This window comes from Eschrichtius robustus, chromosome 14 (genome assembly GCF_028021215.1).
Source record: "Eschrichtius robustus isolate mEscRob2 chromosome 14, mEscRob2.pri, whole genome shotgun sequence".
NCBI lineage: Eukaryota > Metazoa > Chordata > Mammalia > Artiodactyla > Eschrichtiidae > Eschrichtius > Eschrichtius robustus.
Window position 1 is genome coordinate 79,645,071 of NC_090837.1, and position 144,179 is coordinate 79,789,249.

Sequence of the window (144,179 nt, forward strand, 5' to 3'; positions counted from 1 at the left end):
ATTTAGACCATGTATCTAAATCAATACCATAGGTGATTACCATAGGTGAGACTAAGGTGATTGGAGTCAGGTAGACAGATAGCAGGGGAAAAAAGGATACTGTGAACACAGAGAGAACCAAGCGGCTATCGTCCCCTTAAAAGTAAAATTGTAAATGAGCAAGGCAACATCCGAGATCCTAAAATTCAACGCAGCTATCTGTTCAATGTACCAGATTACTGCTTCCAGAACTGTGCTTCTCGACCAGCATTCACCACTTGGGGGCACCCTTTTGCTTTGAAACAGGAAAAGCCCCATCAAGTGGCCTTGCACAAACAGTTTTTAGGGAATGTGATTCTTACCTATCTGGCCTGCCCCAAAGACGATGAGCCAGTTGGTCTCATAGCTTCTCTCACTTTCCAACCTAGAATGCATCCATACCATGACCATCCATCTCTACCAAAACATGTGCTAAGCTCTGTTTAAAACCAATTTTTCAAAGCTTTTCATTGATTTTTCAAAATGAACCACAAAGAATAAGCAGTAAACCCATCATTCATCACTGGTGAAGCATATAGGGAGTGTCGCATCTAATTTGGGTGAAAGCCACACTTTAGTGGTGTCTGGCTTGAGTGCCAACAAAATGGAATTGAGTTTTAGTGCTGGAGGGGACACCCTCATTTCACGGGTGAGAAACCTGTGCTGCACGAGGGTAACAAGGCTCAGACAATGAGTGTGTTGCAGACGCAGAGCTGGAACTTCACTGTATCACCACTCACTCCTCAGTCCCTGCCTCCCTTTCAGGCTGGCTCCACCTGTTCTCAGGTTAGGGTTACCACTTGTTACTCGAGAAGTTGGTCTGTCTTTTAAGCAAGTCCACCCTGCCCTGCAGTATATGCTGGCAGCTACATTATAGGGTCATCCTCTCCCTCTGCAGCCCATCATCATGCTTCCTTAAGTCTATAGATCGGAGCCTGTAAGGTAAGAGGTGAAGGGTCATCCTTGATCTCAGCCCTCACTCCTCACCTGGCCTCACCAGATTTTTCACAACATTTGTGATTTAGCAATACCTTCACGTATTATTCTTTCATTATATCTTGTTTTGACTCTTGGATTCAATGAATAAAACTTTCCTAATTAGGCTCTGATTCCACATGACAGTAGGTTTCCAAGGGTTGCCTCAAATTAACACTCTTCCCAGACTGACCCTGTTTGGGGCTCATTTACCTGATCTTCCTGGCATGGTATTTTTTATTGGCACCCTGCCCAGATCATCTGTACTGGCTGATATGCCCATCCTTGCTGCTGGGAGTTTTAGAAGCAAAAGGCTCACAGTTGCCCCCTTCCCTAGATAATTAACCACAAGTAAGAGCCCCCTTACCCAGGACAGGGGGAGCGGGGGGAGGAAGCCAAAGCCAGAAACTGATTCAGTGAGCACATAGGCCAGGCCATTTGCCTCAGGGAGGGACAATTGTGGTGTGTGACTTGATTTTTTTTTTTTCTTGACCCTCTCTCCCCTCTGTGGACCATGCCAAGACTAGACTTTCCCTGAGACCACGTCTTCACTGGGGGCCCCTCCTCTTCCTATCTTGCCCTTCTCCCTCTCTTACAGGTTCTTCTCTGAAGGGTTCTCCCTCATTAAATCCCTCTTATCCAAATCCCCATCTTGGACTCTGCATCTCAGGAACTCAACATAAGACCCCCGACCTTGCAGGCCGGCTGCCGGCAGGGTCCACACCCCATGTAGTGAACCTTGGAGGGATTCAGATTCCAAATCCATTCTGGGATTTCCTAGCTACCTAAAATTGGCCAAACTATTTAACTTTTGTAAGCTTCAATGTCCTTATCTCTAAAAGGGGATACTAGCAAAGAACTGTTGTGAGAATTAAAAGTTATAATGTTGCTAAAAGTCACCACTTTAAACATTCCTAGGCTAGTGCTGAACATACTTTTAATACGTTAACATTAGTAATAAGAGTAGTTAATGTTTATTGGACATTTATAATACTATGTTCCAAACTCTGTATTAAGCATATTACATTCATTAGTTTATTTACTCTTCACATCAACCCTCTGAGGTAGTTCTGCTATCACCCCCATTGCACAGATGGAAACACTAAGACTGTAACTTGACCAATGCCTCACACTTTGTGACAGAACTCAGATTTGAATCCAAGTACTAGCCTGGCTCCAAAAGATGGCATTGCACATCGCCATCGGTAGCATTACATCTGCTTTCCTGCAGCCACGTCTTCCCTGTCACTTCCATTCTAAGCCCTTCAACTCCTGCTTCCCTTATGACACCCATTCATCCGTAGCATTTCACAATTAAATGCCCGCATGCACTTGGTCTCCATCCCCCAACAAAACTTAACACTCCTATGCCATGTTCTGCCACAGCTGATTCTGAGGGTCCCAGGCTCACACAGTTATTACATGACTGAAGACTGAAGACATGTATGTATAGCAAGCTCAGCTAACCTTTGTGCTTTAAACTTGCCCTTCAATGACATCACCCCGAGAAGTACATCATGTCATAATTGCAGGCATCTTGGTGGGTCAGTGGGAAAAAATATTTGTGAGCAGGAAGTTTATTCCCAGGATCTCATAAATCCTCCCACATGGATGATTGCCACTTTCTCTCTGTAAAACATTCAGGGCCAAAGCCGTGTCTCAGAGGATTACACACCTGATCGCTAGGGGATCAGTTTTCCATTAGCCCACCTAGACAGCTCCTATTGAATCAACACTACCATCACACACATTATGTTTTTGTTTTTTTTTTAGACCGAAAACATGCTTCTATTTCTAAAAAGGACCAGGGTCAGCTGAAAAGGGGAAAGGGGGAGAGAGAAAGATGGAAAATAAAGATTAGATAAGATCCTCTCTTTTCTAATGTGTCTCATTTTATTTTAGATCACTTGCACAATTATCTAAATTATGCTTAAGCAGCAAAGCTTCCTTCTTTTGTATTTTCCTTGCAGACTTCTGCATTAGGTAGAGGAAAGAAAGTTTCAGAAAAAGTTCCTCTGAACAAATGAGCCTTTAGATGAAACTTTTCATTAGGCACAAAGCTCATTGAATCTAATCGGAGAGATTCAGACGAGAGTCACACTTGACCTCAGCCCTCCTCCACTGGGGTGGAGAGTAGAAGCTCAGCCTGGCCTTCAATTTCAGAATGTCAATGAAAGCAAAAATGTCCAGAAAACATGCTTACATGGATTATGCATAATGAAATGGGGCCTTTAAATCTGTTTCTTTTTTCTTTTTTGTCCCCATAGGGAACCCAGAAACTTTCCTTAATAATCAGAAAATATGCTTAGCAATTCAAAAAAGCATTCTAGGATCACATTTCAGATATAATGGCTAAAAACCACAGTGAATAAGCCAGAAAACAAGGGTTGCAAAGTGAAACAAAAGAAATCAGATAATAAAAGTTAATCTCTTTAGATCATTAACTGGAAAAAAAACCAACAACAACAACAAAAAAACCCCAAGAAAAACAAAAAAGCAGACTTACAAAACAGCATACACAGTATCATCTCATTTTAGTTAAAAATTGCATATATGTATATATGCATTTGTTAAGATGTGGGAAAATATATGATACATACATATGTGTGTATATATAGATATAGGTATAGATATAGATATAGATAGATATGCATTTTTTTAAGATGTGGGAAAATATATGATAAAATATTACCAGTGATTATCTCTGAGGCGTAGAAATATAATTGTTACGGGTTGAATCATTGTGTCCCCCAAAAAGATGTTGGAGTCCTAACCCCCAGGACCTCAGAATGTGACCTTATTTGGAAATAGGGTCTATCCACATGTAATTAGTTAAGAGAAAGCTATACTGGAGGAGGGTGTGTCCTTAATCCAATATACTGCTGTTCTTTTAAGAAGAGGAGAGAGAGGGACTTCCCTGGCAGTCCAGTGGTCAAGACTCTGAGCTTCTACTGCAGGGGGCGTGGGTTCCACCCCTGGTCAGGGAACTAAAATCCCTCACGCCATGAGGCTGGGCCAAAAAAAAAGAAAAAGAGGAGAGAGGCACAGAAGAAAGACATACAGGGAGAATGCCAAGTGATGACAGAGGCAGAGATTAGAGTGATGCAGCCGCAAGTCAAGCAAAACCAAGGATTAACAAGCAACTACCAGAAACTAGGAAGAGGCCAGGAAGGATTCTCCCCTACAGGTTTCCCTTTGAAATCCTTGTCAAAGGGACATCCTGCCAACACCTTGATTTTGGACTTTTAGCCTCCAGAACTGTGAGAAAATTAATTTCTGTTGTTTTAATAAAGCCACCCAATCTATGGTACTTTGTTACAGCAGCCCTAAGACACTAATACAGTAATACTTTCCAAACTTAGGCTTATCTGTTAAGTTTTTACTTTCAACAAAGCATACATATTCATTTTGTAAGTCTTAAAAGGTCATTTTAATAAAAGAAGGAAGGAAGGGAAAGGAACGAAAGGAAGGAAAGACGGTGAGACTGATTTTTTCATTGTTAACCACCTTGGATGAGGCTATGGGGTGTATTTAAATAAAAGAATAATAAAAGCCATGGCTGACCACAGGAGCACTGAGCTACCAGCAACACAGTTCATAGGGCTTTTCTCTGCATCCTTTGGTCACACCATTGACTGGTTTGTAATTGTGTCTTGCCCTCTGTTAAATTCTCTCAACTACAGGCTATGTGCCCCCTGATGTGCCCCTGGTAATGTACCCCTCCTCTTCCATCAGTCAAGCCCTACCCATTCTCAGTCCCACTGCCCCAGGGCCCTGCTCTCTGTATGCCATCCTTTTATTTATTCATTCATCAGTCATTGATTGAGCACTACTGTGGGCTAGGCAATGGGCTGGAAATGTAAAAGTAAATAAGAGCAGTCCTTGCCTACACAGAGTTCAAAGTCTAGTGGAGCAGAAAGACAAGAAACGGAAAGTTCATTAGCGTGTAGGCAGTGCCTCAATCTGGAGAGCCTTGCAGGGGTCCGGGAGCCTGTGCTGTGAGAGCCGGCAGTAAAGCCCCTTCACCCAGACTTGGGAGGGAGTGGGGAACTAGGGAAGGAGGCAAATTTTGAAGCACGTATAAGAACCAGTCCAACAAAAAGAGGAGAGGGACTTTGCAAGCAAAGGAGGAAGCAAGACTGTGCTAATTCAGAAATTTGAGAGCCTCAGGGTTAATCTGGAAAAACCTTGGGATGCAAGTGGGGATTGGGGAGCAATGCTGCTGGGGTAGAAACCAGCACCCCATCACCATGAAGGGTCAGAGATGCAAGGTGAGAGCTCTGAAAAGAGTGGATATATGTATATGCATAACTGATTCACTTTGCTGTACACCTGAAACTAACACAACATTGTAAATCAACTATACTCCAATAAAACTCAAAAAAAAAGATGAGAGCTCCAAACTTGGCTCTTCAGTCTTGGAGAAAACATTGCAGAATGTTAGCAGAACAGGGTCATATGATCAGAGTCATATTTTAGAAAGATTACCGTAGGTATAGTGTGGGGGGTTGTTTGGAAAGGGCAAGAATGCAGGCAGGTAGAATCATTGGGAGGCCAAGGTGAGGACCCTGTATGAAAACACTAGGGAGAGGGGAGGGGAGGATGGGCTGGAAAGGGTACAGGCAGCAGAGTGGATGAGAAGAGTAAATTCTAGAGCCCATCTCGGGCATGAATCCTAGTGCTGCCATATACATGCTGTGTAAAATTGGGAAGTTATTTAACCTGTTTGTTGTGCCTCAGTTTTCTCACCTATAGAATGAGAACAATCATAAGATTTACCTCATTGGGTTGTGGTGAATATCAAATGTGTCAATGTAACAGAATAGTGAGAGGGCGTAGGAAGAAGGAGTAGACATGTCAGAAGAGACTGAGTGAGTCTGACGTCTTTGCCCTCTGAGGTGTTGCCCTGACATTTAGCAAAACCAATAGGAAATCTCTTATGGATGATGGGGGTTTTCACAAATTCTTTTTGTAGATGGAACTCTCTTGGAGCCCCTCAAAAGACACCATGTGGGCAGCCATATTTCTAGTATACATCAGCCCATCTCTACTAGCTAATACTGACTGAGTGCTTACTATGCACCAGGGACTATTCCAAACCATGTACTGTCTTACTGAACCCTCGCAATAATAGCAGGAGGCAGGTCTAATCATCAGCCCCATTTCACAGATGTGGAAACTGAGGCACTGAGATCGAATCTGTTGTGGCTTTCTCTTAAACCATAATGGTAGCTCTCTAGATACATCAGAAAACCAAACTGTGGGGACTTCCCTGGTGGCACAGTGGTTAAGAATCTGCCTGCCAATGCAGGGGACATGGGTTCAAGCCCTCATCCGGGAAGATCCCACATGCCGCAGAGCAACTAAGCCCGTGCGCCACAACTTCTGAGCCTGCGCTCTAGAGCCCGTGAGCCACAACTACTGAGCCCACATGCCACAACTACTAAAACCCACATGCCTAGAGCCCGTGCTCCACAACAAGAGAAGCCACCGCAATGGGAAGCCCGCGCACCGCAACGAAGAGTAGCCCCCGCTTGCCACAGCTAAAGAAAGCCTGCACGCAGCAACGAAGACCCAATGCAGCCATAAAATAATTAATTAATTAATTAATTATTTTTAAAAAAGAAAAGAAAACCAAACTGTGTGGTTGCTAAAGCCAACTGTCCAGCGGATGAGGAGAGTCTCCAAGTTGATGAAACCCACCTGGTTTATATAAAAGATCTGAGGGTTTTATCCGTTAAGAGCAAGGCCCTATCCTCCCTTATTAGAAACGCCTCTTCCTGACTTTGTTCGCTGGCAATTCTTCTCTGGCACTCATTCCTGGCAGCTGATTGAACACATTAAATCAGCCCATAGGAATAAGTCAAACTCTATTAGTCACTCTGTAAAAATGCTATGTCTATTTATTTATTATGAGTTATTCATAAACACCAAGACTAGACTCTATAATTTAACACCAGCTGCAATGATTCCTGAAAGTGGCAAGGTTTTACCTGTACAATCTGATTAATTGACCTGGTCAAACAGAGCTCCAAATCAAGCATAACTTCCCTTTGACAGAAGTACATTCATCTTTATCTAAAGGTAGCCTTCTTGACTCATCAGGGGAGAGCAAAACAGTGCATCACTCGGAACCAATTAACATCATCTGGATAATACGCACGTTCCACTAAAGAAATATTTATAAGCTTCTAATATTTCCTTAATATATATATATATATATATATATATACACACAAGGAAGTACACACTTTATGATTTCAACTATATAGTGTCTGAAAACACACAAATGTAGTATATGCTGTCAAAAGACAGGACAATGGCTTTTCTTGGTGGCCGAGGTGGGGAGACCCAACACCTGGGACGGGGCAGGAGAGGGGCCCCTAAGGGACTGGGTGTGTTCTGGGGGCTGGGTTCATGGCTGTGGTCACTCTATGAATACTCTTCATATGAACACTGTATTTATATATGCTATACTTTACTAAAATGTTTGCCAAAAATTAAGAAAAAAAGAAACTCATACTTAAGTAGCAACATAAGCCTGGCATTTAACTAAAAATGATGCTATCTCAACTCTCCCACATTCTAGAGGCATTTAGATGGGCAAGTCACATTAAATTAGCCTTGATTTGCTCACTTGTAAAATGAGAATAATATGTACATGACAGATGGATTAAATATGACTAAATGTATAAGCAATACATGTATATACATGTTTACATATAAACAATATATATATACACGATCTGTCAACTTGTAACTTGCCATGCAAATTAAGCATTGTTACTATTATTATTATAATTATTGCACAATCCTTGCTTTCAGCAATAATGCACATCACTCTTCCTGACAAGAGTCTGAGCAGAGAAGTCAACATGTTGATTTTTTTAAATTCTGTATTTGGTTCATCCAAATAGTAGTAAGAGGGTAAAACTAGTTAGTTACCACAATTTTGCTGTTGTCTATGAGTCATGAAATCCCATTGTCCCTGAAATTCCCAGGCAGGGCCAGCCTTTTTCCTGGAAGAGTTAGCAGTCTCTTACACAGAAGTTTTCCAGAAATTTTCCCCAAGGCTTGAACTAAAATTCAAACATGAGTCATTCCTTTGCTTGACAATAGAGAACAACACTGTTCACAAGGCAATCCTTTGGAAGAGAGAATCTAGTAGACCATTCTCAGCCATTAACACCTTTTCTTAAATTACTCACTTTTCCAGCCTCTCACCAGGGAAGCAGTGTCCTGGGGGAAGGAAAACAGGAAAGGTGGGTTTATATCTATAGAAGATCAGGTGCTCCACCACTGTATGTTGGATGTGTAGGGACAGATATCTTGTCCTTTTAGCTCTTAGGTCACCAGTGTCTAGGAAACCATATCCAGTTCTGAGGAAGAACACTGTAAACTCCTAGGATATTTTTTCCCAGCAGAAAAAAAAAAAAAAATCACATATTTTATGTGACTTAATTCTTTTCCAAGGTATCTCCAAGAGCTCCCAGGTGATGCCAGTGCAAATGGTGCAGGGCCCACACTTTGTGAAACACTGGTCTACTTTAAAGGTATATAAATGTGTCTGGCATAAATGATTCTGAAAGATCTTAAATCGGTTTGGAGGGAAATAATCTTAGAGACGTTGGTAGGATCTGAACTTCCATTTTAAGGCAACAGTAGATAGTTTCCATCAGTGTCCAGGGGCGCTCCCCAGGACCCAGGAGAAACAGTCAAAATAGCTAAAAGCACACACAAGCTTGAGGTAGACACTGAAATGGAAAAGAATTCATTTGCAAGAAGAAATTGCCATCACAGGGACAGTAAATACTTATGTAGCATGACTAGCCCACTAATCCTTTATGTAGACCTACAACCAAAATAAGGCCAAATCTGGAAAAAAAAAAAAAAAAAGGCAGTATATGCTTTCAGTATTTAATGTACCAGTCTGGCTTGACACATTCATCTCATACAGTGGAAGCATCAATACTCAAAATCCAGAATCCTCTACATTAAACTCCAGTAAAAAGATAGCCTTATTCTTGGGACCAGAAATACTCAAAGGCTAAAACCCTCCCAGCTGGACATGTCCAACCTGTGCTGTTAAGACACCACTTTTCTTGTATTTCCACAGACAACTGCCTTCAGATTGTCCCATTCTAAAAAAAAATTTAAAAAAAAAAGATTGTCTCATTCTTTTCAATGATATGGCAATGCAGTCAAATCATTTACATTCAGCAACATTCATGCCACAAATGATTATGAATATGTGTCAGGCGTTGAAGAAAACCCCTTAAGCTCCCTCCCCTTACTGGGCTTACAGTCTAGAGACTGTAAAAGGGTTTCACGGTCAGGTAAGTACAGTAAATACTGCATCCAAGATCCACTTATCAGAGATTCACAATATTCACTAGGAGTAAATAAACCTGTATCTCTCTTTTATCACCATGTTTCAATCTCATTAGATGCTTTTAGCATGGCATACACATGAACTCTTCCAGAACCCTGAGAAACAAGTGATATGGATTAAAATAGCTCCAAGAATTAAGGAAAATGAGCCAACAGTAAAAATGGTGACAGAAAGGCTTACACAGAGAAAAATGAGAAGTGCCTGGGTAACTTGGTGAAATTCAGCCTCTGTTCTACTAAATCCTCCAACGTAAACAAGCTTGGAACTGAACTGGCTTCCCAAGGACACGCTTGACCCAAGCCTACCTGCATTATAGAGTAACGATGTCTATCTCTTGGACCTTCTAGAATGAAGCAGGAATCTGGAGGAGGAGCCTTAAAGAGGAAGAGCAGAAGATTCTGCAAATGAATGTGGCCCATTTCAGGATTTCATCTAAAGCTGGTCTGGTGGCCACTGGGCAGCCACTAACACCCAGGATTCCAGGAGCTAACATGCCTCCCACCAAACGGAAAATGCAGAAAATCACATTCTCATCTGGCAAAATCTAGTTTGATTACTTCAAATATGCTGACAAATCTCATAAAAGGAAAGAGCTATTCATTCACTGGGAAGAGGTATTTTCTTACTTAGCAGCAATTCCATGATCCCTCATTATTCTACTTTAGAGTTTTTCTACCTAAAAAAGACCTTAAACACTATCTAGGGCTTCCCTGGTGCTGCAGTGGTTAAGAATCTGCCTGCCAATGCAGGGGACACTGGTTCGAGCCCTGGTCCGGGAAGATCCCACATGCCGCCAGCAACTAAGCCCGTGCACCACAACTACTGAGCCTGTGCTCTAGAGCCAACGTGCCACAACTACTGAAGCCCGCGTGCCTACAGCTCCCGCTCACTGCAACTAAAGAAAGCCCGTGCACAGCAACGAAGACCCAACACAGTCAAAAATAAAATAAATAAATTTTTTTAAAAAGGAAGCAAACACATGCACACACACACATGCACACAATCCAAAGAAATAAATGGAAACCAACTTTATAAAAAAAAAAAAAAAAAACACTATCTAGCCCAGTGTTGATAAAACTTGATTGCAACCACCTATGAGTGAAATGAATTCAGTGAGTCTCAACCAGCATTTTGCTCTAAATGAGATAGAATGGAATGAAATGAATTAGAGGATATCAGAGCATCAGACACAGCAGGAGTGATTTTTTTTGCAAAATTTTAATTTACATTTATATATCTATTCATATATGTACTGTTTTATAATATAAAATATATTTCTTACTGTGAGCTGTAACCAGAAATATTTAACAACCAGTGATGCAGCCTAATGCCCTCATTCTATGTCTAAGTATATTGAAGCCCAGAGAAGTTAAGCAACTTGCCCAAAGACACACAGCTAGAAAAAGCCATACTTAGAATCTAGCAACTCTGACTCCTTGTTCAATATTCTTGGCATTCTGCCACCTAATTTTGTTCAAAAAACAAAATTATACCTCATTTCTACCTTTTAAAATAGAACAATCCTGCCTATAAGGCTTGTTTAAAGATGCCTTTTCAATAACTCTCCACTCATTGCCTTAAACAAAACTCTAAACAAAATAGTAATATTGACCTTCGCTGAGATCTATGCCAGACAAACATGAAGCCTGAGGCAAAACCTGAAGGTGTTTAATGTTTTGCCTTGTAAACTTCCTTACTAAATATGACAGAAGGGAATATAGCTAGAAGCGCTATAAAATTCCTATTAAACAATGTATCTCTTAAGTAGGTACTGCTTACAAAATAAACCATACTGTCCCATTTTCTCCTTTATGATCTAATTTTCTTGTCATCAGAGCTTAGATATTTTTTTCTGAAGAAGAAGGAAAAGATTACTTCAGCAGCAGTAGTGACCTTCCCGCCAACCAATGAGAGCTTGTTATAAACAATAACAATGAGACTCTAAAGTTTTATGATAGCCTTTAAATTTCACAGAACTCTCTCAAGGGCATTGAGTCAGACATAAAACCTGAAAACGTAGTATTTTTAATGAAGCTGCAGATGGGCAAAATTGGTAGAGAAAAGGAGAAAAGTGGATATGGCGGGGGGAGGGTTTGTTTCTTTTTCTTTAATTCTTCTACAAATAATTATACAAGGAACTTCAAGCCACTCAAATTGAACTCAGAGATGGCAAAAAAAAAAAAAATTGTGCATGGTTTTGAAAACAATTCTCTACAATAACTGGCACATAGGAAGATGCTTGCTGACAGATGTTTCAAAGACAACTTTTATTTTTGTTTTGTTTTTCCCCTGGGGCAACTTTGCGGGCCATCATTTTTCTTGAAGGATTTCTCTCCCCTGAGGTGTTCCACATATATGCCATAATAAGAAAGTGAAACAGACGCAATTCAAAATGTATGTAAGGGAGAATGTGGGCAGAATAGATTTTATAGTATCCCATGGTACTAGCTTGAGCGATGGGAAGATTTTCCACTGAAATGCCGAGTCCCCTGATTTACGTTATATTCAGAGGAATAAGAATTTCTTAGTATCCATCCTGTACCTAGTTTGTGGGTCCACAGAGCAATTGGGTTAATTAATATGACACAATGACCTCATATGAATCATTCATTAGGCCCTGACACATATCCAATTAAGTCAAGTCCTGACTTACCAATATTTACCTTTCACGTATTGGCTTTTAATTCAGCTATTTGCTACTAAGCTCTCGTTTTGCCATTAAAAAAGTGTGCAGTGCTCACAATAACAATCATTGTAATTGTAATATATATTAAATAGTTTCTTTATGTCAGCCATTGTTCTAATTGCTTTACATGTTTTAACTCTAATTTTCACAAGCTGATAAAGTAGATGAGGGTAAGTTCTAAGAAGGCAAAGATTTTTGTCTGTTTTGTTCACTGCTTTATCTCTATCACTGAAAATAGTTGCTGGCATACAGTAGATGCTCAGTAAATGTCCCCTTTATAGAGCTGAGAAAAGTGAGGTCTAGAGAGGTCTCTTGTCCAAGGTCAAACAGGTAGGAAGTAGCAAAGCCCAGACGTAAAATGTTTACCCAATGACTTGTAGTGTTAGTCAGTGGTGACTTGCTATTCAGTTATTCCTCGTGCTGTATTTTTCAAAACATCCAATTTTTAATTAAATGTTTCTAACTTAAAAGTTCTTTTTATTGAAAAGTTTTAAAATTCTGAAGATATACACAGAAAACAAAAAAAATGTATCCCACTAATTGGATGATAACCACTGATAATGTTTTGGAGTGTTTCAAAATCTCTGATAAATTTCTATGAATGTACTTATGAGATTAAAGGATATGGTCTCCAAAATATGCATTCTGAGTTTGGAAATTATATGACCCACCAGTTTTTACGCCCACATAAAAAAAAAGCTGGGTTAGCCTTGCCCAGTGATGATGGAAAAGGTCTGTAGGTGCCAATAATTTGCTAAAAGTGCATTAGATACAACATTATAACAAGATATTACAATTATATAATATAAAAATATAACGTTACAATGTGTTCTATCTCCTACAAACAGAGCTACCTTCGCCTGTAGTCGGGACTCAGAGTCTCCCAACAACCATTCATGTGTAGGAGCCCAAAAGTTCAACCGTCAACAACAACCCACCTAAACAGGAAGAAGTGAACTTGGATTGCCAAGTAACTGGGTTCAAGTTACGAGGAAATTAAATCAGTATGAAGATGTGCCCAGAAATCAAGGAAATGCGTGAGAATGCCTAAAAGAGATAGCCTAAGACAAAATCAGACCAGTGGCCTCCAATTTTCCTTCGTTTCACCACTATCAGGAAAAGTATTTTAGCATATGCTTTTAATATAGGGGGTTTTATTATAACATATATACATGTATCACTGTATTGGTATATTCTAAACCACAGGAAAAATAAATATTTTTAATATGATGAAATTAATTTAAAAATAAATGTTAATGGGGACTTCCCTGGCGACGCAGTGGTTGAGAATCCGCCTGCCAATGCAGGGGACACAGGTTCAAGCCCTGGTCCAGGAAGATCTCACATGCCGCGGAATGACTGAGCCCGTGTGCCACAACTACTGAGCCTGCACTCTAGAGCCCACGAGCCACAACTACTGAGCCCATGTGCCACAACTACTGAAGCCTGAGCGCCTAGAGCCCGTGCTCCACAACAAGAGAAGCCACTGCAATGAGAAGCCCATTCACCACAAAGAAGAGAAGCCCCCACTCACCGCAACTAGAGAGAAAGCCGGCGTGCAGCAACGAAGACCCAACGCAGCCAAAAATAAATTTAAAAAAAAATTAATTCCTTTAAAAAAATAAAAAATAAATGTTAATGTTATTTTTCCACACACCAATGGATCATTGCACATCCTGGAATACTTTCACTCTCTTATATAGAAACTACTGATGAGTTGACTGAGGCAGTCTATGTTTTTAAGGATTGTACCTGTTTCTTTTCAATTCAAGCCATTTTGCCTTACGGTGGTTTTGCTCATGGTAGTAAATAAAGTCTAATTTTTTTTTCTGTTCACAGGTTTGCCTGATCCAGATTTTTTTTCACACAAAAGTCAATAAAAGACCGATAATGCCCAAAGTGCTGTGCTGGGTACCATATCACAAAGTCATTTCACATCATTCCCCAAAACCAAGAGAGATTAAGAAACTTCTCTTTTCAGATGAAAGGATAAAGAAGATGTGGTATATATATAGACAATGGAACACTACTCAGCCATAAAAATGAACGAAATATTGCCATTTGTAGCAACATGGATGGACCTAGAGATTTATCATACTAAGTGAAGTAAGTCAGAAAAAGAAAGACAAATACCATACAATATCACTTATATGTGAAATCTAAAATATGACACAACTGAACTTATCTATGAAACAGAAACAGATTCACAGACATAGAAAACAGACTTGTGGTTGCCAAGGGGGAGGAGGGGTGGGGGAGGGATGGATTGGGAGTTTGGGATTAGCAGATGCAAACTATTATATATAGAATGGATAAACAATAAGGTCCCGCTGTATAGCACAGGGAGCTATATTCAATATCCTGTGATAAACCATAATGGAAAAGAATATGAAAAAGAATATATATATATATATATGTATGTTTAACTAAGTCACTTTGCTGTACACCAGAAATTAATACAACATTGCAAATCAACTATACTTCAATTTTTTTAAAAAATGATCACCTCAAAAAAAAAAAAACAACTTCTCTTTTCACAAATCAAATGAATAAGTAATTAACTGCAGGCATTAATATGCAGTTCAAAAAAGAAATAGAAAAATTAATCAAATCATTAAAAGAATAACCAAAACAATCTTGAGAAAGAACAAAGTTGGAGTACTCATATTTTCCAATTTCAAAACTTCTCCAAAGCTACAGTAATCAAGACAGTGTGGTATGCTAACACATATATATGGACTCTAAAAGAAAAAGAAAAAAGGGTTCTGAAGAACCTATGAGCAGGACAGGAATAAAGATGCAGACTAGAGAATGGACTTGAGGACACGGGGAGGGGGAAGGGTAAGCTGGGACAAAGTGAGAGAGTGGCATGGACTTATATATACTACCAAATGTAAAATAGATAGCTAGTGGGAAGCAGCCGCATAGCACAGGGAGATCAGGTCGGTGCTTTGTGACCACCTAGAGGGGTGGGATAGGGAGGGTGGGAGGGAGACACAAGAGGGAGGAGATATGGGGATATATGTATATGTACAGCTGATTCACTTTGTTATAAAGCAGAAACTAACACACCATTGTAAAGCAATTAAACTCTAATAAAGATGTTAAAAAAAAAAGAAAAAAGAAATAAAAGTGTGATACTGGCATAAAATAGATGTACATATCAATGGAATAGGATTGAATGTCTAGACATAAACACATACATTTATAGTCGATTGTTTTTTTTTTTTTTTTGTCAATTGATTTTTGATGAGGGTACTAAGACAACTCAATGGGGAAAGAATAGTCTTCAACAAATGATGCTGAGACAACTACATTTTCACACCCTAAAGAATGAACTGGACCCTTCCTTTACACCCCACATGAAAATTAACTCAAAGTGAATAAAAAATTTCAGTGAAAGAGTTAATGCTATAGAACTCTTAGAAATCATGAAAAAATATTTAAAATCACTGACAATCAAATATTAAAATTAAAATAATTAGAAATTATTTTCATCTCTCCAACTGATTAAAGAAATTCTAAAGACTAGTACAAGCTAGGTTTGGAGGAAAAGGAACTCTGATGTACTTTTGATGATTATGTAAATTGACAGCTTCTGGAAAGCAGTTTGGTAACATGGGCCAATGTTAGAATGTACATCCACTTTGACTTAGTAATTCCACTCGAAGGAAACTATCCTTTCAAAAAAAAGATTTGATAAGAATACAAAATTGTATGTGTGAAGATGCCCATCTAGGCATTGTAAAGAAAAAGAAAATTGGAAGTAAAATTGCCCATCAGTTAAGGTTTGGTTAAAAATATGTATCTAACAAAATAATAAGCAGCCATTAAAATTGTTGATGAATACATATATTTTATTGAAATGGAAAGATGCAGACAATCTATCATTATGGTAAAAAAAAAAAAGTAGGCACCCCCAGGCCAGATAGGGAATACAGAAAAGGGAAATTAACACCCAAAGGGAGTACCCAAGGTGCTAAAGTTGAACATTGTGTTCCCCTCTGCTTTTTCATGGGTCAGACCTGGCTGTATACTTCTTCCAATATGCTAAAGGTTAATTTTTCTCTTATCAATATTTCCTGGCTGGAAACAACTTGAACATTGGGACCAACAATCATAGGTTAATGTAATAATTCTAGATTGGCTGGCAGATGCTAAGGAATGTGGATGCATGATTAGACAGCTTTTTCCAATTACTCTAGCCAACGGCCAGAGGTTCTGATCTTTGGATAATTGGGACGGATGACCCTAAATTACCAGATAACCCCAAAGATTCTAAATCTGTTTAAGAAAAAGAAGTAGTAACAGCCAACGTTCTCAACTAAGTGGTAGTACTCCTTTGTAGTATAAAACATGAGTCTGAGGAATATTTCCATGTTCACCCTTAGTTAGAACCCTCTAGAGAAAGGAGCTGTCTGACCCAGGGATATATTTATTCCTCCCAACAAGTTCCCGGGGGACAAACATCTGTCAATACAAGTATAGCCTAACCTCCCCCAAATGGAGCAAAAGTCAATAACTATGTTTCCTAGCTCCTTCAAGAGAGTGCTTAGAGTATTAAAACAGCCCATAAAAGATTAGAGATCAACTGTTTTATCACTTGCCAGCTGCCTGAGCTACATTTAGTAACAATTTTGGTCTGACCTCCAACAGTCACCAAAAATGTTCCCTGGATGAACTACCTTATGCTAAAGTCCACGGGATCAAGCAGCTTGGAAAGCCCCAAAGTGAGAAAATGCTGAGGACCTATCACAGACACTCTCCTTCCCTCCCAGGTCTTAGCCCAGAGCACACACTCTCATAAATTATCCATGCATTGCCCAAGCAAAAAGGAGCTTGACATTCCAAGGAATCACTCAATCAAGTGTATATTTAGTTTCACTTCTGAAATGCTCAGTTAAATGTGGCTGTAGAGAGGAGACCTTCAAGATGGCAGAGTAATAAGATGTGGAGATCACCTTCCTCCCCACAAATACATCAGAAACATATCTACATGTGGAACAGCTCCTACAGAACACCTACTGAATGCTGGCAGAAGACCTCAGACTTCCCAAAAGCCACTGGGCTGACAGGGTCTTGGTGCTCCATCCAGGTGACAGGCCTGTGACTCTGAGGTGGGAGAGCCAAGTTCAGGACACTGGTCCAAAAGAGACCTCCCGGCTCCACATCATAGCAAATGGTGAAAGCTCTCCCAGAGATCTCCATCTCAATGCAAAGACCCAGCTCCACTCAACGACCAGCAAGCTCCAGTGCTGGACACACTATGCCAAACAACTAGCAAGACAGGAACACAACCCCACCCATTAACAGAGAGGCTGCCTAAAATCATAATAAGGTCACAGACATCCCAAAACAAACCACCGGATGCAGCCCTGCCCGCCAGAAAGATAAGATCCAGCCTGATCCACCAGAACACAGGCACCAGTCCCCTCCACCAGGAAGCCTACACAACCCACTGAACCAACCTTAGCCACTGGGGATGGACACCAAAAACAACAGGAACTACGAACCTGCAGCCTGCGAAAAGGAGACCCCAAGCACAGTAATTTAAGCAACATGAGAAGACAGAGAAACACACAGCAGATGAAGGAGCAAGGTAAAAACCCACCAGATGAAACAAATGAAGAGGAAATAGGCAGCCTACCTGAAAAAGAATTCAGAGTAATGATAGTAAAGATGATCCAAAATCTTGGAAATACAATGGAGAAAATACAAGAAATGTTTAACAAGGACCTAGAAGAACTAAAGAGCAAAGAAACAATGATGAATAACACAATAAATAAAATTTAAAATTCTCTAGAAGGAATCAATAACAGAATAACTGAATCAAAAGAATGGATAAGTGACCTGGAAGATAAAAGAGTGGAAATAACTACTGCAGAGCAGAATAAAGAAAAAAGAATGAAAAGAATTGAGGACAGTCTTAGAGACCTCTGGGACAAGAAGAAACACACCAAGTTTTGAATTATAAGGGCTCAGAAGAAGAAGAGGAAAAGAAACAGACTGAGAAAATATTTGAAGAGATTACAGTTGAAAACTTCCCTCATATGGGAAAGGAAATAGTCAATCAAGTCCAGGAAGTGCCAAGAGTCCTATACAGGATAAATCCAAGGAGAAACATGCCAAGACACATATTAATCAAACTATCAAAATGTAAATACAAAGAAAAAATATTAAAAGCAACAAGGGAAAAACAACAAATAACATACAAGGGAATCCCTATAAGGTTAACAGCTGATCTTTCAGCAGAAACTCTGCAAGCCAGAAGGGAATGGCAGGACATATTTAAAGTGATGAAAGAAAAAAACCTGCAACCAAGATTACTCTTCCCAGCAAGGATCTCATTCAGATTCGATGGAGAAGTTAAAACCTTTACAGACAAGCAAAAGCTAAGAGAATTCAGCATCACCAAACCAGCTTTACAATAAATGCTAAAGGAACTTCTCTAGGCAGGAAACACAAGAGAAGGAAAAGACCTACAATAACAAACCCAAAACAATTAAGAAAATGGTAATAGGAACATACATATCGATAACTACCTTAAACGTAAATAGATTAAATGCTCCAACCAAAAGACATAGAATGGCTGAATGGATACAAAAACGAGACCTGTATATATGCTGTCTACAAGGGACCCACTTCAGACATAGGGAAACATACAGACTGAAAGTGAGGAGATGAAAAAAGATATCCCATGCAAATGGACATCAAAAGAATGCTGGAGTAGCAATTCTCATATCAGACAAAATAGACTTTAAAATAAAGACTATTACAAGAGGCAAAGAAGGACACTACATAATGATCAAGGGATCAATCCAAGAAGAAGATATAACAATTGTAAATATTTATGCACCCAGCATAGGAGCACCTCAATACATAAGGCAAATACTAACAGCCATAAAAGGGGGAATCGACAGTAACACAATCATAGTAGGGGACTTTAACACCCTACTTTCACCACTGGACAGATCATCCAAAATGAAAATAAATAAGGAAACACAAGCTTTAAATGGTACATTAAATAAGATGGACTTAATTGATATTTATAGGACATTCCATCCAAAAACAACAGAATACACTTTCTTCTCAAGTGCTCATGGAACATTCTCCAGGATAGATGATATCTTGTGTCACAAATCAAGCCTTGGTAAATTTAAGAAAATTGAAATCATATCAACTATCTTTTCTGACCACAACATTATGAGACTAGATATCAATTACAGGAAAAAATCTGTAAACAATACAAACACATGAAAGCTAAATGATACACTGCTAAATAACCAAGAGATCACTGAAGAAATCAAAATCTAGAAACAAATGACAATGAAAACATGATGACCTAAAACTTATGAGATGTAGCAAAAGCAGTTCTAAGAGGTAAGTTTATAGCAATACAATCCAACCTCAAGAAATAAGAAACATCTCAAATAAACAACCTAACCTTACACCTAAAGCAATTAGAGAAAGAAGAACAAAAAACCCCAAAGTTAGCAGAAGGAAAGAAATCATAAGGATCAGATAAGAAATAGATGAAAAAGAAATGAAGGAAATGATAGCAAAGATCAATAAAACTAAAAGCTGGTTCTTTGAGAAGATAAACAAAATTGATAAACCATTAGCCAGACTCATCAAGAAAAATAGGGAGAAGACTCAAATCAACAGAATTAGAAATGAAAAAGGAGAAGTAACAATTGACACTGCAGAAATACAAAGGATCATGAGAGATTACTACAAGCAACTATACGCCAATATAATGGACAACCTGGAAGAAATGGACAGATTCTTGGAAAACACAACCTTCTGAGACTGAACCAGGAAGAAATAGAAAATAAAAACAGACCAATCACAAGCACTGAAATTGAGACCGTGATTAAAAATCTTCCAACAAACAAAAGCCCAGGACCAGATGGCTTCACAGGCGAATTCTATCAAACATTTAGAGAAGAGCTAACACCTATCTTTCTCAAAATCTTCCAAAATACAGTAGAAGGAGGAACACTCCGAAACTCATTCTACGAGGCCACCATCACCCTGATACCAAAACCAAAGATAACACAAAGAAAGAAAACTATAGGCCAATACCACTGATGAACAGAGATGCAAAAATCCTCAACAAAGCACTAGCAAACAGAATCCAACAGCACATTAGAAAGATCATACACCATGATCAAGTGGGGTTTATCCCAGGAATGCAAGGATTCTTCAATATATGCAAATCAATCAATGTGATACACCATATAAACAAATTGAAGGAGAAAAATGATATGATCATCTCAATAGATGCAGAAAAAGCTTTTGACAAAATTCAACACCGATTTATGATAAAAACCCTCCAGAAAGTAGGCACAGAGGGAACTTTCCTCAACATAATAAAGGTCATATATGACAAACCCACAGCCAACATCATTCTCAATGGTGAAAAACTGAAACCATTTCCACTAAGATCAGGAACAAGACAAGGTTGTCCACTCTCACCATTATTATTCAACATAGTTTGAAAGTTTTAGCCACAGCAATCAGAGAAGAAAAAGAAATAAAAAGAAACCAAATCAGAAAAGAAGAAGTAAAGCTGTCACTGTTTGCAGATGACATGATACTACACATAGAGAATCCTAAAGATGCTACCAGAAAAGTAGCATCTAGTAGCATCCTAAACATGCTACTAGAGCTAATCAATGAATTTGGTAAAGTAGCAGGATACAAAATTAATGCACAGAAATCTCTTGCATTCCTATACACTAATGATGAAAAATCTGAAAGAGAAATTAAGGAAACACTCCCATTTACCATTGTAACAAAAAGAATAAAATACCTAGGAATAAACCTACCTAAGAAGACAAAAGACCTATATGCAGAAAACTATAAGACACCGATGAAAGAAATTAAAGATGATACAAACAGATGGAGAGCTATACCATGTTCTTGGATTGGAAGAATCAACATTGTGAAAATAACTATACTACCCAAAGCAAACTACAGATTCAATGCAATCCCTATCAAACTACCAATGGCATTTTTCACAGAACTAGAACAAAATATTTCACAATTTCACAATTTGTATGGAAACACAAAAGACCCCGAATAGCCAAAGCAATCTTGAGAAAGAAAAACGGAGCTGCAGGAATCAGGCTCCCAGACTTTAGACTATACTACAAAGCTACAGTAATCAAGACAGTATGGTACTGGCACAAACAGAAATATAGATCAATGGAACAGCAAAGAAAGCCCAGAGATAAACCCACATACATATGGTCGCCTTATTTTTGATAAAGGAGGCAATAATATACAATGGAGAAAAGACAGCCTCTTCAATAAGTGGTGCTGGGAAAACTGGACAGCTACATGTAAAAGAATGAAATTAGAACACTCCCTAATACCATACACAAAAATAAACTCAAAATGGATTAAGGACCTAAATGTAAGGCCATATGCTATAAAACTCTTAGAGTAAAACATAGGCAGAACACTCTATGATATAAATCACAGCAGGATCCTTTTTGACCCACCTCCTAGAGAAATGGAAATAAAAACAAAAATAAACAAATGGGACCTAATGAAACTTAAAAGCTTTTGCACAGCAAAGGAAACCATAAACAAGATGAAAGACGACCCTCAGAATGGGAGAAAATATTTGCAAATGAAGCAACTGACAAAGTATTAATCTCCAAAATTTACAAGCCACTCATGCAGCTCAAAATCAAAAAAACAAACAACCGAATCCAAAAATGGGCAGAAGACCTAAATAGACATTTCTCCAAAGAAGATATACAGATTGCCAACAAACACATGAAAGAATGCTCAACATCACTAGTCATTAGAGAAGGGCAAATCAAAACTACAATGAGGTATCACCTCACACCAGTCAGAATGATCATCATCAAAAAATCTACCAACACATGAAGAACCTAGGGGCAGGAAGGGAATAAGACGCAAACCTACTAGAGAATGGACTTGAGGACACAAGGAGGGGGAAGGGTAAGCTGGGACAAAGTGAGAGAGTGGAATGGACATATATACACGACCAAATGCAAAACCGATAGCTAGTGGGAAGCAGCCGCATAGCACAGGGAGATTAGCTCATTGCTTTGTGACCACCTAGAGGGGTGGGATAGGGAGGGTGGGAGGGAAACGCAAGAGGGAGGAGATATGGGGATATATGTATATGTACAGCTGATTCACTTTGTTATAAAGCACAAACTAACACACCACAGCAATTATATTCCAATAAAGATGTTAAAAAACAAAATCTACCAACAATAAATGCTGGAGAGGGTGTGGAGAAAAGGGAACCCACTTGCATTGTTGGAGGGAATGTAAATTGATACAGCCACTATGGAGAACAGTATGGAGGTTCCTTAAAAAACTAAAAATAGAACTACCATACAACCCTGCAATCCCACTACGGGGCATATACCCTGAGAAAACCATAATTCAAAAAGAGTCATGTACCACAATGTTCATTGCAGCTCTATTTACAATAGCCAGAATATGGAAGCAACCTAAGTGTCCATCGACAGATGAATGGATAAAGAAGATGTGGCACATATATACAATGGAATATTACTCAGCCATAAAAAGAAATGAAATTGAGTTATTTGTAGTTAGGTGGATGGACCTAGAGTCTGTCATACAGAGTGAAGTAAGTCAGAAAGAGAAAAACAAATACCGTATGCTAACACATATATATGGAATCTAAGAAAAAGAAAAAATGCTTCTGAAGAACCTATGAGCAGGACAGGAATAAAGACGCAGATGTAGAGAATGGACTTGAGGACACAGGGAGGGGAAGGGTAAGCTGAGAAGAAATGAGAGAGTGGCATGGACATATATACACTACCAAATGTAAAACAGATAGCTAGTGAGAAGCAGCTGCATAGCACAGGGAGATTAGCTCATTGCTTTGTGACCACCTAGAGGGGTGGGATAGGGAGGGTGGGAGGGAAACGCAAGAGGGAGGAGATATGGGGATATATGTATATGTACAGCTGATTCACTTTGTTATAAAGCAGAAACTAACCCACCATTGTAAAGCAATTATACTCCAATAAAGATGTTTTAAAAAAAATGTGGCTGTTTGTTCTTAAAGTCAAAAACAAACAAACAAACCCAGACCTGAATAAAGTGAATGTTCCCAGCAAGTACCACGTCTTCATGGGTCAGCTATTTCCCAAGGAAGAGGAAGAGGACTGCATGTCACGTAATTCCAAGAATCACTAACGCAGAAACTTTACCTTTCTATTCTTTTCCACTCATGAGAAATCTGGTGCTCCTGGACCATTGCATATGCAGGCCTTCCACATTTCACCTCCATTATATTGTATCTTCTTTTGTATTCTGTCCTTCTGAATTCTTCTTGCCACCAACTCTATTTTGAAACCCTATGGGTTATTGGGTATGGTATTTTTAAAGAGAATCTCTACTTGGCTGACACATTTGGGAGAGGGAGTTATTTAATGTTGCATGGGAAGCACCTGGGTGCCCATATTTCTGTCCAACAGGAGATCCATTTTCAACTCTACTTCTGATCAGAAAGCTAATTTTTCCATCAACAGCAGTGAAATCCTCTTCTTCCAATCACTAAGTGTAGCTCATGGAAAACACAAGAGCCAATGGCCAAAGCCTTGAGAACAATTGGAGCAGAGGATGAGAAAACTATACGAACAAATAGCTATTATCCCATTCTTGGGATAATAATAATCAATAACCAACAGTTTTGCTGAAACTAATATTCATCAGGAACAGAGTGGAAAAATATTGTAAGTAAAATAATTTGGGGCCTCTTCTTAAAAACAAAAACGTAGTATTTTCAACTAGCTAGGGCCATGATAGAAGCAAGCGAAATCTCTGGTACACAAATATGGAAAAAGTACAGTATAAAAAATACATTAGAGGATAACCAAGATTTATGTAATGGTGGGACAGATGTCCAGATTAGACAAGAACAGGGCCATTTCTCTTTACATTCACTCATCATTTCCTTAAGAGGAAGAATCAGACCACAACCCTACTCTATATCACTTTTAATTGGTTGTCCATAATTATTTTAAGGGTATAGAAAACCTGTGTTGCTTTCATCTCGAAGTATGAGTTCAGTCATTATGAACTAATACATCGTCACAAATTTCTGAATTAAAGACTACCTCCAGATAGCATGAAAAGGGGATATCTGAATATGGTGGACCCAAATGACTATGGCGGTCAGGATTTTTGTACCTGGTGGGGAAGGCACCAGCTACATAAAGAATAATCCTAGAATGTCACCCTCTTCTTAATATGTTACCTTAGCAGGTATTTAATCTAAGAATACACTTTGCATTTAGTTTTTTACTTAGATGACAAAGATGTGATTCTGATTCTTCTTTCTAAGCAAGGCCTAGAGAAAAGAAGTCCTATATTTTAAAACCTGATCTGCCTATGTGAACAAGCAAGGTTTCCAGCAAGTGGAGTTCTCTGTACTGACTTAAGTGACTTAGTGTACAAGGGGGGGTCAGCCACTGAGATAAACAACAGTCTCAGGAGTAACTGTATAGTCAAAGCATTTCAATGAAACAGTCACAGTTTTCTTCCTCCCCTTCCTCCCCTTTCTCCTCCTCCCCATCTGCCCTCCTCCTCCTCCTCCTTCTTGTCTTTTAGTGATTCCAATGCTTCATAGTTATTAATATTCAAATATAGTCACGATTTCTAAGTCAAATACTAATTTTTAGTATCTGATATTTTAGATGAAACATGTTACTGCTGCCTCTCTGAAAAGAGAGAACCTATCAGTGTTTCACCCACTTTTTATAGACTTTGCTCAGATGTCAAATCCCTGTTCCTTTCTAAAGGTATCAGTAACTGTGCAGGTGATTCCCAAGTCTTTCATGCAACAAGCTTGTGTGAAATACTCCTATGTGCTAGGCCCCAGGTGCATAAAGATGAGAAAAACAAAGTTCCCGCCCTCTAAAACTTTTAGGGGAAACCATCAAAAACACAGATTGCACTATAGAAACATAAGTAACATAATAGAGATCTCGACAAAGGCACGAGAACATGGAGGAGTTGATGATCTGAGTGTCTGTTCCAATGTGGTTTACCAGCTGTAGATAACATTCTGGATCCAAGAAACAGTTCTATGCTGTTGTTCAGTGTTCTGCAGGAATGTATCTGCTTTCCCTTTGCAGGATTTTACTACCAGAGAGGATTTCAGGCTCAAACTAAGCATAATACCACTATTACTATTCATCACGCTAAAGGGTCATTTTTCTGGGATTCATCTTTAGGTGTCTTCTCTGCTAATTCAATCCTGGTGAAGTCTTTGACTTCATAGGGATGTGAAGTGATAGATTTATATGAGTTGGTAGATGAATAACAAGAAGTCATTCCAGATTATAGACTTAAAGAAATTAGAATGAAATGGAGAAAAGAAATGAAACAGGTGGTCAACAGCTCTTTCAGAAATGTATTAATAAGATGCCCAAAACTACTATCTGTGCAATCATGTCTCAATTTATGTATTACATGCCATCTCAGAAATTGGACTGTGAATCAACATTTGAGTCAAATTCTATTTGAAATGTACCCCAGGGCAATTTAAAGAAATAATTTAGTAAATCTCCTTCTAAAGCAGAGACTCTTACAATGTGAATAATCACTTCCTCATTTTATGCCTTGTAAGTTGGAGTTTTGTCAAGTTTACTTAATGCAAGGCAAACTGCACATTGCAGTTTATGTAAAAAAAAAAAAATTACTATGAAGGAAATGGCAGCACACTGGCTGACTTTATCTCCATATGCATTCTAGTCACTAGGTTCATGAGATCAGTTGTTCTAGTTTTTAAATCACTTGTACCAGGTAGATGAGTATCCCAGGACAGAGGCAGAATAGGAAGAGGAAAACTGAGTTGCAGACAACAAAGGAAAGGAAAGGAAAGGAAAGGAAAGGAAAGGAAAGGAAAGGAAAGGAAAGGAAAGAGGAGAGGAGAGGAGAGGGGAGGGGAAGGGAGGAAAGGGGAGGAAAGGAAAGGAAGGAAGGGGAAGGAAGGAAAGGAAGGGAAAGGAAGGGAAAAGAAGGGAAGGGAAGGGAAGGGAGAAAAAGAAAGAAAGGAAGGAAGGAAGAAGGAAAGAGAGAGAGAAAGAAAGAAAGAAAGAAAGAAAGAAAGAAAGAAAGAAAGAAAGAAAGAAAGAAAGAAAGAGGGAGGGAAGAAGAAGAGGGAGGGAAGAAGAAGAGGGAGGAAGGAAGGAGGGAGGGAGGGAGGAAGAAAGGAAGAAAGAAAGGGAGACAAAGAGGGAAAGAGGAAGGAAAAAGGGATTATCTAAGCCATCACTTATCAAAATTTAATGCACACGTGAGTCACCTGTATTTTGTTAAAACGCAGATTCTGATTCAGGGGTCTGGGGTGAGGCACAGAGGTTCTGCTTTCTAACAAGTTTCTGGGTGATGCCAATGCTGCTAGGCCATGAACCATACTTTAAGTAGCAAGGATCTAGACTGAGTCTCTAAAATAATGGTTAGAAGCATACCTTATACTATGCAGTTTATCAGCAACTTGAACATCCAGGCAAAATGGCTTTGAGGTCTTCAAACCATATCAGTGAGGGAAAAAGATCAAGAGAAAAAGGGAACTCACTGAGACAATATTTCCTGTTCCTCATTTTTTTTTTTTTCTATTGCACTCCCAACCCACCCTCTCTTTTGCTGGGGAGGGCTTTATTTGAAGCAGGAAGTCAGCTACCATAACATTTTTCAGAGGAGTCTTCATAGTATTTCATAACAGCAATGAAAAGGCAGGGCATTGTGGGGCTGGTCAAAGGTTTTAGCTTTGATCTCACGCAATATCATTTCACTGAGCCACCCAAGCTCAGTCTTCGAGCAAAATTAAGGCAGTGTCTTTTACTCTGGCTCTCTCCCCCTCCTGAGATGTCTCCGGAACAATAGTGCTGTATATGTAAAGTTTTTCCTTTGAACTAAGGCAAAGGGAGTACATAAGCCCCAGAACACCTTTGGGTTCCAAGCACTGTATCAACTTTGAAACTAACTATGAGACTATAGCTCTACATTTTTAGAAACACATATTTACTGAAAAATTGTAGGTATGCTATTGCACCAATTTTTTTTAAAAACCTTGGCGCAAATAAAAGCTTATAAAGAACTTCCCCTTATCTGGGCCTCAGGATAATTTCTACACCTTGGTTTTCTCAACAACCAAAGAGAAATACATAATTAGTTGTACTTCACATTGCCATTATAAGGCTTCCATTTCTACATGGTTTAGAGAATTCCCTAAAACCACAAATCAGCCATAACATTCACTATGATTTAACTTCCTACATAGTAGAAGTAAATTGGCAAAAAGGATACTCAAAATCAAAATAGTCCCACTTAGAAATTGCACGTAGCTCTTCTCCAAGCTGATGAAAAAAAAATCTTGACGTAGAAATAAATCAGTATATCAGAATTGTTATTTCAAGTATATATCAGGCAAAACTAGGATATGACAGCAAATGTTCTTGCAAAATGGCATGCCATGCCAATTAGTTCTACATTTATTTCTTCTTAAAATCTCCTGTGATGTATGTTCTATGCTTCAAAGGAAATCTGGGGTAACACAAACCAATTTCTATTGCTAAATACCCTTTCCAGGTCCATAAAACCACTATAAGTGAAAGTAGAAGTAAAACCACCATAAGACTATACATATTCACTTAGGATAGATATCAGTGTTATACATACTAATATACCCTATAGAAGCTTATAAATATTAAAGATATAGAGAAAGATACAGGAACATAATTTTTACATTACATTTTTTATTAACCTGGTCTTTCTTTATTGCAAAACATACCCTGAGTGTTTCAATAGCTATGACATATCTGCCCTCTGGTGGAAAGATGGGTTTAGCATGTCAGGCACCACTGTTCTGGATCCTGCAACAGAAATTTGCCTGCAACAAGAGGGACATCTTTATTGAACCAGCAGAAGAGTATAATTCCATCCTGACTTGATGTTAAAGACACATCGAGGGGTGTCTTTCAGAATAATCAAGTCAGCTCTGCAGAGATATAGTTACATGAGAAATGGAGAAACCCTGGGTAAGAAAGAGCGAGTCCTACGGGAAGCCAACAGACCCTTATACTTGGTTACATGACAGTGTCCTAGAATCTGAGGGGAGGAAGAATTTTGAGTACGGCAGGTATCCTTCACTCAGATGGTCCTATGTTAGGGTCTTAGAAATCTAAGGGCTGCTTACAAAAACTGAAAGATCTATTTTCAGTATTATTTGGGAAGCAGAAGGTAGCACTGCCTTGGAACCAAGAGGATGCGGCAGAAAGCTAGGGAAAGGATGTCCCCTCACTTCCTCTGTCCATGCAGCATGGCACTGTCACATCGAGGGGGCTGGGCATCAAATGGCTTCAGCAGCATCAGTGCTTTAGCACAAGGCAATGCTGCAGGGCCCTTTGGGGTTGGCACAGCACAACTTCAGGGCCATCAGCAGATGTTGGTACCCAGAGCATCTCCGCCAGCAGCAGCACTGGAACCAAGAGCATCACCTTGGCAGAAAATGTCGGGATGTGTCGTCAAAGAGAAGAGACATGAGGATGCCTTGCACGGGCTGAAAAGGATTTTATTCATGAGCAAATGAGATTCTCAGAAGACCCCTAGAAATAACTGGCTGTTGGAGATTTTGAAATTGGAGGAGAGGAAAGAGCCAGAAGAGTAGTATTTACTATTATCGTCAGCATCTTTTTAAGCTCAAACTGATGTGGCCTGATAAAGCTACAACAGTCTTGTGTACAACTGAGAACCTTTAGACGATGTCATGGAATTAGCCTTGTCACGACTCACTGATATTCAACATAAATACTGTTGCTGATAAAAGAACAACAGTTCTGATGAGTGAACGTAGATCAAGAATGAAGGAAACAGAAGAAGGCTGGGAGAAACTAGTTTAGTTAACGATGGAACAACCCAGTCTTCACAGAGAATAAACCCTAGAGAATCTTTAGTTGTATAAACTTCAAACATACAAGCAACCTGTCAGCATCTTCATTGTATTTAATTGTTCCCACCACTGGAATTCATGTTTGGTGAGTATATTTCAATAGGGCTTTTCATTCAGGTATCTGATTTCTCCGTTCTGTAAACTCTATCACAATTCCTGTGATACTGGTCCCATAAGTTTCCACTTGTAAATCTTTCCTTGCTACTTCTTAATGTCATTTCCTCCACAGTGCCTGGCACAGATTAAGGGACCAATAAGTTTTAAACAAGCACATTTTTATGAGTGAAATATTTTTTAAAACACAGAAGGCAAACCATTTGAAAAACTCCCATAGAAATCAGGTTTACCTTCACCCCTCCTGCTGTTCCATCTATTTCTTTAGAATTAATAGGCCATCAGGAATATCCCAGGAATGGGATGCATCAACATCACAAGATGCTGAAATTCTCTTCCATAATTCCTGCATTATCCAGGTTTTCTAAAGTAAGCATGTAGTTACTCTTAACATCAAAAGCAAAAGCATTTCAAATTATCCCAGCTTAATTATTTTCCCCCAAACCATTTCCATCTACTTTTTTATTCTCTGTTAACTTGGGGCCACCACCCTCCCAGTCACCTACTATCCAAATCTCAACTTTCCCTGGATCTTTCCTCTTTCCATTGCTTGCCTCCCCTATGCAAAAAAATCTTCAGATTTCATTTGTTTTTTTCCCCTCCACAAAGTCTCTTGCAAACATCTTTCTTCCCATTCCTCTGCCACTCAACATCCTTATGACCTAATCTAGACTCCAGCTCCATCCTGAAAAAACTGCAAAGTTAACCTTAATTTAAATATATATGTATACATATTTGCTTTGTTTTGAGCAAATCACTCCACTCAAAACTGTCACGGCCTTGAGTAAGACATCCAAATGTTCTAGCCTGACAGCTTGGCTTTCACCTTCCCCTCTGTCTTCTACACCCCACCACTCCACCCCAAGCAACACCACCTTCTGGGAACCCCCTGATCCAGGCAGTTGGATCTGCTCTTGGCTCCTTTATACAAACCCTTGGGTCTTCCCTCATTATATTCACGTTCACCCCCTTTTCCACACTTCAACATTTTCTCCTACCTCCTCTCACCATACCAAATCCTCCTCTTCCTTCAGTTCTTATAACAAGGTGCCCCTCTCCAGAGATTCTGTGACCCCTCACCTCCTAATGCTTGCATTCTCCTCTGAAACTCTGACATTTATAGTTCACGTTAAACATCTGACAGTTTTCCTTAGTGTGACTGTATGTCCCGGTGTGTGTGGGACACTCCTATTTTGCATCTATATTTCTGGTGAAATACTTAATAGCGCCCCCTTTCATGCTCAAAAATGTTTCCGTCCAGATGATAAAACATGATCACCCTACTTATCAACCCAGCTTTGCAAGAATCTTGCCTCCTGAGCAGGACTGTCCGTGACTCAGTGATGAGAACTTCATCACATTCCTCTGACACCTCTGCACGGGCTGCACATTTGCCCAAAGTAGCAGCTCAAAGAGCCCTTGAAAATCAACTGGTCTTATTTGACAGTGGGCAAGCTAGGAATGCTTATTTGGCTTATCAACAGTCTGCCCAACAGATAATTCTATGGGGAATTACCTACTCTACTCCTCACCACCCTCCCCTACACACACACATTCACACACACACACACTCACAGTCTGGCCAGAGTACATGTCTGAGTTCCTTCCACAGACACTATCTTTACTGTGTGCCCCATTCCAGAAGGGTGGGGCTAGGGGCGCCTTTGTGTCTTGCAAAACCCAGAACTTCTAGATTGTAAATATCTTTACTAAGGATTGGTCTGAAACATAATCCTAACAGTTTGTCGCTGATGACACTCATTTCCTGTTTTAGCACATCCACTGCCTTCTTCATTCACAAAACAATTGATGGGCATCTGTCATGTGCTAGACACCATGCAAGGTGCTGCGGACTCAAAAAATAAGCAGACGTCCTTCCCTGTAGGACCTTAGAATTTTGGTGGCCGAAAAGATACCCAATCAGGATTCTGCGTGGCACGCGCTATTGAGAAATGTATAATATCATATGCTAGGGGGACACAGAGCAGAGAATACCTAATTCTGATTGGTCTACTTGGATGAGTTGGAGAAGGTTTCACAGCAGTGACCTTTGAGCTGGGGGACCAAACAGAGAATTACGAAGAAAACCTACACCGGCAGATAGCTGCAAGAACAATGTCCTGCAAGGGGAGGGGGAAGGGTAAGCTGGAACGAAGTGAGAGAGTGTCATGGACTATATACACTACCAAATGTAAAACAGATAGCTAGTGGGAAGCAGCCGCATAGCACAGGGAGATCAGCTCGGTGCTTTGTGACCACCTAGAGGGGTGGGATAGGGAGGGTGGGAGGGAGGCTCAAGAGGGAGGGGATATGGGGATATATGCATACGTATAGCTGATTCACTTTGTTATACAGCAGCAACTAACACACCATTGTAAAGCAATTATACTTCAATAAAGATGTTTAAAAAAATGTCCTGGAAACATGAACTAATTCAGTGTATAACGAACATGCCAGGCATGAGGGCTGGATGTGAAGGGGGAAAGGGCAGAAAATATGGCTGAAAATGTGGACTGAAGCCAGGCAGAGCCTCGGATAACATGCTCAGAGTTTTGGGCTTTACCTTACAGGCAAAGAGAAGCCAGTAAAGGTTTATTAAGTTGGAGAATGGTGTGATTAGATTTATGCTTTCTTGCAGAGAACTCCAGAATTCATATACAAGAGGTTAAGGGCTGCTTTTCTGTAAGGAGAGGTTGGATAAGTATACTTAGAGTGTATGTTTTCAGGGTATGACTGGTTGGGAGCGGTGGTTTAATAAAGAGTATGGAGAAGCTAAAGCCCTTCCCACCAAATAATTGCCCATTCTACCCATTTGTCATTTATCATATAGAGTCTTTGTTACTGGGTGGATTTTGAGGGGAAAGCAGTAGTGATGCGGGGAGTAGGAATGGGGTGGGGGGAGATTGAAAACAAAGAAGAGAAGCTTCTAGCTTGGGCCACTAGATGGATTATGATGCCGTTAACAAAGTTGGAGAATACAGCAGACCCAGATTTGGGAGGTATGATGATGAGCTTGGTTTGGGACATGCTGAATTAGAAGCACTTGTAGGTATTCCAGATGGGAAAATCTAATAGGTTATAGAACTATCAGTGTTAGGGGTCAGGGGGAAGATGTGTTCTGGAGACAGAGATTGGGGTGTTTTCAGCATATGAGTACTCATTGGAATTGTGGGAAGGGATGATGTCGTCCGAGGAAAGGATGGATATCAAAAGGAAATGGAATCAAGGATTGAAGGAGAGGCACAATTAAGGCAGGCTGAACGGGAGGTATCATCCATCCTGCCTACTTTGATCAACTGGCAGTGTCTGCTTGGAGTCCTGAGAGAGCATGCTAGGGCCACAAACAGGTGCCAGGATGGATTCACAAGGTCGTTAGTGGGGAACGAAGTGGTGGCACCGGTGCCATGAGGCTACCATGCCAGGTTTAGGAGGTTGTGAAATGCAAAAGTGTAAAAGGCCAACAAGAAAGCACTTCAGAAAGAAATGTTCAACACGAGCAAGTGCCCCAGGGAGAGCTAATAGAATTAAGGGCTGAAAAAAGGATGCTGGAATTTGGACCTTTGTGATTTGAGAGTTGTCTTGGTGATGTAGTGGGGGCAGAACTGAAGAAGGTTGAGGAGTAAACGGGAGGGGTTGAAACTACTTCAATAAGAAGAGACTACAGCTGAAGAAATTCCCAGCATCCTTCACACGCTACAGTGCCTGCCCAGGGATCTCAAGTTCTCCACCGCCACCTGCTGTTTCAGTGTGTCTTGTGCCTGTTTATCATTCTCTCCCGCAACACTTCCACACCATCTCCACTGCACTCTAAAACTGAAGTATCCTTTGATAACATAACAAAAGAAATTAGGACTTTTCAACGTTGAAAAACAAAGGCTAAAATGACATATGTATACAAAAGGGAACACACACACACACACACACACATACATGGGTTCTTTTACTACAGGGGAAAAAAGGGAGAGTTAAACTGAAGTGTAAGGCCAACAGGCTTCTGCCCACCCTGGGGGTGAAGCTTTGAAAGGACAGTGGGCAACCTTCCAGGTTCAAACAGAACAGGTGAAAAGCAACATATTTGAAAACAGCACAAACAGTCCTGAATTTCAAATTAGAGCTGCCTTTGATTGTACATGTTTAAAGTTACATTAAAGGAAAATGGCCATCTGGGAGATTGTTCTGGAGCCAGCCTCGGCAGGAAGTAATGGGACCGGTCCCTCATTAGGATGAAACAGGGACCAAGCTGTGATTGAAATCTCTGGGATTCAGCTCAGCTGCGAGCCTTGGCCATTTTTTACGTTGCACTGACCCCTAGAGGTTCTTCATTTCCTTCAGAACATGCTAGGCGTTTGGCCCAGGGGAAAAGAAATAATAAAGTATGGGAAAATGTTGCTTCTCTTTCTTAGAATCAAAAAGGGTGTGGAGAGTAGCGGTAAAGCAGAGAGCGGGATCTCACTGCCAAGTGCCATCAATTAAAACCGCCTTAATAGGAGCAAACTTCATCAGCGTTATTTCTCATGACCAGAGCGCCAGCAGTTAAGCTTGCTGCTGTATTAGTCAGACAGATTGGAAACAAGCGCTTGCATTTTAAATGTGCAACTTTGATTTCCTGCCCCGTGTACCAGCTGAGACCCTAGGCCAGCTGCCAACCACCGCAGTCCCTCCAACACAGGGAAGGCAACAGGCAGCTGTGTCCCTGCGTGGAGGCCCCGGGCTGCCTGGGATGCGGCATCACTCGCATCACCCCTTGCCTTGCTTCATTCCTCATCTCGAAGAGAAGGTTGAGTCACGCTAGGTTGAAATACCAGCGCTGCCACAGAGGCTGGGGGCGCGGCGGACACAAGTTACAGCATTGCCACCGAGTGGGGGGAAAACAGCTGTGGCATGTCAGCTTCTCCCAAGAATCTTAATGACACACTTCTGGCAACTGAAATTTTGATTTGTAATACACAGATCACCCAGGGATCTGTCCCCATATATAGGGGGATTGAAGGAAAAGAAGCACATGGAACATTGAGGGAGCTGAGATTCCGAGTCTGCAAGTCTAACTTTGAGGGATGAGCGATTTTGGGGGTGCATTCTAGGGTTGCAATGAGGAATGAACCCCCCTAGGGGCAGACAGCCCATGTCGATCAGTCTGAAAGGAACAGGGGTTGTACTCTGAAATTCAAATGATCCGCAGTTATGGTCAGGGTCACAAATAGGGACAAAGGAAAAATATAAGGAACTTTGGAAACAGCTCCAAAACAATAGCGCGATCACCCTCTAAACGTCATGTAAAGCCTCCTTATCCTTGAAGCAGCCCAGACCTACCTAAAGGGATCCTCCCCTTCCAGGACATCTCTGGTTTAAAGCGGCTCTGTTTGCAGCTGGTCGTACACCGGGGCTCAGGGCTACCTGATTGGAACTGGAGGATGCTCCCCGAAGGGGTTGCCAACTAACCTGGAGAGGTCATTGCAGTCCATGGGTGAAGCAGCATAGTGTCCACTCCTCGGTCCTCGATTGTCTTGGTCTGAGCAGGCAAGAGTTCGGATGAGGTTTCCAATCTATTTTCCTCTGGGCAATAATACTCTCACCTACAAGATCGCTACCCTAAAGCTCCTTTCCTCAGCGGTGGTAATCGTTAACATCTCAAACAAAGCCAGCCTCTCCAGAGCATACACCTGGGAAGAGGCTGAATTTATTGAAAAATGGTGAGTCTGAGAAATATAATCGCAGATAAATCTCTTTATCCCTATGAACTGTGGAAGAAGGAATTTTAAGCCGGTATATACATAGGTGACTTCTTTTCTTTTTAAAAATGAATACCTGTGGGGGGAGAGGGGATGACTTCTCATCTAGACACTTGATTTGACACCAAAAATAGAAACACAGACGGTAATTAAACAACTCGTGTCTTGTGGCTAAACCAGTTACCCATTTCATGAAAATAACAACTGTTAGTGTCACTATCCTTGACATTATCCATTTGGAATTTCAGGCTGTCTTTACTACTGATAGTCTAATAATTGATCAGGCAGTGATCTGATTTGATGGGTGACTAGCTGAAATAATTGGATTGACAGTTTCCACAGATGAGGAGCTTACACACCATCTTTTGCCCATTAAGATCTCATGCATTTCCTTCAGTAGATCCATAGAGCATCATAATTATTCACAAAATTTTCCAGTGCCCTACTGCAGTTGTCACTCAAAAAGTATGTCCAGAAACCAAGGAAAAGAAATACATAAGTATGCAAGCATTTATCAAATGTATCCACCTTACTGCCAGTCTAAGGGGTTCCCACTTTCATATACAAGGAGTCCTGATGCAGTCAGTCCTAAGACTTACAGCACTGATTGTGCCTTCAAATATATCCTTTTTCCCCATGTGTAGTTTGAGTTCTAAAAAAGTATCAGAGCAAGCACTTGCTACCAACTTGTAAGCCTTCATAGTTACGTCTATAATTTCTAAAAAAAAACCTGGGAGAATACCAATCTTCCCAAATTACAAGAAGATGTGATTTATACTTACTTTCCTTTTCAATTGTGTTTTGTTAGTTAAGCACCTTTTGCCCAAGGGAATGAGGCATTTCTATTTGTCCTCTGGGCTTGGAAGGTAGAAGAAAGTAGAAAATACAGCGGCTAAGTAGGCGGGAAAAGCAAGTGCTAGTTGGCTAACTCCTGTACCCACCCCAGTCCAAGGATGCAATTTCTCCTTTAATTTCGTCTTTTGGACTAGAAATGATAGAATGTTGCTGGTTTGCATTCTCGGGAGTTCCCCTGGTGAAATTCAAAACCGGCCCCAGTATGCAGAGGACAAGGAGTGACCATAGGCAGGCCACTCCAGATTGGTAGGTGGCAGGTGTAATAAGCAAGAGAACTTACCTACAAGGCTTGTCTTGAGCCGCTGCAAGATGAGTAACTCTCCGCACCTGCCCACCAGAATCTTAAGTTTATATAAAGCCCTTAATGGAGTTCAGTCACATACATGGTCCAGGTGGTCTCAATCAGACATTACTCTCTCAAGACTTGTTCCTTGCAATGGCTGCTGATATGAGAACAGTGGACGGGTGGAACATACACCCCAAGGACAGGGGACGGGGTGCGGAGTCTCTGATGTCATGGTCAGCTAGTGGCCATATCCTCTCTGTGACCTCCTGCAACTGTATTTAAAGAAGCCTAATGCATGGACATATATACACTACCAAACGTAACATAGATAGCTAGTGGGAAGCAGCCGCATAGCACAGGGAGATCAGCTCAGTGCTTTGTGACCACCTAGAGGGGTGGGATAGGGAGGGTGGGAGGGAGACGCAAGAGGGAGGGGATATGGGGATATATGTATACGTATAGCTGATTCACTTTGTTATAAAGCAGAAACTAACACACCATTGTAAAGCAATTATACTCCAATAAAGATGTTAAAAAAAAATATTACCTTCCTCACAGTGTCCCTGTGAGGATTAACTGAGTTCATATGTGGAGCACTTGAAAGAGCGTTGGGTACGTTATAAGAGCTGTACAATGTTGTGTATGCATGTGTTGAATGTGGAGACAAAATGTAGAGTGCTTGTTATTTATAGGAAAGGTATTCTAACAACACCACCCGTATGTCAACCATTAGACCCTAGCATTTTTTGCACTACAAACGCACTAAGAGTCTGATGGATGTGTGCTCGTAATGTAGGACACAAGTTTGCTTTATGATTTCAGCATGTTTATGGACCCCAAGTAGTCCATGGGCTCTAGCCTCGCCTTATGCTGAAATCAGGTTTACAGTGAAAACATGATGGCACAATGAGCATTAAGATATTTTTAAAACTTCACCATCTAAGATGTGGTATCAAGGATGTAGGGAGTTATGGACTGAACTGTGTCCCCCCCACAAATTCATGTCCATATATCTAGTCATAGCCCCCGGTACCTCAGAAAGTGACTCATTTGGAGATAGGGTCTTAAAGAGGTAAAAGACTTAAAACGAGCTCATTTGAGTTGACCCTAATCCAATCTGATTGGTGTCATTATAAGAAGAAACTGGACTCAGCCATATAGAGAAGGAAAATGATGGGAAGACACAAGGAGAAGATGGCCATGTACAAGTCAAGGAGAGAGGCCTGAGGAGAAATCAAACCTGCTGACAGCTTGATCTTGGACATCTAAGCTCCAGAAGTGTGGGAAAATAACATTCTGTTGTTTAAGCCCCCCACTTTGGGGTGCTTTCTTATGGCAGCCCTGGCAAACTAACACACAGGGTAATAGAAACAGTGACAGCATTGGGGTGTGCTGAACCAAAGAGCTGGAAAAGTTGCAAAAAAGAGGGGGAACACTTATTCCTTTACACTTAGATGTGTGAATATGGAAAAGAGGTGAAGAAAAACAGTTGCGATTATGAATTTTACTGAGACCTTGTTTGAAATACTACATCCTTGTTTTGAAATTCTCAAACTGTTATCCCATGTGAGACTCTGAGACTGTCCGAATGAACCAACAATAAATGCAAAACCTTTGTATCCGGATGAATTTAATTACGTGGCAAGAGGAAAAGATTCCATAGGCAAGTGTATACAAGCATGAATGATGTAGATGCAGGTGTTATATTTCTGATAGGGGGAAAACTGTCTCTGTCCTTTGTCAAAACACTAGTCACGTTTGGCCAGAGAGCAGAGATTGAAATCTCCCTGTACAATACTCAAGCTACGGCCATGCATAATTGAGGGTAATGGTAGGGCTGCTACTGCAGGCAGAAAGGACATGAATGTTAGCACCAAATGTTGTTTCTAGGAAAATAAGAGCCCAAGTCTGTGAGCCAGGTTGTTTTTCTCTTTTAGAACAGGTCCTGAAACAAAGCCCTGCATGCCATGGTGATGACTAAAGAGAAGGAAAAGGAAGGGAGAGAAAAAGCAAAGAAGGAAGAGCAGCCCCACCATGTAAAGGCTTCCCTTCCATCCAGCCAGGGCAAGAATTGCCTACTAGCTCTGGAAAAGACTCAGGACAAAATTCTGAAAGAATATGGTAAATGGAACCTCAGAAGAGTTATCTTGGAAACTCAGCACTGACTTTTCAACACGTGCTTCTTGGAGCACATTTCATTGTAAGTATTTCATGGACATTGATGCATGAGCTGGCAATGCTCCTCTTAAATTTTCTTGAATAAAAACAATTCAGGAACTAGCTTGCCTACATTTTGTATATGATTTTTAGAAAGAATGTAGCATTCAGGAAATATATTACATTGATGACTTATTCCCAAGAGTACAGAAAGTTTCCCATTTACCCTGCCTGGGTCATTACCTCAGCTTGGCCCATCTGAACCTGAGCTATCTCGACAGCCAGTAAAAAATGAAGGTAATGAGGCTGCCTCTCCAACCAAAGGCTAGGAAAAGTGAAGCATTAAAGAAATAAAGCATGCCATTTGAGTGAAGATGCAAAATGCTGAAGAAGCAACATTTTCTAAAATATCTAAATGTGGCTTCTTTCAACATGGGACTCTTGCTCCTGTTTTCTTGCAGATTTTGACACGGGCTTTTTCTTTACAATTTTCTTTACCATTCCCTGTTTAAAAAAAAATATATATATATATATATATATTATTGAATATGAATGAATATATATATATATTTCTATTTCAAATCATATTTTCTCACCTTTTCTCATTCTTTTCTCATTCCCAGGTCCACTACTCCACTCAAATATCCCTACTTTCCACTCATTTGAGTTCATGCCATTTCTCTCAGTTCTGGGGTTTTTACAGCAATGTTACCAAAAAGGTTGTTCTCCCACTTTAACATAATCCATTCCTCTCTAGAATTGGGGCACTCCCTCATGCTGTTCTTCCTGTGAATATACTAACCCGATCCACAGAGACAGAATGGAGAGGTGAAAATGGTGTCCTGAATGGACTCTGGCACCAGCTGGGTGGCCTTGATGAAGGTCCTCTAAGACTCAGTTTCCTTATCTGCAAAATGGGGATAGTAATGTCTTTCTTGCAGGGGATATTGTGAGTCTAAAATGAGTGTATGCAGACATCTGTCATTATTATATGTTATCTCATAAGCTATTTTCTGGGAGTTCTCCAACTCAGTAAGAACTGATAAGCCTTTTCCATGGAAAGAAAAACAGATTGTAATAGGAAACAAAGTAATGCTTCTCCTGGAAGTGTTTGGTGTGTGTCACTTCCCTCTGTGCCAGCAGAACCACATGGAAGAAGGTCCAGTCACTGCAAAGATCATCTCCCTTCCTTACGTGGCATCTTAATGTGATCACAAGGGTGACCCTGGGCTTATGCCCCATGGATCCTTACCCCCGCTCATCTGTATCTTCATACACAGTTCTAAACATAATTGGATCTTTTGAAGGCCCATCATTGGGTCAAACTGAAAGTTAATTATTAAGTTCACTAGTCCAGCCTGCCAATTTTCCATTAAACACCACCATAGAGTGTGAAGTCAGAAGTCAGCATTTTTCTTCAGGAATTAACCAAAACCACCACCAAAACCATCCAACAAAAGAAAGAAACTGGTCAAAAGGAAGGAAAGAAATTAAAAAACTGAAATTTACAATAAGGGAGATGCTATGGTAACATAAGTTTCATATTTGACAACTGCTGACCAAGATCCATCTGGAAAGTCTGCCTCTTCACGGAGATTCAGGAGGGTCACACACTGATAGATGAGACAGGCAACACACTCCTTTCCAGCCAGATCAGCTGGATCCCCCCTCTGGATCTACCCTCTGGATTAGCAGTATAGGAGATGTTGCAGCCAGAAAGCCCTCCTATCCATGTTTGTTTAGTACTAGAGCAGCCAAAGAAATTCTGATTGCCAAGGGTGAAAGTAGCTAAAACAAGAAAAATGTCACTCAAAATACTTGGTAGGGAAATGTTCAGATGAATATACAGTTAGGATTCCAAAAGAATATCATTAAGGTTATGTGATAGTGTTTTTTCTTTTCCTCTTTAGACCCACAATGGCTGTGATTACCAAGCAAACAGCATTCCCATATTATGTTGGGTTAGGCCAGAGGACAAAGAAGGTGTCTAACTCATGTGTTGCATTTGGAGAGTATTTTGTACATTCGTTACTGTATCCAGCACAATCCTGAGCATATATTAAAGTGCAACTCTCTGAAACAAAAAGCAGAATGATTAAAAACAGAGCAATTGTCTCCTATTTGAATTTGACTTACATTGAATTTGGAAGTTCACTATGGGTAGAATATGATGCTACTCTTTTGTTTGATCCTCTCCACCATAAGATGTGTTAAGATGATCAAGTTTTGATCCTAAAACAAAGTGGAGTAATGTCCTTCAACAGATGAATGGATAACCATGGATAAACAAACATCCACAGCAATAAAAGAAGGAACTTTCAATACATGACTTATTCTCAGATGTATCATGCTAGGTGAAAGAAGTCAGTCCTGTAAGGCTACATACTGCATGATTCCATACATATGGCATTCTGGAAAAGGCAAAAGGCTATGGACATGGAGAACAGATCAGTGGTTGACAAGGGTTTAGGGTAGGGAAGTGGTTAACAACAAAGGAATTCGGAAGGGTGATGATGATAGAATATTTCCATATCAACTATGGTGGTGGACATATGACTTTCTTCCTTTGTCAATACTCACAGGCCTGCACATCAAAAATTTTAGTGTATATAATTTTTAAAATAAATATTTTTAAAACCAAAATTATATGTAATCCTCTAGGCAAGCAGGAGCACTTTAGAATTCTCTACCCACCCACCCATCCACCAACCCCAGTTCACATCTAGAGAGTGACATTTACTTGAAAGGCAAAATAAAATGCTCAGATATATCCACATTTTGACCATATGTATTTTGGAACCTCAGGACCCCCCAGAGATCATGACTCTATTGTAGAAATAATGTGTCAAGACTTGTTCTCCTGTCCTATAACCTCACTTATTGGTTTATCCCTTTTACTAGATTTTTATGACTAGCATCGTAAGATTAGCATCAAGAAAGTTCTAATGTGATATAGATGAAAGGATGGATTTTTTAAAAGGTCTAAAAAATATTGAATTAGGGGTAGGAAAGACCTACGACTTTGTAATTGCTGCAATAATTATTATTGTTAAAGTTTAATGGAGATTATTGCTTTTTCTTTCTAGGAGGTAAAGTGTTTGCATGATTACTCAGTCTGTGGCCTTGTTGTTTATTCCTACACCATTTATTTGCTCCAGATTAAGAAAAAAGAAAGCAATTATGTCTTAAGTATCTTATATAACTTGTGAAGAAAAAGCAACAGAGAGATACTCTTGCTTATTTTACATTACAAGTGCAAGGAAGTATTCCTGTATAATAAGAGCAAAGTTGAAAAATAAGGTTTTAGTGGAATGGCACAAAATGCTAATTGCTCTTCAAGTATGATCATTCTATAGCATATCTAAACATTAATTTGATTATCACAGATCTTTGCTGAAGGCTCTAGTAATAACCAGGTTAGTATTTGTTATTACTAAAATACTTACCATGAAGTGTGTAGTAAAGAATTTGGCCTTGCCTAGAGAGAAGAGTGGCCATTGCCCTTGGCTTCTGGGAGGTAATCTATGTCATACCTGAAGGGAGTCTCTCTTTTTACGGGAAGGCCTGGTCACAATAGATTTTAGAATGGGGCTGACCATGCCGCATTGTCTTAGGGGGAGAGGGACTAGCCACACCAGAAAGAACTAACCGTGTGACTTGGGTAGAGGCTTTGGGTCAAGCAGTATCATGGAGACTGAGTTTGACCATGTGGGCAATCAATCAATCAGCCATGCCTAGATAGTGAAGCCCCAGTGAAACAATGAACCCTGAAGCTCAGGTGAGCTGTCTGGGTTGGCAATACCCGGTGCATTTTATCACGTTGATGCTGGGAAGGTAGTGTGTCCTAACTCAGCAGGGAGAGGAAAATGGGGATTTTGCAATTAATGCCAGGTATTAAATTGACGAACTCACCCCCAAATGCACTGCTCACATCCTGGAGGAACTTAACACCTAGTTAAGATGAGAAACATTTGAGGAAGGCACCATATGGAGTCACATACAGTGTGTCAGACAGAGTCATGCTATCTGGAAGGGATAGATTGGAGGGAGGGATGCATGAGAAGCATTCCGGAAAAAAACGCGATGTTCTCGGGCTTAAAGACAATATAGGACTTGGACAATTGTAAGAAAAACAAGCTAGTTTTTACAAAGAAGCAAAACTGAAAGCACAAATGTGGGGAAAGCATGACACAGAAGAATAGTGAGTCGTTTGAAGCAGGTATTGTGGTTGACTCCTAACAGCCATATCACTCCCATATGATTAATCTAAGCCATCTGGGGTAATTCCAACCCCCTTTTTCAGTGACTAGTTTAGGAATGGGCAGGTACCCAAATCCAGCCAGTGAAGTATGGAGGAAAGTGTTTGGGGCTTTTAAAATGCAGACGTAGGAAGAAACAGTCTATCTTCTTCCTCTGGCCACTGTCCTGTCTAAACATGTCATCTGGAACCATCCTGCTACTGAGATGAGGATGTAGCTAATACGTGGAGGGGAGGCCAGAATCAGAAGACTACACAGAAGCAAAGCTGGGGGGCAGCGCTGATGGTCTGCCCTGTGTGTCTGTCCTCCACTAGGATTGTCTTTAATATACGTTTAATATTTAAACCACTTAAGACTGATTTTTCTGTTACTGGTAGCTAGCAGTATGTGACAGACAGAACGGCCCCTTCAAAATGTCCACACTCTAACTCTTAGTAGCATCAAAATATTAGGTTCCATGGCAAAAGGGATTTTGCAGATGCAGTTAAAGTTGCAGACCTTAAAATAGGAAAAATTATCCTGGATTATCTGGCTGGACTCAGTCTAATCAAATGAGCTCTTAAAAGCAGAGAACTTTCTCTGGCTGGAGTTGGTGACATGAGGCAGAAGGGGAGATGAGAGAGATACAAAGCATAGAATGCATTTGACCCGCTTTTACTGGCTTTAAAGATGAAGGGAGTCATGAGCCGGGGAATGTGGACAGCCTCTAGAAGTTGAGAATGATCCCTGGCTAACAGTCATCAAGGGGGACCTCAGTCCTATACTGCATGTACCTGAATTCTGTGGACAACCTGAATGCACCTGGAAGCAGATCTCCCCCAGAGCCTCCAGATAAAATCTCAGACCAGCCAGCACCTCCATTTCAACCATAATACTCTGAGCAGGGAACCAGCTTGTCACACTGTGCTGGGATTTCTGACCCACAGAAACTATGAGATGATAAAGAGATGCTGTTTTCAGTTTCTAAAACTTTGGTAATTTGTTACCCCAGCAGCAGAAAACGAATACACAGTGTCTAAGCTGATTAAGGGGTTTAGTTGGGAGTACCTTCAGGTAAGGTGTGTCGACCAAGGGCCAGACGTCATTTGAGGAATACACACCTGGTCCAGAAGGATAGAAGCCCACTGTAAACATGACCGAGAACATCAGATCATCTAAGAGGTATAGGCGAAACATCTGGCAGCAATAGGCAAAATGGAATGGAGCTGGAAAAACTAGAGGCAGGGACAGCAGATAGAAGTCACTGCAGGAATCCAGGCAGGGGTTAACAAAAGCATACGAAACCATGAGAATGAGAAGGAAAACTGGGTGGGGCTTCCAGTGACTAATTGAATATGAGTGTTCAAAGCTGAGTCTAAAGTTTGGGTCTGTACTAATTAACAACGGCTGCTGAAGATCTAGGCATCCGATCTTAATTAGGAGCATGAGTGTGGCACCAGTACATCTGTGAATGGCTGTCGGGTTAGCCAACCTTCTCTGTGTGCCACACATCACATGGTTAAATAACCAAATAAGAGGTTTCCCTTTTTTGGGACTTCCCTGGTGGTGCAGTGGCTAAGACTCTGCACTCCCAATGCATGGGGCCCAGGTTTGATCCCTGATCAGGGAACTAGATCCCACATGCCGCAACTAAGAGTTCTCATGCCGTGACTAAATATCCTGCGTGCAGCAACGAACCCCGCATGCTGCAACTAGGACCAGGCATAGCCTAAATAAATAAATATATATTTTTAAAAAAAAAAGTTTCCCTTTTTATTTGAGAATATGAGCCAAGATTTTTATAGATATTTGAACTAATAAGCGAGTGCTAAGTGGACATATTTGTGAGAGTGTACATTTCTTCATTGTCACATTTGTTTCTTCCCCAAATGTCCTCTGCAATATCTCTGTGCCAGGTAGAAATCTCCTTGAGTGGTTTGAGTTATCTCTATTCTTTACCTCTCACCTGTATTTCCTCTTGCCTCTCAATTGGTCTTTAAGGATATGGCAATGGAGCCTATCGGATTTCATTAAAAAAAAAAAAAAATTCAGAAGAACAAAGATTGTGACCATTCCTTGAATGAATTTAAAGTTCCAGGAAAGTTGTGCGTGTTTTTGACTCATTGAGTAATACTGCATTTCTCCCCAGTGTTAAGTGTTTTCAGGGTTAGGTGACTAATCCATCCCCTTCTCACAGCAGATTCTGATAAACTAAAATCTGGCTTGCTACAAAGAGCCACAATGTTATATTTTTAAAAATAACAGTCATAGCCGTAAGCCTGTGGTTTTCTCATTTACAACATTATACTAAGTGACTTTATGTTCTGGGGGTGACAGAAGAAAGAAAGGCTTTAAAAGAAGGCATTTATTCCCTTCATAAATAGAACATTCTACCATGCTGCTATTCATATCTTTCCCTTTAAGTTTCCAAATGTTTCTATTTTCACACAACTAGCTATTGTTGGGTCCAAGGCTCTTTAGTGTAAATCATGCTGCGATCAACAAGGCACTCTGACAGCTGGGCACCAACCTCCCACCAACACACCCAACTCCCCAGTTGGGCTCTCTCTTGCTCCAAGAGGTATCTGTCAAGTCAGCAAAATTCAGGATAACTCCCCCCAAAGCAGATTCCAATCCTGAAAAAATCATTGGGGTGTTTTTTGAGGGAAGGGGTTGGTACCATTTATGAAATACGGAAACAGTGATATGTATTCCCTATTGAGAATTTTGTGGAAGCTCTGGATACTAGTCCAGGAGAAGGGCACATCGCCACAAAACTTTGCACTTGATGGCAAGAGGTTGGTGGGCTCCTTGACTCCAGGGTACATGAACCCCAGATGAGGAGTCCTGCACTGGAGTAGTGGTCTCAAAACTCTTTTAATAGGGCTTCCCTGGTGGTGCAGTGGTTGAGAATCTGCCTGCCAATGCAGGGAACACGGGTTCGAGCCCTGGTCTGCGAAGATCCCACATGCCATGGAGCAACTAGGCCCGTGAGCCACAACTACTGAGCCTGCGCGTCTGGAGCCTGTGCTCCGCAACAAGAGAGGCCGTGATAGTGAGAGGACCGCGCATCGCGATGAAGAGTGGCCCCCGCTCGCCACAACTAGAGAAAGCCCTCGCACAGAAACGAAGACCGAACACAGCCAAAAAAATAATTAATTAATTAATTAACTTTTTTTAAAAAACTCTTTTAATAGTAAGAGTTTAATAACAAACCCTTTTAATAATAACAAGCCCTTTCAAAAACAAAAGTATATGTCCCCAATTTATGGATATTTACTTATAAATCATATACATGTACTACTCTGCTAATGTATTATATCTTTAATTAAATACTCAAAAATTAAAATCTCAAACAGATGAGATGAAAACAAATAATAAAAGGTCAGATACTTTCCTGTAACTGAGCAGGACCCTTTGGGGCCTTCTTGGGACGGATCCCCTCCTCCATATCCTCGGCTGCAGCTCCTCTCTGAAGTATCTAGAAAATAGTATCTGATGCAGATTTCCTGAGTTTTTCAGATGCTAAAACCACCACCAAATGGAAGAAATTAACTACTTGATGATCATAAGCATGTAGCCCCCATACCTACTGGCACCTAAGGACTGATAATGTTAACCCTTTTGACACTGCCCTGTTACCTCACCATCCACAGATCAGAGAATTGTGCACAAGCTGATCACATACCCTGGGACATTGCCTTTAAAAGTGCTTTGCTGAAACCCATCAGGGAGTTTGGGTGTTTAGAGCACTAGTTGCCCTAGACTCCTTGTCTAGCACCCTGCAATAAACACTGCACTTTGCCTCACCAAGACCCAGTGTCAGTAGATTGGCTTTACTGCGCTCGGGTGGGCAGACCCAAGTTTGGTTCGGTAACATTCCCACCCCCACTGAATGCGTTTACACAAGCCCTAGATGCACGTGCCCCACTTTGCAGCCCCTTCCCCAGGCCCTGCGGTCCAGTTGCATCTTGATGCCAGACTTCTCACAGCATCAAGCTCATGAAGCAAAAAATAGAAAGTACTACAGCAGAAAGAAAATCCTAACCCCCTCAGATAAAAATAACTCCCAACGTTCTGCGACTGAGAAGCTGCACCTCTTCTCACCTCTTATAAAAGATTAATCTTAGTAAAGATTTCTCAGCAGAAGAATTCACTGGAAAAGCTTTGACTATTTAGACTGAAAAGAACCAAGTTTCCCATAAAGAGTCACTCTGCCCTGTGTAAGCTTTCAGGCCACAGTCACGCTGTACTTGATAAACCAAACTGTTTTGTTCTCTGTCACAGAGAGAAAGGCAGCTTCAGATGTGAGTGGAGAAGAGTGTTGGAAGGTTGCATGGCGTTCTAGAAACAGAAGCCCTCTGCATGCAAATGCCCCTCTCTGCACCTTACCGGCTTGAGTAAGTCAGTCATTTAACCTGTCTGCTTCTTAGACTCCTCAACTCTTAAATGGGGGTAATAGCACGTGTATATGACATGCCTTATATATAGCTTGAAATTCAAACATGCCATTCATGGAGGTAAATGTGCTCTATACATCATAAAATGCTATATAAATGAGAGGAAATAAAAACTTGTGTCCTCCTGTCATAAGAGCAAAAGCCAAATAATTGACAGAGTAACTTACATGTGCCCTTCTGGAAAAATCAGTATGCAACTGGAAATTTTAAAGTCCACCCCAGACCCTTTGAGACACGCAGGTTTGATAAGCCACAGCTGCGATTCGCAATCCCATAGCTAATGCTATTCTGACTGATGTGATGACTCCACAGGTGGATTTGGTAGCCACTGAAGTAGATTTCATATAGGGGTCACATATGCATCCCAGCAGTGAAGGCGGGCAGGAAAAGGGAGCTATGACAGTCTTCGTGGAGGTTCGGAGGCTATGTCCTCACGAGGTCAAGTGTGGCCACCACCTGATTCTGTGGAGAACCCTTCCAGACCTTTCTGTTCACTAGACATGCCAGCAGCATGACTGAGCAATTTGTCTCAGTAACAAATGAAAGCAGTATCACTGGATAAGCTTGAAAGCTTTGGGGCCCTAACCCCAGTCTGAAGCCCCTATGTCTGGGAAACACAGGTCCTAGATGTTCTCCATAGATTAAGTCATTGAAGATAACTTACACAAACATTTTTAAAGCTTCAAAATTTATTGCTGTACATTTTCGCATAGCATTTACTATGGAAATACTAATAGTGCAAATATTTATTTTGGACTTTGTAGCATTTGAGGGATCACAAAGCTGTTTGATATCTTTTGCAATCATTTATGAAGATCTATATTGTCCAACTTATTTTAGAAATTCAAACAAGTCATCTTCTATTCAAAGAGATTACATAATGCTTTCTAGATCTCCTCTCTAGCACAAAAAACTACCCCGGAAGCCACCAGGGGCATCCCTTTCTGTAATAATACATACGTCTTGCAAGATTTTTCCAACTACAAGACGCTTTGTTCACTAATTCATTCAACAAGTATTTATTGACAAACTGTTATGTGCCAGGCACAGCGCTAGGCTCTGGGGACATGAGGATGAGAAGATGCAATCTCTGCTTTCACTGTGCTTACAGTCTAAAAGTAGAAACAGACATCCAAACAAATTTACAATACAATACAGTAAAGTGCTTCCGTGGAGGTATTGACAAAGTGCAGTGGGAATTTGGAAGAGGGGAAAAAGAACATCTGCCTGGAGAAACCAGGGACAGCTTCACAGAGGAGGGAGCTGTGACTTGACCAGTGCTCAGGAATTGGCCATGTAGACAGGCAGGCAAAGGGAACGACAGGTGCAAAGACACAGAGGCCCAAGGGGCACTTCAAAGGAGCAGGTGATGTGGTTTTTCTTGAGCTGAAGGTGCAGTGGGGACAGTGGCAGGATGAGCTAGACAAGTAGGTGGGCATCAGATCGTGAAGAGGCTTTTGATCATTTGTCCATTTATTCAACACGCACTTATTGAGTGCTCACTGTGTGCCAAGCACTAGGCTAAGCGCTGGGGTTGTAACAGGGAACAAGACAGACACACCCTTGCCCTCACGGAGCTTACATTCTAGTAGATAGACAGACAAAAAGTCAACAAATAAATAAAATACAGATTTAGAAGATTTCTACAAAGGGAATAAACAGAGTGCCAAGGCAGAAAATAAAGTATCGCGGGTATTTATAAAGTGGAGGGTAGCTAGGGTTATCAGCGAATGCCTCTTGTAAGTGACATAAAATGACACCTGCAGAGATAATAGCGAGAGCGCCCGCTCCAACAGGAGCCCTCACCATGCGCCAGGCACTGTGCTAACACTTGACAAACAGTATCTCCTTTAGTCCTCACTACGACTCTATGAGGTAGGTATTATTATTCCTATTTCACTGAGGACGAACAGGCTCAAAGACATTAAGTAACCTGACAAGTCACACAAATGGCAAAACCAGGGTTCAGACACAGGTTCTCTCCATTTCAAAGTGCTCATTAAGCATGATTCTAAACTGCGTACACGGAGAAGTGAGGAATTTCAAGCAGGGAAATGATAAGGTCACATTTGCTTCCAGGACCATTCTGATGACTATATGGAGGAGAAAAAGGAGGGATGGAGAGGGAAGAAGGGAAAGGGGACAGGTGAAAAATAAAAGGAAGCCGCTGAAGGAGCAGAGGAGAGGAGAGGAGGCAGTGGTTGCAGGAATGGAGAAGAGATGTAGATGAAGGTGTGAGAAATGCGGTTAACAATTCTAACAGGATTGATGGGATATTGGAGGCAAGGGGAAGAGTGGCATCTGGGATCACTCCTGGGCTTCTGCCTTGGGCAACTGGATCAGATGATTTGCTTTTACACAAGTCAGGGAATGCAAGACGGTGGTAGGTTTGGGGGATAAGACGATGCATCTATTTTTGGACATGTCCTGTGGGTATACTGGGAACACCTGGACTTATGGGATAGTTCCCAGCTAGACACCATGTAACGGCTTTCAAACCTTGTTCTCTACCTGAGCAATGTATATAACGACAAAAATCAAAGTTTTGCACGTGTGTGTTTTTCCTTTTACAAAATTTGTTTATAAAGGCATGTACGTCTTGGTTGGATTGCTTTGTGAAGAGAACATACGATCACCAAGGTGAAGTTACCCCAAGCTTGATTACAAATGAAGACTCGTGACTTTGAGGAGTCTAAGCAAAGCCTTTGGACATTCATTCTAACGAGTCGTGATAGCTCTTTAAAAGGAATCAATATTATTGTAACTTCCCACTGCCACCCCAGCTGGGACAGTCGGAAGGGCCCAGAGCAGGCACCCTCTGCCACTTGTCTTCCCAGAGTCTGCAAGTATCTCTGCTTATTTGCCAGCAGGATTACTCTGTGGAAATTGGTGGCCTAAAGCCCAGAGATCAAAGTTGCATGTAAATCAGGAATTCCAAGAAGGTGATATCTAGGTAGTTTTGCATAAGGTCCACAGAGACAGCAGCTCAAACCTAGCCAGTCATATTGCTTTCACTATTCTCTTTTCTCTCCCCTCCTCGGAAACCGGAAGGGTGCTGGAGGTAGTGATAAAAAATGTACAAGTGACATTTAGAGGGGTTTGGTCACGTCCTTGATCGCATCATTCTGCGTCTGATTTTGAAAGAACTCAGAGTTAAGAAGTGCATGAACCCTTCGTACAGAAAGATAACATGTTTGCTCTATTTCTCAAAATGTACTTAAATTTGCTTATAACCACTCCCTCCTTTTTTTGGCATCAGATTACCTTAAGTATGTTTTGATTTTTAAAACTCATTTCTCAATGCTATGCCAGTTTTAGTAATTAGATATCAAGGAATTTAACTGGTAATGAAGTTAACGTTTGTGAGTTTCAACAGAAAAAAAGATGTTAATACTTTGGAGGCAGGGTAGTAATTAGCAAAGTATTACAATCTGGTTCATTAAGCAACTCTGCCCAGAAAAATGCCTCTCTTTGTGGCAAAGGGTCTGACCTACACCTGTTAACTCTGTAAGCCAGTAGACACTGGAAAATGTAAAATGTTCTAGAAAAACAGACATGGACTTCCAGTAACATCTGAAGCGCACCTGTGTACCTAACTCACGCCCCAGGGAAGAAAATGCCTTATTTTTATAGAACTAACAAAAGTACTCGTTACAGGCAAGGGGAAAAAAATTACCCATGCTACACGACAACTTACAATTCTGGTGAAAGCAGCGCAATTCTCATGATATCCAGAGGCATACTGCAAATGTATGAACCATTTGCTACTACCTCCATTTCAAACCTAAGTCCCAGGGATCACAGTTGAATGTGAACCAGGAATCCTAAGAAGGGGCTATGTATTGTGTGCTCCTTAACAGAAAGAATTCCAATCAGTCTGTGAATAGAATCATTTATTTGTCTTTACAGTGATGATGGAAGAATGTACAGGTGTCCTCTTTCAATAAAGTATAAAAATCTGTTTATATACAGTGAAGTCACAATAAGCTTTCATTGGGAAATTTATTTGGTACTCCTGATCCGTTCATATTAAAATTGCGGGGGAGACGAATATTTCACGTTAAGTGCTACATTTCCAGTAGATTGCACCTGGCATGAAAAGCTCAGCTTCATCTTCAGGGTCCTGCTTGATAGATATTACAAAAGGCTAATTTTAAGTCCTGGGACTCAAAATAAACATCATTTTTGAATAATAGATATATACATCAAAAATACATCTAAAAAGGCATTGGTTAGTGCTATTAAAAAGCTCTATGTGCTCGGGTGCATTTTTTTCTTACAGGCAAAACCCAGTGGAAACGTTTTTGTTCAATTCTAGGAATTTTCTCTTGGGGAAAGTCTGTCGAAAGTTATCTGTAAGAAAAAACAAACAAACTTAAGTAATTCAGTGATTTCTCAGGTGAGGTCAGCAAAACCTGGAAAAGCAGATAGAGGCCAAATTTCACTTAGAATAGGACTTTTAGAGCCTTGATAGCATTTAGTTACAGCACTTTGTACATAAAAAGTGCTCAACATTTCCCTTCATTGTTTCAAGTGTTTTATTTTGAAAATAACCCTTAATACTCACTTCATTTTCAAATAAATCATATGTACCCCTTTGTATGCTTGTGAAAATATTTTCTATCATTAATTAAATCAGCATAAAAAGAGAAATCACAGGGCATACAAATGAAGAAAACATAATAGACATAGCCAAATCCAAACATACCTTGAGAAAATTTAGGAAAATTTCTAACAATGATTTATTTTATTTCACAATAATTTATTTTACTTCTCAGAATTTACAGATGACAGAAATGTACTGAAGTTTTATTACTGCTTAACTTGGGTGAAATGGTACTGTGCAACTGCCAATTCAACTATTTATGTATTTGATACTCTAGCTCATTTATAGCTAAATGTTTTAACACCTTCGTTTTTATAGTTATCTTCTTCTTGCAGTCACTCCTAAAATGTTTGATAACCTGGGTACTCCTCTTGAGTGTAAAATCTTAAGTAACACAGCAAACCTCAACCTGCTATTGATGGTGTGCATGTACACACACACACACACGTGCACACACACGTGCATACACACACACACGCACACACACATACACGCACACACACACTCACATACATACACATGCACACACACGCACGCCTGCTCGCCCCGATCATTATTAACAGCCTCAGCTCCGTCCTCCCTGACGGGCTCCTGTGTTCTGGCAATCTCTGGAGCAGATTCTGGTGGGAGGAATGCAGAGGTGGGCTGAAACCATGCAGAGGTGGGCTGAAACCACAACTGAGCCCCAGGGGCCGTGTGACTAAGGAAGAAGAGCTGAAATCTCTTCTTGCGACTGCATGAAACTTGGAGTTACACCTCCGCTGACAGCTTCCTAAACTCTGCGCCTGCCAAATATATATATATATATACACACATACAAATTAAGGTCCATTTTGCTAATAAGGACCATCAGAAAGAGCATCCATGTCATAATGCGGTGAACAGACCTAAACAGAACCACATGTTACGGGTTCCATCTCTTAGCAGCCATGTGAACTTGGCCATGTCCCACCTTTAGTCAAGCTAAGTCCTACCTATTCCACAGGTTATTATGAACACCTAATTAAGTCATGTGGCAGTGCTCTGGTTTATTAAACACTTTAGGTGTACGTGGGGCTAAATTAGTGATTTAGGTAAATTTAATTTTGATAATTAAGAAGTACATCTAAATCTTCCATAACCTACAAGTCTAATGGCCTGGTCTAATAATACCATTCTCAAGTTTAGAATATGATACACGTAATGCAGATCTCTCCCTAGCACATGACAAAGTGATGGCTACTCTTTAAGTACATAAAGAGTACTTTAATCCCTCAACTTTAATTAGTTTGTTCATGCATTAACCACAGGCTCGCTTACATAAATTAGGGTGCTGCCCTGACGTCAACCTGCAAAGTAATCTGCAAAGTAAGTGAGGGTCTTGTAAAACCTCAACTACATGACCCTTGATTATTCTAAATTGTTTTCAGGAAAAAAGTCTGAAAAACAACAAAAAGCTCTGGAGAAGAAGAGGGCTTTCCCAGAGTCAGTTCTGATGTGGTGCAGGCGCAATGGTCCAGATTCCCACACTGCACTGAAGTCTCTGGAGAAAAGAAGCACGCTGCAGACTTGCCTCTGAGAGACTTCACACACATTAAGTACGCTCATCAAAGTCCATAAAACACATCCTGATCGGAGTGGAAAACAAGATTCAGTGTCAACATGGCACCTTCCTGTCCTCAACATGGAAAACAAAACAAAACCACTTAAAATAGCACTGAACTCGATTTAAAAGGTTCTGCGTGGTCAGGAAGCTGTGTGACCGAACGTTGCTGCTGTCACTGACTATGTAAATGGAAGACACTGTGATTATCACCTGATCTGTGTCACTGTGGCATGGGCCACTCCCTGAATTGAGACAAAGCACGGATGGGAAGGAAAGATTGTGTTAACAATGAATTCATCCCTCCTGCATGCAACACCCTCAGTATGACCCTCTACCAAACAGGACCCCTCCCCATCCACCCAGTGGCTCCAGTAAAACACCTGGAGTCATTCATCCCACTCTCTCATCCTCCCTAACAGTCAGTCACCCGGTCAAGTCGATTCTACCTCCAAATACATCTCAAATCGGCCTTTTCCTCTTTTTCTCCACACCCGCTGCCGAGACCCTCGTGAAGCCACCATCACCTCTTGCGGGACTACGGCAGCCTCCTAACTGGTCTCCCTGCTTCTAAGCTTTCCTTAGAAAGGACATCCTTTTTCATGCAGCAGCCGTGGGGATCTTGTAAATAAGCACATCTAATCACTTTACGCAGCCTTCAGTGGATTCCCAGTGGTTTTAATGATAAAGCTCAAAATCCTTAACAAGAATCCACAAGGCTCACCATGATTTGATTCATCTCCACACTTTCTAACCCTACCCAGACTTCCTACATTCCAACCATAGTGATCTTTCCTTTGGTCCTGAAAGGAACCGAGTTGTCCCTGCTATTTCTTTTGATGAGAACACGTTTCACCCTGACTTCTCCTGCTCACTCCTACCCGCCTTTCAGGCTCACCATAAATGCCACGTCCCGAGAGTCTTGTTGGCCCTCACATGGCATTAGCTCCCCTGCCGCAGCTCTCCCAGCACCTTCATTTTTCCTTTATCGCACTGATCACAGCTGGTGATCATACAGTTACGTGAGCATTTGTTTCATACAACTGTACGGTAAGTTCTGTGGGTGCGGGGACGTCCCCAGGACCCAGCACTGAATGCAAGACTGACTCTCAGGACGAGGTGTGAGGGGCAGAGACAGGGCTCCAAGACCAGCACGGGGTTAGAACTCCCACACCCTCCGCTCGCTCTCCTTCTCGGTCCATCCCTTTCTCTTTCCCTCCTAACACCACCACCCACCGCTCAGTTCTGCCTTCAAAGGACGCAAATAAATAATTGGCTTGGGGGTGGCAGAAAGACATGGCCCCCAAAACGAAGCAGGATAGAAGGTGGGAAGCAAGATGCCACATAAACCCTTGGGGATTGAAATGTAATCCTCTACAGAGAATATGTACCCGATGGAACAGAGACTGGGAGACTCCTACGTGAGTTCAGGACAGGATCATTATTTGTATTTTTTAAAGTAAATTATTTATCATACTTTAAAATGTCCTTCTCATTCTCCCTGCATCAAGTCTGTGCTAGAGAGAACAGAAACGGAGGGAAAAAAGGAGGGATTTTTGCCTACTTTGTGACCATAATTTTACAGAGGGGACAACAGACCCCAGGAGAGCTACTGTGGTAGAGGCAATGGCACCTTCATCTCCTCCAGCCGCTCCTCCCTCCCCGGCAGAGTCCTTTCCTCCTTCTTCTGCTTTTCTCTAGTGACACCTTGGAGACCAGATGCCTTGCAAGTGGCTGCAGGGGTGTGAACATCTTCTCATAATGAGAACAAAAGGATGCACACTTATATGGTCCTTAAATATAGAGGGGGCCAAACAACAGCACATGCACAAGATACGCAGAGGAGAAGGCTTTGTAGGCGCTGCTGAATCAGGCTACAAGGGCAAAAGCAAGGAAATAAAAGACCTTAAGTTCCACGTCTCTCTGGTGTTGCTTTACCTGATGCTAATCTTAGGCTTCATCTCCACTGTCCATTTCAATGCCCATCTCCTCCGTATCAGCAGCTCGTGACAAGATGTCTGCCATCAGTGCTTCTTCCAATTTCTTACGTACTCGTTGTACTCGCTCTTCCTGTTTCCTTTTTAAAAACAGAGTAAAAAGATACTAATAATTTGGCAAGTATTGGAACAATGAAGCTGCCGAAATGGTTTATCTTTACTTCAAAGTCATGAAAATTCCTGAGAAACATACATTTCCTTCTCCTTAGACTTTGCAAAAGTTGCTTCTACCCTCAAAAAACCAAGTCACATGGGGGATGAACTCTGTCCAAAAGAGGGACATTCAGACAGGCAGATAGCCCTCATCTCACAGAGAATTCCAGCAGGAGTAGATTTATTTCAGTGACCTTTTCTACAACTTCACAAACTTCAATATGTGAAGATTCAGGGTTATTCCTATAAAGGATAATTAGAAATAACTTAAAAGCAGGGAAGGAATACAGAAAATAAAGAAGGAAAAGAGATTTGCTCAGTGAAGCACTGAGAAAGATGGAGGAGGTGGAGGCATGATGAGCTGGGATTTCGTTGGCATTCTCTGGCTGTGTCAGGGGAAAGGTAGTTGGAGTTCTCCCTGGGTTCCCCGGCCTGCTGAGAGCAGGCCATCATGAAGGAACCAAGAGCACATGATCCTGTACACCAAGGACAGGGAATGAAAAGACTCTTGAACCGAGATGAGCTGAGTAGGTTAAGAATACACCACAAGTTTCCCTGTGTCTTGGGGACTCTAAAGGAACCTCAAAAGTGAGAGTTAGTAACACCGAGTCATAAAAAAGTTCAGAACCATTAGGTGAAAAATAAAGCACAGGAAGAGAGGCTATTGGTATACAATTCATCTTTAAAAAGCAGGAAAAAAAACGGAGACTAGCTCCTTGACAAGGCAAGAGAGGGATTCCTAAAACAGTTCTAGCAAATGAAGATGGTAAATAGAAATCCACATCCAGAACCCAGTGGAGAGGCAATGGTTGAAGACACAAGGGAAGGGACAAGACTGGCTAAGTAAAAGACTTAGAAAAAAGCAAGAAAGGGAGAGAGGCAAAGGCCCAGGTCGGAGGATGAGCCCCTTGATTAGAAAACAGGACGAGTCACCTCCTGAGACCAGAGGAAAGGTGGTTAGGATGGATACAGAATGGGAGACGGAGCAGCCCTGGGACAAATAAGAGATGCAACAAGGAATACTGATGGCTCTACTGAAAGAAGAAGTAGTTCATCAATAGTTGAGGAAGACAAATTGTAACAATGCCCCAAACCTGGGAAAGCAGAAGGGTAGAGGAGCAATGTTCCAGAAGACGCCACTAAGATGCCCTGAGTATTCACCCCTTGGGCACTCAACCAGTTGTAAAGTCGTGTTTACTGTAGTCTAGTCCCCACGTCTCTCTATCTCATGAGACTATCCCCACGTCTCTCTATCTCATGAGACTATGTCCAAGGTAGTAAAATTAACATATACTGTGTAAACACAGTAACTTTAGATGCCATCTTTACTAAACTCTAAAAACAGCGCAAAGAGATAAAAGGTTTGGACTTCTACCTTTTAAATGAATTTTCAAAAAGAGGGGATCTGTCACTGAATTAATCGGGCTCTGCAGCCTCGATCATATTAACAGAAACTGAAGTTCAACTGATTTTCATGCAGTGGAGCAGAGTCATGAAGAACACAATGTTTATTTCTTCTACAGTTAGCCTTGCCTCTGGCTCAGTGACTCCAGCTTTATGATAAATGGCGTATCAGTCTCATGGCAGTCTCTCATGCCTAGTAACAGAGTATGAGAGTCTACACAACTGCCTTAAAGTCACCCCATCAGGAAGACAAAGAAAATGGAAGGAATGGTGCTTCTGGCTAGAGAAGTATATCTGAAACTCTTGACATTGGCCACTGCTTCTCTTTTGTCTTGAGAACTGCTTCCCACATTTATGAAAACTGAAATTAAAGCATCTGCTGGATGTGGTAGGCAGAATTCTAACACAGTCCGCAAGATGTCCCCACCTGCCCCTGCTTACATTCCTAGTATAATTCTCTCCCCTAAGGGCAGGCAGAACTTATGAATATGATTGAGCTATCATTCTCTGATTAGGTTACTAATAACTGACCTTGAGTTAATCAAAAGGGATTATCACAGAGGGCCTGATCTAATAAGAAGAGGCTTTAAAAGGGGCTGGGCCCTTCCAGAAAGAAGCAGGAGAGGGGATGTGAAGGGAGCCATGGGGCAAGGAAATGCTGGCAGCCTTTAACCGCTGCGAACCGCCTCACCCCACAGCCAGCAAGAGAACGGGCGCTTCATTCTTACAACTGCAAAGAAATGAATTCTGCAACAAACTTAGGAGGAGCCCAAGCTCCAGAAGGCCTGCGGTTCCACTGACACTTTGATTTCAGCTTTGTAAGACCCCGGGAAGGGAATGCAGTCATGCCTGTCCCAGACTTCCGACCTACTGAACTGAGAGCTATAAACAGGTATTGTTTTAAGCTGTGAGGTTTGTGAGAACTTGTCACTCAGTATTAGAAAACAAATACACCCGTGGGTGAAAATAGCATCAAGACTGATGAAAATATATATGCTTAATGTTGAGATTCTTAGTTGAAGGTTTAATACAAACAGATTACTGGCTATCCAATTGGAGAAAGGGTAACAATTCCATTTGCAGTCATGTGTTTTGAACCTGTACTAATTCAACAAGACATGTTTGCTTAATAATTTCTGTTATGACAATGAAATCAAACGGACAATTTGTTAGACAAGTTTACCCTAAAAGGAAAGCATCCAGGTCTGGCTTTGAGACAGCTTCCTCCACTGTCAAAAGATCTGGTGTTGAAGCCGTCAGCATTCCCATGACATCACTCAGAGAACCTCAGTCAACCCCCATAATGACCTAGCGGAATCCCTGCTGATTAACTGGGTACTCATTCCAAGACACATAGGAACTTGTCTCCTGAGTAATTTCCTTCCTCAAAGGTAAGAATTGTCCAAAGAGCAAGTTGATTCCTTTCCTTGATTTTACATTTTGTTTTTCTTAAAAAAAAAACACTGATCGTAAATTCTATGTAATAAAGGCATCTGAGTGCAACTTTGAACCATTCTACATCTTTGCAAAAGGAACTACTTTAAAACCCAGGAACGGCTTTCCAATTATAAACCTAGCTAGACTCAGGCATTTAAAAACATTCTCATGCCAACTTTCATGGATTTAGAAAAAAAAATACAAATATAATACATGTTTTTTAATTCAAAAGTGCCTTTTGCTGGTTTGGTTTAGGAATAATACTCCAGTAAAGCTTTCTGGTTTACATTCAGAGGACAGAAATAGTGAAGTGTACACACTGCCCTATATTTAAAGAAAATACAGTATACTACACAATCATTCTAGAGTAATAACACTGAAGTTCATAAATCCCATATAAGAATTTCTTTGTGGTCTTAAATATCTGGAATAGTTTTGTTTCTCCTGAGCAATGGTTTGCTTATACTCCTTGGGCATTATCAATCTGAGCTATATGTCTTCCTTTCAAAATTTGCTGCTAAAAACCTAATTTGTGGCCCAGCCTTAGAAAGAGTGAAAGATGTTAACAGATGCACCTTGTGTCCGCTCCTCATTCCTGGCTCTGTTTCATTGCTTTACGCTTTGCTTTGTCTTTCTTCTCATTTGCTTCTTATCTGGCTTCACTGTGGTGTGTGTGTGTGTGTGTGTGTGTCTCTCTGTGTGTGTCTGTGCATGTGTGTGTGTGTGTGTGTGTGTGTGTGTGTGTGTGTCTCTTTGGAGCCACCTTAAATCTTTACTTGAAACAAGTTGAAGTAGAGATAAATAAATCTCTAAATTGAGCTTAAGTGAGGTAAATATAATCAAGATAAGTAAACTGAATTTTGAAAACACAACCGAACTTAAAGTAGCACGGCAATGATCTGCTACTGCAGACAAACCAATGCAGTCAGCGATCACAAAAGGCATGACTGAATGAAGGGGTTCTTAGAGCAGAAAGGCAGAACCCCAGATTTCATAAGACACTGCAAAAATGATGTGGAGAGAGTACAACTGATCTGTCCTTTGGACATCATCGTGATGATGTGCCTTAAACACAGCACTGCTACCTTTTTCAAGCATGTATTTGTTTTAAACGTTCTCTATCACCTTTCATTAGTTTCATTACAAAAGCTCTGTAAAAAAAAAAAAGTATAACTTTCTGATTGATTCATCACTTACTAGATGTGCCACGGAACCTAACAGGCAGTATAAAATGTAACAAGTGTAGAAGACAAGCTTTTGAAGTCATGTTAAGCTGCCTTACCTAATGTCTTCATCTGTGACAATGAAAGCCTTGCAGAGGGGTTGAGATGTGTTAAGCCAAACAGCGGGGTTCTTTTCCACAGCAGCGGAGACTTGCCCTGTGATCGGTGCAGAGCTTGTGTGCAAAGCACTGGCAACAGCAGATAAAAGGGTCTCATCATTACTACCTGGACCAACTCCTGCAATTAGAAACATATATGAGTTAAAGGAAATTTCTAGGTGTGCTGAGCAAACCTTATGTAACCGAAAACAACTGATATCTTTATATTCATTTGGGATCAGCTATTTAAAACTGACACAAGCCAAAGCAGCAAAGGATAATAGCATATCTATTTAGTTATTATACACCAAAGAACTAACATTAAAGAAACAGTAACAAAATACCTGAGTATTATAATAAAACTTTAACATAACTTAAAAATACATTTTCCAAAGTATTAAACTTTTTAAAAGTTGGCTACATTTCCACAAGCAAGTTCAATTATGTTAATGATCTAAGTCCCTTCTAAGGTCATATTACACTCCAGTATCCCTATTAATGTGTCCCTAGGATCCTGGAATAGTTTCCCCTGTAGCTGTTTAACATTCATTTCTAGCCATATCTCAAAACTTATCTTTTTTGTGTAGGGATTTCAAAGGAAAAGCCAATGCAAGTATGCTGTACCTGCACCTTTAACAGCTTTTTCAAATACCTAACGAAATATCCAAATTAACAGAATTATTAATTGCACACCTTGACTACATGTAGGAGACTGGAACCGTGGCTACATTTAAGTGCATTGCTTAAAGTCCTAAACTTGTTAAAACAGTTAAAGCAATAATTTCCAAGAGCATAGAGGGATGAGGCAATATTCTAACCATGAATTATGAGGATTTTTGAGCAATCCACAATGTATCAAGTTTTAGAAGCCAAAGTTCTAATACTTGAAAAATAATGCTTCTCTACAAGTTGGAATTAACATATGATATGACAAGCACACCAGCAGCTGAGCCACCCCAGATCCCACTCACTCCTCTCCCTGGACCAACGGGCATCTGCTCCCACTGCTACTTGCAGCAGCAGTTTGTGGAGGGAGAGGCAGAAGGAGAGCTGTTGGCTGCTCTTTTGATAAGAGCATGTGCTGGGGCCAGATGCTGCTTTGAGCAGGAAGCTTGGGACATTCTGTCATTCAGCTGCATTTGGTTCTAAAGGCAGCACATGGGTTAATTTACATGATGAACCCAACTAACCTAAAGCCAAAATGTACACGCAGAAAAAAATCTTAAGTAAGACGCTGCCCCGACGCATCCCTGCAACATACAAGCTTTTCAGGTACATTTCCTCTGGGTTTACTAAAACCCAAGAGGTACCTCATCCAGCAAGGCGTACAGTCCCCAAAGCAAAGAGTTGTCTCAATCATGTCTGACTCCACTGCACCTAACACAGACCCTGGCACATAGTAGGTACTGCTCAACTGAACTTGGATAATACCTTGAAGACCTTTAGGTAGTTCCATGGTTTTTATAATTTGTTCAGTTACATCTGATGCACTAAGTCCTTGTAGCCTCTTCTCCCAGAAAAGCTGTAAGGCAAAACATCACTGTTAATAGATACATTCTTGGGACAAGAAAGTAGCGCATCGATGCTGTTGAATAATGAAATTGAAATCATTTCAGTAGTTTCCTAATTTCCCCACTTTTTCCTTACAAAAAGCTAAATGATATTCCAAGCATGACTTCAACACATCATAATTCTTTCAAGTTATATTACTCAAAAACTTTTGTTTTGTTATTCTATGCAACCTATTCACTTGTTACATACAATAGATTGTTATGTGCTATGTACTATATATAGTCCTTTATAAGGTATCTTCCAAAGAGTATAACTTGAATTTTTTAAAGATTCATTTGGCATGAAAATTTAATGTTATAATTTACCAGGAAAGAGAAAAACTATATTATGTAATACCTCTTAATCCAATATTGTTTGGGAAATAACTCCTCCACCTATGTGATTTTTCCAAGACACTGAAGTTTAGCCCTTTAGCATACTTTAAGGGGAAAAGGGCCATTTTTTAATGGAAACTTTCCTAAAATGTCTTACATACTACCTTGCTTTTTAAACAGGATGTAATGTTCATGAGTGACTCTCTTCCTGTTGCACAGAGCCTGGGTTGCCTTAGCCACTCGGGGGCCCCAGGTCATCCTTCTGGTACCAGTGAGCACACTGAAGTCTCTTCACACCCTCTGGGGCTAGTGAGGTACGCAATTGCTTATTCAAACACTAAATGGTCCAGGACAGTTCTGTTTGATTTTATACCCTTCCTACACTTAGTTCTCTTTCCTAGTTGGCTATTACTTCTCACTAATATCATTCATCCCTTCGACATGTATTTATTGAGCTCCTACTAGGTGCTGTGCCTGTCCTGTGGATGCAACAGTAGATGAGATAGACAGTGTCTTTGTCCTTAAGCCTCATCTCTTTTCTAGTCTGTTTCATATTTACTACAGCCCAAAAAACAGATCAAGGAATTCCTCAGGATTCGATATACCTGTCTTTAACCCTGGATACCCAGGGCCTGTCACGTGGTAAATACTGAAAAAATATTTGTGTGAATGACTGAATGTGGGAGTAAATGGACTCAGAATCAGGAACTTGAGGGACACACAAACCCAACTTGAGAGCCCAGCTATAGATGTATGACCCTGGACCAGTTCTATAACCTCCGAAGTTTCAGTTTCCTCTTCTGTAAAATGTGGCAGCAATGACTATCACAAAAGATTACTATGGAGATTAAATAAAGCAGTATATGTAAACACCTGTCACAGAGCAGGAATAAGGTTCATTACATTTACTTTTAACAAATTTTGACCACTCTGAGGGCTTTTCAGGCTTATATTCTAACTTCAGGATATATGAAAAGTATCAAATAATCGCCTTCCAGACAAATGAAAAGATACAGTAAAATACTTCTATTTATGGCCGAACAATAATATGTTAGATTATATAATAACCACAATGCTAGCACCAAGAGTAACCTGCTTCACTGTCCTTTGAAGATCTCTGGTATATGGTTAACAGCTCCTTGTATCTCCACACAAATTACATCAGCAGCAGAATATGTGGTCAACACATATGAGGACATGAATATATCAACCGTCATGAGAAAAATAGTTAGGTGAAGGTAATAATTAATGAATGTGATAAATGTCCCAAGAAAGTCTGCCTGCTTTTCCTCTTTGGGGAAATAACAATCATCTATGCTTTGAATATCAAAACTACAGGAAAAAAAACAAGAAAAACGAAAGTGCAGTTAATTCCTAATGAAAAAGCATACAGAGGGAGTCAGTGAATATGAGATTAGTAAGTGCTTTTATAATAAAATTATATATATATATAATCTGTAAAAATAACACTGCCAAAAACCAAGTTTGAAAACCTTGTACAGAGATGATTACTAACAAATTACATCTAAAAGTTCCAATTCTAGATAGCAAATGTTAAATTGTTTACCCTCTATAATTTTTAATGTTTAAATTCCTATTAATTTGAAGGAAAACAAAAATTTAGAAAGAAAAATTTTGCAAAATAAATCTTGGATTGAGAAACAAGTGTACAGCTCTAGATTACAAATCCTGGTACCACTACCTGTCATCTGATAGCCCTCAACTAAATGTGAAGTTGAAACTGAAAGGTTGATGAGCTCTTTATAAATGGAATGCTTATGCCATGAAAATGGAGATACATGTATTTATGAATGTATAAGTGTGTATGTGTGTATTTCTCCCTGCCCCTACCACCGCCCCCCCCCACCCCGAGAAGTAGGGAGGTAGTGGGAAAGTTCAGAGCAGGAAAGGAGGCTAGTTTGAGAAAAGAAAATATTTAACTGGTCAAGGGTACCACTGCCATCCTCTCCATTCTGTCCACCATGCGTTCAAAGCGAACAAACTTGCCTAGGTTCCATGAGGACTGGAGCCATCTTCACGACCTAGGTGTCTGTTTACACTTCAATACGTCCCTAACTCACTTTCTCTACACCCATCTTCTCCGGGTCCTACTTGTTTTGTTTTGGAGAGGGGGGATTCTTTGTACTTTAAAATATGTTTAAAATTTACACTGGGGGCTTCCCTGCTGGCGCAGTGGTTGAGAATCTGCCTGCTAATGCAGGGGACACGGGTTCGAGCCCTGGTCTGGGAAGATCCCACATGCCGCAGAGCGACTAGGCCCGTGAGCTACATCTACTGAGCCTGCGAGTCTGGAGCCTGTGCTCCGCAATAAGAGAGGCCGCGACAGTGAGAGGCCCGCGCACCGTGATGAAGAGTGGCCCCCGCTCGCCGCAACTAGAGAAAGCCCTCGCACAGAAACGAAGACCCAACACAGCCAAAAATAAATAAATTAATTATTTTTTTAAAAAAAATTTACACTGAGCAGGCATTATGCTAAGTGAAGGAGTCCAGTCTTTTACATATTGTATGACTGAACTTATATGACATCTTAAAAAAGAAAAAAACTATAGGGATGGTTGCCAGGGATTAGGGGTGGAGGGAAGGTCTCACTGCAAGGGGTTAGCGCAAGGGAATTCCTTGGGGTGCTGGAATTGTGCTCTCTGGTTTTTTTTTTATAAACATAAACTTTATCCCGCTGATACAATTACCATTTTTTTTTCCCATTGTAAGGAGTCCCCCACTAGGATAGCTGTCTTGTCCACCATACTTTCATGAACGCTATTGCTTTCATAAATCCTAATCTACCCAACGAAAATCTGATTTCACCTGCCAAATCCAATAGTTTTCACGGCTTAACCTTGCTGCCTTGTGTGAGGTCAAATAATCAATGTAATACTTTTAAGGATCTAATATCTGGAGAAACTCCCTAATGTGCTATCACTCTCAGTTATTACATCCCTTTCTAATCCCCACTAATCAGACCCTCCTCTAATATCATGTTTTCTTTGTCACCCTCCAGTATATAAAAGAACTGGATAGGGCCCATGTGTGCATCACTTTATATTGCCAACGATCTGGGCAATGCCCTATCCAACAAGCCAGTTGATAGAGAAGCACAAGATGGGATTAAAAGTCGTCCAAAACCAAAAAAAAGTGCCTAAAATATCACTGACAGGGACAGTGCAGCTTTGGAGAAACCATCTTACTAGAAAGTGGAGTTCATCTCTACACCTTTGCTCCTCACATGAATGTAGGAAATACCTCTATGACATCAGTGGAAGCACAGCTGCAAGTGCTTTATCTATCTTATAGAGCCCCAGAGGACAAGCATGATGATGTGTTATAAAAGCTGCTTCATACGATCAAATCTGTTTCCTGAAAGTAAAACCAACCCAGAATACAACCGTATCATTTTCTTTTTTCAATGGCTGCAGATTTAACTGGGACTTTGGCAGACTCTTTCAACGTGCCTTACAAATGGTATCCAAAGATGAGGATGAGGAAGAAATGGGGATGTCAAACAATTCCTCGTATCATACACAAACACACATCCCAATTCTGATGTGCTGGGAACTAAGGTTGATCATGTTTATGAGGACTGTCCTCCGTCACCCTGAGCTTAATAATACGTACTCTGAAGGGATTTGTGCTCTTCGGAGGAAGTCAGAACAGAAGGTTTTATTGGAAAAAAGCAGTAGAGAATCAATCCAAATTACAGATACTCTTTTAGTGCCCATTATACACAAAGCATTTTGCTGGGCACCAGGGATAGTTATTAGGATAACTGGCAATCAGGCAATCACTGCCCTCTAGCTGCTTACTGTTTGGTAAAAAACTAGCAAAACTCTATGAGGTAGACTGTAATAATTGCAATAATGAAGATACAAAATTAACTTCAATTTGGGAGAATCTGGAAGGGCTTTTAGGAAGAGGTAGCATTCGAAAAATGTATAAGAATTCTATAGAAGAGGAAAGACTACTCCAAGCCAAGGAAATAGCTTAAGCAAAGGCAGGGGAGTGAGACGGAGAGTATGGGCCAGTATTTCTAAATGTTTTTTATACACAAGAATAACCAGGGTGGCTTATTTTATATGCATATTCTAAGACCTCAGCCCCAGAGATTCTGTTCAGTAGGTCTGGGGTTAGAGAGCTGGCTTTTATTTTATTTTTTTAACCAGTGTCTTAGGTGATTCTGATGCAGGCCGGGGATCTCAGTTTGAAAAAGGCTGGTCTGGTCTGTGCTGAGAGAACGGCAGTATACACAGAGGGTTGTGTACACTGATCACCGAGACCCCCGAGTTATTCCTGATTCTACCAGAAGATAAAAAACACATCATGCTATCCTCTCCTCACAGAGAACAGGAGGAAGATACTTGCCTTTCTATTTTTCACTGCAGGAGGACGTGTGTCAAAGTATATTTAAGAGTATAGCAAATTATTTAGGTGTAAACAGAAAAAGGGCTTGCCCAAAGTTCTGTTTATGCCCAGGCATATTCTCTTGGTGGAATAGGAGGAGGAGGAGGAGAAGGAGGACGACAACTCCCACTTACCCACCGGGCCCTTTCCTTCAGCCTGGCGCTGTGCTCAGGGCTTTACATACAGTAATTCGGTTAGTCTTTCCTACAGCATTTTGAAGAAGACATCATTGGTCCCGCCTACAGTAACTCACCAAAGGTGCACAACCAGTCAGCGGTGCAGCTGGAATTAACACTCAGGTCAGTGTGATTAAACAGTCCTGATCTTAACAGTAAAAGCTCTGGAAGAGCATTTACATGCACGGCTCTGTGTTAATAGTAACAGGCCTGAGACCCTTGTAGTCATGAAATCAAAGGCAGATGAAAGATCAGTAACTGCTAAGAAAATTGTCAAGTTGCTCTTAATCCATTCACCTACTAAGTAATGCTGTGTAAACTGCCCACTGTAGGTGACTGGTGCCGACACCTGCCTCCTCCTCATGTAGAATTAAGAGGCCTGACCATGTAATGTATTTTGGCTAAAGCTGGCACAGGGTTTCAAGATGATATCAAGGGACATCCCTGGCGGTGCAGTGGCTAAGACTCTGCGCTCCCAATGCAGGGGGCCCGGATTCGATCCCTGGTCAGGGAACTAGATCCCATATGCATGCCACAACTAGGAGTTCGCATGCCACAACTAAGGAGCTGATGAGCTGCAACTAAGGAGCCCGCCTGCCGCAACTAAGACCCAGGGCATCCAAATAAATAAATAAATATATATATTTTTTTAAATTTTTATTTATCTATCTATTTATTTATTTTTGGCTGCGTTGGGTCTTTGTTGCTGCACGCGGGCTTTCTCTAGTTGCGGCGAGCGGGGGCTAGTCTTCAATGTGGTGCACAGGCTTCTCATTGCAGTGGCTTCTCTTGTTGAGGAGCATGGGCTCTAGGCATGCAGGCTCAGTAGTTGTGGCATGCAGGCTTCAGTAGTTGTGGCTCACGGGCTCTAGAGCACAGGCTCAGTAGTTGTGGCGCACGGGCTTAGCTGCTCCACGGCATGTGGGATCTTCCCAGACCAGGGCTCGAACCCATGTCCCCTGCACTGGAGGAAGGATTCTTAAGCACTGCGCCACCAGGGAAGTCCCCAAAATAAATAAATATTTTTAAAAAAAAGGATGATACCAAACCATAATGTGGGGTAGCTCACATGATAAAAACCAAAGAATTGGTATAAAATATATTCTCTACAAATTAGCTTTCTTAGAATTAATTGCAAATATCGATGACATTGAACACCACATTTTTTATTTGGTGGATAAAAATTAAAGACAGAAACCCGTACTCCAAGAAAACTCTTTCAGATAAGTCACACTAACAATGGAGTGTTAGCTCCAATGGATGTTTCATAAAACAGGAGAGACGGAGTGATTGACGAAGTTTATAGAATTGGAAGACTTTTGAGTTTTTTCTGTAAGAGTACTATTTTTGGTTACTTATGCGAATATCTATTTCTCATGAACACAAGGAAAAGCATCTAGATCAAATACACATTTTCATCCACCATTATATTTAATTTGAAAAGCACTGTGTAGTGTTTTAAAAGAATTCACTGATTAAAAGAAATTGACCTCCAATGTATGCTCATGACCTCAACTTGAGAGTCAACTGGACAGTAGGAAGATTGAACTTCTGAGCAGCTGAGTGAACGGGACTGGCCTTCAGAGTCAGACCGACCTAGGTTCAAATCCATTCTTTGTCATTTACTAGCTTTATAAACTTAGACAAGTAACATAGCCTGTTTCAGCTTCCTACCCTATGGAATGGGACAATAAAAACAATCTCAAATGGTTATGGACACTACATGAAGAGGTTTTATAAACACTTGAAGATAACCCATAGAGAGCAAATATCAGTTTACTGCTTAGTTTTACCCACGGCGTCTAGCACACTGTTTTATCACACAATAGTACCTAGTAAGTAATTGGTCATCTTATTAAAATTAACAAATATAAACACAGCAGAAAGAGTCAGCTCTGAAAGGTGCGTTATTTACAAAGGAAGACTGAGACGTGCATTCCAGTCTGGTAGTCCCGCCCAGATTTTCAGCGGGGGCGCTTTCTTGCTACTCGAAGTATCTTAAAACCCTTCCCCTTCCTTGTCTCATCCAAGCCAGTCTGCGCCCCTCCGGGGCCCAAGGTTGGCTGGGAGAACTCTGGCAAGCAGGAGCGGCTACACAGTTTGCAAGGCCCAGTACAAAATGAAAATGTGAGGCTCTTGTTCCGAAAGTTATTAAGACTATTTCATGATGACAGCACAGCATGTGACCAGGCACGGGCCCTAGTTAAGGAACTGCTCAGGTCACACGCCCAGGGAGCCAGAGGGATGGTAACTACGTGCCGGGTGGAAAGGAGGAGAGACCAGCAGAGACAGGAGACCCCCGTGCCGTGCAGCAGTACTTAGGGAAACGCTGTGGTATAATCTCACTCTGTGAATTCCTTAAAAGTAGCAAGGCAACAGAAAATTGTTCTGGCCGGATCTATGCAATAACAAAGGAAACTTCCCCTCGCTCCGCGTCAAAACAGCCCAAGGATTTCTCTTCCCTCTTGTCACTCCTCATTTGCAAGACTGGAGCGAGGACCCCTGCCAAAGCCTCTGTGAGTGAGCTGTACGGTAGGAAGAAGGGAAGCCCAGGGAAGGAGGAAATCATAATGGGGAAGAAGGACAGAAGCCGAAAGAGGGATGAGAATTTTGTTCTATTTAAAGGACAGTGGATAACATGGAAGCTTTTCATTAAGATTTCCTGAAACTGTAATTTTCTTGTTATTTTTACTCCATCTATTTCCATCTTGTGATGATAGTAGAGCCCTCAGAGAAACCTCAAAAGGCTATAAGCTTGTTTCAAGAACAGAAGGTAGAAAAGAAACTGGAAACAAACGACATTTCTGTTCCTCAGTGAAGCAAGAAGGCAAAAAACTCAAACCAGTAGCAGTAGCCTAGCGCTGAGTTTCTCAATCTTGGCATTATTGACGTTTCAAGTTGGATAATTCTTGGTTCTCAATGTTTAGCGACATCCTTGGCCTACACCCACTAGATACGAGTAGCACCACCCCAGTTGTGACAGCCAAAATGTCTCTGGACACTGCCAAATTTCCCCAGGTATTTGGGGTCGGGGTGGGAGGACAAAATCAGGTCTGGCTAAGAACCAGGGGTCCAGAGAAAGAGAAAGGGGAGAGGAGACAGGAGGTTTACAGTGGCAGGGGCCCAGATCTCACAGCTGAGACAGAAGGGAGACCCTTCCCTGGCATATGCATCACCACACCAGCCCCCTTCTCGACTTTCAGAGAGTCTCTATCCCAGCTCTCCATTCCCGGGCCTTACCAGAACCACACTAAGTGGCCTGGAGCTGGCTGCCTCTTTTGTCACTGCCAGACAGCCAGGGGGTGAGTACGATAAAGCAGAAGTGGGAGAAACACTTCTTACCTTAAGACCTGAAATTGAACACACTTCCTGATAGAAACATGGTTATAAACAGTAATTATTTTTAGTAATTCAGACACACTTTAGATTTAATTGTCTTTTATGGGCTGGTCTAGGACACTAGAACCATTTATAATATCATTTCTATTGGAAGATGTGGGGTTCCAAATGACTGAAACACGACATTTTATATCCCAACCTGTAAGTTGAAAAGCATCTGTGTGTACAGATTTTAGAGGGAGTTCTCTGTTATTACCACAGCATCAGAGACCACACGTATGTGCAAAGATGTCACTGACTACTGAGAAAAACACAGCTCCATTCAGAATGACTTTAGGTGTTCAAATACAGGTATGGTAACAAAATAGAACCATGGGTTGATCTTGAACATTTTAACTTCCACAAATTCTTAGTATGTAGCTATCAGTAGGGCCTGGCCAATATTAAATTAAAAGCCCAGGGAAAAAGCATCCCGCCAAACTGAGCCATACAAAAACTTAAAACTTAGATCTTCATATAATTTTCATATCTTGTCTTAAATTACATCTTCCCTTCCCTTTTGAAATGATAATCTCCATTAGAAAAAATCAAACTGACTATATAGAACACACCGAGATTTCAATAGTGAAACTAAATTCATCTAAAACTGCGATATATCCAAACCCCAGATTTCTTGAGCTTTCCTCCCTGCCCCACAGATGGCCCCTGGACCATTTCACCCTTCCTTTACTTTTCTCCTGTCTCAGAGGACTAAGTACCCTGCTGTCTTTCTAAGAGCTTCTCTACAGTGATGCTTGGTCGTATCTTCTCCTGCCTCCCTCTGATCCTGCCCATCGATTTACAATATCCTCCTCTCACACTTTCCATTTTACCCCTTCCTCTCCTTGGGCTTCTTCCCCTGAAGTGACAGATACACTGGAACATGGCTAACATAAAAAGTGTCCTTATTTAACTACATCTCCTTCAAACCATCTGTCTTCCTCCTTCCACTAGGAGAGAAACTTTCTTGTTTCCTCACCTTCCATTCATTCTTTCCTTCTAACCTTGACTCTGCTCCTACTATTATATTAGCACTGACCTGCCCAAGGTCACAGTAACCTTCTAATTACCAAATCCAATTCCTGATTCAAGCCTCCTTTGCCCTACTTCACTGTTGCCACTGCCTGCTGTCAGAAGACTTAGAAAGTCTGCCTTTTATGATGCTTCTCTGTATGTTTCTGTATTTTCTATTACTGTTAGGCAACAAATTAAGACTTCTAACAGTAATTGTCAAAGAAATAAGACTATAAGCAATTTTTCTAATAAAAACAAATATTTAAAATGTATGAGATGAAATATACCAGGACTTTCCTGGTGGCGCAGTGGTTAAGACTTCGCATTCCCAATGCAGGGGGCACAGGTTCAATCCCTGGTAAGGGAACTAGATCCCACGTGCATGCCACAACTAAGAGTTCACATGCCACAACTAAGAGTTCGCACTCCAGAACTAAGGAGCCCACCCGTGTGCCGCAACTAAGGAGCCAGTGAGCCACACCTAAGGAGCCCTTGAGCTGCAACTAAGGAGCCTGCCTGACGCAATTAAGATCTGGCGCAACTAAATAAATAAATAAATAAATATTAAAAACAAAACAGAACAAAACAAAATAATTATCAACATTTAAAAACAAAAGATGTAATATACCTTTTAAAGTATTTGGGCACAGAAGTGTTAATACTTTGTAAAGTAGAAGAACCAAAAGTTACCTTTAAAATTTAACCATTTTATGAATTTTAACTTGCACAGTCTTCATCTCTGTCAAAAGCATGATGCGAGACACTCAAATTTCATGGGATGAATTTGTGGCTAAGTAGAGGGGATACAGGGTAACAGGAAAACCACTGGTTTGGAAGTTTAATGCTTTGGTCCTGACTCAACCATTAAATAGATGTGCTGTCTTAGGGAAGTCACTTAATCGCCTTTGGATGTATCTTCACTAGTAAAACTAGAAATACTAATAACTGCCTTATCTACCTCAGAAGATAAACACTGATAAAAAATGAGGAAGGGCTTCCCTGGTGGCGCAGTGGTTGGGAGTCTGCCTGCCGATGCGGGGGACACGGGTTCAGGCCCTGGTCTGGGAGGATCCCGCATGCCACGGAGCGACTGGGCCCGTGAGCCACAATTGCTGAGCCTGCGTGTCTGGAGCCTGTGCTCCGCAACAAGAGAGGCCGCGATGGTGAGAGGCCCGCGCACCGCGGTGAGGAGTGGTCCCCACTTGCCGCAGCTAGAGAGGGCCCTCGCACAGAAACGAAGACTCAACACAGTCATGAATAAATAAATAAATAAATAAAAGAACGTGAATTTCTTTAAAAAAAAAAAAAATGAGGAAGTTCTTTGAAAACATAAAAATTTTATTGTATTGTTTAGAACATTTTCCAATGTTAGGATTCCATAAATTCAATGAATATCTTATTCACTTTTCTAAGGCTTTTGCTAAATCGAATCAAAGAACAAAGGATCTTGTCATGTATTTGTAGACTAAACCAAAACCCAAAAAATGTACACTTTATATTCAGTGATTCATGAAAAGCTAAATATGCAAGATACTGGGTTAGGGCTACACAGAAGAACAATGTTTCCTGCCCAGAAGGAATTTGCTGTCCAGTTTATAAACTGCTCTATTTCAAATCAACCCCATATGATATCTGAGTTGCTAGTTTTGGTCAGCAAAAACAACTTAACTTAAATACCATGGCCTGCAAACATCAAAAGACAAACATGAGCTACCCTTTTATTTTGGGGGAGTGGGCTAGGAAGAAAGGGCTAGATAATGACAAGAAAATTATTACATAAATCAAGGAAAAGCTTGACTCATGTGGTTGTGCAAACTACAGTGAGATCGTTTGTTAAGGCAAAAGATAACAATGTGGGCTGGAGAGGATGGAAGGATGAAGCAAGAGGCAGTAGAGCTGAGGAGGATGGAGGTGCAGTAACCGCCGGCTGCAGCTGCTCGTCTGAACTCTGTCATGAACGCCACTTCACTTACACAAAGTGGGTAGGTAATACTTGCCAAGTACCTGAAAAGGTACTGTTACCCTAAGATAACCATGGAATAAGAATACTTGCTCATGAGGCCTATAAGTTTTTCATGTGCTACTCCCACAGGAAAAGTGGTAACAATTTTCTTATCAATATGTAAGTCCATATAAGGATGTAGCTATGTTCCTTTATTTCTTGTATGTCATATTTCCACACAGTTGAAATTATTTGTTCAGTGTTTGTTTTCCTTATTAGATTGGAAGTTTTATAAGGAGAGGATGCATGACTGATTTGTGTGTTTGTACAGCACCTGTAATAGAAGCAACAATATACTCTGTTTAATAAATGAATTAATGATTTCAAAACCCACTCAAGTGCAAGAACTTTAATCTCTGATAGAGAGCTATCACTAGTTGTTTATCAGAAGAGAGGCCCTTCAGAAGAGCTTCCCTGAAACTAATTTCAATAGTATAAAGTAATTCCTCATTTTTATAGTGGGACATTAATAGATCCTATTTCCTTTTTAATATCAATAAATCAAGAAATAGACGTACATATGTACTATTTAAAACATGACATTGAGCAACGACTAGAACTAAAATCAGGTTACAAATCCTCAAAATTATCAGAAGTATGAATTTAAGTGGAAAACCCAGACCTCAGAACAAAAATATTAATACCAGAAAATGACAATAAAATATTAAAAACAGTATATAAATAGAATGATAGACTCAAGACCAAACATATCTATAAAATCAATAAATGTAATGGTCAACTCGGCTATAAAAGAAAAAACGACCCTCAGATCAGATAGAAAAAAAAAATCAACTGTATGTTTCATGGAAAAAAAAAAAATTTCTAAAAATAAAGGGACTCAAAAAATAAAAAATAAAAAAAAAATAAAGGGACTCAAAAAGCTAACAATAAAGAGTAAAGAAATAGAAAGCAAATATAGACAATGAGAAAACAAAGGCTCCAATATTACTAGAAAATTACTTCAAGGCAGTAAGTGTCAAATAAGACAAAGCTTAACCCATTATAATTAACTAACTTCCATAAAATAAATATTATCTCAATAAATTTGATGATAAAATTGGAGTTTGGTTTTCCACGGGGAAATGTGCATGTATAGACTGAGTTCAAAACTTGTTAAGAAAGCTCTCCCCAATACTTCATTCCACCTTTCACCTAGATACTACCAACATCAGAGAAAAGAGGGTATCACAGATACTACAAACATTAAAAATATTACTAAAAAATATTATGAACATCCTTATATTAACTTGAAAATTATGAAATGCACAAATTCCTAGAAAAACATGTTCTCAAAGTTGGTACAGGAACTATGAATATTCATCCATGTACTCATTAAATAAATTGAATCTGCAATTTCAAGGCCCCCCACTTAAAAACAACAACAACAACAAATTAGGCTGAGATGACTTCACAATTAAGTCTTCCCAACATTTAAAGAAAAGTACCAGTCTTCCACAAATTCTTCCAGAGAATATTAAAAGAGAGATCACCTCCCAGCTTATTTTACAAGGTCAGCAAAACCTTGATACTAAAGCTTGAGAAGAAAATTATGAGAAAAGAAAAATGCACATCAATCTCTCTTGTGACTATAAATGCAAAAAATCCTAAACAAAATAACACCAAATCTAAACAGTGATAACACAACATGACCACACTGAGCTTAATCCAGGAATTCAAGGTATGTTTAAAGGTTTTTCCATTTAAAAAAATCAAGCCTTGCAATTTACCACATCAACCAATCACTGTAATTCACCTTATTAACAGAAAAGAGATCATTATATCATTTAACTAGGTAGGGAAAATAATTTGATAAAATTCAATACCCATTCATGAAAAATATTCTTAGTAAACTAGGAATATAGTGAATTTCCTTAATTTGACAAAGAGTATTTACCAAAAAACCTACAGCAAGCATCATATTTAATGGAGAATGATTAAAAACGTTCCCTGGTATTACAATAACAGACAAGGATGTCTGCTATCACTTTTATTCAAGATCGTATTAGCATTCCAAGCCAGTGAAATAAGACAAGGGAAAAAAAAAAATCAAAGGTTTAAGGATTGGCAAGGAAGAAATAAAACTCTCGTTTGCAGATGATATGTTTGTTCATGTGCAAAGTTGGAGAGACTCACTATCTAATAAGTGAATTTAGGAAGATAACTGAATACGTAGCCAATATACAAAATTCAGCTTATTTCTTCATATTAGCAACAGATAACTAGAAAAAATTTAAATGTAATCAGAATAGCATCAAAAAACATCAAATATCTAGAAATCAATTAAAGATGTAAGATGTCTAGACTGAAAACTATAAAATCTTAATGGTGGGATATACAAGGTTAGTGAATTTTAAGACTTAATATTGTAAAAATGTTAATTCTCCCCCAAATTGATCTATAGATTTAAATCCTGGCAGGTTTTGAAGAAGACTGGACAAGCTGAGTCTAAAGTGTATGTGGGGGACTTCCCTGGTGGTCCAGTGGTTAAGACTTCACCTTCCAATGCAGGGGGTATGGGTTTGATCCCTGGTCAGGGCGCTAAGATCCCACATGCCTCGTGGCCAAAAAAAACCAGAACATAAAACAGAAGCAATATTGTAACAAATTCAATAAAGACTTTAAAAATGGTCCACATCAAAAAAAAAAAAACCTTTAAATAAATGAATAAACAAATAAAATAAAATGTATGTGGAAATGCCAACAGCCAAGACTAACCAAGATAATCTTGAATGAAGAATAAGAAAGCTGGAAAACTTACACTACCAGACATCAAGACTTTTTATAAAACTACAGCAATTAAAAAGAGTGCAGTATTGAGAAACAACAAACAGACCAATGAAATAAAACAGAGTGTAGAAGCAGATTCACATGTACAAATAGGGCAAAAGAGCAGAACAGACCAAAAACAGACTTTCACACTTACACATTTCATTTATGACAGAGGTGACAACACAAAGCAACAGAAAAAGAATGGTCTTTCAGTAAATGGTGCTGGGTCAACTGGATATCCATATGGGAAAAAAATAAGTCTACCTCACATCATACACAAAAGTCAATTCCAGATGGATCATAGACCCAAATGCAAAAGTAAAACAAAGCTTTCAGAAGATGACATGGTGAATATATTGATAACCTTGGGGTAAGCAAAAATTTCTTAAACACGTCACAGAAATAAAAGGAAATAAAAGGAAGAGACTGATAAGTATATCCTTTACTTTTTGTAAATCATCATTGAAGTATTACATACAGGAAAGTGTAAAAAAAACATAAGTATACAGCTCACTGGAGTTTCATAAAGTAAACACTCATGTAACTACCTTGCAGATCAAGAAATAGAATATCACTAGCACCCCAGAAGCCCCCACCCCACACTCTCCCAGTCTCTATCCCACCTCCCAACTCTCTTAAAATTATGAACTTACATTTACCAAAAAACGCCATTAAGGAAGTGGAAAAGGTAAGTCACAAACTGGAAGAAGATGTGTGTGATAGATATATCTGACAAAGTACTGATACTCAGAATATACAAAGAACTCCCACAAGTCAATGAAAAAAAGATAAACAACATAACAGAACAATACATAAAAGAGTAGGCACTTCAAAAGAAAGGATATCTATGCAGCCAATAGACATACAAACAGTGCACAGTATCATTAAATACCAAAGAAATGCAAGTTAAAACTGTAACAAATACACCTAAACACATACCAGAATGTTCAAAATTTTAAAGACTGATAATACCAAGTGCTGACAAGAATTTGAAGCAACTGCACACTGCTGGTAGAAGGGTAACTTTGCATAATCACTTTGGAAAACTATATGGTAGCATCTAATAAAGCTGAACATATGCATACTCTATGACCCAGCACTCCTACTCCTCTATAAGCTCAAAACCAAAAACACATACTAGAATATTCACTGAAGAATATCCGTAACAGCCAACAAGAAAGACAGAAACTAAAATAACAGCAACAGAATAGTCAATGCAGGGAACAGAGAAAAAACAAATATCATACAAATAAAAAATTTCCCTATAATTAATAGATTCAGAGAAGAAAGAGTAGAGGTTGTATCCATAAAACAAGAACAGCAAAATTTTATATACAAAAGCCAAGAAACAGCTGCTGGAAATTAAAAATATGATCACCAAAATAAAAAAAATCAAAAAAAGGACTAAAAGTAAAATCAAGAAAATATCCCAGAAAGTAAAACAACAACAATAATAAGACGGAAAATACAAAAGTAGAAATAGTAGAAAAAGTAGAAATAGATGGCTAATACACAACCCATACAAAGAGAGAATGGAAAGTTAGGGGATTCAGGAGAAAATGGGAAAAAATGACACAGGAAAATTTCCCACGCAAAGGATAGTAGTCACATCTATCACCTACTAAGTGCCTGGTGAATGAAAAAAGGCCTACAGGCACATATCAGTGAATTTTTAAAAATCATAAATATAGTAAACTTTTTAAGAGAGAAAAAAAAAGACCATAAAAGAGGAACAGAGATTGAGCATGGCACTGAACTTCTCTTTGGCAACTCTAAAGCTAGAGAACAATGAAGCAATGCCTTCAAAACTTCAGGAAAAATGATTCTCAATCTAAGATTTCATACCCAGACAAACTTGGTTGTGTCCAGCTGGAATAAAGTTTATTTCCAATGTGCAGGTTCTCAACTTTACCTCCCATTTTATTTTATTAGAAAGCTACTAGAGGATTTGTTACAAACTGAAGGCATCTTCTGAGACAGAGGAAGACAGAACTCCAGAAAACAAACTCCCCACACAGAAGCACAGTAAAGAAAATCCTCAGAGCTACAGCTACACAGCAAGGCCAGAGAATGCATTCAGACTGAAGAGGAGCAGAGGTGATTCCAGGAAAGACACAAGAAGGAACCCCACGGATTTCAGCATACGGAAAGTATTATTGATGGGCATGTAGCAGAAACAAGCATGAGGAAAGATTAACTCTGTTATAAAGAAAACATAGCATACAATTCTTAAGACTGACAACAATAAAGAATTCTGATGCTGATAATAAGACATTACTTGCCATAACCATGAATAACTTTCAGTCATAGTAATGTAAACCCTGACTATTTAACCTATTTAACTAAAAATGTGGTATAACTATGTTGGGAGCATGAAGCAGAGAGAGAACTATGTACTCATGCACCATTGTGGGAAGTCAAGAAATAATGTCTTGACTTTAATAAATTAATAAATAAAGAAATAGGATAATAAGTTTATTATTCAGAAATACAGAGGTAATTATAAAGGGAAGTGACCAGAATTGAGATTAAATGCTTCTGGAAATGGAACTAAAAGACACAAAAAGTAGGAAACTACTGTTTTGAAACACAAGTTTTTAAGCATTGATTTTTTTTTCATCTATATTCCTACGTTTCTTAGAGAAATACAAAAATCTCAAAAAATGCCATGGATCTCCCCATATCGGTGAAATATTTTTAAGTGATCTAGAGAAATATATGATGATTAAAGGTCACTATGAATGAAAAACCTATGGATTCATTAATTTTTTTAAAAAAATTCACATATAATCTTTCAGCTGCAACTCTTACCCCCATAAAACTGACTAGTCACCAAACCAGTTTTCTATATAGGGCTCCAACCCATCATCCTTTACCTGGATCTTTTACTTCCCACAACTGCTTTAAGAGTACACATTTTCTAATACTTATATTCATATTTTATTATTTAAAAAACATTTCCACATTCCAGTCAACGACATTGTTTTCCCAGTTACGTTAAATTTTAAAACTCTCCTCATAGGCACAGCTAATTCATAGATAAATTTTGTCAATTATTTTATGACCAGCATGAAACCAATCTTATCATCTATGCCCTAGCTTCCTATACTTTCTTCAACGGTCTCCTGGCCTTAAGTCAGTTATTACATACAAGAGCCAGATTAAAACCTCTGTCTAGGGACTTCCCTGGTGGCACAGTGGTTAAGAATCTGCCTGCCAATGCAGGGAACATGGGTTCGAGCCCAGGTTCAGGAAGATCCCACATGCCATGGAGCAACTAAGCCCGTGCACCACAACTACTGAGCCTGTGCTCTAGAGCCCACGTGCCACAACTACGGAAGCCCGTGCGCCTAGAGCCTGCGCTCTGCAACAAGAGAAGCTACCACAATGAGAAGCCCACACACCGAAACCAAGAGTAGCCCCCGCTCGCCGCAACTAGAAAAAGCCCGTGTGCAGCAACGAAGACCCACCCAACGCAGTCAAAAATTAAATAAATAAATAAATTTAAACCTCTGTCTAGAATGTCCTCCCCATACTTCTCTTCTTTCAAAGACCATATATTCTCTCACTCCTCTGCTTTTTGTTTTCATTGCATTTACCATGCCATGACACATTATATATGTATTTATCTGTTGTCTCTCTCCCTATCACTCTAGAAAGTAAGTTCCATGAGAGCAGGGACTTGGTTTTGCTCACTGCAGTATTCCCACAACTTAGAAACGTGCCTGGCACAAGTTGAGGGCTCAATTTATGATTTTTGAATTTAAAAAAAATTCATTCATTCATCAATGCGACAAATATGTGTTAAGCACTGACATAATGGAGACACTGTGGATAAAGCAATGAACAACTAATACAGTTATGATCAGAAAAGGAGAAAGGAGAAGCACTAAGGAGGGTCTCTAAACCTAGACTTCATGAATCAGGTTTCTTGAACAGATGAAGCGATATCTAGGTTCAGACTTGAGGGATGAGTAGGAAATAGCTAATTAAAGTGGGAAAGAAAGCAGCAGGAAATATGATCAGGGAATGCAAGGGCAGGGTGCAGAGGGGGAGATGAATAGCACATTCAAAAATCTGCAGTTTCACATGATTCAGTTGTAGAACAAGGGAAGAATGTGAGGCCAGAGAGATACACAAAAGCCAAACCATGAAGGACTTTGTAAGTTATGTTGAGTGTTTTGACTTTAAAAGTCATGTTTAGGGGCCTTCCCTGGTGGCGCAGTGGTTGAGAATCTGCCTGCTGATGCAGGGGACACGGGTTCGAGCCCTGGTCTGGGGGGATCCCACGTGCCGCGGAGCAGCTGGGCCCGTGAGCCACAACTACTGAGCCTGCGCGTCTGGAGCCTGTGCTCCGCAACAAGAGAGGCCGCGATGGTGAGAGGCCCGCACACCGCGATGAGGAGTGGCCCCCGCTTGCCACAACTAGAGAAAGCCCTCGCACAGAAATGAAGACCCAACACAGCCAAAAAATAATTAATTAATTATTTTTAAAAAGTCATGTTTAGTTTTTTTTACCTAAAAACTAACACGAATCATTAAAATGTTTTCAGCAGAATAACACTATTAGATCATTATGTCAAACAGATCTTCAGGATGCAATATGAAGAAAGAATTGAAGAAAATAAGACAAGAAGCAGAGAGATGAAATGAGAGTTACTTGGTAGAGAGATGGAGCAAGTGAATATTTAGGAGGTAGAGTCAACAGGACTCGTTGGCTAATTAGATTTGGGGGTAAGAGGTGGGAAGAGTCAAGGGTGATGCTCATGTTTCTGGCTTAGGCGGCCAAGTGGGCAGTGTACATACAGTGAGATAAAGCATACAGAAGAAAGAGCTGGTTTGAAAGGATGATGATGAAGTTTGGGAAGATGGATTAGAGATACTGGTGAGACTTCCAAGCAAACAATGTTAGTAGATTGAGTGATACAAACAACTGAAGCTCAGGATAAAGATGTAAATTTGGAAATCATTAACATATAGATGATAACTGAAGCCATGACAATGACTGAAATCATCCATGGAGGGTTTACATACAGAGAAGAATGCACAGTATTCCCCAGGAAACCCCACCGTTTTGAAAGATAGACACAGAAAGAACATAGGATGGGGATTGAGAAAAAACAAAGAAGGAGGAAAACCAAGAGAGTACAGTGTCACAGAATAAAAGACAGTATTTCAGAAGGCAGTAGTCAAGAGCACCTAATACTAAAACAGGTCAAGTAATGTAAGGACTGAAGTTTGCTCAACCAATTTAATTAGGGTCATCAATAATCTTGATGAGAACAGTTCAAGTGGCATAGTGAGAACAAAAGCAGTCTTTCAGAGATATAAAAATTAAAGAGGTATAAAGTAGGTAGTAAATACACACAACTCCAAGAAGTTTGACTGTAAAGAGAAAAGAAAGAAAATGAATTCTAAAGGAGACACAGAGTAAAATAAATTTTTAAGATAGGGAAGATTTGAATATATTTAAATGCTTTGGGGAAGAAGCCAGTTTAGAAAGAAGTTGAAGATGGAAGGTAGCTGACATAATCCATTGAGTGAGCTGTCTGAGAAGGTAACAGGGAATGTACCTGGGAAGCACAGATATTGGTATTAGCTTTAGGTCACAAGATATGGTCAAGTTCAGTTCAGAGGGGTAATAAAAAAGCTACTCCCTTGTTCAAATCCTTTAATCACTTCTCATTTGCAAATTTAAACACAAATGCTTTAGTCTGTTCAACTTCACGAATATTCAAATAAGTGCAAATTTAAAATGAAATACAGTTTTTATATAATGAATTACCAAGAAGAAGAAATATTGATAATAATACCATAGAAGGTAAGCTGAAACTGAATTGTACATAATTTGTCAATAGACTTTTAATTTGGTACAAGTCTTTGGAAATCAACTTGCCAGTATGTATCAAAAATCATAAATATTCATATTAATTATATTTCTGGGAATCTAGCCCAAGGAAATATTAAAAAATACAGGAAGGAACTTACATACATAAGGATACTCACTTGAGTACTACCTATAATGGTGAAAAATTGGAAATAATATGGAAATGATAAAGTAAATTGTATGCTAGTACAATGCACAGTTTTTGGAATAATATACAGTTAATTATAAAATTATAGCACACAAATTATATAAAACATGGATTAAATGTGTATAATACAATGTTAGGCGAAATGTTTTAAAGTATGTATATATACATGGCATCTTTCCAACATCACCCAGAATAATGCTTTTAAATAATACTGGACAACATATCATCTATTTCTTCTGCCCAGGCAGCCAATTTATCTGTCTAGAGACAAGGAATATAATATCCTCCATGGAACTCTGTGCTTTAGCTTATCTATTTCTCAATCATAAAAGCATTATACTAAAGACTAAACTAGAAATAATAGTCAGGGGTCAGGAAGAAGTAAATGTTAAAATGCCTGGAATGAACAGCAATTTTCAGGATTATAATAACTGAATAATAAAATATTTTATAAACTTTTCACACACAATGTCTTTAAAGTGCACATTTTTAAAATCTATCTTTCACCTAGAAAGTTTCTTCTAACATGTAAAAATAGTCACTCTCGGTTACTATCAAAAAGATGAGATTTAAGTGCTGGCAAGGATGTAGAGAAAAGGGAACCCTCATGCACTATTGGTAAGAATGTAAATCGGTACAGCCATGATGGAAAACATTTGAAGGTTCCTCAAGAAATTAGAAATAGAACTACCATATGACCCAGCAATCCCACTTCTGGCTATACATCCAAAGGAAACGAAATCAACATCTCAAAGAGATACCTGCACCCCCATATTCACTGCAACTTTATTCACAATAACCAAGTTATGGAAACAAACTAAGTGTCCATCGATGGATGAATGGATAATGTGTGTGTGTGTGTCTGTGTGTGTGTGTATATATATATGTATGTATGCATGTATATACACACACACAATGGAATATTATCATCCATAAAAAAGAAAGAAATCCTGCCATTTGTGATAACATAGATGAAACCTGAGGTCATTATGCTAAGTGAAATAAGTCAAACAGAGAAAGCAAACACTGTGTGATCTTGCTTATACGTGGAATCTCAAAAAACCAAACTCATAGAAACACAGAGTAGAATGGTGATTGCCAGGGGCTGAAGGTGGGGAAAATGGGGAGATGTTGATCAAAACGTACGAACTTCCAGTTACAAGATGAATAAGTTCTGGGGATCTAATGTACAGCATGGTGACTACAGTTAACGATACTGTATCATACACCTGAAAGTTGTTAAGAGAGATCTTAAATGTTCTCACAATCACCACCACAACAAAAAAATGGTAATTATGTAAGGTGATAGATGTATTAACTAACTTTTTTCTGGTAATCATTTTGCAATGTATACATGTATCAAATCGTCACATTGTACACCTTAAACTTACACGATGTTATATGTCAATTACATCTCAATAAAGCTGGAAAAAAATCATTACAAAAAAGACATTTCTGGAAGGGAGTAAAGGAAAGTTTCATATCCTTTGAACAAAGAATTAGCTAACAAAATAAAAGGGAAAAAAATCTAGGATCAAATGGAAGATTTAAATCCACTTCTTCGGTGATTTAAATGTTTACTTTTGGGTAAAAAAGAGAATATTCTGTAAGAAATGTAATTAATATTCAAAGACTATCAGAAACACCTAAAGCCTATAGGCTTTAATTAAAAGGAAGAAGTAATGGCTCAAAAGATGAAGTTTCTTTGATTTGAGGATAAAAAAAGAGAAAAAGCAAGAGACCATAAAGTGTCAAAGATGACAGCATGAAAGAAACAGATATGTGAGTTCTTCATATATTGAAAGAAGGAAGCTAGGAAAGACACCTTTAACAGCAAAATCACTATTCAATTAGATTAAAAAGAATTTGGGGCATGTTTTACATATCTGGCCAAATAAGGATATTTCAATGATCTTACTGTTTGGGATAAGAGTCTTATAATTGGTAGAATTCCCTCCACTCCAGTCAAAATTTCTTTTTAATCTAATGACAAGACAAGTACATGTGAAATATGCCGATAGTACATACAAAACTGGCTGGCTACTTACCCTATCATAACCAGATTTTACAAATGCCATCTCTACCTTATAATTTTAATTGTAGGCAGAAATCACTGCTGAATTCTGTTTAATGCACTTTTGTTTACATACCCTAATTTGCCCTTTTAAAACTAAGGCATTTTCAAGGAGTCAATACATTAGAATTTCATAATTTATACATTTTATAGAACTCAAATTAGACTGCCATAGAGACAGAACTAGGCATATGATGTTTGTTACATAAAAACAGAATTATGAATTTCTATGATTGCTTCACATCTAAACTAATCACTTCAAACCAATTCAAGGTAAAAGATCTAAAAATCAAATCCTAGTTCTAGGTCTCAAAATTCAACACTCCGAAAGGAATTACAATACCATCTTATTAAAAGAATGTGATACAGTTAAGATAAAAACATATCTGCAGGAACCTCAAAAAAATAGAAACCTCATTGTCTAATTTATTTACTCTATGATCAAAATAGCTTCTCCAAATGAAATATTTGGTAATTTATATTACTAATCTAGTTCAATGAAGCTATGCAAAAGGTAGCAAAATTGGAAGAATCATTTTTGCCTATATATTTTATACCAACTATCTCCTCAACAATAATAGCTCACTAGCAGTCATCTGCCATATGTATGCCAAAATATAATTAAATCAACATCTTTCCTTTACTTAAAAACCTGAATCTAAACTGGAATAGTCAGGATGACAGATCATGATTTCAAAAAACATTAATACCAAAGTTGTCTCTTTACTATTTTCCTGCATTTACTCAATGCACAGTCCTATATTTTGAAATCCTGTTAGTGAGACAGTAGTAAAATATTATCTCAATTCTTACATTCAGGATAAAGAAGGGGGAGAGACAACTAATGTCTTAGTGTAATCAAAAACATCCAGCAAAAATTGTCAGGTGACAAGAGGATGATGTGAAAAACAGTGCAAACATTTGGAGAAGTAACTTCCAAAATAATTTTAACACTTCCTGTCTCTGAAAGCTAGAAGGAAGATAAAAACCCTCAAAAGATCTGGGTTAAAATGACATAAGTGGGTTTTTTTTGGTGGGGGCAGGAGATGATTTAGCTTTTTTGACATATTATTTTCACTTGAGAACAGTCTCATAAACGTTAATTAAAGAAGGAAAACTTACAACTACTCAACATACCAAAAAATAAGAAGCAACTAATCTGGTTACTTCAGCTTTAAAAATCTAGGTTGCCAATATCTCTACAACCAGATAAACACCCAGTAAATATAATTATTACTGTTTTTAAAATCTGTGACTGAACTTAAGTGCAGAAAACAATTAAATTCCTGTTAAAATGACCATAATTTGCTACTCGGTTTGTCTTTAACCAAAATATTTGTTCACAGACTATATTGAGAATGATTTGACAAGGAAAAGATGAGGATAAAATTTACGAAACACTATCTGTTCTCAATGAGACAACTCAAATTTTTAATATGGAACTAATATTATTAGTTATTCCACTTTCTTTATCTTTCGGGCTCTTTGAAGCAAACTGTCTTACCCAATTACATACTTTCAAATTTTTCAATTAATAAAAATCTTTACAAGGAAACGATTTTAAAATCACCAAAAAGCCAAAGGACAAGATGTTCAAGACTTTAGACAGTATCTAGGAAAGAACACAATCAGGGAGTGGCTTTGTCAAGGTGGGCAAAGTTCAGAATGGCAGAATTCCTTCCCTGTTGGAATGAATATACTAAAACTGCCGGTGGTTTGGTGGCTACCACTGGGTGCAGTAGTAAAACAGAAGGGAAAAGCCTGGCACAGAAAGCTGAATGGCCCAAAGAAAACCTAAGTGGTGACAAGAGCCTAAAGGCACATGCAGGTACGCATCTTTTATATTGGATGTGATACACTTACATGGCCCCTGTTGAATCTCTTGGGGACCAACAGTAAAGCAAGTTTAGAACTTCAAATCTTGAGACATCTATAGCAAGATGCTGATCCAATGTGGCTCCAAATATCTTCTGTTTTCCTGGCTCACCTGAAGAGGAAAAAACACTACAGAGGATGTGGGAACTGAATTTCTTTATGTAGTTTCTTCTAGAGCAACTGTCTGAAAGTTTTGGCCCAATCCTTTTTGAAGTCTGGAGATGAGACACTTGAGGGACTAGCGAAAAACCAAATTCAAATGAAAAGGTGGAGTGAGACATCTAAAAGGGGAATACGAGAGCAAAAGATACTGGTCGTAGGTAAATCAGTGTGTCTAATCCTTAAGTGGGAGGAGGCAGAGAAAGGAGAGAAAAAATGCACCGAGGTTTCTCCCTCCGCTCCCTCACCCCAATTGCTACTAAAATTTCACAAGGTACCTAAACTTTTTGACCGCAATTAGGGAGTGAGTGAGCGAGACCACTTGGAAAGTTTAAGCGTTTTGTCAAGTCTCCCTCCCCTGGCTAAGTGGCATTATTAAGCAGCAGGGAGGCCTTTCAGATAATACTTTTTTTCTAAGAAAAGATTCTGGTGGAATACAGCTTGAAACAATAAAGAAAGAGAAAAATAAATGCAATTTATACAAAAATGGAAGTCACAGGACAATATACCATATTGACAAAGTTTATTTACTGCTGTTTTTCCAAAGGGGAGGGATTGCTTTCATGTAATAAGAAATCAGAACAAAAAGTCATTTCCAAATAATAGAAAATATTTTTAAACTAAGCAACACAAACTGCATGCTTCATCCCCTTAGGAAATATTATCCCTGGAAAGATAATCTTTAAAAAACTAAGAAGAGCAGAACCAAGTCTGATGTACACTACCACACAAAAGCATAAAAGTGGAGTCCATAAAATTAATTTGATTTTTTTAATTAACTTAATTTTTTTCTTAAAACATTTTACCTAAATGTTATCTTATCAGAGTTATTCTCCAGCATTCATGTAATAGCCTAGGATATAAAACAATTTTCTTTCCAGATATATTCCATTTTAACCAGAGTTTACTTGAACTATATCTGGTAAAGATACCAGAATTTTCTGAAAAATAAGATTGGAGAACCAATTAGATCCTTACCTGACGTGGCTGTTCATTCATTCGTTGTGGATCTGATTTCACTTTATTACTAGGATGATTTGTGACTTTGGTTACCGGTTGTTTGAAAATTGATGCTGTTTGTCTAATTGGCAATGTTGTATTCAAGTCTGGTTTACCCTGTGGATACAAGTGTGTTTTAATTAATAAATATTATATATAAATACAATTAGATGAATTTTTATTAATTCAATATGTATTACTTTAACTTGGATTATTCCAAACTTCTCAATCTCAGCATTTTAAATACTCTGAAGTACACTTTAATCACTTTATTATGTAAGACTTATGCAAAGTTTTCTCATAATAAAAAGCTTTCTGTATTCTTTTAAATGTAAGAAAATTCTCTATATTAAAATTCATAATAAATTTGATTAGCAAGATACTAGGAACTTTTAGGTGAACAAATATGTTTAAGGTTAGGTTACACAAAAGGAAGGAGGGTTTTCAGGACAATAATCGGAAAGCAGTCATTCCTACATTCTGAGAATGGAGGAAACTAATAGCGTACTTGGCCATTAAAATATAAATAACCTCATGAGCTGTCAGGGGGCCAGGCTTACATAAAACCACAAAGGTTAACCTTCCCTTTTATATTAAAAAAAAAGATAATTAGAAATGAAAGTTGTAATTCCACAAACAGAGCTCAATTTAGAAAAATGTAATAAAATAAGGAAATATTCTTTATCTTTAATATTTTATAGCACATTTAATGCTTTTTAAAAGTAAACTTAAAATTGAAGTTTCAGAAGGGCAAGCAACATACTTATATACTTTTAATCCACCAGTAAAAAAATTAAGATATGTTCTAATGAAAAGCAAATGTGGCACAGAATTGCTATTGAGCTCATTTGAAATACTCTAACATCAGGTGGGGGCAGAGGCGAGGAAAAAGAGGAAGAAAAAGAACAAAATGTGATTTAATCACTGTGTATTCTGATTCTGGCAAAAACCGTAAAGGGTCAAATATACCTGAAAGCAATATATCTCAGATAATTTTAGTATAGAAGTATACTTGATAAATCATCTACAGGATATTCAATGAACTTTTATCTTTATAACTATCTCCAAATAAAAATTATATCAACTTCGAGACTCCAGAACAGCAGTTCTCAACCTTGAGCATGCATCAGAGTCACCCAGAGGGCTGATTAAAACACAGATTATTGGGCCTCACTCCCAGAAATTCTGACTCAGGAGGTCTGAGGTAGGACCTGGGAAACTGCATTTCTATTAAGGTCCAGGTGATCCTGATGCTGGTCCAGGGACCACACTTGGACAACTACTGTTCTACAACAAAGACTGCAAGTTGGTGGCGGGGAGACCAGGTCTAACCCATAGATGTGTTTTGTTCAGTTTTTAGTTTCTTTAGTAAATTAAGCCAACATCTACAAATAAAATTCACAAAAAATGCAGAATTCTAGCTTCTTAAAAACTCAAAGATTTAGAAATACTGGACTGATGTGGCCAAAGCAGGCCATTATTGATTAGTAATGGTTGCCACTAGAGGTGTCAAGGTTTGTTCTTTTGCAAAAGTCTTCCATTCACATTTGCAAAGCTGTCTGAGCCCTACAGGTACTGAGTTTGTGATCTCTGCTTAAAGAATATCAGGATGACTAGAAAGGTAAATTAATCTGATCATTATTACAATTACAGTATTATTTGGACTATTAAATATGTCTCTACCCCCAGCCCCAAACACACACACACACACACACACACACACACACACACAATCTTCTGTACCTACTGGGCATGCTTGTCATTTCTTGCACTCAATTTTCTCCCCATGTATGTGCTTACCTTTAAGAGACATATTCATCTTTAATAACTCTAATATTATTTCTCAGGCATTTCACTTTCTTATCTTTATGGTTTTCCAAAAAACTTAGAGGTGTGGAAACTTGACCAACAGGCTGCAAAATAACCATTTAGGATGCCATCTCTGAAAAGTGTGAGGCCCAGAAATGTGTATTTTTTAAAAGCTCTCCTGGTAATTCTGTGATGCACAGGTTTGGATCCCTCTGATTTATGACATCTAGAGCATTCTGAGGCCCTAAGTGAAGCCATCCAACCTATCATATAGTCAATATTCAATCCTAAAGAAGCTTAACACATAAATGCTTATGAAGAACTTATCCTGTCACTAATTAGTTATAATTAGTATCTTCCACTAAACAATATCTTGTTTGGTTTTTAATGTTTTTGTTCTTGAATAAAGAACAATAAACTCTGCTGGTATTAGAACAAAGATGGCATCAGTAGACAAAGAAGTATATAACAACTATTTGTATGAGCAAACACAGTCGAGCCTATAAGATTCTCATGGTTACAAAGAATGACTTGAGGAAGCACAGACTAGTCTAAACTATTCAAAACTATAAAATCCTGAATCTACACAGATTGGAAGGAAGCACGGAACATGTAAAATGACCTGTGCTACAACGGTTAGATTGATATTTTTTTCATTAACTTATGTTCGTGGTGCAATTAATAAAAATTTATTTACTGGCTAAAAGTATTCAAAATACACCATTAACTTCCATTGTCTGACAATGAGACAATCCATTTCCCAGTGGCATGGAATGACATTATTCAAGAGTGTGCTGCCTTGCTCTTCTGTTGATCTTATTTTGGTTTTTATTATTTTTTCTTTTTTAAACTGGCCTGAAAGCTCTGAAAACAGAAAGAATTTTTTACTAATTACTTTTGTATTCTACAGCAGTATCATGTAGAATAATCTGAGAAGCTGGACGAACTGGTTTTCCCAGAAACTGCCACAAAAACAGTAAATTTTATTACCATTCTCCCCTGAGGACTGTCAAAGAGTCACTGTTAATTCACGCCCAGTTGTTGTGTGAGTTTTTCTAAATAACTACCAATCTGCCATGAATTTAGGAGTTATAAAGCAAACACTTTTTTTATGGGACAAGTTAAAGCTATTCATGTATCTGAAATTTTCCTTCAATACAAGAAAAAGTAAAATAGAAGTTCCTTATATTATAAAACTAAACTGACAAACACCCACATTCTAATAAAGTTTCCAACCTTTGATAAATCTTCTCAGTATACAGGCTAGCGCTCAAATCAAAATTTAATATATTTTATAATAATGTGTATATTAAGCTGGAAGTATTCAAATAACTCAAATAACTGTTGAGGGTTTATTCTATCCCCCTGGGATGAATACAAAAATAAATCTTTTAAAAAAATTTTTAAAATTTTACTTCATCTTTTTCCAATAAATATCTGAAATGGCTCTTAAAACTCACAAAGGACAAATATGCAATAAAAATTAATTTTAAAATTAATTTTTAAAAATCAAGGAGAAAACAAATTTCCTTTTGAAAAGGTTAACAGTGATTGATACTAGAGCTGAGCATCAAATGTGGATGTGAACTTTCCAGGGGTGTGGATGAAAAAAGAAATATTAAATTACATAGATACCACACTCAGAAGGGAGGAAGCATACCAATTAAGGAGGAAAACAAAAGCTGTCCTGGTATTAAACCTAGAAAAAAAATTAAAGACACTTAACATCACAACAAATATTTAGCAGATTTCAAATGCTTTTTCTTTTTCCAATGACCTTCCATAAAAGCCAAGAACATTGTTAAAGGACAACTCAGTGAAGATGATTCTGAAAAGGACTAAACCAGTGTGGTCGGATTACTGTGTAAACTTTCAGTGATCTAACGTGATTAAGGCCAGAAAAGAGGATAACTAAAGAGGTGATGCAGAGCATGTTTCATAAACCGGCCGTTTTCAAATACTGTTTCATTCCTACCCCTAAAAATTTTTTGCAAATATATATACCCCACCTACATTTTGAAGTATTTCACATTTTAATGTAAAGAGTTGGGGAGCAGGGGTGGGGGATGAATTGGGAGATTGGGATTGACATGTATACACTAATATGTATAAAATAGATGACTAATAAGAACCTGCTGTATAAAAAATAAATAAAATAAAATTTTAAAAAAAAGAGTTGGGGAGGATGAGCTTACTAAGGTATTTTAAATACTGACACTTTAATAATAAACTGTTACATCATGTTAAAATGTATCTAACAGAATCTAAATATACCCACCATCAGCCATGTATACAGAAACAAAATCTTCAATAGTAATACATTTATTATACTCCTTTTTCCCTTTGAACTAACAATTCCATTCCCAGAATTATTTCTTATTTTAAACTTGAAAACCTATAATTAATCATTTATACATCATAAAGTTATTTTTTTAACTTTCTGTGACCTTAAAGTTCTTAGTGATAAAAAAAAAATTTTTTTCTGGTTTATTACAATTATTAGTATATAACTGACCAAAAACAGTAAATTATACATTTTAATAAATAATTATTAAACATAAGAGATAAAACTATACATGAAAATAATTTTTTACTTAAAAATTAAGTCCATAGCCTTAGATGAGTAGTCCTAATTGCTAGAATAAGATTTAATATCGATTCTATTCCTATTCTTCATTTTTTGATAGATATAACACTAAGAAACCTTGTTCGCATAAATGAATAAATAGTTTTAGTCTGTCTGTCAATTTTTTGGACTTCTTTTGAGTTATATGTCAAAATATCACACAGCGAACCATCAAAAATTTCAATAATTGACATCTACATTAAGTCCTCTGTAAATTTTATTGCGGGCAAAGAACTGTACTAGTAGAAAGACTTGACAATTGCCAAGTCATTCATTTTCTCAGTATCAACACCAATATTTCAAACTGTCCCTTTATTGGAGGTCAAACATTTTATACCATGGTAAAATTGCACACAAGCGAGAAGAGTATTACTCTTCTATAAAATGGGAGAGAGTTGACTATGGAAGGGGAACTGGGGAAAAAAGAACCTGTACCTCTATCTCAGGTACATTCTCAGAACCTAAGGATACAGAAATAATTCCTTTAAAACCACCCATGCTGTGTATACCATATTAAGCCTCCACACAGCATAGTTTGAACAGCAGGAACTTAAACTATATATTCTAAATACCACTTTTCTCAGCCTAGCTTTGAAACAGTATGATAGTTCAGAACTGTACATATTCTATAACAAGCGCCTAGGGGATTCATTTTATCTTTAAAATGCATACAAATTTTGCATTTTATTTTAGAAATTAGCCATGTTTGTTTTAATGTAAAAATGTTGCTCTCCTACCCAAAATGCTTCAACAAAACTGGACACCTCCAACGGAATACTACTCAGCCATAAAAGAATGAAATTTTGCCATTTGCAGCAACATGGATGGACTTGGAGGGCATTATGCTATGTGAAGTAAGTCAGACAGAGAAAGACAAATACTGTATGATATCACTTGTATGTGGAATCTAAAAAATACAACAAACTAGTGAATATAACAAGAAAGAAGCAGACTCACAGATACAGAGAACAAACTAGTGGTTACCAATGGGGAGAGGGAAGGGGGGAGGGGCAATGTAGGGGTAGGGGACTAAGAGGTACCAACTATTAGGTATAAAATAAGCTACAAGGATATATTGTACAACATGGCGAATATAGCCAATATTTTATAATGGCTATAAATGGAGTAACCTTCAAAAACTGTGAATCATATATTATACACCTGTAACTTATATAATATTATATAACTATACAGCAACTATACTTCAATTTAAAAAAACAACAAAAACACAAGGAAAAAAAAGAAAATTAATCATTTAAGTATCATTTTAATTTTGTGGCTCTGCATATCCCCAAGAGATAGTCATGCCCCAATTTGAGAAGCAAAGACTTTATTTTTCTAAGGTCACCTTCCTCATCTGTAAATGAGGGTAAATACAATAACTATTCATAAGATTCTTATAAAGATCAAACAAGATAATTCATGTATGATAATGAAAGCTCATGCAGCTTTCTTTCAGTCACTGAACAAACACTGAGTGCCTACTATCTGCCAGGTACTGACCGTACGCTGGGTATAGTATCACTCACAAAACACCAAAATCCCTCAGAGCTTACATTCTCAGGGTAGGGATAAGATGACAATTAACAAAATAGGTGTAGAGTTTATAGTCATGTTGGCACATAAATTCTGAAGAAATAGGAGCTATTTTTATTACCAGCACTAACATGTTATTGAACATGCTACTAAAATTTAGAAACTTGACCTATTAAGCTTTCCCATAAGGAAAGCCATCTGCTGCTTCACACAAAGAGGAGCCTGAGTGGTATCTTCAGGTCGAAACAAGATTATCCTCAAAACTTAATTTCGGATTTTCTCCAGAATATGCACAGTAGCCAACAGCTAATGCGTTTCCACAAAAATCAAAAGCCAATAATGCAAAGTGCTTTACAATCCTTCAGTTTTTTATATAATTCACACACCATAAAATTCACCATTTTAAAGTATACAACTCAGTGGGTTTTAGTAGATTCAGAAGGTTGTGCAAGCTTCATAGGTTTCTGCAAAAAGTAAAGAAAAATATATCTGGGATCTACGATTTTGTACTGAAAATCCACTTCACGTAATATCTTAAATGAGGAATAAGATATTACCTTTTTAAGGAGATCAATGGAATATTAAAAAAAATAATGAAATGGGTATACTGTACTTTGAGCTCATTAAAAAAGGACATATACTTGTAGTTAATTGAAGAAGTGGAGGTTTGAAATTCATCATTGAAATCAAGTTTTGAAGAGTTTTGTTTGAAAAAATAACTTCTTGGAGATTTAGTTAATATGGGGTCATAAAAGGACAGATGGCAAAAGATTAATGAGTTTCGACCAGAACAGCTCTACTCAAACTAAGGCATCAACTGCATGGAATTCATTATCTCCTTTACATCTGTGTTGGCACTAGCTGAGTACACATCCCTAGAATTATGGAAACAGTCACCCCAATCGTTTTCTGTAGGGCTTCATTCTCTCGTTGACCTGGAGTCTACAAAGTCAGGTAACTCTTCAAGACATATAAAACTTGGTGAAATTCACTCAATTGTTGACAGAAAACCAGGCATCCAAAATAAATCTTGACAAAACCATACCATGGGCACCTATGTCCCCATATCTACCTTCATTATTAGCACAAAGGCCAAGCCAGACCCTCCCAAAGGGTCTATTGTACCTTGTTACTTTTGAAGTACTAACTTATAACATGCTAAACCTGCTCTCATACTGAAGAGTATACTCTCATCAGCAAGTCTATCTGCTAACATGGCTAAAGTTCTTCTGTTCACTTTTTGCTTCCTAGCAATCTTTATACAATCCATACCTAAATACCTATCTCAAATTAGCCAAAAAATGGACCAGTGCTGTTAGTTGTTAATAACTTGTTCATTATCTTCATTCATCAGCTAAAGATAAATAAATATCCTTTATTTATTTATTAAGGATATTTCTGCATATGAGAAAATCAGAAGTTCTCTGGAATACTAAATACAGTTGACCTTTGAACGAGGTGGGAGTTTAGGCGTCAACCCTCCACACAAATGAAAATCAGCATCTAACTTATAGTCAGCCCTCTGGATCCGTGGTCCTGCATCCATGGATTCAACCAACTGCTGATCGTGTAGTACTGCAGTATTTACTATGGAAAATAATCTGCATATAAGTGGATGCATGCAGTTCAAATGTGTTGTTCAAAGGTCAACTGTAGTTCTAGTGTCTCTTGCTACAACTTACTCTTTCTTTATTCATTAAATGACCACTGTCCAAGGCATCATCATCCCAACCTGGGTAAATAGCCTCTTGCTATAACTGGTCCCCAGCTCCCACTTCTGCACCTCTACAGTACATTCTCCACACAGCAGCCAGAGAGCATATTGCTCCCTACACAAAGTCCACAAATAAGCATTCCATACCACTCCTTATGGTGGCTTCCCAAGTCCTGTCATTAGGTTTGTCTTCTTCCTTGACCTCACCAAGTACCCCTCTCCCACTCACTAACCTCCCACCACGCTGGCCTACTTTCTGCCCTCATATGCTAAATGTATCCGGCCTTAAGGATTTTGCACTGGCTACTCCCTCTGCTTGGAACACTTTGCCCTCCGGTTTTTATAGAGCTGACTCCTTCTCATTCAGATCTTGGCCAAAAATCACACCCTCCAAAAAGCTTTCCTGATCACTCAGCCTACAATAGCCACCTAGTCGATCTCAACCATTCTTAATTTACTGTGTAGCATTTAATACTTAAATTGTGTATTAGTTTGTCATACCACTAGAATAATAAGCTCCACAAACATATAACCTTCCTCTACTATATTTCCAGAATCTGGAATAATGTCTGAGCACACAGAATGTGCTAAAAATTTTTCTGTGGAATAAATGATGCATAAAATGTCTGTTACATGTAAGGTCTTGTGTTATGCAGCCCTTACTCTTGAATACTCTCATTGTCAGCCTGAAACGTACCCATGCTACGGAAGTGGAAATTATTAACTCAACATGGTCTAGAATATCCATGTCAAAATTATTAAGCATAGTCATCTGTATTATATACCTCAAGATTACCAATGTAAAATAATCCCCAGACTTGTTCCATTTATTAGTATTTAACATGAAGTTATGCTTATAGATACACAGCCAGTCCTACACAAACATCCCATGGGAAAATAAATCCTCAGATGGTGTTTTTGGCAAAGTCACTGTCAATTATAGTGATGTTATACCATGAAATAATGGGAAATAAAGAGTACAAAAAATGTATAACTCAGCAGACTGCCAACATGAGATTAAGACAACAAAACAAACTATGTACATTGGCAGAAAGCATGCCATATTGCTCCTAGAGAGCCACGGTTTAGGAAAAATGTTCTTCATTATGGATCTGAAAACTTGGATCATCTCACTACAACTTACTGGCCATAACAACTTTTCATCTGTATAGTAAAATAACCTAAAATTTAGCAGTGGTCTAGACAAAGGAGACTGGTATGGAGATTAAAACCTTGGGCCAAAGTGCAAGGTCTATAGGATGTCAACCGGTAAGTTATAGAGATGAGACAGGTGATCTCTTGGTTGTTACACCAACTCAAAGTTGGTTTAAGTTTAATTGATAAGAATAATAGGACTACCCTGGTGGCACAGTGGTTAAGAATCCGCCTGCCAATGCAGGGGTCACGGGTTCGATCCCTGGTCCGGGAAGATCCCACATGCCGCGGAGCAACTAAGCCTGTGCGCCACAACTACTGGGTCTGCGCTCTAGAGCCCACAAGCCACAACCACTGAGCCTGCATGCTGCAACTACTGAGGCCCGCACACCTAGAGCCTGTGCTCCGCAGCCAGAGAAGCCACCACAATGAGAAGCCCACTCTCCACAACTAGACAAAGCCCTCGCGCAGCAACGAAGACCCAACACAGCCAAAAAAAAAAAAGAAGAAGAATATTAACTTGGAGATAAGCAGAGCTAATCAACTTGAATCCTAAAAAGTTTAGTGAGAATTCAGCCTGCCCCAAACGGTAAAACTATTCTCTCTTAGGGAGGTAAGCAAAGGTGTTTAAGGAGCCCATACTCTGCTGAGTAGTCCTGTAGCAGATCACTCATGTAGGAGGCTGAGAACTAAGGCAGGAATAAAGCCAGTTCTTTTGGGGCTCAGAGTTCCAGACAGGTCCTACCTGCCTAAGAAAGTTCTTCTGAGTTCATTTGTAATAGTTATCTGGCAGAGGTACACATACGCCCTTTCTAAAAAGTCAGAACAATAATATTTCAAATGTTTGTATACTCTGCTCTAGCAATTATCAAAATTAATCCCATCACACCCCACATTCTATCTTCATAATAACCAAACGGCCAAGTCCCCCAGATCATAGGTCATCACCCAGTACTCATCTCCAAAATATTCTGTACATCCACGCCATAGTTCAGTGGCTCTCAAACTTTTTTGACTTCAACAAAGAGTAGAAATATATACTTTACATCATGACTTAGTATACACAAGGGTGTGTATCACAAAAGTCACCTAAAATACTTATCCTTGCTAAATGGGATGGACACTATTTTCTATCTTATTGCATTTCATATCTTAAAAATTCCAGTCCTGAACAATTACACTGATTTAACCATCTGACGTTTGAAAACCAACCCCCCACCTTACCCATCCCACCCCCCAGTCCTTGTACTGTACACTCGAGTGACTGATCGCAGTCTCTCCTATACCCTCAATATTTTCTTTCAACATTCTCTCAAGTTGCTGGGCTTACTGAAACTTGGCTGTCTCTCAAAGGTCCTATCTTCCCTAAAGTTCTTTCAAATTTAAAGAGAAAGAGTTTTTTCTCTCTTTCTCTCTCTCTTACAACTACATATCTAAGGGGCCAGGAAGTGGTAATTTCCTCCTTTCTCCCCATTTTTCTCAAATCATCTATTTTTCCTCCTCCAAAAACAGGAGCTCCTCTGAAGCTCATAGGACCTGACTATACTATTGTCTACCCCTTCTCCCTGCTTTCTCCTTATTCACTAAAGACTTTAGTTTCTGTTCCATGTTTTCCTCTCCATCCCAACTCTTGTCCTCATTCTTAAAGGCCTCAGTACCCATGTGGATAATCCACCCAACATCCTGAGTCCTTTGACCTATCTGTCTACCCAACCTCACCCACCTAACATTATAGGCACAGGCTTGTCAACACTAGTAACTACACCATCTCCAATATCTCAATCAAGCATCCAACTCTCCAATTTCTACTTCCTATCCTTGTAACTCACTGAGGACTGCCCTCTGCATTCTCTGAACCCATCAATATTTCCCATCCATTGACTGACCATATTTCTTACTCTTCCATAACCTCTTTCACATTCCTCCCTACCCAGTATAGATTCCATGGTCCATCATCATTGTTATTACACTGCAAGTATGCTTAACTTTCTTGACCTCTGTGGTTTTTCCACTTGTGCTACAGACCCCATTCTTATCCTTTCCACAATCTTTAAAATGGGAGATTACCCAAGTCAGCATCCCTTTCATCTACTATCTAGTGATTCTCCTTCCTAGCCAAGAAAATTGTAAGAACTGTCCATGCTGATAATTTTAACTCTCATTCACTTTCAGCCCAATCCAATCTAGCTTCGCTTCCCACTGAAACTACTGCTATCTATCAAGGTTATTAATAACCTTCAGGCTGCCAAACTCAATGGAAATTTCTGTCTTCCTCCATTCAAACTTTCAGCAACAATCAATGTAACAGACCACTCTCTTTTTTGAAACTTTCTCCTCTTCTATGTCTCTACTACCTTACTAGCCATTCTTTCACAATCCACTTTGCTGATTCCTTCTACTCTAACCCAAATTTAATTACCAGACTTTCTCAGAGCTTTGTTCTGGATCCTTCTATCTATCTACCTATCTATAAACTCCAGTCCCATTACTTGGAATACTACTTACGTGCTAATGACTTTCCAGCTCAGACCTCTCAATTAGTATACACACATGACACGACATCTCCATTTGGATGTTTAATAAGCATCTCAAACTCTGCACGTTTGAAGTTGAATTTATTGTATTCACCCTTAAATTCTTTCCTAAGGCAATCTCAGTAGATGGCAATCCAATCCACCCAGTCACTCAATCTATCTAAAATCTAAGGGCTCACACTCTGAGTCTTCTCTGTCATCTTTCACAACCAATTCATTAGTAAATTCTGTCAATTCTATATTCAAAACGGAACTAGGATCTATTCACTTCTATCACCACATATGTCTAGGCCATCGCCATTCCTCATTGTACCATTGTTAACAGCTACTCGCTCCTCACTTCCGCTTTTGTCAATTTCATTTCAAATTAACAGAAATCTGTACTCAAGAGTGGCCCACACTTAAGTGAGATGCCAGTAATCCCCTGTAAGGACTTCAAGGCCTAGAAATGCTGGATTCATCAGCTGTGTTCTACTCTCTCCTCCTTCCACCCCCAACCATATCCAACAGAGAGAGACCAAAAGACACTCTGTTCAGCAAGGGCTTAACACAATGATGAAAAAAGCACCAGCATCTTTGGGAAAGATTTTACTTTCCCGATAGGCCAGGAATGTTGATGTAAGGAATGAGGTCTCTGTTTTCAGTCTGGATGGAAAGATTCTAGGAAGGGAGAAGCCAAGGGGTACTTCTTACCACAATACCAGGAGTTGGTAATCAGACTGATCCTACCACAGGGCCCTTTAGTGCTGGTTAATTGACAATGGGGTCCCTAGGACAGAAATAAATCACCCCTCTAAGGTGCTACACTTCAGTAACTGAAAAATTCCTAATCAGTTAAACAAATGCCTAATTTGAGCTACAGCAAATGAGCTGGTCTTTAACATCTTCCGCCAAAGCCTTGCTCCCTCTTCCTGTCTGTAAAACAGTAGTTATTAACTTTTTCGGCTACAGTCTCCTTTGAGAAGTTGATGAAGATAGACTTTCTCCTTAAAAAATTCATAACAGTGGCTTCCCTGGTGGCGCAGTGGTTAAGAATCTGCCTGCCAATGCAGGGGACATGGGTTCGAGCCCTGGTCCGGGAAGGTCCCACATGCCACGAAGCGACTAAACCCGTGCACCACAACTACTGAGCCTGCGCTCTAGAGCCCGTGAGCCACAACTACTGAAGCCCGCAAGCCTAGAGCCCGCGCTCCGCAACAAGAGAAGCCACCACAGTGAAAAGCCTGTGCACCGCAACAAAGAGTAGTCACCACTCACTGCAACTACAGAAAGCCCGCGTGCAGCAACAAAGACCCGACGCAGTCAAAAATAAATAAATTAATTAATTTTAAAAAATTCATAACAGAAAGTATTACACACATTTCAAAGGTTCCTGGAGAGCATCCTGAAACGTGGACTCTCAGGCTAGACACCTCCCTAACTCTACTGGTTCCTGCCAAGTTGGCCTCTTTCAACTTTTACAGGAAAAATAACAATAATAATAATGTTCCTTGATGGTGCATTCTCTTCTGAATATTGTCCTCTTTCCTCCACCTCTCATTCAAGCTTCACAAGAGTAGTCTAACCATTTTATGGGGAGATGTAGAAATGCACATACGCGTACGTGTTTGTAAATGCATAGAAGCTCTGAAAGGACATACCAAAAAAAAAAAAAAAAAAACTGGTTAACAACAGTTTTCTCTAGGGAAGAGGCTGAGCTTAAGAGACTGAAAGAGGAGAGAGATGTTTCTCATTGAATATCCTTTCTACCATGTGTGCAAATCCTAATCAAATAATATCAAATAAATTTTTTTTAAACTTTTAAAACAGCAGGCTACATTTTTGCTTCTAATTTCTCATTTCCCAGAAACTTTCTGGCATTCTAAATATGACTTCTGGTCTTTCTATCCCTCCAAAGCTGGTTATATCAAAGTCACCAGGTGACTTCTAATTTGAAAATCCAATGAATACTACAAAGTCTTTATCCTCCTTGATCCCTCCACAGGCATCCAACAAAAAAATCTTTCCTAGGCTTTTATAACACCACATTCTCTTCATTCTCCTACTACCTTTCTGGAAGTTCCTTCTTACTCCCCACACAACTAATTTATTCACTGCCTACAGTGTGACAAGATACTTTTCTGTTTGCCCCTATGCTGGGCGATCTCAATATGTTTTAGCAAACCACTAGGACAGGAGTTCTCAGAGTGTGACCTGGGGAACCCTGGCGGTCCACAATTTCTTTTCAGACCTCCAAGAAACAAAAGTATTTTAACTCAATCTTCCTCACCAACTCCCTCCCCAAATCTGCTCTTCTTGTCCTACTTCCTACTGACCCCTGCCCCAAGTGACTCAAGCCAGAATTGTAGCTAGCATCAACAATTCCCTCTCTCTACAATCATCAGGTAATCATATCTACTAATTTCTCTTGACTGAGTCTCACACCTTTTCATACCTCCTAATACAGCATTAATTCAAGCCATCATTATTTCTCTGGACTAAAACAACTCAAACTGCTCTCCCTACTTCCAGTCTCCCCTTTTCCCAAATCGTACCTACTGGATATTCACCTATCCAATACCCAATCTGACTTCCACCATTACCACCAGCTCACTTGAGTTTCTCAACTTGCACAAATATTGCTCACAAGATATATGAGCTCTCTACAAGAATTTGTTATTATTTTGTTGAAGATAATTAAAGCAAACACCTGCTAGATGGTTTGATTAAGTATTTAGGACACAACCATACAGGATCCAATGCTGTGTTTATAATCACAATAGCATACTACCATAAATCAAGGTAATTCATGACAAAATAACGGCAGACTTATACAATTAATTCCTTCAAGAGAACATAATGCTCTTTATTTCCAAAAGTATCAAATTTGTGAAATGTGATGAAAGAACTGAGTCTTTCCAAGGTATTAGCAGAATTGACAAGTCAGGCTAAAATATAATTTGTTCCATAACATATTCATATTGTGAGCTAGCTGTAAAATATATGCCACATTAATGTTAGGGAACTTGAATTTTATTAGTTTTGTAGATTTAATTCATAAACATTTCAGTGTTGTTAAGAGCTAGAAACACAAGGAATTCAGTTTAATATTTACACACCTGAAACATTAAAATAAATTTCTAGCAAGAAAACCAAGCTACTCAAGTTCCTTAAACATATCCTGCACTAGAAACACCGTACTCTTCTTTATCCAATCTTTCTCTAATTTTTAAAGAAATGTATCTTTTTAAGAAATTAACTTCCTTCATAAAATGTTGAGGGTCCTATCTCTAATAAAACACTGAAACATCTCCTCTTTGAAAAAGCAAAGCCTGCATAAATACCTAGACAATATTCAGCTTTCGAAGCAAAAGTTGTATTGAGAGGCATAGCTCTAGAACTGTGCGGTCCAATATGGTAGCCACTAGGCACATGTGGCTACTTAAACTTTAAATAAAACTAAAAGTTCAGTTATTCAATCACACCAGCCACATTTCAAGTACTCAACAGCCACATGTGGCTGGTGGCTAAAACATCTCCATCATCACAGAAACTGCCATTGACAGTGTTGCTCTACAACTTCTCCCTCTGAGTAAGCTTTGAGAAAGCTGCTCATGATGTCAAATATCAGCTCTAGCTTGATGACTTCCAAATCTTCCTCTAGTCTTTTTCCATTAACCTAATGGAATATCTTTAGTAACATACTCGATATTTCAATTCTACTTTATCAGCTGAAGAGACGGAAGTTGCGGCTGGAAATAATCAAGGCAGTGGCAAGAAAATCTATAAGGTACAATGTAATCAAGAATGGAACAGATTTTCAGGGTAAGGTTAAGACTGAGTTTGCGACAAACGGGAATAGGTACTGCAAAAACCTTAGTAAGTATCAATCGAAAGAGAATTTCCACTCCATTGTACCCACCAATCCCAAAAGAATTAAAAACCATTTTGCAAAGATCTTCAAAAGATATTTTTCCAAACATACCTGAAGATATTCACCCAGTAAATTCCCCTTTGATATAAAAGATACATTAAAATCACAGTTTATAATCAGTCAATATAAACTACAATTTAGCCTGTTTCAAAGTTTATTTTGTTCATTACATTTCTAATTCTTTAAAGATACGAGTCTTTAAAAAAATTTCACTCCTAGGTATACAGTGGAAGAAAAAGAAAGCACTAATTTGGAAAGATACATGCACCCCAATGTTCACAGCAGCATTATTTACAATAGCCAAGATATGGAAGCAACCTAAGCATCCATGAACAGATGAATGGATAAAGAAGATGTGATACATAAAGAGATACATATAGACAGATACACATACACACACACACACACACACACCCCTGAATACTACTCAGCCATAAAAAAAGAATGAAATTTTGCCATTTGCAACAATATGGATGGACCTGGAGGGTATTATGCTAAGTGAAATAAGTCAGACAGAGAAAGACAAATACTGTATGTTATCATTTACATGTGGAATCTAAAAAATAAAACAAACCAGTGAATACTAAGAAATAATACAATTAATAAAGCACTTCAGCCAGGTTCACAACTACATAGCAAAACACTACCTCAGATTCCTGTTTATCACTTTAAATCTCTCAATTTTCTCTATACTGTATTATTATTAAAAAATACCTAATATAGTTATTATTAATTACCCACAAACATGTTTTCTGCTTAATAGAGATATTTAATGTTGGTGTTACTCCAAAAGAGAGCGTACTTAAAAAAAAAAGGAAAAACTCCATCTTCTGTCTATTCAACTAAAATAAAATCAGATACAAAAATAAATCAGGCCCCCCAAAATTCAGACAGAGAGCTTCAGAAAACAATGATAATAAAAGGCATTTCCAAAATATGTATGGTATATTAATTTATTCAGTAAACATTTATGACCACTATAAACTTCTGGAATGAGGTGAATAATACACAAACATTCAGCAAACATTTATTAGGTACCTACCGTATGCTAGGCTTTGGACTAAATATACCAAAACAAAACAAAAGACATGGACCCTGCCCTCACGGAGCTCACAGTCTAGCTGAAGCCGACAAACAATCACAAATACAACAGCCAAGCACCAGGGAGGCATTATGGAAGGAAGGACTGGTTCTGCCTGGAGGATGCAGAGCGGCTTCACAGAGACGAGACAATGGAGCTGGGCCTTGGATGAGGAGCAGTTCACCAGATGGAGGGGGAGGGGGAAGCACATTCCAAGCAGAGGAAACAGCACATGAGCAAGCAGAATCTTGAAAGCACATGCCACGGTGCAGGATGACGAGCGGTCCAGCGCAGCTAGCGCGGAAAGGTGCACACAAACTAAAGAGACGAATTAGTTTTAGGTTTTTAGTGAATCATAACTACCAGGAAGTATATCTTCATATTACACTTAGCGCAGCTTAACTGTGATTCTGGTAACAACAGAGTAGTTTGAAAGCATTCCATTCATTTCATAAATATTTAAGCCCCTTCAAAAGACATCCAGCACTGTTCAGAGTTTTAAAAAGGCAGTTTCAGAAAAATAAATCGTAATTTTCCTCCGTACATTTAAGCAGCAAAATAAGCCCAGAATAAAGACTTTCTTAAGCTGAAATCACCCAGCTTCGCCTCTACACACTCAAGGTCCCAAACTGAGCACCCCCGACTCCTACCACTACCTCATATCCTCCTTAACACCTTCAGAACCATCAACCCACAGTAACACCATAGTTAAGCGATACGGAGGCAATTCCAGTCTTCCCTTCCCGCTCTGCCTCTGAACGTGGTACTTGCCGATGCCCCTTGGGAAACCATGCCAGGTAACTAACGCAGTATGTGAGGAAACAGTGCATTCTCACCCCACACCATTTTTTTGGAAATCAAACTATTGTTTAAAAAAGCAAAAAAAAAAAGACAACTGTTAAGCTAAATTCTGAAAAAAAGAGGGATATAAGCAGAGACCCCATATTCTCCAGGAAAAGTAAAAGGTGAGGAGGAAGAGAGCTTGGGTCAGAAAAGCTTCCTACACTGGCCACCAGGCAACACAGTTCACTGAGGTAGCTCGCTGCTTAGGAAGCTACAACGGGAACAGGAAAGGAACTTGCTAGGTAATTTCACATAAATTCCTGTTTACTCCTCACAACAACTAAAGGAAAGATTTTATTACCTTAATTTTACAAATGAGAAATCTGAGGCCATCAGAGGTTAATAAAGTTGCCCATGACTGCCTGAGCTGGTAAGTGGCAGAGCCAGTACATCAAAACATGCCCACCCCACTCCATACGCCACCCCGGTTCCTCAAGTGAACGCGGCACTCCCAAGGGGCACACAGGGCTACATCGGCCAAATACCTAGAAAGAAAAGCCCTTCCTTTTCCCTCCACCATTTTCATGGTCAGGGTGAGACAACGGTGGTGGCAACACACATACATGTGTCTCTCTGAAATTTAGAGGGAAAAAAACTGGAAAAAAAAAAAAAAAAAAGGTTATCTAAGATTAGTTGTTTCGGGGCCACAGGGAGGTGGGGAGCTTTCTCTGTAAAGATACTGGGTGCTTTAATACAATTAAATTAGCATCAGAATTCAAATGCTACTCATTTAAATTCCTGTACAATAAACCATCAACTAAGCAACCCAGTAAAAGTAAGAGCTAGTGGAACAATCTCCAATTACAGTATTAGAATGAGACTATTATTCCTAAAGGTCACTATCCTCAACATCATCAAAAAGTCAAAATAAAAACTGCTCTTTCTCAAATCCTAATCCTGAAAATTAACAGGTAAGTATAAACTACGTGGTAGGTAAGGATACTTGCGCCACAATAAAATTTTGCCTCTTTCTGGGCAACAGGAACTATTTTAAGAGGGGGAATAAAGGAGACAATTAATATCAACAAAGAAATCTTTTGTAAATAGTCCCAATGGGTCAAAAGTGTGATGTATGTTGGCCTAGAGAGATACTGAAATGTTGTTTTCAACTGTGCACAATTTTACTTAGGCTATCTCTCTGTAAGCCAACTACCAGAAAATTAATCAGATATATAAGTCAAAATGCTTTGGAGGGGGAGGAGAAAAAAAAACTGGGACATTCAGACAACCAAAATTCCAGTGACATAGTACAACGTAAGATACTTTTGGGAGAGCTTTTGGAATAGCACTCATTTGCTATAAGTAAATTAACCAACCTTATTTTGATTGAGAGGATCATTCCGCAGTCTCTGTTTGTTCTTCTGTAATTTACTAGGCATCATCTTTCCAGTTCTGAAGTCAAAACTGCTGAGGTCAACAGTATTTCCCAGGTACCTTGCCAACTGAGGTTTGCTTCTGAACTTCTTACCACTTGGACTAGAAGAAAGATAACATTAATTGTACAAAAGACAACAATATTTACCCTAGATCACTACATAAACCTTTTCTTCAGGCCTTCTTTTCTGCTCCCAATTATTATCACATCACGATTTTACATATTTTTTTTCAAAGAAATATTAGAAGTTTTAGAGGAACTTAATTAGAACTTTTTATCTCCTGTAAAAAGAGATAATGTGTCACCTAATATAATACTCCACTAGGTACACCCCTGGAGCACATAACAGAGGTGAATGCCGATTATCCCACTGGGCACTCACCCAGCAACCATTAACAGACTCCCAACCCAAACAGCATGCACAACACAACGTGCACACTGCAAACGTCTTCAATCTTACACATTTTCCAAATTGATGTTTGAATTTTTTTTTCTCTATTACATATACACAGTGCCAACAATAATCACAAAGAACTTCAAAACAAATTGTTCTGAAGTCAACAACTCTTGTTAACGACACATTTACACAACACTTGGAACCCACATAATCTTTGCGCTACCGATTTGAACTCATAACATTCACAACAGAAAAAAAAAATTGTTGAATTTTTGACAGTATTTAAATGCTCCCTAATGTTACTGAAAGGAGAAAACTAAGGCAAACATTTGCAAATGTGTTTGTATGATGCTGACATGACTTTTGTTAGCCTAACTCTTATCTGAGAGAAGGGTATCAAGAATAACTTACTTCCTGTAAGAAAAACTGTCGAAGCTGGAAAATGACAGAAGTGCTGGAATTATATAGAGGGCTAAACTAAACTAGTGTTTCCTAAAAAAATTTGTCCCATATTGCACTGAAATGTAAGACAAATTTTATATGAAGAATACCCCAAAGTCTCATCTAATAAATTTTCTGAACCAAATGTGCTAGAATAAACTGCAGTGGGATATGTTACCAGAAGAGAATTGTGAGAATTCTCAAAGAAGCCAACATGTCATATTGAGAACTTAACCTTGCACCAACTGACTACAGTAAAAGAAAAATAATTCAACAGGAAGACAAAAGAGAAAAGGCTGGAAAACCAAGCAATTTACATTTCCCTGGAACAGCAAAACTTCTCTCTGGGTCAAGTCCAAATCAACACACCCCAGTCTGTCACAAACTCCATGGTATTCTGCCACCACAGACTTCAACACAACTGAAGATCGTATCAACATTCTTTTTCCACAATCACATGACGTAGCTATTCCTGAAACACAATTCAAGGTATAGAATTCAGCCTACAGATGAAGATAACAGCCAGTTAAGACCAGAATATAACAGAATGGAAAGAAGCAAACAACAACCAGAACACAGCAGAGGAAAGAATATAGAATTATGTATAAACAAACCTCAACTCCCATTCTAATCCAGATTTCCAAATATGCTCAGTATCACAAAATAAAATAGCACGTAACCCTCAATACTGTTTAAAACCTGAATCATTTCTGCTCACTGCAAACTTCCACCCCCAAACCTGATCTTCTTGTGTTGCCCTCTATTGTAGCATCACTGTCTACTTAGCAACTAAGCTTCAAGCTAGAAGGCCAAACACAATGTTCAGTGCTCCATCCCTCAGCCCATACATCCAATCCCAAGTTCTAAATGTTCAGAGGCTCCCCAATGCTGACAAAATAGTTTTGCCTCCTTAATAGAACATCAAAAACCTTCCATCTGTTCAGGGGTTTTTTTTCCCTGACTTTTTCCCACCAGCCTTGAACACGCCTCACGTTCTAAACTCAGTGTCACCAAAACATGCCATGTACCTTTGACTTCCAGTCATGTCTTTCCAGGTGGAAGGATGAGCATAAGCAATATCCTGTCTATCATAAAACTATTAAATCCTCCAAGCCCAGCTAAAATGTCACTGCATCTATGAAGTTGTCTGTGATTCTGCAAGCCCACTTAGAAATAATTCTACTATCCCTCAATTCTACTTCATTACAATTCTAAACATTCCCTTGATTAGTAAACAACCAAAGATTACGACGTCCCTTATTAAAACCCTCAAACATAACATATATAGGCTAGTACTGAACAAAGTAACTTCTGAGAGCAAAAAAAAAAAACCTCTCAGTTGAATAGTTAAGAACATGGTTTTCATTTGCAGACACAATGGAACAGAAAAGTCTATGCTTATATAAAACTTACACTGTCTGGAATTTAAAAACTGAACTGGAAAATATTTTCATGGTTAATCTTATACTACATAAGAAATGAAGTATTACTAAAAAACCCAAGTTAATGAAAAATTGGTAAAGAGTACCCTGTTATTATATCACTTATATAATTACGAATAATTTTAATTAAGCTAAAATAGGTATATAGTCCTTATAATCAGATATTCCAGTTACTGGTAAATAAGATTCTGATAAACTACTTGATATACAGATACAAGCATCTGTAATGCACAGCTACAAGTACTGGTCATACACACTGTTGCCTTCAGAACGTGCTACAAGCCATTTTCTTCTCCATAACTGCTATAGCTTGTGCTTGGTGCTTTAAGGAAAGTCAACCTGGCTGCCCCAGGGGATTTTAAGACCAGGGACCTTCCTCTGCAGGAGATGAAGGCAAGCATATTAGAAAGGCAAGGCCCATGGGAATGGTTAAGCAGAAATTCTGTCCGTAGGGACCATTGCACAACGGCAAAATGACTCTGGAAGTGGCCGAGGAAGTCAGTGCTAGATAAACAAAACGACTGTATGTCACTAAAGTGACTAAGTTATCATCTGTCTGCCCTCTAAGATGGCTGCTGTTAAGTAACAGTCTCAGACATACCAGGACTTAATGTGACTAAGCTTTTATTCTAAAAGCATCAAATTGTAACTTAGGGAAATTATTTTTTTTTAAACTCTAGTAGACTAGTGAAGGATATTAGTCACTTTCAGTTTTCTCTGCCCAAAGCGATTACTTCTAATCCTGGTAATGAAATACTAATATTTCACTTTCAACCACAAAAAATTTCCCTACCAACTGCCCCCTAGATCTGCCTATCCTGAGCCAACCTGTGATCTCACCTTTAACTTGTCCTCCCCACTAAATACCCTGAAGAAAAGTAACTATTAAATGAAAATCAAAAGCATGAGTTACATTTTTCCGGTTCATATTAGAACATTTCATCACTTGAACTATGTCTTTGCTTGCCTTCATTTTGATTAAGCTGTTTAAAGCAACTTTTTTCTTTTTAATTGAAGTATAGTTGATTTAAGGCACTTTTTAAACCTAACTCTACCTTAGAGGTTTCTAACTATAGATTATCAAACAAAAATAAATTTTATTTGGCATCTGACTTTCAAATCTAAAAAAACTTTATTGAGATACCAGAAAGACTTAAATAACGGTCACCTTAACTTAGTAGTATTCCCATTATGTCACTCTATAAACTCATCTGTAAACAGCATTACTGGAGCTAGACAACTGTAATATGCCCTGCCAGTCTATGACATGAAAATTAACTCTCTGAAGACTGCTGCTTGCATGTGAAACTGCACTCTGAAAATGAGTAGTAGAGCAAACGTATTTTTTCATGTTACTTTGGTAGAATGGATAATCATGATGTCTAGTCAAACCATTATGAGGAGACCAGAGGTCTGAGCAAACACAAGTATACCTTCAAACCAGTTTCTAACAGGATGAACTGTGGGGGTGGCGGCAACCAGAGTGGAAGAAGATGGACTGGCCTATCAGCAGGAAGGAGCATCGTGGACGGCAGATGGTTAGGTCTACGGCTCAAGAGCAAGTTGTAACACGCATGGCTCTCCAACAACATCAGGAAGTGCTTTGCGGGGAATAATAAAAATTCTAGAAGCTACAGCGCTGGAAAAGTTTGAGAATAAAGAAACATCAACTTTCTATTTTTTCTATCCCTCTAAGCGTTAAAGTTTACTTGTTACTTACAAGAGTGTTAAGTATTGAAAGAAAGATTTCTCTAACTTTAAATAACAATTGTCTCCAGAAATCAAATTTTAGCTGAGACTAAAAATCTGAAATTAAAATTATCTTTTTGTACCTTAGTACAATCAGAAAACTGCCAAACCAATTAATTCGAAGAAATATATACCAATTTTTTCAAAACTACATGACATACACACAGGAAAATCCATCTAAAAGTCAGCTCCCAGTCCCCCTTAACTCCTTTCCTCCCAAACTTTAAATGTAGGCCTTTCCTAAAATGAACATCCTCAGCCCTCCTCTATAGTTTGTCCCAGGCAGAACTTATCTACTCTTATCTTATCTTACTTAATATCTCCCATCTCCAATCAATTACAAAATCCAGTTCCTTCATAATCACCTTTGAATCCATCCTTTCTTTCCATTTCCATTGCCACTGCCTAAATCAAGTCTTTATCACCTCAAGTCTCAATCACCACAATAGGCTGATTTTCTATTTGCTAGCCTCTTTGCATCCTAAACTAGCCAGACTGCTCTTCCTCAAACACCACTGTTACCAAAGTTCCAGTTTAAATGCCTTCAACGGACTTCAACCCATTAGCAAAAGGAAGCCAAACATTTTGGCCCTGCATTTGTGATTCTCTGTCATCTAGTCTTCTCCTAACCTTTCAACCCTATTTTCCACTCCTCTTACCCAGTGACTCCTGCCATATTGATTTATTCAAGTCTATTCTGAATCAATAGGCTGAATGATTTCCCTCTTCAGCCCTATGCAAACCATGTATTTTACTTGGTCCAGCATGCGTGTCTCCACCCCCCAATCCCCAAGAGCCCAGAAACACTAATCCATCTTATACCTCTTCCACAAAGCCTTAACAGAACAAAGTAACAGGAATTACGTAAATAATCATGAATTACGTAAATAATCATGAACCGCCTGTTGGCATCTCTTGCAGTCTAGTTTGAAATACTGAGTTCTGTATGGCTGTAAAACTTCTACAAGTTCAAATCTTATCTTCACAAATAGCATACTGAAGTATAATTATTTATGAATGAAATGATAGGACGTCAAATGTGCTTCAAAATAATGAAGGCTGAGTCAGGGTAGTAGATGTGGGTATGGAAGAAATAAGGCTGTCAACTGCTGAACTGGACAACTGGTAGTTCTTTATATAATTCTACTTTTGTATATATGTCTGAAATGTTCTATAATAAAATGCTTAAAATATAAACATTAAAGTATGCAAGCTATTTCCCCATGAAAACTGAAAAGTAGTTTTTTAAAAATATGAAGAGTTTGGGCAAGTAACTTGGAGCATGAAAGAACTTCCTTAGCAGCTGGGGTGGGGGCTGGGGTGGAGAACTATTTTTAAAGTATCAACAAGAAAAAAAAATGTATTTACAATTTGGCTACTGATAAGATATGACAGCATTCCACCTTTTTCCTCGACTTAAATGTTTAAGGAATCACCACACAATTTTAAATGGTATGAAAGACCTTTAGTAGAATTCAAATTCTGTGCCTATCATCCTTATTCCATAAACTAGCATTTATTTAACAAAAATTATATGCAAAGAGTATACTATTGGTAGCAAATTCTATTATCTCTATATCATGGTTACGAATATGGTTAAAAAGTCAGGGTGATCCACTAAAAAATAAAAAATGAATGAACATAGAATTCTACCTAATCTCATCCCACTGCCACAAGCACTCACCTTCTGAAAAAGCAAAAACACTGGTTATTTTGGTTGAATTGGGGACTGAACACTGTTATGGAAATGTCAGAAATTAAGCATGTCTGGAAATTATTTCAAAATATAATGGGAGAGGTGGGAAGGGGACTGGATATTGATGAAACGAGACTGGCCAGGAGTCGATAATTGTTAAAACTGGTAGACAAGTACATGAGGAATTCATTACACTTTTCTAACTACTTCTGTTTTTGCATATGTTTGAACTTTCCCATAATAAAAAAATATACATATAGATAGATAAGAACACCCAAAAAACAAACTATATTTCTTAAAAAGAGGTTAGGGGTCTCTGGAAAAGACCTTTTTAAAGAAATGCATACATCACTGCACACATGTTAAAAAGAATTTTAAGTTCATTCATCCTTGCTTTAATCTATGGATTCCTCCAGTATGAAAAGAACTATGAAAGAACATACACACGTACACACACATGTGTTGGGGTGTGTGTATGTGTATATGTGTGTGCACAGACAACTATATTCAGAAAACAGAATGGAAGACAATGTGTCAAAATATTAACAGTGATTCTCTTTAGAACTATGTAAGGATTGTCATTTCTCTTTATATACTCTTCTGTATTTTCCCAATTTTCCACACTGAGCATGGGTTATTTTTATAATCAGGGAAAAAATGGAATATTTTTTAAACCTCTGATGAACTTGTATAACCTAAGCTCTACCCTAAACACATTTCAAAATACAAAATATTGCAAATCCTCACATAATTAACAAGCACATGCTTCTATTTATGCTGGGTAATTAAGTGAAGAGAAAGGAACAAAGATTTTACTGATCTACTGACCATCTACTACATGCCGAATGCCTTACATGTATTTTCATTTAATCTCACAAAATTCCATGAAGTAGGATTCCTACCCCTGATTTACAGTTGAGAAATCGGAAGCTTACAGAAGTTTAAAAATCTGTCCAAGTTAAAACAGTAAAGCAAGATTCAAGATTCAAGTCCCAATCTTCTGACTTAAAGTCCCTATTTTTATTCTAAACCAGTGCTATGCAAGTATAGTTTATGCACAGACTTACTTCAAACAAGGTCTTCAAATAAGTACAGAAATGGAGAGAAAGCATTTAGAAACTGCTATGGCAATATGACATGGTAAATTTATGACCTGTAGCATCTAACAATAAAAAGTTGCAATGTGTATTTCATATGTCCACTTTTGTATTATATTGCCCACTTCTGCTAGGGGCCTCCAGGAAAGATCTTTCTTTTTTAAAGAGATGCATACATCACTGCATACATGTTAAAAAGAATTCTAAGGACATTCATTTTTGCTTTAATCTATGGATTCTTTCAGTATAAAAAGAAGAGGAGGGCTTCCCAGGTGGCGCAGTGGTTAAGAATCTGCCTGCCAAGGCAAGGGACACGGGTTCGTGCCCTGGTCCGGGAAGATCCCACATGCGGTGGAGCAACTAAGCCCGTGCGTCACAACTACTGAGCCTGCGCTCTAGAGCCTGCAAGCCACAACTACTGAGCCTGCGTGCTGCAACTACTGAAGCCTGCGCGCCTAGAGCCCGTGCTCCACAAAAGAAGGCATCGTAATGAGAAGCCCACGCACCACAACGAAGAGCAGCCCCCGCTCGCCGCAACTAGAGAAAAGCCCGCATGCAGCAACGTAGACCCAGCACAGCCAAAAAATAAAAAAAAAAAAGAAGAGGAAAAGAATACCAAGATACAGTAGTCAAAAATCATCAAGAGGATGGATGATGTTCTTCTTCCTCACATTTGTAAATCACTAATAATTGTTCCTGACAAATGCTAAGTGTTCAATTTTTAAGATCTAATTTTAAATTATATTTACTATCATTTGCATTTACACACTGCTTATGTAGCTAAGTTCCCAAACAAATGAGTTTGAATTTATACTCTAATAAGATAAGGCAAGATCATAAGATCCACATATATTATTCAAATTTCACCCTATTTCATACTTCTCCTTCCTTGAGAAGTTTTAGTTTTTAGAAGTTCTGACAAAATTAAGTAAAACTTCATTTTTCAATTTGCCTAGTCATTTCTTAGTGGAAATGGCAAACAACAATAAAAGAGCGACAGACAAGAGCTGCAAGTAATACCTATCAAGTCAAACAGTAAATCCATGAAATAAGAGTTGATGACTTATTTCTAATTCATCATGCTGGGCTAAGAAATCTCAAATACAAGCTAAACATTATGAATCTCTATTAGTCCCACTATAAAGTGTAAAACAAAAACAAAGCAAAAAAAATCATCATCAACTTCACAAGTCATCTGCTTTTGTTCCACTAATTAAAGTTAAATTACGAAAAATTAAATTGTGACTCTATATCTCACAAATGAAATTTTAAAGCAATTTGAAAAAAATCATACATCAGTTTCTGTTGGAGATTATTTTTAGAATGTACGTGTATCGGTTCCTTTTGAGCTATGTATTTCCTCTACTACAGGTATTATGCATGTTCTGGCAGGTGAGACTTTGCATGTCAGACTCTAAAAATCGGATGTAGGACAGATGGCAATGTTGCAACCTAACAGAAATCCCTCTAGCACATCACAAAAAGATGTGATGGTACAGTTGAGAAAAGAATTATCAGAGCACAATTTCCACCACACCTATGACTTTTATTTCTGGATTCAGGCTTCAATCAGGCATTATCAAGAAGAGACTAAAAGCAAGTTAAACTTTCAATTACGCAATAAGTATTTAATAAATACTGTATTTTGTTCCTTTCTCCAACTAAAGGGATTTTTTTTAAATTGGTCTGTAGGATACATTTCAACTGTATCTCAACTCTGAAAGAAACATATAAAGCTTTTCCCAGGAACCATATAAAACTATCTCATAAGCTGCATTTAGCCTGCAAGTTACAATGTGATTTCTTCTATTTAAGTGAAAACTTTTAAAATGAAGAAGATCTATATAGCTTGCTCCTTGGCGAATGTGTTGCCTATCTGAATATCTGATAAATAAGAGGGGCAACCCTAGGATAAACAAGAAAAAGAGAAAGAGAAATATTTCTGAACAAAATGGTCACTTCTGTTACCCAGAAAAAAAACTGCTTTAATTATGTTAATTTACCACAATCTTTCCATTTTTTTTTCCGCTTCAATATTACATAGAACTAACTGGAAGATCATCTTTTGGTACAATAGCTTCACTGCGAAACAGGATTTAAAATGTACCCCTTGTCAATTTCAGGATGCAAGCATAATAGTAAATAATTACATTATTTTAGTGGTACACCAAGTTTAATAAAGTAGATTAGGCAAGAGATGTTGCAATATTTCAGAATATAACTAGAGGTCTCTATGTGAGGCAGCAGCAGAGCAGGGTAGCTAAGAGTTGTGGGGTTAAACCACCTGCCTCAGGATTCTAACTCTGCACCTACTAGCAGTACAACCTCAAGCCTATTACCTAACTTCCCGGTCCTAACGCCCCACCTATAAAATGGAGATAATTGTACAGCACAACATCACAGGTAATATAAAGCAAAGGCTAAGAGGTCATTTAAGCCCTGTTTTACAAAATGTTACGTGCCATGTATCAAACACTTATTTAGTATCTGTGTGTTCAGCACTGTGTCTGGGGGGAGGAAGACAGCTTTGTGAGAAAGCCACAGGTTCTAGGGAAATGAACAACAGAGTAATACAGGAGGCACCACGTTTCACTACATAGGGATGACCAGAAAGAAAATATTATGGAGAAAGACAGTTTACTGAACGTCAGCAAGACTTCAATTAAGAACTGTGACCCTTGCAACTATACTCCAATAAAAATTATAAAAAAAAAAAAAAAAAAGAACTGTGACCCTTGGTCCCCTGAGCTAGTTTTTTCCAACAACGACTACAAGGGAGAGTCTATTATTTTTAAACCAAAAAAAAAAAAAAAAAAAAGAGGGAAAGAGCCTAGTTGAACTTTGACATCCTCAATGATTCAGAATTCATGCCCTCAAAGACCATACCAGCCTTTCATAACAAATGAGATACGCCTACAGACTTTTTTAAACCTATTTATATGTTCAGTCCATACAACTTGAGTTATTTAATGAACTGTTTTCCTTAGTCCTTAAACATATCCAAAGCTTTAAGGGATCTACATATTTATTTTGGTGTTCTGGAATTGAATCCTTATAGCACTATGCGGTACAGGTATAATCATACCCGCTTTACAAACAGAGAAACCACAGCATTGGGAAGTGTAAATGACATGCTCAAGGCTGCACCATTGGTAAATGCAGAGGTAGAATACCAGTTCCAGACCTTAACCCCCTGTGCCCTGCTGCTTTCCCTGGAGACTCCTACTTTTATCATCTCACTCATGATTTAAAGCCCTCAATTATATTGCCTCTGAGTCCTCTTCTTTCCAGATCAAGGTGAAATCTCTTTAGTCTCTCATCATGCATCTGCTCCTTAATGATTATTTTAATTGTTCTCTGGTTCCATTTTATCTTTTCAGAGAAGTGATCAGGTGTGAATGCATCATAATTTGATAAAAGAGTCAAAAATGGTTACTATTATGTTTCCAATACCCAACCAGATGACATTTTATGGCAGCAGCTGTAGCAGTTTACCATGACTCCCAGGCCTTTAACCCAGTTATAACCAGAAGTCTAGAACCCAACAAGACATCGATAGAGAGCTCACACCGAGGTTAAGCATAGACTTGATTTTAAAAAAGGCATAAGACAGCTACTAAAGGTTCCTCTGCAGAGGAAAACAATATTTCAAAATTATCAATCTGCAAGTGCAAGAACCAAAAACTAGAAACGACAAGAGTCAAGTAGACCAGTAAGAAAAGTATTGTTCAAATAATGGGCTCATGTGATGGCAATGAACTTTTTCAGAAACTCTACCAATGGATCCAACGCTTGATGAAACCACACCCTTTTAAAAAACAAACTTTGGATGATCATATACAAACTGTCACAGTACTATCAGTAATCCTGACAGAAGGCATAATTATATTGCTTAACTAGCAACCAGAGGCATACCTTCCTATTAGAACTTGGCAATCTCAGGAAACAGCAAAAAAAGAAAAAAATTCTACCAAAATTTGAGGCTTTCTCAATGAGCTTAATTTAAGTCCAATTAATAATTGTAAGACACACCCTGCGTTAACAGGCACAGATTTGTTTAAATTAATCTTCCCATGGGCAAGCTAAATCAGGAGTTAGCATTATTAGAATCTATGTGCACACAACTGTGTGCAGGTGTTCACATTACCAACGGAAGAGTTGACTCTTAACCCACCTATTAACAGATATGGCTAGTATTTTGTGAGCTACTGGTTTTTAATGAGTGGCAGGTATACGGGGATGCTAATATTCAAAGCAGTGACACTGCGGATTGAAAAATAGTGTGTTCACCTCTAATATAAGTAGGTGACTTCCAGCATTCATCACTGAAAGCAGAAGTCAAAGTCAGAGTAACTACTGTATCACAAGTATCACATCACACTCTATGTGTCCTCCTGTCCCAGAATGTAACCTCTCAGAATGAAATCGAGACTGGATTTTACAATCTAGTAGAGTAACTAAGCTTTGTAGGTAGACAACAAACAATAGACAACACTCCCTCCAGCCCTGAACTAAGCACATGTGGCACAAATCTGTTCAATGTGTCTTTTCATTTGGCATAAACAAGTAAAAAGCAAATCATGTTGCACTGTCTCATAAAAAGGCTTTAAGGGACTTCCCTGGTGGCTCAGTGGTTAAGAATCTGCCTGCCAACTCAGGGGACACAGGTTCGAGCCCTGGTCCGGGAAGATCCCACATGCTGCGGAAAGCCTGTGCGCCACAAACACTGAGCCTGCACTCTAGAGCCCGCGAGCCACAACTACTGAAGCCTGAGCGCCTAGAGCCCGTGCTCCGCAACAAGGGAAGCCACCACACTGAGAAGCACACGCACCGCAATGAAGAGTAGCCCCCGCTCGCCGCAACCAGAGAAAGCTGGCGCGCAGCAACAAAGTCCCAGTGCAGCCAATAATAAAATAAATAAATAAATTTATTTTTTAAAAAAGACTTTAGTTTTATAAATTAAATAAATTTTTTAAAAAGACTTTAGGGCTTCCCTGGTGGCGCAGTGGTTGAGAATCTGCCTGCCAATGCAGGGGACATGGGTTCGAGCCCTGGTCTGGGAAGATCCCACATGCCACGGAGCAACTGGGCCCGTGAGCCACAATTACTGAGCCTGCGCGTCTGGAGCCTGTGCTCCGCAACAAGAGACGCCGCGATGGTGAGAGGCCCGCGCACCGCGATGAAGAGTGGCCCCCGCTTGCCACAACTAGAGAAAGCCCTCGCACAGAAACGAAGACCCAACACAGTCATAAATAAATAAATAAATAAATAAAAGAACGTGAATTTCTTTAAAAAAAAAAGAAAAAGACTTCAATTTTATGAATTTATTTATTAAATAAATTTATTAAAAGACTTCAATTTTATAAATTTATTTATTAAATGAATTTATTTTAAAAAGACTTTAATTTTATAAATTTATTAAATAAATTTATTTTAAAAGACTAATTTTATAAATTTATTTATTAAATAAATTTATTTTTAAAAAGACTTTAATTTTATAAATTTATTTTATTACTGGCTGCATTGGGTCTTTGTTGCTGCACGCAGACTACTCTTCATTGCGGTGCGCGGGCTTCTCATTGCAGTGGTTTCCCTTGTTGCGGAGCACAGGCTCTAGGCGCACAGGCTTCAGTAGCTGTGGCTCGTAGGCTCTAGAGGGCTGGCTCAGTAGCTGTGGCGCACAGGCTTAGTTGCTCCGCTGCATGTGGGATCTTCCTGCAGCAGGGCTCGAACCCGTGTCGCCTGCACTGGCAGGTGGACTCTTAACCACTGCGCCACCAGGGAAGCCCCAGACTTTAATTTTAGAGAGTAATTATTACTATACTGATTTGTGATTCTTCACAGGATGAATTTGTTTAGAAAGTTTTAGATTGATTATATCAGTTTTTCTACCATAAAATAATCTATTGAGCTTGTATAGAAAAGTTAACGTCGAAAATTTACAACACATTAAAAAAAAGGTGACCACACATCAGAATGAGCGCTACAGCAATCTGCCTTTTTAAAATAACTTTTCCAGGTACTGCAAGAACAGCAACAAAAAAGCTTTGCAGTAACCAAAAGTAAGTTCGAACAAATACATCATACCAAAACCAAACAAACCATATCCCAGGAGAAATGCCACAGGGAGTGAAATTCAAAGTTGAAGATGCTCTATTGAGAATAGACTAGTCACTTATTCCTCAAGGAGTTCAATCCCAGACACAGAATGTTCTTGTCAAATATAACTGGCTAAAAGACATCAATACAGAGTTTACATAAAGAAGGTTATGCATACTACTTGCTTAAAAAGGAAACAGAAAGAGCTGTTAACGAAAGAATATGCAAAAATGAACAATTGTGAAAAGCACTAAATGAAACAAGTGAACTTGAGAGTAACCATTTGTTCCACAATAACTTTCTTAGTATTATTGAAATAAACTTAATATGTAATGATGGGGAAATACAAAACAAGATTATCACCTTTGTATGTTTAAAATAAGTTTTCTAATTATCATTTCAGATTGCAAAATGAGTGGTCTCGGATTAAGTGACAAAATAAGTTCTAATGCAACACCACTTTCATTTTATTTTTTTTTTTACTTCAATAGGTGAAATAACTTCACTGAAACTACTCTTCCATATATTTGAGCAACTATCAGGAATATGTTCATATTTACATGTTATACCAGTAGTGATCACATTCTTGTGTGTATGTATATATGTACATACTCATATACACATATACATGTATTTTTTTAACCTCAAATCTATTTAAGAATATTTTCGGGCTTCCCTGGTGGCGCAGTGGTTGGGAGTCTGCCTGCCAATGCAGGGGGCACGGGTTCGAGCCCTGGTCTGGGAGGATCCCACATGCCGCGGAGCAACTGGGCCCGTGAGCCACAATTACTGAGCCTGCGCGTCTGGAGCCTGTGCTCCGCAGCGAGAGAGGCTGCGATAGTGAGAGGCCCGCGCGGCCCTCGCACGGAAACGAAGACCCAACGCAGCAAAAATAAATAAAAAATAAAAAAATAAAAGAATATTTTCAATTCATAAACATTGTATTTTGTGTGTGTGTGTGTGTATATATATCTATATATATACTTTTACCCAGGGGTAATGTATTAAACCTACTTGATGTTGGAAAAAAGGAAATCCTTCCTACCATACTCCAATGGCTAAATGGCAAACAACAACTACTCCAACACGCATATATCGTCCCTGAAAATGATTCAATTAGCCCACAAACATGGCCCTCCAAGCCACTGAGTAAAACATGTTTATATTTATATTCTCTTCGAGAAATGGGACTGTTTATAAGAAAAGTTAGTAAATTTGTTGTTAAGAAAATTCCATTGGTATCAATAGCCAAAGACACTTCCCTGAGCTTACTGGGTCGGACAGCATGACCACAGGATTCACCATCAAACTGAAAACCTGTTATCATTCAGACCAAGTTTTCTCAATCCAGCAGTTGTGACACTTGGGGCCAGATAATCCTTTGTTGTGAGGGCTGTCCTGTGTATCGTAGAATGTTTAGCAACATCTCTGGCCTCTACCCGCTAGATGCCAGTAGCACCCCCTTCCAAGGTGTGATAACCAAAAATGTCCCCAGACATTACCAAGTATCCCCTGGAGGACAAATTTTGGTCTAGGAGTCTAACAATGTACTACAGTGTTTCGTTTCAAAAGGGAGTAAATTCTGCAACACCAAGAAACTACAGGCATTCCAAGTGGCTACTTCATAAGAAACTTTCGTGGATCCCACAAAGCAACTGAAACCTTGTTACTGTAGATACCTCATTCTTCCACATGTGCATGATTAAACACTCTTGTGATGATGAATCTGGGACAGGAGCCAACAGTGACTGGTTTTATAGTTTCGATGAATTACACCTTCTTTTAACCCTTCAGAGGAATAATCATCCCTGCCAGAGTAACCCTTCTTTCCGCAAACCATTTTCCCCAACACTTTACCCATAAGAGGCCCTCCTATGGGCTCTCACCATTCAGACATTGTGACTGTCACTGCACTGGGGTCAACTCTCACCCAAGGGCTCGGGCACCTTCTACTACCAGGCCAGTCTGTCTCTGCCACTCCCCTCTGGTCCCTGCTCTCCTCTTGACATCCCCTAACAGGTCAGCTCTCGACCCTTGACCCCGGCCTGACCCTGCCGCCCCCTCCCCGCCCCCAAGGCGGTACCTGAAGTAGTAGACATCGCTCTTGCCGGCACTGAGCCCAGATTTTCGGATCACTTCCTCCTTCTTCCATCCGGGGGGGAGGGCCGGGCAGTCCATCCTCTTCCCGCTCTCCGTGGCCCGGGGTCCCCTGGGCCCCGGTCCCGCGCTCCCCGACGGGAAAGGGACCGGCTCCCGCCGGGGGGCGCCGCCGCCACCGCTGCCGCCGCAGCCGCCGCCGTCGCCGCCAAGGCCGCTGCCGCCACTCTGGGGACGGCCGCGGCCCCGGCCCCGGCCCCGTCCCCGTCCCCGGCCACGGCCCCGGCCCCGGCCACGGCCACAGACGCCGCCGCCCCGGCCCGCCTGCTTCCACCGCCCCCGGCCACGGCCGCCGCCCCGAGCGCCTTCCCTGCGCACGCCGCTCACCGGGGACGGGGCGAGCGCGCAGCCCTGGCCCCCCTGCTCTATGGCGGAGTCGCCGCCAGCGCCGCTGCCGCCCGCCGCGCTCTCCCCCTCCTCCTGCTCCGGGCAGCAGCGGCCTCCCCCCGGGTGCGCGCGCATCCAGCCCCCTCCCCAGCCGGCGCTGCGCTTCTTCCGTAACCGAGCCCTTGGAATCCCGGAGACCCGCCCCGCCCGCAGCGCGGCGCGCGGGGGACGCGCGCAAGCATCATAGAGCGGGCGCGCACAGAGAGGCCCTCCCGCCCGGGGCGTGGCCCCAGCCACCGCCTCTTAGGTCCTCCAAGCGGTCAGGGCGGCCATCTTGTCTCCGCCTCCTCGAGGACACGCCCCCCAGCCCCACCCGCTCCGCCCCCGGCCGCGCCCTTCCGGCCCCCACCCCCACGAGGCGCGCGATTTGGGCCCAGAGTCACTTGTAGAGAAATGTCAGGACTGCGGTTGTTTCAAACTGGGTTAACCTCTCTCACTGGATGATTTTACCTACGTTTGCTTCCCAATTAAAGAGCAACAAACAAAATGTATCTCATATTTTATGTTTACTATGTAAATATGAGACTATTCATTTAACAGCATAGAAGATACCCCCTTTCCTGCCTCGACATCGTAGCTTGCCAGGGAGCTCAGATTGATGGATTGAGTCGAAGTGTCCCCATAGAGGAGTATCACTATCCTCCAGAGTCTGGCTTCCGGGCCTTAGGACCCTGGATTGATTATTCTCTTAGAACTTTGTGAGGCTACAGGAAGGTAAGCGACAACTTGGAAAGTTCCCTCCAGTTCTACAGGTTTTACCGCTAAATTCCCCATAAAATGACCAGAATTCCTGAATCCACCTAGAATTTACCAAATTTCTCAGGATCTTTTCTTAATTTGTACTTCCTTGTCTAATGACCTTTGACAAATATCAATGGCCTTTGACTTGGCAAATACACCTTTATGTTGAAAGACCAATTTAACCCACTGTCACCAGCCTTTAGGAATCTGGATGGAATTCACTTGGACCTGCCAACTCATTGTTCAGGAGTGATTTTTAAAGAATAATACCAAATTGATTAAGAAAACTGATTGCCATTTCGGAGGAGAACAGTTTCTATATCTTTGTTTAACCTTTTGAAATTCAAGATGATATATTATGAAATGTTTGGAATACTGAAAATAGTGTTCAATTATCTTCAGTTTTTGGACACGTGGGACCTAAAAGTTGAGGGCCAAGTTTAATGGATAGAAAATATTGATTAATATAAAATAATGGAAAATCTAAATTTATTTGATTTGCCTTTGCAGCATATTCAAACACCAGCTCAAACACACAAACTTGTCTATCTCTGAGCTTGATCTTAGACTTCTTTTAATGTCCTTGAGTTGAGATATGCTAAGCTATAGCTTCCTCCATGAAATCTGCCTAGAAATTTGTCTAGCAAAGAGTTGGAAAGTCAAGTTCTCAGGAGAGAGGTCAGTGCTGGAGACATGCATTTAGAAGTCATCTTGTGAAAGTGACAATTGAAGGAAACCCTGCAAGTAAATAAGATCACCAAGGAAGAGTATGCATGGTAAAATAATTAATTAATTAATTAAAATCTTAAAAATAATAATAGAAAGAGGAACCAAGAACTGAATCTTAAGGAACACCTACGTTTAAGGCTCAGGTGAAGGAGTAAAAGTCAGAGAATTATGAGATCAAAGTTTGGATAACAGGGAATTCCCTGCCGGTCCAGAGATTAGGACTCCATGCATCCGCTGCTGGGGACCCAGGTTCAATCCCAGGTCTGGGAACTAAGATCCCACAAGCCACACGGTTCACAAAAAAAAAAAAAAAAACAGTAAAAAACAACCTCTGTAAGAGGAAGGGCTGTGATATTCACACCTAATTAAAAACGAAAGGATAAATGTGAGCAAAAAATCTCAGTAGAAATGGTAGTTGAGATAAGAGATGGGAAAAGATATACTTTTGGAAATTTTTACCTTTCCATGCTGTGTCTAACAAGGCTATAGATCAAATGATGTAATGGATATAAAAGCATGTTTAAAAGAATAAATCACTATCATTTTAAGGTAATTACTTTGACTTCTATTAACAGATTCTATATGCTAAATCCCACTAGACATAGTGGAATGTTCCCTCTGTTAAGAAAAATCTCATTTAGAGCATTTCAAAAGCTTTTCTGGTCACATTTGAATTTTTCTGTTGTGATACCATAAACCAAAGTATAAAAACAAACAAAAAACATTTATTCTCCCACTAAAAGAAGAAAATAGTGTAATTAAGTAAACATTAAATTCTCACAGGGATTAGATTGACACCTAAAAGTATTGAGGATAAATGCTAAATACCTAGGAGATAGGTCCTTTTGTTTCCCTTAAAATACTGGACAAATAATAACCCTTTTCTAATTCTGAGAAAATGCATTTTGTATCACTCCTCGAAGAATAGCAACATTGTTTTTCTCAGGCAGGACAGCTGTGACCAAACTTTTTAATTTTATCTCTCTTACAGTGGAAAAGGTCTTGCTGGCTTCCCCTAATGGAAAAAGTGAAAGACAACAAGAGAGAATTATGTATGAAATCTGGCCCATTAAGCAAACACTAGAGATTTAACCACGTCTGATCTCTTACTCCCAGGTGTAAAAGCAGGTGCTGAGACACCAACTGTCACCCCTGGAAGACTACCTATTCTTTAAAATATTTTCGCTTTGTTATTTCCAGGGAAAGCTGAGTTTAAGCCACTACAGAAAATGCAGTTTTCAAGAAAAATAGGTGTTAGTTTGGATTTGTATTAAGAAAAATAGAACAAATTCAGGGAATGAAACTTAAAAGAACGTGAAGTAGTGGCCGGTTTTTAGATCTGTATATTTATTAACAAGTACATAACCTGCATTTGAATTTTCGTGTGTGATAAGATACTAAGTAAATGAAGGATTTAAATGTTGGAAATTCTTCTTGTTTCTAATGAGCATATTTGCATCAAGTGATAACAGGGGCATAACTTTCCCTCTCTTAACAGAGTCCAAGCAGTATGGTCAGAATTCATCAAGACATTAAATAAGAGTGAGGGCATAGCCAAAAACCATTTTCCAGCTCTAATTAGCAGGTTTTATGATTCACTGAGTTGGCCCAAGTACCGTTCACCTAATTCCCAACTAAAACAAAATGCTGCTGGCATGGCATGTCAGGAAACCTAATGACACTTTCAAGTATATGCAGTATAAATAAAGTTTCTTTTGCTTTTTTTTTTTTTTTTTTAACCTGCCACTTGGAATGACTCCAGAGGAATCTTACACTGCATAGTTCAAACTAAAAAGAGAAGAGTTAATTACTTGAAAGGCAAGAGAAAACAAGGAAAGGTAAGTTTTGTACCAAGGGAAATTATTTCAGAAGATACTGTCTGGTATTTTTTAAATTTTCTGCTGGTTGTTACATTAGCCATAGGTATGTGGCTGGTATTAAGTGTTTAGGATTAAGGGGCGGAGAGATGCTTATTTGATTTAACATCCTAAAAAATAGAAAACACAGTACTAGGAGTAGAAAGAAAACCACATTTAGGTTTCAGAGTCCTAAGATACCACTTAACACGCCAAACAGTGGGATTTTTTAACTTAATTCTGGCTACAAAACACCAGAATGCTCAAGCCCAAGTTCCCAAAGGGTGGCAGCCGCAAACCTCAGGTGACTTGCCTACAGTGCTCACCCCAAGCTCGGGAAACGTGCTCGTGCCCACGTCGCCAAGGGTCTCAGGCTCTGCCGGCCAAAGTCCCAGGCCAAGGCTCAAACCAAGGCCAAGCCAACTGCAGCTGTGTCTCCAGCTCAGGCTCAGGCTCCCAAAGATGCCCAGGCCCTCACAAAGGCTCCAGAGTAGAGACCTCTGTGAGGACAGAATGTCTTGATGAATTCTGCCAATTTGAGGACAGAAGGACCGGTGTGACCCCTGGGCTGCATGGGGCTGGTGTCCTCCTGTGCTATTTGTACAAATAAACCTGAGGCAGGATCTGTCAAAAACAAAAACAAAAAACAAAAAACCACCAGAATGCTAGGACACGTGATCCAGAGAAATAAGGGCTGACAATGGCTGCTGTTCACAAGAAGTGGAGGAGTAGTAACTGAATAAATCGGAAAACGCATCTTGCCAGGAGATTTCATGCTGTTGAGTGGCCTTCCCAATGTCTCACATATGTCTCAGATGTAGCAGAGCTAGGGCTAGACCCCAATCCTCCTGACTCCCAAGTTTAGAGCTTTGTCTGCTTAGCTGCTTTCAAACTGCCCCATTGTCTCTGGTTTTCTCACCCTTGAACTTGTTCCTACTTCAGAGTGGAAAAAGCTCCTTTGCTTCTACCCCCATCCCCACCCCAGCACCTGTCTTTGGCTAATTCCTATTTATCCCTTAGGTCTCACCTTAGACATCACTTCCCCCAGGGAGCCTTTTCTGACTTCCCCTAACCCTCCTCTCCTGCACCCCCCTGAGTTGTGTGCTGGATGCCGCACTATCCTTAGGTATTTCCCCCATCCACTTATTGTACTTTATTGTAATTTGTTATTTGTCTTTCTTCCCCTACCAGCCTAGAAGGCCATTCTTCATGTTCACCGTAGCACCCCCAGTACCTATGACTGGGCTTGCCTGGAACATGGGAGAGGTTATTAGATACTTGATGAATAAATCAAATTAACGCATTTTGTAAAAACTGTGCACTCTCAAAATAATGGGCAGCATATTTTATTCTCAATGGAAGTATATAATCACATGGATTATGTGGAATCAGAGTATTAACAGCTGTTCTTATCTTAGAAAATGTGAATAGGTTTCCATGTCCCAAGAGTTATTTAACAATAAATTTGACTTAATTAAAAATGAGGCTTAAATTTATTTTACAAACATGTTTAATTGTAAAACAATTATAAGATTTTTTTAGGGTAGTCGCTCCTACATGAATTGAAAGTAACTATTCATCGGTTCCCCAAAAATTTTGAGGAATATGTATCATAAAAGAATAACAAAATAAGAGTCTACTTCTAAACAACCATTCCTGAATTGGTATATTTATCTACATTTGTTTCTCCTCTTTGACTTCGAATAACTTGACTCCTCCTAATAGTCTGAAATTATATGCACACATATATTTCAAAGTCTTTTTGTTTATTTTGGAATCTTTTACAAAGTTCTGAGTGTTTTTTGTTTGTTTGTTTGTTTTTGAGTTGCTAATTTCTGCCTTACCCCTAATCTGTGGTACTTTTTAGCATAGCTTAAAAAAACTAAGAGCAAGCCCATGATTTGGCCTTTTGATTCCATTCTGAAATACTTTCAGATTTTATATCCCAACCTTTCAACTACCTCGACTCCCCAACAAGTTAATCACAATTGTACAGACAATCTTGAGTCCTCATATTGCTTATCTCCAAGCATCTATTATTAACGTCACATATTCTTCTGCACAGCCTGGAAGTCTGTCCTCTGAGATGGAAGGTGGGAACAGCAGTGACCCAGCAGCTGTCTGTCACCATCTGTGGCAAACACATTGGTTGGTCTAATGCAACACCCACTACCAATCTCCCTTGCCTGCCTCTATTATAAAGACTAAAAAAATCTGAGTACTAGCTATCCCAGTGTAGTTTAAATGAGAACAGGGAAGAACTGGCAGTGGTTCTGAGAAAGTCTTTACTTCTCTATTAAAGCAAAACAAAAACATGATTGGCACTACCCTCGTCCCTTTGTCCCTGCCTTAAACACGGACATGATCTCTGAAGCCTTGACAGCCACTTGCAACTGTGAAGCAAAGAACAGAAAGATAAACGGCAGACATCCTAAGAACAGTGGAGCCAGAGGATGAAGCCTGAATGGCCTGATTGAGTGGCTGAACCAAATCGTGCAAAACTCTTTATCGCCAGACCTTTGTGTTATTTGAGAAACTAGACCATGTTTGGATTAAACCACTTTTGGGTTTTTGGATAACTGAAGTAGAAAGCATTCTTTACTGAGATATGGTTCCTAGCCTCAATGAAGTGTGTGTATCTTGCTGGAAATTGGGCAGCTCCCAAGCTTAAGATCGCTGGGTAAGAGATTGCAAAGGGTAAGGGAGAGAGTCAGGGAGAAGGGAAGAGAGAAAGCAAAGGAGAATGGTTGGTAGGCTTTGCCCCTAACAGTAGCAGACCAAGAAAGGCCCCCCTTTCATACTCTGATAGAAGGAAAAGCATTCCAAGAGATCCCCTCTACTTCGGTTCTAATTTTTATCCCCTTGCTTCACACAATGACAGGTCCAGCTCCAGAGAGTATCTGGAGTTCAAGTTATCTTTGAACTTGATCATTTCATTGCAACTGTCATCTGAGCCCTGAGTAGAGTAATAAGTATGGGGAGGGAGAGCCTAGGCAGTGTTTCTACAGCTGAAAATTCCATTTCAAGAAAATCTTTTGTTTAAAAAAAAAATCCCTAACGTAAGAATAAACACCTGGTGTCTGAGTTACGCCACCTTATTTCACTGCCCAAGATTGATCTAGTTGGTAACAGTGCTATTTTGAATGACGCTGACTAATGACAAAGGGAGGGACAGATGCCAACTTAATATGTGAACGATGAGGTTGTGCCATATGAAAGCCAAATAACTTCAGGGCACGTCAAATAAAAAGTTTTGCTCTCTTTCAATCAGAGAAAAGCGGTGGGAAAGCTTGTTACTTGACGAATACAGTGGTGTTCATAGGCCAAAACCCAAACTATCTGACTAGTGGCAATTGGCGCCATGTTCACTTGAAATCAGTAATTTGGCTTCAGGGAGGGGGAACGGGCCTTGGAGGGTTTGGGAATCATCCACAATAGTAAACTGAGTTAATTTGATAATTTTACTTATATTTAACTTATAAATTTGTTCATTTTTAATTACATAAGAACTGTAAGCATAATGAGGTTAAAACAAGTTTCATATTTTTACATATTTAAGTAACATCAGAACAATAATTTAACTCAACACAGGGAGGGGAGGGTCCTCAAGAATTTTTTCCTTGTAAAAGAAATATGTGTATTTCTCAAGGTTAAGGAAAAGGGCCCTAATTTGCAGTCTCCTGGTCATATCCTTTCTTCCTAAGCAAAGAGATTTCTGAGAAATTGATATTCGTCTCCAGTGACCCCCTACTTCTTGAAATTCTTTCCTTCCTTGACTTATGAGACATCATACTCTTATGTTCTCATTCTATCACTTTCCACTTGCCTGTGGTATAGCTTCTTTCTTGAATAGTTCCCTAGATAACAGTATTCTTTGAGGTCCTTCTTTAGGTGACTTGTCTTCTCATTCTACATGCTCTCCCTTGGCAATGTCACCTACTCACCAGATTTAGCCACAGGAGCTGACCCCTGCCCTCTGATGCCGACATGGCTTAGGCAGCAATGGCAAGATCATCCTACTATAGATACTGGATAGCAGTTTTCCAGGTGAAAAGGGAATCACACTCATTGGCTTCTGGTGAGGCCTTGAGGGGTCCAAAGCCTGGAACCCCTCTATCACTCTTGAGTAGTGAATCTAATAAAGAAATAAGAAAAAGAATAAGAAAGATAATGTCTAAAATAACTCCTTTCTCACTGAGAAAAGCTTGACCAGAGGACAGAGCATAGTGTGACAGCTGAATGGGCTTGACACTGAACCCCAAAATTTAATAGACTAACCTGCCTGGTTAGGACTAGACTATATAGGGGTCTCCCTCCACCCCCAGGGGCCTGGTTTTTAATTTTAGTCTTTATAACATGGCCAAGAATAATCAAGAACAAATGGGCTGAACAGGCATCAAAATGCCAGAGAGGAAGAGAAGAGAGAAAGTGGCTGAGCGACAAAGATTCTGCTTTTTCCCAAATTCACTGTTTATCTCTTCGGGGAATTGGGGCAAGAGACCAGGAGTGTTTAGGGAAAACAAAACAAAGCAAAAGCAGCTCTCTCTTTAAAAACAAGAGTAGAAAAGAGACATTCCCTTCTAGTAGCAGTATCATTTGTGAGCACTGAAAAGTGTTCCTTTAAATGTTTTTAAATCATATGTTAAAGTTTCTTTTTTCTAAGAAGTTTGGAAAATATTCAAATGATTTAACCCTAGACTTAGAATAATAACTAATAATAAGATCTGAGTGGTCTAATAGCATAGAAGGACAAGATACTGCTATAATATTATGGTAAAGTGAAGCAAGTTGTGATATTTCACTGGGTTGTATATTGCAGGGGTGGGAGGAACACAGGAGAAGTCAGTAATGTGACTGGAAAGAAATATAATTTTATTTGGGTCTAGTTTTTGCCTAACCTTGCTTTATCATGGAACCGATAAGGGAATAATCTCTGAACATATTTTGAAATGTAAGTCTCCTGTGACCATCATGAGAATGTGAACTTTCTTTGCCAGAGAAACATTATTTTAGAGTATAAGCTATTTAATCATTCAAGATACACCTGAATAAGGGGGGTGGGTTGGTTGCAGGCACAACTTTTGGCATGTCCCCTACTGAGATCGTTGGATTGTAGAAATAAGAGAGATAATAGGATGTCAAATTTTAATACTTCTTTCACTCATTGGTACTTTGGTGTTGACCTTGTCTTCATAACCCAAGGTAGGTCATGCCAAATGTCATTGTTACCCCCACAGAAGCAGCACGATGCCCAGACTACAGACTTCTTTTCCTTGAACTAATGTTATATCATCGTGAGATTCCTCAGCACAACAGCCTGTACTTAACTCACACCCAAATATTTCCTTCACTATCATTTAGATCAGACCACCCCCATTCTTAGGTTCTTAGGGTACCTTCTCACTGTATCTTAATCAGATCAAATCCTTCAACTGATTACATTTCAAATGCTTCACCAAGCTGGCCTAAGCACCTTTACTTGGTTTTCTCTTATCCTGTTTCTTCCACTCTTTATATAAGATGGATTTTTCTCAGAGGATGTTATTTAACTCTTCAGCACTTACCCCCAGGTCTGTTTCTTGGGACATAAATGCCCTGCTTTCTGTGTATTGTACTATTTCTTTATTTGTTGAAGACATTCTTAAAATCTCTCCTGTCCATGTACATAGAGCTTCCAAACGACTTTCTCATGTTTTACTCGCTATTATGGGCATTCTAGGATCCCCAGACATTTAAGGAAAGCTTTACATGGAAAAACATTGTAAAAAACAGTAGAAAAAAATAGTTTTGGAAGAAACAGGGCAATGAGAAGAACTGAATAAACTTAAAAAAAATTCTAATTAATATACTCAGAGATTAACATATTCAGAAGATGTTTCAGGATGAACGAGATGATATTAAAAAGGAACAATCAGAGAATAAGAAAGAGCTCTTAGAAATGTAACTATGATGGCAAAATTTACAAATCAATAGAAGTATTAGAAAATTAAGAAAATCCCCCAGAAAAAAGATTGAAAAAAACCTAGGAATTCCAATATCTGACCAATAAAAGTATCAGAAATAAAGAATAGAAAAAGCAAAGAGGAGTAAATTATCAAAAAAAATTTAAGGAATATTTTAGGGCATGAGTCTCCAGATTGATAGGCCCACTGAGACCCCAGCATAATGAAGAAAAACACAAATTCTCCCCTAGATATAGCATCATGAGATTTCAGAACATCATAGTTAAAGGAGAGATCCTGAACTTCCAGAGAGAAAAAAATTCACATACGAAGCATTGGCAATAACAACGCCATTGAACTCTGGAGAATTCACATACGAAGAGCTGGCAGTAAGAATACCACTGAACTTCTCAACAACGCTTAAAGCTACAAGGCAAAGAAACAATGCCTTAAATTTTTTTAAAAAAGTTATTTTTAAACTAGAATTTTATACTCTATCAACAATCAATTTCAGAACTTCAAGGTACGTCTCAAAAGTGAATCTTCTAAGGGGTCTTTCTCAGGAGGCTGCTAAAAGATGTTCTTTACCAAAACATGGGGGTGAAACAAGATTGAGGAAGATGGGGGGATCCAGGAAAGGGCGATTCCAATAACACCGGAGAGAGGCAAAGGAATGCCCAGGGTGATGGGGAAAAGAGCTCCTAAGAGATGTGCAGTAGGCCCAGAGAGCAATATTTGGGAGAAAAGGACAAAGGTTATATGAGGCAAATTTCTAGAAAAAAAAAAAAGAGGACCATTTATCTATGCTGATGCCTATGCAGAAAATTATAGTAGAAAGCTCTTGGAGGGACTTCCCTGGTGGCGCAGTGGTTAAGAATCCACCTACCAATGCAGGGGACACAGGTTCGAGCCCTGGTCTGGGAAGATCCCACATGCCACGGAGCAACTAAGCCCGTGCGCCACAACTTTGAGCCCATGTGCCACAACTACTGAAGCCCGCGCGCCTGGAGCCCATACTCCACAACAAGAGAAGCCACTGCAATGAGAAGCCCGCGCACTGCAACGAAGAGTAGCCGCCGCTCACCACAACTAGAGAAAACCCCACGGGCAGCAATGAAGACCCAATGCAGCCAAAAATAAATAAATTAATTAATTAATTATTTAAAAAAAGAACGCTCTTGGAGACTGCAGGGAAGAAAATCAATGATAATTACATAGAACACTAAGAAAATTTTTAAAAGAGGTAATCATTAACTTCAGGGGAAAAAAAGAAATGAAATATACTCATGGTCATAATATTGTGATATTATGTAATAAGTAATAATATTTGAGTGATTTAACCAAATATTGAGAAGGTGAATGTACACTAGAGAAAGCAGCTAATAAAGCAGAAATGTGTTGCCTCTGGAGGATGGGACAGAGGATTAGAGAGATGGAGCAGAATATTGCATATTTTCTTTATATACTTCTTAGTATTATTTAATTTTTTGAACTATGTGCATGTATGATTTTGGTAAAATATAACAATTTAAAAAATTGTAATGTGACTTCCTTTTGGTACCTTCGCTCACCACCTCACGAATACGAAGGATAATTACCATTTTTTCCTGGGTGTTTATTACACACCAGTCCTTGTGCTGGATACTTCCCGTGCATTATATTTAATCTTCACAACACCATGCAAAGTAAATAGCATTATCTCCAGGTTACACATGAGGAAACTAAGGCACTGAGCAGTTAAATTACCCATCAGGATTTACCTAACTGGTAAATAATAAAGCTAGAGTGTAGCCATCTGGTTTCAAAACCTAGGCTCTTTGAATTACATATTGTGGTGAAATACAGCTTTACCTTTGATTATATAATTTTAATTTTTGTACATGTGGCACGTGTTACATAAAGCCCTGCATGGCTTTTATGTAGAGGGCGAGGGATCAGTGTTGTCCGTTATGCTGTCACTCCTTAAGCTGTCATTTTCAGCAAGCAGCATACTTTTCTTTCTCAGGTTTCTAGTGTATCATTTTTGATAAATTTTCATATTGTTTCTTCTTTAGCTGATTTGAGTTTCAGGGATTGCTCTCAGCTCTAACTCTGAGCTTAAAGAAATTTTTAGCACTGAACGATAGACCTGAACTGTTCACAGTGTTCATCTGTAAGTCGGATTGCTTGGTGTAAGGAGAAGAAAAGTGTTAGTTGAAGAAGTGGGATGTGTCTAGAAATTCAAGAGTTTCTGTAGTGTCACTGACTACAGAGCCAAATATTAGTATATAGCAGCAGCCTCAGGAGCAAGAGAGAGCAAAGCTTGCTCTCTTGATGAGGGTTATATCCTCATTCCCTTCCCTTATTCATCTCCATCTGTTCATCAGGAAGTAATTATTCCAATATAGGGGTTTCATGACAGTAAAAATGTATGAAAATATTAATGTCAAAAAGTTCAGTGGGAAGTATTTTTCTTTAAAAAATGTGAAACATAGAAATGTTTACAAACTTTTCTAAACATATAACTTGTCTACAGTAATTATATATGAGAAAGATATTTTTAGAATCTTAGTTAACAATAAAAAGAAGATAGGGTTATAAATTGATTTTTTTTAGTATCTAAACTTAAGTCAGAAAGAAATGGTTTTCCAGTTGTATACTTTTTATTGTTTACACTAAAATAACATTTGAACATCCATGGTGGATTTGCTATTAGCCCCTACAACTTATAGAATACTGTAATTAACTGATTCTAAAAAATAAGTAGCACTGGAGGATGCATAAGGGAAAAAAATCCCAAACTAAATTACATTTTGGAGAGAAATGGAGAATTAGTAGATGCCTGAAAATATGAGAAGAGAAATGTGTACTTATTTTAGCAAACATCTCCTGCAAATTTTTCAGTCTATGATTATACAAATCATGACCTAATCACAAAGGGAAAAAAAATTAAACAACTAGTGAAACCACAAAACAGAAAAATGATAAATTATGCAGTTTTTAAAATAAATATAAAAGTATATGGTTACCATATAGATGAGAGGTAGTTTTATTTAACATCGTGTTATATTTGGAAAAAATAAACCAAAGCCTTTTAAAAACAGTGCTCCCTGAGAAGTACTTTAGGGGTTACCCAAACGCATCATTTCTTAAAAGTCCAAGTATGTAGTTTTTTGTGTACCTTTTATTTTAAAACAATCTCAAACTTACAAAAAAATTTAAAGAACATCTTTTTCCTGACCATTTGTAACTAGATTGCGAACATGATGTCTTATAACCCAAATACTTTAATGTGTAATTCTTACAAACAAGGACATTCTCCTCCAAAACAATCCCAGTAAAACCATTCAATCAATCGAAATTAACATTTATATATATCATGATCCTCAGACCCCATTCAAGTTCCGCCAGTTGTCCTAACAATATTCTTTATAGAAAAAGAATCTTGTCCAGAATCATAACAGTGCATTTGGAAGTCATGTCTTTTTAGTCTCCTTCAATTGTGGAACAATTCTTCAGTCTTTCGTTGATTTTCATGACCTTGAAGCTTTTGGAGATTACAGGTTGGTTATTTTGTAGAACGTCCTTCAGTTTGGGTTTGTCTGATGTTTCCTTGTGATTAAATGCAGGTAATGTGCAACTTTGGCAGGAACACCACAGAAGCGATGCTGTGTTCTCATTACATCCTATCAGCAGACACAGGATTTCTATTTGTCCCATTACTGGTCATGTTAACTTTGATCACCTCATGGTGGTGTCTAGCAAGCTCCTCCACTGTAAGGTTACATTTTTTACTTTTGTAATTTGTACGTATTTTAGTATATAGCCTAAAAAAGTTTTAATCATGGTAAAACACACTAGAATATGTTATAAATCAACTTTTAACACCTTGGAGGCCATTTCAAGTTGCTGGCTTAACTCACGTTTGCATAGAGCCTAGCCTGTTGCTTACTATCTTTCTCAGGTTCTTACAATATAATTTTGAGTGATTCTTTATAGCGTTTTCTCTTTAGCTGAGCTGAGTTTTCTGAGCTAATCTGAAATCACTCTCAGCTATATCTCTGAGCTTAAAGAATTTTTAACACTGAGTGACAGCCCTGAAGTGCTCACAGTATTTATTTGCCTGGGAATAAAGCATCTGTATTCATTTTTCTATTGCAGGATAATAAATTACCACAAATTTCACCTTTTAAAACAACACATATTTATTATCACACAGTTTCCACGGATCAGGAGTCTGGGCATGGTTTTCCGGGTCCTCTGATTTTGAGAATATTCCAGGCGTTGACTAGGGCCAGGGTCTCAATCCGAAGCCCAGTCTTCTTTCAAGCCCACGTGCTTGTTGGCAGTATTCATTCCTTGTAGCCATAGTACTCACAGTGGCCTATTTCTTCAAGATCCACAAAAGGGTCTCTGGCTTCTGCTTCTGATCTCAGGACCCTCTTTGAAAGGGTTCACCTGGTAAGGTCAGGCTACAAGGATAATCTCCCTTTTGATTAGCTCAGTGTAAACTAATCAGGCATGTTAATTACACCTTGCAAATTACACCTTGCAAAACCTCTTCACCTTTGCCATCCAGATTAGATGCTTGAGTTTGTCACTCGGTTCTGACTCAGCTTTTTCTTTTCTCAATCTTAATTTAAGTTTTTGCCTGTCTGAACACATAAAACTGTACAAGTAAAGACACTGTTACAGCCTGTGTGCACCATTGTGAAATATCAGGCGAGGCTCGGGTACATCTGCTTTATGGGTGCTTACCATGAAGTTGTGCAATGAGAGTAAATGCACAGCCCCTGGGGTTGTGATCCTTTCCTGTTAAGTGATTTTAACACTTACTGAAAATCTTTTGTGCTTTTTGCCTGCCTTTTTTTTTTTTTTTTTTTGGTAAGGAATGTAATCAGTTGTTAGGTATTATTGGGAATTCCACTCAGGGGCAAACCTTCATTAACATCCTCTTAAGCTTCTGGAACAGTTTAATTGAAGAGTTTTCCAGGAGCGCTGATAACAAAATACCACTTGAAATTCCTTATCTGTATGACTCTGGAATTTCTGAAAACTCGACAATCCCAACAAGATATAGAAATGGATGCTGAGGTAGATAAATCAACAACGATCATCCAAGCCTGTGTTTTATTCTCTAGTTACATTATACTCATTGATAAGGATTTTAAAATGTAATCTTATAAAATAAACATGACTTATGGTCATAAGGTTCTGCTTTTATCTACAGCAGGGGCAGTGACTGAGGTGGGTGTCCTGAGTGAGGTTTTGCTTGATTAAAGAGTCTATTGCTTTAAAAAGATTTGAAAGCCACAGAAGAGTTTGAACAAGGTAGTATTGGGAAGGCTGGATCTTCAGCTAGCAAATGAATCTAGGAAATTCAGGAGCTTAATCAAGTTAATAATTTAATTCAGTTCTTTCTTGAATAGAACTAATGGAGCTTTTATATAATTTGATCATTTGTATATCCACCCAGTCTGATTACAGGACTACTGACATCACCTCCTCTAGCTAAGGTTTGTTGAACCTGATCAAGACCCCGTTCATTCTCTGCTACAGAGATATGCAATAGCCTTTCTTTTGTCGCTGAGTAAGCCTTAAATCTGAATAAGTAAGTCTCCTACCACTAAGATCTGACTAGACGCATTTTACCAGACAAGGTTAGTTCTTTCAACTGTCAGCTGTAGTTTTAGTTAACTGTAGGCTGCCTAAAATCCAGGATACAATTTTCCAAACACAGTGTATTCCTTGGTCTGTGCCTCCTATGGGACAAAGACTTCCTCTCCTGGACTGGGGTCAGGAAAGAGCTAAATCTAAACGTCCTAAAGTGTTAGGTTTCTCAGGGGTTTTCCCCCCGAATCTTACTGAGGTACAATTGAAATGTACCAAACCACACACATCTGGAGAGTACAATTTGATCCGTCTTAACATATGCACACACCACAGTCAAGATAATGAACCCTTCCATCAGCTTCAAAAGTTTCCTTTGCCTCTTTGTAATCCTTCCCTGCCTCCACCCCCTCCCCCAGAGAACCAGTACTCTGCTTTCTGTTATCACAGATTAACATTTTCTGAAATTAAATGGTATCATCCACTATGTCTTCTCCTTTTGCCTGGCTTCTTTCACTCAGCTAACTCATTTTCAGATTCTTCCTTGTGGTGAACATCAACTGTCCATTCCTTTTTATTGCTGAGTGTATGGATATACCACATTTGTTTATCCATTCAATATTTTTTTCTTTTTTTAATTTTTATTTTATTTTATTTTTTTATTTTTTAGGGGATATATATATATATATATATTTTAACATATTTATTGGAGTATAATTGCTTTACAATGGTGTGTTAGTTTCTGCTTTATAACAAAGTGAGTCAGCTATACATATACATACATCCCCATATCTCCTCCCTCTTGCGTCTCCCTCCCACCGTCCCTATCCCACCCCTCTAGGTGGTCACAAAGCACCGAGCTGATCTCCCTGTGCTATGCGGCTGCTTCCCACTAGCTATCTATTTTACATTTGGTAGTATACATAAGTCCATGCCACTCTCTCACTTCGTCCCAGCTTACCCTTCCCCCTCCCCGTGTCCTCAAGTCCATTCTCTATGTCTGCGTCTTTATTCCTGTCCTGCCCCTATGTTCTTCAGAACCTTTTTTTCTTTTCTAGATTCCATATATATGTGTTAGCATATGGTATTTGTTTTTCTCTTTCTGACTTACTTCACTCTGTATGACAGACTCTAGGTCCATCCACCTCACTACAAATAACTCAATTTCGTTTCTTTTTATGGCTGAGTAATATTCCATTGTATATATGTGCCACGTCTTCTTTATCCATTCATCTGCTGATGGACACTTAGGTTGCTTCCATGTCTCAGCTATTGTAAATAGTGCTGCAATGAACATTGTGGTACATGACTCTTTTTGAGTTATGGTTTTCTCAGGGTATATGCCCAGTAGTGGGATTGCTGGGTCGTATGGTAGTTCTATTTTTAGTTTTTTAAGGAACCTCCACTGTTCTCCATAGTGGCTGTATCAATTTACATTCCCACCAACAATGCAAGAGGGTTCCCTTTTCTCCACACCCTCTCCAGCATTTATTGTTGGTAGATTTTTTGATGATGACCATTCTGATATCCATTCAATATTGATGGACATTTGGGTTGTTTCCAGTTTTGGACTATTACAAATAAACCTGATAGGAACTTTCACGTACAGGTCTTTATGTGGGCATATGTTTTAATTTCTCTAGGGCATATAGCTAGGAATGGAATTGGCATATGGTAGGTGTTATGTTTAACTTTTTAAGAAACTGCTACATTGCTTTCCAAAGTCAGTGCACCAGTTTGCATTCCCATGAAAAATGTATGAGACTTCTAGTCACTCTATAGCCTCATCCACACTTGGTACAGTTTTTAGAAGATTAGTCTTTCTAATGGGTGTGTAGTGGTCTTAAGTTACATTTCCCCAATGACTAATGATGTTAAGGATCTTTTTGTGTGAAGTGTTCAAAGCTTTTGCCCATTTTCTTACTGGGTTGTCCGATGTGTTTTTAATGAGTGTGTCTGGGAAAGGTTTGACATTCAAATAATCCATTTCCTCATGTTGAACATTTTGGCTCAGAAAATGATAAGCTAACCACTTTGATCTCTACCAAACTTGAGGGGACTTATTCTTTCCTCTCTGTATAATAAGAATCTGTTCTGGACTGCTCAATCTGATCACCTAGTATGTTAGGTGTCCCCTATCTCTATAGTTATATCTTTCCTGCCAGGGCGTGTGCTGCTTGTTACAATTTGGTGCCCTCTTTATTTCAATACCTTGTGGTAGATATTAGTATTGGAGACATGAGCACTAGAATTAGTGCAGGGGCTGTTGAAAGCCTCCTTGCAATCAATGTAGAATGGAAGAAAGTTTTTTTGTGTGTGTTTTTGTTTTTATGGTTATCCTTCTAGGGAGAGAATGTCAACTTAAACAGAAAATTTTCTCTAACTGTATCAATTAGTAAATGAGATATTGCCAGTAGAAATCTAGGGGATACTTTTTAAATAACTCATATTTACCCTTAGACTTGGAATTATTTATTTAAAACGAGAGAGGCAAATTGAAAAACAATTAAGCTCTCGTTGCTCTCTCCCATCCTCAGGGTAGATTCTTTGGACTGTATAGACGGTGTTGTATCTCCTTACTCTAAATCTTGAATAGCTGTCTCTGAGCTGAGTTGTGTGCATACTTAGACTTTGAAATCTGTACTACCTGATAAAACAAAATACAGATTAAAATGATGGAGTCCCGGGCTTCCCTGGTGGCGCAGTGGTTGAGAAGCTGCCTGCCAATGCAGGGGACACGGGTTCGAGCCCTGGTCTGGGAGGATCCCACATGCCGCGGAGCAACTGGGCCCGTGAGCCACAACTACTGAGCCTGCGTGTCTGGAGCCTGTGCTCCGCAACAAGAGAGGCCGCGACAGTGAGAGGCCCGCGCACCGCGATGAAGAGTGGCCCCCGCTTGCCACAACTAGAGAAAGCCCTCGCACAGAAACGAAGACCCAACACAGCCAAAAATAAATAAATAAATATATAGAGTGGTTAATAGAATTTCTAAAAAAAAAAAAAAAAAAAAAATGGAGTCCCATCCAAAATAATAGCGGTGATCTATTTTTCACACTATTGCAGATGTGTGTATGGGGGGCTGGTTTGTTAAAGATTTGCTCTTAACATTTTAATAATGAAGAGGACTTCTGCTCTGCTCTCCCAGAGGCGGTGTATTTACTTTCTTTCTCTCTTTTACTTTCTTCATCCTCTCTTTTGTCTTCCCCCAGGCAAGAACAGTTATTTATTTAATTAGTGGGGAGAGCCTGACAATCCTAAAGCCAGGTGGGCTCAGCCTTTAGAATCCTTCCTGGACCGCCTCCCCCGAGGCATTGTGGGCTCACTGTGCTTCCAGGTTCTAATCAGTAAGTTGGCAGGTGTGTTTAGCCTCCCGCAGGCCCTAACAGGCCTCTGTTCTCTCAGAACCAGCTTCCTACCCTGTTCCTGGGTGGAAAAATCAGCGCGGCTGTTCACATTTGGTTGTTTATCTTCAATTCATGGTGGGTAGGGCAATATGGGAGGTAGGGGAGGGGCCTCAGAAAAAAGTTTTTTACTTCAAACCTAGTTTTACTGCTAATAAAATTTTGAATCAAAATGTTTTCCATCTCCTTGGGGCTGTGTTTGAGTTATCAGAATCTGGACGGGATTTGAGCTATGGCCTTTGAGATTCAAAAAAAGATCTTGCATTGACTTATGTGAATGTGTGGTTCCATTCTATTCCCTTCATGGAAGTATGGCCCAGTTCAGAGGTTCATGGCCAGCTCTGTTTTTTGCCCCACCCTCTCTGACATGCCTTCAAAACTAGACTCCCTCCTCTCTCCCCTAATACTTGAATATTGAGATACCTTGTAAAAAGTCTGGGTGTTACCCAAGCATTTGCTGAGACTTGCAAAAAACAAAGGAAAGCATAAGAAAAAAAAAACAAAACAGTAAATTTTAAGGTAGAGAGGGATGATTCGAAAGCATTAAGTAGCTATAGTCTGATAACATGCTGTTAACTTGTGTATCTACCTCAGCAATTTTTCCTGAATAATGGATAAAGGCGACTCAGGAAAAGGGTGACTTACTGGAGCAGATATTTAATGCCAACAAATCTGGTTTCTTTCTAAAGCAGACGCCTTCTGCTTTTATTTACTGAGTTAAAAACACGTATCACATTTTTATGACGTGCATTTTTCTCCTCACACTGTATATTTTTTGTGTTTAGGATCATAACCACAGTGGTTTTGCCAACCACAGTACTTTTTAGGAGTTTAACCTCCATAATTGATAAAGGATTGCCATATTGCTTTTATATTGGGGGAGGGGAGGGAGTTATTAAATTAAAAAACGAAAACTTAAATGACCTGGTTGAAAAGCATGGGCTTTCACATTCTATTATTTATTGAAATTTCCCTCAGATCTCAAAAAACAGATCAATAACAACCTACAACTGACTTTATCCTTCTCAGGTTTAAACTTCCATGATTAGTGAGTCAGAGGCACAATGTGGATGAGGCTATTTGAGAACTCAGTGATTTTCAATCTTATTATAAATGTACTATCTGTAAAAATACATGTAAAATCTTGGGTCTTCGCATTCAAACCTTCGCTGAGAACGGTAGAATAACTCTGATGTGTGAGATTTTAGAAGCCTGAGCCCTGACAGAAATTTTGGAGGCCTTTTTCAGCTCTAACATCCTAAGACAATTGCTCTGAACTTTGCAGACTGCAGCCTTTTCTCTTGAAACCTAGGAATAACTCTTCATATATTTCACTGGAATAAAAAGTTTGATTTAAATAGGGTACACAGTGAAGACTTTTGCTATCAAAACAGTTCAAAAATCTTCTTAGGTTTGTGAGCTTCAAACCTTGTCTGCCTTTATACCTTATTAAAAATTCTATTAGTGGGATTCTGTTTGAACGGACACAGAATAGATTCAAGCCAATGTCCAGGAGGATATTCTTCCAACACTCAGCACTATAAACAAATGAATCTGTTGCCTATTTTATCTAAAATGTATGCTAGTAGCCTCTTCAATAATTGTGTCTCAATTTTTAGAACAATATTGAATTGAGCTTTAAGCAGAATATGCCACTGTTAACCTGTTATACTGTGTTTGCATGCTTGTAATAAAATCAGTTGACAAATGAGGATTATTGACAGCTCATATTGGACATTTATTGACCTTGAACTGAGGGCTAATCTGTTCAAGCTTTACATAGATCCTATTTGTTGATGCTTTTACAAAGCCTGAACCTCAGTGAGCAAGAATGATTTCTTAACAGATATTTCAAATAATGTCAAATAAAATTCTGTCACCTATAATCCTTGTGCATTTTCTTTAAATTGTCTCTCTCTTTCTAAACCTGTATTTTTTTTTAATACGCTGCACAATTAGCACTTTAAAATGTTTTAGCACTTGGGGTTGTGTTCTTTACAACCTCAAAGCATAAGCTTGAGCAACCTGAGAGGTAGACTCTGTCTAGGAAGATAGTTTGCTGAGATTAAAAACCAGTGGTTTAGGAATTAAGAAGCCTGGCTCTGCCAAACAGCTCAATGACTGTGAACAAGTTATTTAATCTTTCTGATCGTTCATTTCCTCATCTGTAAAATGACCCAGTCATTTTAGTCTCTATGATCCTTTCCAATTCAGAATATTTGAATATATACTGTTTTTAAATACCCTGGCATTTCTCATAAAGCCCTTTCACGTACATGTCATTTCATCCTCAAAAGAATCATTAAATTCGATAAGGCTGGTCTTTGCAGAACAGATAGAGAAGTTGGGTAACACTTTAACTGTGGTAACGAAGATTGTGGGAAATTAGGTGATTGGCAAAGATTACCTATCTGATAAATGGCAGAACTGGAACAAGAACTCTGGTCTTTCGACTCCAGCAAATGCCTGTGTAGGCCACAAAAAGATGCAAGAGAAAGCATGACTGTTTGTTTGGAATCATTAATTGTGTGCATGAATTTCTTCTCCTGGTGATATGCCCTTGAGCTACTTAAACCACACTAAACTCAAAGTAAGTAACAGAAATAAAAGTAACAAAATGACCAGTGCTTTACTGTGATATGAATATGGGGTAATTACGAGGGATTGAAAGATAACAGCTGAGCTCTGGGTGGGTAAGTTTGAGGCTGCAATGTGGAGCAACGTTATGATTCAGTATGGCCACTCCTTACCAGAAATGTAGAGATAAGGTACAGGTGGTAGGGGAGCAAAGTCATGAGGAAACACAAGGAACTGGGAGATTCTCACAACTTAGCTAGGTAAAGTAGAAGAACACATAGACTAAAAATATTTGAAAAACAATGGCACACAAAAATCACAAGTATGTATCATGTTGGAATGAACTAAGACTAGGAAAGGATGTAAACTTGATGGTTAGATTGCAATAAAAAAACGTTTGTGACTGCAAAATCATATGCCAAAATGTGATAGGATTTAGGAAATGCGCACTGAAAAACTAAGGGGTAAAGGGAATGATGTATGGACCCTACTCCCAAATAGTTCAGAAAAAAAATGTATGGGTGTAGATCGTACCAGAAAACTTTCTGCTTTCTGTTGCTCTCTGACACAATTATTCCTGTGGGTGGAATAAAACTCCACCCAGTTCCATAAGGATATGGGAGATAGGCAAAGGTTATAGACGGAAGGTATTAGCGATGTTTACGTCCTGGTACGTGGCCCCATTCTTGAGAGGGATATGCTAAACTCCTGTCTTGCTCAAGGTTTCCCTGAAGATCAACTGAGCTAATGAAGGAGAAAGTACTTGATGATGACAATGGAATAATAAAAATGAAAGCGTTCCTGAACTGTGGCAATATAACTATATGTATACACAGTTGTTACTATTAAGCTAAAAGAAAGCCAAGGTTAGCATTGGAAAAAAAATCATCAGATTGGTAGACTTGTTTTTTTATTACTATAAACGCATAATAGACAATTTAGTTGCCCTAATCCTGATAGACACAAATCCACTGCTCTTTTCTCTTCCCAATGACTCATGAAGTATATTAGTTTGCCCACAAACTGGGTGGCTTACACAATAGAAATGTAATGTCTCACAGTTCTTAAAGTTGGAAGCCCAAAATCAAAGTGTCAGCAGGGTTAGTTCCTTCTGTGAGGGAAGGATCTGTTCTAGGCCTTTCTCCTTGACTTGTGGATGCCTGTTTTCTCCTATGTCTCTTCACCTAGTATTTTTCTACAAGTGTCTGTGCCCAAATTCCCTCTTCTTATAAGGACACCAGTCATATTGGACTAAGGTCTACTCTAGTGACCTCATTTTAACTTGATCACTTCTGTAAAGACCTACTCTCCAAATAAGGCCACATCTGAGGTACTGGGGGTTTGGACTTAAACATATGAAATTTGGGGCAAAAGAATTCAACCCATAGCATGAAGAATGGTTTCTTTTGTGAATGTAGGTCCTTTTCTTAAAGACCGAATTCTTTGATGATCCTGTGCGTTCAGTGAGAGATGGTTCTCCCTTCTTTACTTTCTTAGTTTCAAGGCATGTCTCATTTCCACTGCTGAATCTGTCTCATTGAAATGGGGAAGAAGAGATAGGCTTGCCCTCCGCAATAGTGCAAAGGATTGGCAGTGAATTCAAAGACCTACCAGGTGGTATTCCAGGCATAGCCAATGGGGTGTTCCAGTCTTTCAGTATACAGATCTTTCCCCAAGAATTTAGTAATAATAGGTGAGAACCCACCTTACTACTTTCTGCAAGAATGTACAAAAAAATATTTTTATAATGAACACATCAGTGACAGAACACTTACAAATACCAGATATCAATACATTCTGTCGGAGAGCACACTTTTTAAGACACATGAGGCATTGAAAAAGCCTTTTTTGTGTGTGTGGCCAGAATATCTATAAATCTGAGAATTATCCTATTCATTTATTTTTAACCATTAAACTAATTTTTTTTTGCTGTTTTAATAAAAGCATTTCATCTAGAATATTCATTGCAGCAGCCAGCCTTTTCCCTTGTTCCCTGAGTGCACCCCCAAAGTTTAAAATATAGTCCTCATTTTCATTTGTCATGTACTAACACGTGCTCTACACCTTAACTGCAGGCAATTACTGAAAATGTCCTTGATACAGTAAGACAAGTTGTACCTAATTCTCCTCTTCTGACTTTGCAGAGTTCAAAGATAAACTCTGGAAGTAAAAGGGGAAAAAAAAGGAAACCCCCAATCCTTTTTATGAAACCTTCCCTCAATTTTTATTCAAACAGTGACCAGTTGACTTCTCCTGCTACCAACAATTGCTAAATAGTGGTGAAAGCTCTGTAAGAAACTATCAGTGAAGCACACGTAAGAAGCTCTGAAATAATCCCTAGAAAAGACTGGAAAATGTGCTGTAGGCTTCGTGTGCAGCAGTGTGTGAGAGTAGAGGCCTGAAACTGAAATCCTCAGTTACCTTTTGCAGTAGCCCGATGTCCAGCCCATGCACTTGTTTATTTTTGAATGCCTTTCCACTGTGTAAGAGCTGAAAGTGTAACTGATGGGCTTAAACCAACAGTAAGCAATGGTGGTGACAATCACTGAACCCCAGCTGAGTTGAATTATTGGTACAACGAATATAATGAGAAGGAAAGAATCTAGCATTTCCTGAACCCTTACTAGGTGACGAGGTCAGCGCTTGGCCAACTTTAATGTGTGTATGAATCACCCAGGGCATCTTCTTAACAAACATATTCAGATTCAGCAGGTCTGGGGCAGGGCCTGAGATTCTGCATTTTTAACAAATTCTCGGTGACTACTAGCTTCTGGTCCCCAGACCACAGTTTGTGTAGCAAAAACCTAGATCCTTCATATTTAATACAATAAATTTGAGAGATAGATATTATTATTTTTTAAAAAGCAGACGTTGAAGGAGAGATTTAAAAATTCATAAGTGAGAAAAACTGTAATTTGACTTATAGCAAAGTTCCTATTCTTTCCAGTACTCTAATAGCATCCAGTAAGAGCAACAAATGCTTTATTTTATTTTTAAAAGTTTGTGTCTCAAGTATGCCTGGTCACCTGTAACATTTGTCTAAATTTCCGATCCTCAGGCCCCACCCCAATCTATTAAATTGAAGTAGCTAGATGGCGTGCCTAGGAAACGGTATTTTA

General features: G+C 39.2%; 1 protein-coding gene across 1 annotated transcript; it reads right to left on the reverse strand.

Moving 5' to 3' along the window:
- Positions 1-50,767: 50,767 nt before the first annotated feature.
- MBD2 (methyl-CpG binding domain protein 2) lies at positions 50,768-120,413 on the reverse strand. The gene is made up of 7 exons (XM_068563198.1): positions 119,765-120,413; positions 104,702-104,861; positions 86,154-86,291; positions 60,823-60,913; positions 59,353-59,530; positions 55,018-55,156; positions 50,768-51,244 (listed from the first exon to the last, which is right to left on the reverse strand). The coding sequence occupies exons 1-6, from the start codon at positions 120,298-120,300 to the stop codon at positions 55,030-55,032; spliced, it is 1,230 nt and encodes a 409-aa protein (XP_068419299.1). The 5' UTR covers positions 120,301-120,413; the 3' UTR covers positions 50,768-51,244; positions 55,018-55,029.
- Between the last annotated feature and the right edge of the window lie 23,766 nt (positions 120,414-144,179).

Bases quoted from the DNA above. Each gene is read 5' to 3' on its own strand.
- MBD2 (XM_068563198.1), bottom strand. From the start codon at position 120,300: ATGCGCGCGCACCCGGGGGGAGGCCGCTGCTGCCCGGAGCAGGAGGAG. The intron at 86,292-104,701 runs GTTGGTTAATTT...TTGTATCCACAG, and splicing joins ATCCTCTCAATCAAAATAAG to GGTAAACCAGACTTGAATAC. The intron at 55,157-59,352 runs GTAAGGCAGCTT...GTTTTTAAAAAG, and splicing joins GTCACAGATGAAGACATTAG to GAAACAGGAAGAGCGAGTAC.